Source organism: Mirounga angustirostris, unplaced genomic scaffold, assembly GCF_029215605.1.
Source record: "Mirounga angustirostris isolate CCGP_5_RB_7025 unplaced genomic scaffold, mMirAng1.0.hap1 SCAF_16, whole genome shotgun sequence".
NCBI lineage: Eukaryota > Metazoa > Chordata > Mammalia > Carnivora > Phocidae > Mirounga > Mirounga angustirostris.
Genome location: NW_026991724.1, coordinates 44,927,789 through 45,071,967, shown reverse-complemented (window position 1 = coordinate 45,071,967; position 144,179 = coordinate 44,927,789). Strand labels below are relative to the sequence as shown.

Genomic DNA, 144,179 nt, shown 5'->3' with positions numbered 1-144,179 from the left:
TATCACATCTTTATTCCTTTTTATGGCTGAGTAGCATTCCATTGTATGTACATACCACATTTTGTTTATCCATTCGTCTTTTGATGGACACTGGGTTGTTTCCACCTTTTGGCTATTTTGAATAATGCTATAATGAACACTGGAATACAAGTATCTGGGGTGCCTGGGTGGCTCAGTCATTAAGCATCTGCCTTCGGCTCAGGTCATGATCCCAGGGTCCTGGGATCGAGCCCCACATTGGGCTCCCTGCTCAGTGGGAAGCCTGCTCCTCCCTCTGCCCCTGCCCCTCCCCCTGCCTGTGTTCCCTCTCTCTCTGTGTCTCTCTCTGTCAAATAAATAAATAAAATCTTTAAAAAAAAAAAAAAAAGGAATACAAGTATCTGTTCAAGTCCCTGCTTTCAATTCCTTTGGGAGTGGAATAGCTGGGTCATATGGTAAATCTCTATGCTAAGCTTTTGAAGAATTGCCAAACTCTTTTCTATAACAAGTTGCAGCATTTTATATTCTCACCATCATCGTACAAAGGTTTCAAGTTCTACATGTCCTCATCAACATTTGTTATTTTGATAATACTGATCCTAGTAGGTATAAAGTGTTATCTCATAGTTTTATTTGCATTTGCTTAACTAATAATATTGAGCATCTTTGTATGTGTTTATTGGCCATTTTTATCTTCTTTAGAGAAATATATATTCAAGTGTTTGGTCATCTTTTAATTAGGTTGTCTTCTTGTTGAGCTTTAGGAGTTCTTTATATATTAAACCTTTGTCAAATACATGATTTACAAATATTTTTACCCATTCTGTAGGCTGTCTTTCCACTTTCTTGATAATGTCCTTTCTTGTTAATATTTTTAATTTTGATGAAGTCCAGTATATCTATTTTTTCTTTGGTTGCTTGTGCTTTTGTTGTCATATCTAAGAATCCATTGCCAAATCCAAGGTCATTCCAGCTTTCTCTACACAGCATTAGCATGGTGTATCTTTTTCCATCCTTGTACTTCTAACTATTGGTAGAGTTATATTAAATTTCTCATAGGCAGCATATGGTTGAGTCATGCTTTTTTATGCCATCTGAAACTCTGTGCCTCTTAATTGATGTTCAGATAAATTGTATTTAGTCTGATTATTGATATAAACCTTCCATCTGTTTTTTTTTCCCTTCTCTTTCTGACTTCTTTTGGATTAAGTGATTTATGATAATTTGATTCCATTCTATCTCCCTTGTTGGATTATCAGCTATAACTTTTTGTTAGGTTAGTGGTTGCTGTGGGGCTTAGAGTGTACATCTTTCATTTATTATAGTGTTTGTTCAAGTGATACTATATTACTTCACATAGAATGTAGGAACCTTAGAGGTACCTGTGGTTCAGTTGGTTAAGCATCCGACTCTTGATTTTGGCTCAGGTCATGATCTCAGGGTTCTGAGATGGAGCCCCACATTGGGCTCTGCATGCAGCATGGAGTCTGCTTGTCCCTCTCCCTCTGTTCCTCCCCCCTGCTCTCTCTCTCTTTCAGATGAGTAAATAAATAAAATCTTTTTTTTTAAAGATTTTATTTATTTGACAGAGACACAGTGAGAGAGGGAACACAAGTAAGGGGAGTGGGAGAGGGAGAAGCAGGCTTCCCGCCGAGCAGGGAGCCCGATGCGGGGCTCGATGCGGGGCTCGATCCCAGGACCCTGGGATCATGACCCGAGCTGAAGGCAGACGCTTAACGACTGAGCCACCCAGGTGCCCCTAAATAAATAAAATCTTAAAGAAAAAAAAGAATGTAGGAACCTTAGGATAGTTTATTTCCATTTACTTCTCCTGGCCTCTGTACTATTGTTATATGATTTGCATATACATCCAAAGCTACATGGTTTTTGTTTTTGTTTAAACAGTAATTTATCTTTTGGTGAGATTTAATTAACAAAAAAGTCTTACATATTTACCCTGTAGTATCATCTCTAATGTTCTTCGTTCTCTTGTGTAGATCCAGATTTCTATCTGTTATTCAATTATACAAATATTTAGCCTCTTGAGGTTGTCCTTCTGCTCAGTAGTATTCTATTAACTATTTTTTGAAGTTTATTTTGTCTGTGTCTATCCCAGCACTTTGAAGAGCATCTGGCACACAGTAGGTGCTTTCTAATCAGATACCACAGAGAAAAATTTCACACACAACCACATCCATTAGACTAATGCTCAGGACCTGTCACACACACTATCCTATTACATTCCTACTCCACTCTCCACCAGTCAGTCCCTTTCTATTATAACACATTCTCACAGATAACATCACAAATGTTACACAATAACACAATCTTACACAGGGTCACAGAAAACCAGCATGCCCACTCTGACACCCAGAGTTTTACACAGAAACACACACAATGACAGAATCAAAGAGTCACATACCCACTCACAAAATTAGTCATGTGACAGAACTTGTGGGGAGACAATAAATAAAAACTTAAAATATAAACACTATTGTTCTATGGTAGTATAGATCAGATCAAGGCGGCCAGAGAGGTGTGATCAGGGAAGGCCTTTTTGGGGATGTGACATTTGTATCTGAAAGGACAGAATAAGAGAACTTTGAAGATACCCAGCAGAAGAGCCATTTTAGGAAGGGGGGACACATTCACACCCATAATCACCAAATCACAAATACAAGAACCGTATGCAAAAGGTGACATTCTCCTCTCCGATCTTCAAGGTAACCCATTGCCGAACCAAAAACACCAGGGAAGGCGAGACTGGGTGGAAGTATAGTGCCCCTGCGCACTCTACTCTCTGCTGTCCCCGTCCTACACACTTTTTTCGGGTAGGAGCTCGCCCCTCACCCCATTTGTGTGGACGCGCACACACGAACCGCACCCCCTGCGGCTACTCGGCGCCTCTAAGTTCTCCGCCCCGTTGCAAAGGGAGGTGGACCAAGCACTTGTGCCTGCGCACTTCAATCCCAGTCCGTCTAGTTGACGCTCGACCCGGTTCCTTTGACGGACCCAGGCCCCGAAGTGAGATTTGGGTTCCCTCTGTAGGGCCAGAGAGAGGCCGGCGTGGGAGGACCCGGGGCAGAGGGGGCGGCGTTACCCAGCCCCAGCGGCGCCGCGCCGGGGCAGTCGGGTTCCGCCGCGCCGCTTTTTCTGGTCTGGACTACATTTCCCAGTGGCCCCTGCGAGCACTGGGCCGGCGGCCCCTTTGTGTCCTCCGGAGGCCCAGTCGCTTCTTTCCGGGCCCGCGGGGGTGGGTTCCCATCAGACTCTCAGGGCAGGAGGTGGGCCGGAATTGAGATAGCCAGAGCCTTCGGGGCGGGGACGGGATCTTCCCGCAGTTCACTTTTGCAGGTAGGGAATGGGCTGAGGCGTGGCCTGTGGGTCACCCGGACGTCGGTGCCCGGGCCCTCGGTGAGACTCTAGGTGCGAGATGGTGGCTGGTTGTCACACAGTGTTGAGACTGTCATCCGATGTGCCTGTGCACGTCGTATCTGTGACTGTGGGTGCGAGCGAGTCGATGGTTGATGCTACGGAGTGTGCGACTGTGAGTGGGGGTGGGAGGGTATTGTGTCCCCCGTTGTTCCAGTACCCACGGCCTCTTTGTGACTGGGGTTGTGTGAATGTAAACGTCGGTTGTGATACCTTAGTTTTTGAGACTTGGGGCTGTGGGAGAGCGTGACGGTGTGAGACAGCTCATACCCATGGCCGCTGATTGTTCTGTGTGTAAGACCGTGGCTGGCGCTGTAGTTTTAAGAATGAGTATGTGGGCGGACTGAGTGAGACTGTGTGCCACCAATATCCTTTGAAGCTAGCCAGGTGATGCCAATGTGCCACCAAGTTTCAGAACCACTGGTCTGTTGGAGAGGAGAAAGCCTGGAGTCGGGAAGACCTTTGTTTGATCTGGGTACTGTTACTCATTAGTTGTGTGCCTTTATGTAAATGATTACATTCCTTGTAGTCTTTATTTGTAAAAATCTAGGAAAATCTATCGCTAAAATAATAAATTAGGAAGTGATTTAGACATGAGTTAAATTGCATGCAAACAAATTTCTAGGTCTCCAGTATGCTTTCTCTCTATTGGAAGGAAGGGTGCAGCAGAAGGAAAGAGAAGCCGAAAAATTCTAGGCTGGCGATTCTGGATGCTGCAAGGAAACCCTAGTTTTTCGTGTTCTCTTCCCCATCTCAGTCATCTGAGGACACTGCCATTTCCCAAGAGAAGAGCCAAGAAGAGGAAAGAATGGCTGTTGGACTTCTTAAAGCCATGTACCAGGTGAGTTGGTGTTTCCTATTTCCTGAAATATTTTCCTGCTCTTTAAACCAAACAGACATTAACTTTGCTTTTGCTGAAACTTTTCTGGGTAACTAATCATGTCACTTGTTAAAACCCTCCAGCAGTTGATTCCCACCTCATTCAGGATAAATGCTGAAGTCCTTGCCTTAGCCTGCAAGGCCGTACATAATCTGGTCCCAGACTATCTTTCTGAGCTCAGCTAATCACTCCATTTGTAACTCAGTTCTAGCCATTCTAACTTCCTTGTAGTGAGCTGAGCACTTCTTTTTTTTTTTGAGCTGAGTACATTCTTTTTTTTTTTTGGATTTTATTTATTTGTCAGAGAGCGCACAAGCAGGTGGAGTGGCAGGCAGAGCAGGCAGAGGGAGAAGTAGGCTCCCCGCTGAGCAAGGAGCTTGATGCAGGACTTGATCCCAGGACCCTGAGATCATGACCTGAGTTGAAGGCAGCTGCCTAACTGAGCCACCCAGGCGTCCCTGAGCTGAGTACATTCTTAACTCATAGCCTTGCACTTGCTGTTCCCTCTGCCTGGAATGCTGTTCCCCAAGATACAGACTAACTTCTTCATTATAGTCTCTGCCCAAATATTCATTCCCTCAACAATTTTTATTGAGCACCTGTTAAGTAAGAAGGCTTAGTCCTTGGTCCTCTTCACCTATACTCACTCCTTTGGTAATCTTCTTCTGTCTCATGGCTTTAAATGCCATCTCTATGCCAACAACCACCAGATTATATATAGTCCAGACCTCTCTCCTGAAATCCATACTTGTATATCCAACTACCTACTTAGCATCTTCATTTGGTTGTATAATGATACCTCAAACTCAAATGTCTCAAACTTAGTGAAACAAGCCATTGGAAGTTTGGGGGCATAGAAGTGACATGATCTATTTCTCACTTAATAGAATCACTCTGGCTGCTATTGAGAATAAACTGATTGGGACAAGGATAGAAACAGGGAAACCAATTAGGGAACTTCTACGTACTTCCCTACCTCAGGTGCTCAAGCTAAAAGTTTTCCATCATGAAGTTCTGTTTGTTCTATGTTCAAAACATATCCAGAAGTTGACCACTTTTACTACCACACTGCTTCTGTTCTGGTCCAAACTGTCATCTCTCACCTAGGTTATTGCTATGCTCTTCTAACTTTTCTGTCTACTTCTACCCTTCCTCTCTTTTAGTCTATTCTTAACAGAGCAAAGTGATTCTGTTACACATGTCGTATTATATGATTCTTCATGGCAGGAATAGAAATAATAGAAAGTATAGACAACTCTTTCAGATAGTTTAGCTGTGGTAACTTAAGTGTGGTCACCAAGGTTTTTTCAAGATGGGTTTATAGCTGTATTCTGATGTTTGAGATTCAGTAGAAAGAGAAATTTGAAGATGAAGAGAAGTGAAGAGGGGACTGCTGGAACACTGCTTGAGGAGGAAGAGGACCTGTGGTCTCGTGGACAAGTGGAGGGGTTGGCCTTTGCTAAGAAAGTGGCTGTTCATATAGACTAGTAATAGGAGCAAGTTAAAGTATGTTGGGACAGTGCAGATAGATGTGTGGATATTGTGGGAGTTTGTGGAAATTCTCTTAGAATGGATTTTGTTTTTTGAGTGAAACAGAAAGCAAGATTATTAGTAAGGATGAGGAAAAAGGTATTGAAGATGTGAGGAGAGAGGGAAAGTATGGAATGGTCATTTAGGGGAGTGGGACATGAATGGACTGGACCAATGTATCATATAGGCATTTTGGCCTTTCTGAAGTTAGTGTCATGAATTTAAATTGAGACCAGTTAGCATGATTGGTGTGATTTTCTCCAGCAAAGTACAGCTGTTCAGGGTACAGAAATAGAGTATGCTGAAGATGGCAGTGGTTTAACCAGGTGGGTAAGGGCAGGGAAGTTGAGGGTATATGCATGGGGGTGATTAATAATAAATGGCTATGCTAGCAAGTGAGAGGATGTGGGATTGAGAACAGTGAAAACGTGGTAAGTCAGTGATTTGTAGGTTCTAGTGGGGTCAAAGAATTATCCTAATTGGGGTACCAGAGGGCAAAAGTTGGAATATAGGAGGTAGAAGTCAGAGTGGGAGAGTTGAGATTAGGGAGGGTTTGCTACTTATTGGTAATGACAAAGTCTGGGGCATGGCATTGGAAGTGAATGACTATTGAAGTGTGGAGGACAAGACTACTGGAGGAGAGAAGGGACACAGAACTGAGAGGCCTGGTTGTTGGATTATTTATACAGATATTGAAATGACCAAAGATTATGTGTGATAGGAGTAGCGTTGGAGAGAGTGACAGTGAGCCAGGCGCTGAAGTGTTCAAGGAATGACAGAGTATTGGTATCTACCAGGAATTGGTAGACAACTAAAACGGGGAGGGATGACAGAGTCTAATTTCATGACATTTAAAACTAGGTGTCTTTTAGGGAGGTGGGAGGGGTAATGGTCTAGAAACAAAGGTAAGGAGCAAAGAGATCACCTGCCTTACCTCCAGGTGCTGTGGTACAAGGAATGTGGGAAATAAGACAGTCACCACATGACAGGGATTCAAGGGAAGTAGTCAGTCCTCTCAGCTGGGAAACATGTTTCTATGAGGGCAGAAAGGTGAAGAGAACCGTTGACTTTCTTCATCCTGGTTTGATTACAATTATGAATGGATTTTGAAACCAAGTATTTGGTTAGAGATCAAAATTTATTTTTAATTTTTTTTAAATTCCAGTGTAGTTAACTTACAGTGCTATATTAGTTTTCAGGTGTATAATATAGTGATCTATATATTAGTTCTATAATAATATATAGTTCTATATATTATTTGGTGCTCATCAAGACAAGTGCATTCCTAATCCCCTTCACCTATTTCACCTATCTGCTCCCCCCAACCTCCCCTCTGGTAACCATCTGTTTGTTCTCCATAGTTAAGAGTCTGTTTTTGGTTTATCTCTTTTTTTTTCCCCTTTGTTCATTTGCTTTGTTTCTTAAATTCCACATATGAGTGAAATCGTATGGTATTTATCTTTCTCTGACTAGCTTATTTTGCTTAGCATTATCCTCTTTAGCTCCATCATATTGTTGCAAATGGCAAGATTTCATTTTTTTTATGGCTAAATAATATTCCATTGTATGTATAGAGAGAGGTCAAATATTTTAAGAGATCATTTGTCAGAGGTCAGATATTTTAAAGTAATAATTTAAGCTCATTATGTTGACATTGTCATTATTTTCATTAACTTTCATTAAAAGAATCATTGAAAAATGAATGTCATGCGCACCTAGGTGGCTCAGTCGCTAAGTAACTGCCTTCAGCTCAGGTCATGGTCCCAGGGTCCTGGGATTGAGTCCCACATCGGGCTCCCTACTCCATGGGAAGCCTGCTTCTCCCTCTCCCACTCCCCCCTGCTTGTGTTCCCTCTCTCACTGTGTCTCTCTCTGTCAAATAAATAAAATCTTAAAAAAGAAAAAAAAGAAAAATGCATGTCACATATTAAAAAATAGTTATACATTTATTATATATGTTTATGTAAGGTAAGGAAAACATTTTTGGAAGCATAAATGGCATATGAACCAAACTCTTAACAGGAACATTTCTGCAACAAATGTTCCTGTTATATTATTGGTAGGGCAGAGATGAAGAAACTCACAAACTACTTCATATAATTATAAATAAGAAAAAAGTTACTGAGTATTGTAAAACACTTTTTTAAAATAACTTTGAAAGAAATAAAGAATTTTTTTAAAGATTTTATTTATTTGAGAGAGAGACAGAGATAGCGACAGAGATAGTAAGAGAGAGCATGAGTGGGGAGGAGAGGAAGAAACAGGTTCCCTGCTGAGCAGACAGACACACACAGACGTTAATTTTCATCAGCAGGTGGTCACATTATAGAAACCTAGAATCCAGCTGAATCACAGCATAGCTCCAAGTTTTTAAGAACTTTGCCCAGCCTACAGGCAGAAGCAGTATTCTGAGCAGAACACCCATTTCTTTATACAAAATTTTAAGTACTCTGAATTAAAGTATTTGAATTTTAATAGAATTGATGATTTGCTCTCCTTGGTCTAGCACAATTTTCAGAGATACAGCAAGCACTTTCTGGTCTCATTTTTTTAAAGATTTATTTATTTATTTGAGAGAGAAAGAGAATGTGCGCAAGGGGAGGGGAAGAGGGAGAGAGAGACTACGCGCTGAGCACAGAGCCTGACACAGGGCTCGATCTCAGGACCCTGAGATCACGACCTGAGCAGAAACACCCACTAGTGGGATGCTTAATTGACTGTGCCACCCAGGCACCCCAGCACTTTTCTGGTCTTATTTTTTTTTTTTTTAAGATTTTATTTATTTGCGAGAGAGAGAATGAGAGACAGAGAACATGAGAGGGAGGAGGGTCAGAGGGAGAAGAAGACTCCCTGCTGAGCAGGGAGCCCGATGCGGGACTGAATCCCGGGACTCCAGGATCATGACCTGAGCCGAAGGCAGTCACTTAACCAACTGAGCCACCCAGGCGCCCTGGTCTCATTTTTGATCCATAGTTTCTTGAACTTTTCAAACCATTCATTCATTAATTCAGTTTATTCAGCAAATATTTGAATGCGTCATGTGTGCCAAATACTGTCCTATAACTAGGGATATAGCAGTGAGCAAAGCAAAAATGTACTCTGCCCTCATGGACTTCACATTTTAGTGGAGGCTGGGAGCAGACAGTAACAAAATAATTAGGTGCCATGCCGAACAATAAAGGAGGGTTAGGGAAATAGGGAACAGGAGTAAGAGCTTGCTATTTTTGTACAGAATGATTTGAGAAGTACAAAAAGCCTGAGGGGAAACATGCTTGACATCTTTAGTTTGAGGATGTAATGTCAGGGAGAGCCCCGTATGCCTAGGGCAGAACAAGTAAGGTGAATATGGTAAGAGATGAAGTTATTTCATTCATTTATTTGTTTTATTTCAGGAGTTGGTAACCTTCAGAGATGTGGCTGTAGATTTCTCCCAAGAGGAGTGGGACTGTCTAAATTCTTCCCAGAGGCATCTGTACAGTAATGTGATGTTGGAGAACTATAGGATCTTGGTGTCCCTGGGTAAGAATATCTTGTCCGTGTAAAACTGAGTTTCTACACATAAGGGCCTCTTTGCTACCACCACTGTGAATCTTTGGATGGCATCCTCAGTGCTTGGCTGGATGTCTTTTGCTGTGCCAAAGCAATGGTTTAATATTTATAAAGTTGCCAGTGGACGGGTCTGTTATTAATCTGTGTTGGAAGCTTCAGCTTTCCTATATTTTGAATACACATCCTTTACACATTTATCCCTGTCTTACTGTAAACTCCCCCTTCCCTGTTGATCAAAGGATTGGTTATGAGTTCTGGGATATCTACAGCATGACCAAATTGTTTCTTCTCATACATGCAGGACTTTGCTTTTCTAAGCCCAGTGTGATATTATTGTTGGAACAAGGGAAAGAGCCCTGGATGGTGAAGAGAGAGCTGGCAAAAGGCTTGTGCTCAGGTGAGTGAAGAGGAAATAGGCAGGCAAAAACCTCTGGAGGTGACGGCTCAGCTTGACTTAGAGGCATCTCTTCACTCTTCTTTGTTGGCATGTTCTCAGATGTTCTAGGTCTTACTAGAAACTTGAGGCCTTTTAGAGTGTTCTCCCAAATTTGTTATTCTTCACTGTCCCTCCTTTAATACTTTGCTCCCTCCTTTCTAAGAACTCATTTATCTATTCTGAGTCACATTCCTTCCCAGTTTCGTAAGTCTCTTCCAGTCTTTAAAAAACTTTTCTTGGGCGCCTGGGTGGCTCAGTTGGTTGAGCGACTGCCTTCGGCTCAGGTCATGATCCTGGAGTCCCGGGATCGAGTCCCGCATCGGGCTCCCTGCTCAGCAGGGAGTCTGCTTCTCCCTCTGACCTTCTCCCCTCTCATGCTGTTTCTCTCTCTCTCGCTCTCTAATACATAAATAAATAAAAAATCTTTAAAAAAAAATAAATAAAAAACTTTTCCTAATCTGATAAACTTTTGAGTTGTACAGACAGCTGTAACTAAAGTGCCAGGTTCAAGTCTTGACACTTACATGCAGTAAAATTTTGGGCAAGTTACTTAACCTCTCTGTACTTTTATTTTGTCATCTGTAAAATGGGATATACTTTTAAAGTGCTTTAACAGTTCCTTTCTCGGGGCGCCTGGGTGGCTCAGTCATTAAGCGTCTGCCTTCGGCTCAGGTCATGATCCCAGGTTCCTGGGATCGAGCCCCGCATCGGGCTCCCTGCTCAGCGGGAAGTCTGCTTCTCCCTCTCTCACTCCCCCTGCTTGTGTTCCCTCTCTCGCTGTGTCTCTGTCAAATAAATAAATAAAATCTTTAAAAAAAAACCCCAAAAAACAGTTCCTTTCTCATATTGTGAACTCAAAGGCTGTTAGTTGCTATTGTTGTTGTAGTAGTGTATCTCCAAATGCCTCATTTCTCTCTGAATGGTAAGTTCATTCTTTCATTCCTTTCATCAACATTTATTGAATTTTTAAACAGAGTACCCGCAAAATGCTAGAGTGCTACATATTTGTAGAAGTTATCAAACAACTGATGGCCTAGTAGCAGAGATACAGTATTAGCTATAAATGGCATATGTGAAAAGCTGACACAAGGAAGCCCAGAGAAAGGTGAGAGGCCAAGGAGTCTGGGTAATGGAGAAGATGGTCTCTAACAAAAACGCAGGTGAGAAGCTAGGAAACATTTGAGACAGAAGAAATGAAGAGTTTAGGTTTGTGGCATAGGAAGGATTTTTAGATAGATAAAGGAAGCATTAAGGTAAAATGGAAGACTAAAGTTCAAAAGAAAATGAGGGTCACTGTAAATATGTCTGTTTTTAAAAAAAATTTTTTTTTTTAAGATTTTATTTATTCATTCATGAGAGACAGAGAGAGAGAGAGGCAGAGGGAGAAGCAGGCTCCCAAGGAGCAGGGAGCCTGATGCGGGACTTGATCCCAGGACCCTGGGATCATGACCTGAGCCGAAGGCAGACGCTTAACCATCTGAGCCACCCACGTGCCCAATATGTCTGTTAATACCACTCCCCAACTCACCCCCTTCAGTATTTCTCCCCAGTCTTTTATGTCCTTGTTCAGCTTTTTAAGAACAATGTTTGATGTGGAACTGTAGTGTCAAAGAATATATGGTTAAATTTTATTTATTAATTATTATTACTAAATAAATCTCACATGCATGAATGTATATTAGGATATCTATATCTATATATCAATATATATATTGATAATATAATAATAGAACAAAACCCATGGGGGCGCCTGGGTGGCTCAGTCGTTAAGCGCCTGCCTTCGGCTCAGGTCATGGTCCCAGGGTCCTGGGATCGAGCCCCGCATCGGGCTCCCAGCTCTGCGGGAAGCCTGCTTCTCCCTCTCCCACTCCCCCTGCTTGTGTTCCCTCTCTCGCTGTGTCTCTCTCTGTCAAATAAATAAAATATTTAAAAAAAAAAAAAAGAACAAAACTCATGTACCTACTTCTTAGCTTAAAAAATAGAAAATTTTGGGGGTGCCTGGCTGGCTCAGTTGGTAGAGCATGCCTCATGTTGGGTATAGAGATGACTTAAAAAAAAAAAAAAAAAGAGAAAATTGTCAATGCCATTATAGGCCTTTGAGGGCCCCTGCCTGATGATAAACCATTCCCTATCCATGGCCCATCCCCACCCCTTACTGGGGAAACCATTATTCTACAATTTTGCTTATCTTTCCTTGACTTTTCTTTCTTCTTTTTTTTTTTTTAAGATTTTATTTATTTATTTGACAGAGAGATAGAAGAGCACAAGCAGAGGGAGTGGCAGAGGGAAAGGGAGAAGCAGGCTCTGCACTGAGCAGGGAACCCAATGCGGGACTCGATCCCAGGACCCTGAGATATGACCTGAGCCGAAGGCAGATGCTTAACCATCTGAGCCACCCAGGCGCCCTTTTCTTGACTTTTCTTAATAGTTGTGCCATTACCCTTAAACAAAACATTATATTTGTGTATTTTCAACTTTTTACATGTGAAAATATATGGTGCATGTAATTCTTTTTTTTTTTCAACTCAAAATTACATTCCTGGGGCGCCTGGGTGGCTTAGTCGTTAGGCGTCTGCTTTCGGCTCAGGTCATGATCCCAGGGTCCTGGGATCGAGCCCCGCATTGGGCTCCCTGCTCAGCGAAGAGCCTGCTTCTCCCTCTCCCACTCCCCCTGCTTATGTTCTCTCTTGCGCTGTGTCTCTCTCTGTCAAATAAATAAATAAAATCTTCAAAAAAAAAAAATTATGTTCCTGAGGGGTGCCTGGGTGGCTCAGTTGGTTAAGCATCTGACTCTTGATTTTGGCTCAGGTCATGACCTCAGGGTTGTGAGAGTGAGCCCTGAGTCAGGCTCCCTGCTCAGTGGGGAGTCTGCTTCTTTCTCTCTTTCTGCCCCTCCCCTCACTTTTAGTTTTGTTAATTGTTTGCTGTACAGGTTTTTATTTTGATGTAGTCCCAATAATTTATTTTTGCCTTTATTTCCCTTCCCTCAGGGAACCTGTCTAGAAAAAAGTTGTTACAGCCAGTGTCAGATAAATTACTGTCTGTGCTCTCCTGTAGGATTTTTACGGTTTCAGATCTCACATTTAGATTTTTAATCTATTTTTAGGTTTTTTGGTGTGTGTATGGTTTAAGACAGTGGTCCAGTTTCATTCTTTTACATGTTGCTCTCTAGTTTTCCCAGCACCATTTGTTGAAGACACTGTCTTTTTTCCATCAGATAGTTTTTCCTGCTTTGTCAGAGTTAATTGACCATATATATAATTGTGGTTTTATTTCTGGATTGTCTGTTCTGTTCCATTGATCTATGTGTATATTTTTGTGCTGATACTATACTGTTGGTTTTTTTAAGATTTTATTTATTTATTTATTTATTTATTTTTAAAGATTTTATTTATTTATTTGAGAGAGAGAATGAGAGAGAGCACATGAGAGTGGGGAGGGTCAGAGGGAGAAGCAGACTCCCTGCTGAGCAGGGAGCCCGATGCGGGACTCGATCCCGGGACTCCAGGATCATGACCTGAGCCGAAGGCAGTCGCTTAACCAACTGAGCCACCCAGGCGCCCTTAAGATTTTATTTTTAAGTAATCTCTACACCCAACATGGCGCTCAAACTTACAATCCCTAGATCAAGAGTTGCCTGCTCCACCAACTGAGCCAGCCAGGTGCCCCTGGTACCATACTGTTTTGATTATAACAGCTTTGTAATATAACTCGTCTGGAATTGTGATGCCTCCAGCTTTGCTTTGCTTTTTCAAGGTTGCTTTGTCTATTTGGAGTCTTTTGTGGTTCCATACACATTTTAGGATTATCTGCTCTACTTCTGTGAAAAATGCTGTTGGTATTTTGATAGGGATTGCATTAAATGTATAGATAGCTTTGGTCAATGTAGGCATTTTAACAGTATTTGTTCTTCCAGTCCATGAGCATGGGATGTTTTCTTTGTGTCATCTTCAATTTCTTTCATCAGTGTTTGATAGTTTTCAAAGCACAGGTCTTTCACCTCTTTGGTTAGGTTTATTCCTAGGTGTCTTACTACTTTTGGTGAAATTGTAGATGTGACTGTTTTCTTAATTTCTCTTTCTGCTGTTTCATTTTTGGTGTATGGAAATGCAAAAGATTTCTGTATATTTTGTATCCTGCAACACTTATAATCACCACTGAATTTGTTTATCAGTTTTAGCAATTTTTTGGTGGAGTCTTTTGAGTTTTCTACATATAGTATGTCATCTAATAGTGAAGGCATCCTTATCGATTTGGATGCTTTTTATTTCATTTTGTTGTGTGATGATAGCAGGCATTCTTGTTCACTTTTGGTCTTAAAAGTGCTTTTCATATTTTGAAAGAGTGCTTTCATATTTTGTTATAAATAACCCTGACTTTTAAAGGTTTTTGGTAGATATCTTTTTGTTTCTGTTTTTTAGAGTTTCATTATAGAAAGCTTTGGAGTTTTAACAAATGTTTTTCTCTGTAGATGATTAGATGGTTTTTAGTTTTTCATCTGTTAATGTGGTGAATTACATATTACGTTTTTTTTTTTAATTTTTTTAAGGTTTTATTTACTTATTTGTCAGAGAGAGAGAGCACAAGCAGAGGGAGAAGCAGGCTTCCCGCTGAGCAGGGAGCCCGATGCGGGACTCGATCCCGGGACTCCAGGATCATGACCTGAGCCGAAGGCAGTTGCTTAACCAACTGAGCCACCCAGGCGCCCCTACATATTACATTTTTATTTATTTATTTATTTTTTAAAGATTTTATTTATTTATCTGAGACAGAGAGAATGAGAGAGACAGAGAGCACATGAGAGGGGGGAGGGTCAGAGGGAGAAGCAGGCTCCCCGCCGAGCAGGGAGCCCGATGCGGGACTCGATCCCAGGACTCCAGGATCATGACCTGAGCCGAAGGCAGTCGCTTAACCAACTGAGCCACCCAGGCACCCCATATTACATTTTTAATGTTGAACTAACTTTGTAGTCCTGAGGCAAACCCATCTTTATATCTTTTTCATTTATGGCTACTTGTTGTTTGCAATATATTGTTTAGGTTTTTTGCATCTACGTTAATCAGTGAGTAAGGCTGATGTTCAGTTTTCCCTTCGTGTACTCTTCTTGTCAGATTTTGGAATCAAGATACTAGTCTCATAAAATTTATTGGTGGGTATTCCTCTTTTTTGTTCCTTAGAATAATTTGTGTAAAATAAAAATTCTTTGTTTTTTGAATGGTAGAACTTTGTTCACCTTGGCCTGTGATTTTTTTTCTTATGAAAAGAATTTAAACAACTAATTCAATTTGTTATAAGATCCTGTTTCTCCTGTAATCATGGAGTTATAGTATTTTTCTAAGAATTTTTATGACCTATGTAAATATTCAAATTTATTAGATTGAAGTTGTCCAATATCTTCTCTTATCTAAAGTTGGCAGTGTATATAAATAATTATGACCTCTTTTTTCTTCCAAAAAGGGACAAACAAATTTTTCCATGGATTTATCTTTTTTTTTTTTTTTTTGTATTTTCAGACGTTTTTCACTTCACTGATCCTCTCTAATTTATCTTTTTAAAAATTTCATGGGGGTGCTTGGGTGGCTCAGTCAGTTGAGCATCTCCCTTCTGCTCAGGATCCTAGGGTCCTGGGATCAATCCCCACATCAGGCTCTCTGCTCAGTGGGGAGCCTGCTTCTCCATCTCTTCTGCCTGCTTCTCCCCCTGCTTGTGTTCTCTCTCTGTCAAATAGATAAATAAAAATCTTTAAAATTTTTTCATTTATTTCTCTTCTTTATTATTTAATTCTTCCTATGTTTGTTTATGCTATCCCTACTTTTTTTTTCACTTTTAAAGTTAGATAATTCATTGTTTTTGAGGCTTTCTCTTTTTTTTTTTTTTTAAAGATTTTATTTATTTATTTGAGAGAATGAGAGAGAGAGCATGAGGGGGGGAGGGTCAGAGGGAGAAGCAGACTCCCCGCCGAGCAGGGAGCCTGATGTGGGACTCGATCGCGGGACTCCAGGATCATGACCTGAGCCGAAGGCAGTCGCTTAACCAACTGAGCCACCCAGGCGCCCCGAGGCTTTCTCTTTTCTATTATAAGCACTTAAGACTATTAGGAATAGGGGCACCTGACTGGCTCCCTCAGTGGAGCATGTGACTCTTTGGGATTGTGAGTTCAAGCCCTATACCTGGGTATAGTGATTACTTAGAAATAAAAAATTTTTTTTTTAAGACTATATTAGGACTGTATTTCACATATTTTGGTAGGTTGCATTTTTGTTATCATGTATATCTAAGCATTTTCTAATTTCCATTAAGTTTTTTTCAGACCCATGAATTACTTGGAATTTTTAGGTTCCAAATTCAAGTTTTTTGTTTAACTGCACTGTGGTTAGAGAATATGGTCTATTTAACTCAAATTCTTTAAAACTTATTTTATGTCTCAGTGGTTAATTTTGGTAAATAGTTGGTGTGTCCTAGGAAATAATATGTTTCTGGTTTTGCAATATACAGCATTTGATATATGTTCCTTGGATTAGCTCATTAATTTTGCTATCAAATCTTCTGTATCCTTATTGATTTAAAAAAAAAATCTCTGCGAAATCAATTATAGGAAGACATGTTAAAAAACTCTGATGATGAATACATAAATTTTTTTGGTAATTCTGACTACTGATTTTTTATATTTTGAAACTATTTTATTAGGTCACATGTTTTTGGAATTGTTTTATCTTTCTGGTAAATTCTTCCATATATTATTGTTACCCTCTTAAAATCTAGTGATGATTTTTCCCTTAACTATATTGCTTGATATTAGCTATACTAGCCTTCTTTTGTTAATACTTCCTTGGTGTAGTTTCTCTATCCCTATACTCCCTTACTTTCTGTGTTTGTCTCGTAAAGAGTATATATAGCTAAAGAGTTTTTTAGTCTACTTTGATAATCTGTATCTTTTAACTAAATGATGATAGTCAATTACATATTTTGGTATTACTAATAGAACTGGACTTATTTCCACATCTCATTTTCTTTTATAAATTCTTTTCCTATTTTTTCCTTGTTTCTTGACTTTTACTCCATCTGCTAATTTGAAAGTTAAACAGTCTATTTCTATTCTTCTATTAGTTAGCTTAGAAAATTTAACATTTATGGGGTGCCTTGGCTAGTTCAGGCAGTAGGATGTGACTCTTGATCTTAGGGTTGTAAATTTGAGCCCCAGGTTGGGTGTAGAGATTACTAAAAAACAAAATCTTTAAAAAAAAGTTAACGTTTATAGTCACCTTAACAAAGTCTAAAGTTAATCCTTACCTTTATTTTCCTCCCTTAAAAATATAAGAACCTTAGAATGTTTTAATTTCACTTACCCTCTTTTCAGTTATTTCTTTTAATCCCCTAAATGATTATTTTATGAAGTTACAAAATTAGACCATTATTTTGTTTAGTTAGTGTTGTTTAGATTTACCCATGTTTCATTTTCTTCATTCACCATTCCTTTTTATATCCCAGAACTTCTTCCTGTATTAATTCCTTTATCAATATATATACTATTTATACAAACTATTTTGTTATTATTAATTTGTTCATTTGTTTTGTATACTTATTTTGCTTTCATGCATGTAAGAATCTTAAATATATGCACGCATAAATTGACAGTTACTAGTTTTATCAGTACCTTAAAGATACCACTCCATACTTTTCTGGCTTCTATTGTTGCTATTGAGATGTCAGTATATTGTTCAGTAGCATTAAGTACATTCATATTGTTTTGCTACAATCACCAGAATCTTTCCACAGAATTCTTTTCATCTTGTAAGACTGAAACTCTATATGCACTAGACAGTAATTCTCCATTCTCCCCTTTCCTAGTCCCTGGCAACCACCATTCCACCTTCTTTCTATGAATTTCATTATTCTACATACCTCATATAAGTGGAGTCATACAGCATTTGTCTTTTTGTGACTGGCTTATTTTACATGGGATAATGTCTTCAAAGTTGAATCATGTTGTAGCATGTGTCACAATTTCCTCCTTTTTAAAAATGGAATAACATTCGATTGTATGTATATACCACATTTTGTTTATCCATCCATTTAATGACAGATACTTTGGTTGCTTCCATCTTTAGCTATTGTAAATAATGCTCCTATGAACATAGGAGCACAAATACTTTTTTGAGACCTTGCTTTCAATTTTTTTGGGTATATACTTAGAAGAGAAATTGCTGGATCTTATTTTTAATTTTTGAGGACCTGCCATACTGTTTTCCACGGAGGCTCTCCCATTTTACATTCTCACCAACAGTGCCAAGGGTTCCAATTTCCCCACATTTTCATCATCACCTGTTATTTTCTTTCTTTCTTTCTTTTTTAATAGTAGCCATCCTAATGAGTATGAAGTAGCATCTTGTGGTTTTGATTTACATTTCCCTAATGATTAATGATGTTGAACATCTTTTCATCCTTGTTGGCCATTTGTATATCTTCTTTGGAAAAATGTTCAAGTCCTTTGCCTATTTTTTAATTGTGTTCTTGTTCAGTTGTAGGAGTTCTTTATATATTCTGGATATATATGCATTTTCAGATGCATGATTTGCAGATGTTTTCTCCCATTCTGTGGGTTGCCTTCTTACTTTGTTGATTATAACCTTTAGTGCCTAAAAGATTTGAATTTTCATGAAATTCAGTTTTACTTTTCCTTTGGTGCCTATGCTTTATGATCTTATAACCAAGAAATCATTGCTAAATTCAATGTCATGAGGATTTTTCCCTATGTTTACAACTAAAAGTATTTTAGTTTTAGGTTTTACATTTAGGTCTTTGATCCATTTGGGGTTAACTTTTGTATATGATGTAAAGAAAGAGCCCAGCTTTATTGTTTTGCATGTGGATATCCAATTTTCTCAGCACCATTTGTTGAAAAGCCTGTCCTTTCCCCATTGAATGGTCTTGACACCCTTATCATGTTTGTCTTCTTTGGAAAAAAATGTCTATTCATGTCTTTTGCCCATTTCTGAATTGGATTATTTGGTTTTTGGGTTTTGAGTTTGGTAAGTTATTTATAGATTTTGAATATTAATGCTTTATCAGATAGGTCATTTGCAAATATCATCTCTGGTAGGTTGCCTTTTAGTTTTGTTGATTGTTTCCTTTGCTATGCACAAGTTTTTTATTTTGATCAAGTCCCAAGAGTTTTTTTTGTTTTTGTTTCCCTTGCCTCAGGGCATATCTAGTAAGAAGTTGCTATGGCTGATGTCAAAGAGCTTACTGCCCATGTTCTTCTCTAGGATTTTAATGGTTTCCTGTCTCATATTTAGGTTTTCCTCCATTTTGGATTTATTTTTGTGTATGATATAAGAAAATGGTCCAGTTTTCCCAACACCATTTGTTGAAGAGACTGTCTTTTTTCCATTGGATATTCTTTCCTGCTCTGTCGAAGATTAATTGACCATATAGTAGTGGGTTCATTTCTGGATTTTTTATTCTGTTCTGTTGATCTGTATGTCTGTTTTTGTGCCAGTACCATGCTGTCTTGATCACTACACTTTGTAATATAACTTGAAGTCCAGAATTGTGATGCCTCCAGCTTTGCTTTTCTTTTTCAAGATTGCTTTGTCTATTCAGGGTCTTTTGTGTTTCCATACAAATTTTAGGATTGTTCTAGCTCTGTGAAAAATGCTGTTGGTATTTTGATAGGGATTGCATTAAATCTATAGATTGCTTTGGGTAATATAGACATTTTAGCAATATTTATTCCTCTAATCCATGAGCATGGAATGTTTTTCCATTTCTTTGTGTCATCTTTAATTTCTTTCATCAGTGTTTTATAGTTTTTAGGTACAGGTCTTTCACCTCTTTGGATAGGTTTATTCCTAGGTATTTTATGGTTTTTGGTACAATTGTCAAAGGGTTTGATTCCTTGATTTCTCTTTCTGCTGCTTCATTATTGGTATATAGAAATGCAACAGATTTCTTTCTTTTTTTCCTTCCAAGATTTTATTTAAGTTCAAGTTAGTTAACATATACTCTAGTATTACTTTCAGGAGTAGAATTTAGTGGTTCATCACTTTCATATAACACCCAGTGCTCATCACAAGTGCCCTCCTTAATGCCCATCACCCATTTAGCCCATCTCCCCCACCCATCTGTCCTCCAGCAACCCTCAGTTTGTTCTCTATAGTTAAGAGACTCCTGGGGCTCCTGGATGGCTTAGTCGGTTGAGCATCTGACTCTTGATCTTGGCTCAGGTCTTGATCTCACAGTTGTGGGTTTGAGCTCCACACTGGGTTCTGTACTGGGCATGGAGCCTACTTAAAAAAAAAAGGGAGAGAGAGAGTCTCTTATGATTTGCCTCTCTCTCTGTTTTTATCTTATTTTATTTTCCCTTCCCCTATGTTCATCTCTTTGTTTCTTAAATTCCACATTTGGGTGAAATCATATGGTATTTGTCTTTCTCTGACTTATTTCACTTAGCATAATGCAGTCTAGTTCCATCCCTGTCATTGCACATAGCAAGATTTCATTCTTTTTGGTGACTGGGTAATATTCCATTATATATATATATACCACATCTTCCTTATCCATTCATCAGTCGATGGACATGTGGGCTCTTTCCATAATTTGGCTATTGTTGATAGTGCTGCTGTAAACATTGGGGTGCATGTATCCCTTCAAATTTGTAGTTTTGTATCCTTTGGATAAATACCTAATAGTGCAATTGCTAGGTCGTACGGTAGTTCTGTTTTTAACTTTTTGAGGAACCTCCATACTGTTTTCCAGAGTGGTTGTACCAGTTTGCATTCCCACCCACAGTGTAAGAGGGTTGCCCTTTCTCCACATTCTTGCCAACATCTGTTGTTTCCTGAGTTGTTAGTCTAGCAATTCTGACAGGTATGAGGTGGTATCTCATTGTGGTTTTGATTTGTGTTTCCCTGATGATAAGTGATGTTAAGCATTGTTTCATATGTCTCTTAGCCACTAATGCAACAAATTTCTATACATTTATTTTGCCCTGTGACTCTACTGAATTCATGTATCAATTCTAGCAATTTTTTGGTGGAGTCTTTTAGATTTTCTATATAGACTATCATATCATCTGCAAATACTGAAAGTTTGACTTCTTCCTAATGATTTGGATGCCTTTTATTTCTTTGTGTTGTCTGACTGCTATGGCTAGGACTTCCCGTACTATGTTAAATAACAGTGGTGAGAGGGGCATATGGATGGTACAGTCAGTTAAGTGTCCGACTCCTGGTTTCATCTTAGGTCATGGTCTCAGGGTTATGAGATAGAGCCCCATGTTGGGCTCTGCACTCAGTGTGGAGTCTACTTAAGTTTCTCTCTCCTTCTCCCTCTGCCCCTCCCACTTGTGCTCTCTAATAAATAAATAAATCTTTAAAAAAAAATAACAGTGGTGAGAGTGGACATCCCTGTCTTATTCCTAACAGTAGTGGAAGAGCGCTGTTTTTCCCTATTGAGGATGATAATAGCTGGGTTTTTCATATATGTTGGCACCCTTACCAAAGTCATTTGACTATACATGTGAGGGTTTATTTTGGGGCTTTCTATTTTCTATTAGTCTGTATGTCTATCTTTATGGCAGTATCAGACTGTTTTGATTACTGTAGTTTGTAGAAATTTCTGAAATCAGGAAGTGTGAGACTTTGTTCTTCCTTTTCCAGATTTGTTCTGGAACTTTGATCTTCCCTTTCAGGATTATTTTCACTATTTGGGGTCTATTGATTTTCCATATGAATTTTTGGATCAATTTTTCTTATTTATGGAAAAAAATAACATCATTGGGATTTGATAGGGATTGCACTGAATCTGTAGATAGCTTTAGGTAGTATGGACATCTTAGCAATATTAATGTTCTAATCCATGAATTCAGGATATCTCCATTTATTTACATATTATTTGATTTCTTTCAGCAATGTTTTGTAGTTTTCACTATACAAGTCTTTCACCGCCTTGATTAATTCCTGTTTTATTCTTTTTTATGCTATTGTAAATAGAGTTGTTTTCTTAATTTCCTTTTCAGATTGTTCATTGTTCATGTATAGAAATGCAACTGATTTGGGTGTGTTGTCTTTGTATCCTGCTACTTTGCCGAATTTGTTTATTAGTTCTAATGGGTGGTGGGGGCATGTGGAGTCATTAGTGTTTCTAATACAAGAGAATGTCATCTACAAACACATAATTTTACTTCTTCCTTTATAATTTGGATTTTTAAGATTTATTTTTCTTGACTAATTGTTCTGGCTAGAACATCCGTACTATATTGACTAGAAGTGGTGAAAGTATGCATTCTTGCCTTGCTTCTGGAAATCTTAGAGGAAAGCTTTCAGTCTTTCACCATTAAATATGATTTTAGCTATGGGCTTTTCATATATGGCTTGTATTATGTTGAAGTAGTTTCCTTCTATTGCCAGTTTGTTGAGTGTTTTTATCATGAAAGGGTGTTGGATTTTTTTTTTTTTTTAAGATTTTATTTATTTATTTGACAGAGAGAGACACACAGCGAGAGAGGGAATACAAGCAGGGGGAGTGGGAGAGGGAGGAGCAGGGAGCCCGATGCGGGGCTCGATCCCAGGACCTGGAATCATGACCTGAGCCGAAGGCAGACGCTTAATGACTGAGCCACCCAGGCGCCCCAAGGGTGTTGGATTTTTGTCAAATGCTTTTTCTGCACCAATTGAAATGATCATGTTTTTTTCCTTCATTCTGTTAATGTGTGTTACATTAATTTTTGCTGAACCATCCTTGCATTCCAGCAATAAATTCCACTTGGTCACAGTGTATAATCCATATAATATGGTGTTGAATTCAGTTTGCTAGTATTTGTTGATGTTTTTTACATCAATTCTCATAAGAGATATTGGTCTCTAGTTTTCTTATGGTCTCTTAGTCTGGCTTTGGTATCAGAGTAATGATGGCCTCATAGAAGGAGTTTGGAAGTCTTCACTCCTCTTCATTTCTTTGGAAAAGTTTGAGGAGGATTTGTGTGAATTCTTTAAATGTGTGATAGAATTCACCACAGACACTATGTGGTCCTAGGCCTTTTCTTGTTAGAAGATTTTGGATTACTGATTCAGTCAACTTACATTAACAGCTATACATTTCCCTTTTAGCCCGGCTTTTGATGCATCCCATAATTTTTGGTATGTTATATTTTTATTTCCATTGGTTTCAAGATAGCTTGTGATATCTTTTTTGACCCATTGGTTGTTTAAGTGTTTAATTTCCACATATTTGTGGATTTTTTCCAGTTTTCATTTTGCTATTTATTGCTAGTTTCATTTTATTATGATTGAGAAAGATAATTTGTATGATTTCAATCTTTTAAAATTTATTAATGCATCTTTTATGGACAACACATAGTCTATCCTAGATACATGTTTACTTTTTTGATATACTTTAGGATTTAAAAAAATTCTTACAGTCAGTAAGACTGTAAAATCTGAGAGAACAGTCTACACAAGAGTGTGCTTATTTCAGACACCAACTGCAAGTTTGGATCTTCAGGGCCACACTCATTTCTGACATGCTGGCTACTGCTAAGGGAGTACCTGCAGTAACCCTCACATTTGATAATTCACAACAGTGACTCACAGAGGTCAGGAAAGAACTATATTATGATTACAGTTTTATTTTAACAAAAGATACAAAGAACCAGCCAAAAGTAAAGACACCAAGAGCAAGGTCTGCGAGAGCTGCAAACACGAAGGGGGCCTCCAGACATTTCAGTGTTCAAAAGAATAGGCTCTCAAGAGAACATCATTGTACAGGGTTGTTTGTGTTTCGGTTTCATTATGTAGGCATGATTGAGTGAGTCATTGCCCAGTGCCCAACATGATTCCATCACCAGCCTCATTCCCTTCCCAAAAGTCAAACTGATATCATGGTGGCTCAAAGCACCAACCCTTTAAGTCACGTGGTTGGTCTTTCTGGCATGGCTAGCCTCCATCCTAAATCATCACATTAGCAAAAACTATATAGGGGCATGTCATGAGTCATAAACTATAGTTACAAACTAGCAGATGTGGTTCAAGGGGCTCACTATGAATAACAGTGACACTCCTTCCAGGAATATAGAGGATTTAGAAAAAAAAAAAAAGAACACCTAAAGTAATTTACAAAACGTGGAAATGAATAACAATGAAAACACTAACTGCCAAAATTGTAGGACACAACCTATGTAGTAGAGGGTAGTAGTGCAGCTTCAAGTACATTTATCAAGAAAAACAAAAAACTGGGGTGCCTGGGTGGCTCAGTTGTTAAGTGTCTGCCTTTGGCTCAGGTCATGATCCCAGGGTCCTGGGATCGAGTCCCACATCGGGCTCCCTGCTCTGCGGGAAGCCTCTCCCTCTCCCACTACCCCTGCTTGTGTTCCCTTTCTCGCTGTGTCTCTCTCTGTCAAATAAATAAATAAAACCTTAAAAAAAAAACAAACCTTAAATTTATTATATTCAAAACTGAATTCCAGATCTTCCATATCTCTCCACCTAAACCTGCTGTGCCCAATGGCCTTCCCTTTCACTGCTGATGGCTAATCCATCCTGCCATTGCTCAGACCGTAAAACTTGATGGCTTGCTTATCTCATTTTTTTGTTACATTTCATATCCAATCTGTCAGGATATCCTCTTGGCATTTCCTACAATATATACCTAGAATCTGACCATCTCGCTATATATACCTCCATTGATAGCTCCTTGGTCTGGTTACTTATCATCTTCACCTGGATTACTAAAATCATAGGTCCCCTTGCTTCTTCCCTATTTGCCACCTTTCAGTATATTTATTAAATTGTAAATAGATATCACTCCTCTACTCCACAAACACTTCAGTAGTTCTCTATCCCACTCAGGGTAAGAGCCAAATTCCTTAGAAAGCATATAAAGCTTAAATAATCTTTTTTCTCCTGACTTCATCTACTACACCTCTCCAGCAACACTGGCCTTCTTGCTATTCTTCAAACATAGCAAACATGCTTCTACTTTTAGTCTGTTTCCTTTGCCTAGAATGCTCTTTCTCCATATAACTAAGTGACAAACTTCTTCACTTCCTTCAAATCTTTGCTTAAATGTTAACTTACTAATTATTCCTACCTCTTGCTTCACCAACATTCCTAATCTCTTTTACCCTGCCTTTCATTTTCTGTAGCACTCAATTTACTCATTTAGCATTTATTTCCTATCTCTCCTAAGAATATAAGGTCCACAAAGGTAAGGATCTTTGTTTTGTTTACTATAATATCAAAAGCATTTAGGAGAATATATGGCACAAGTTTCAATGAATATTCTTGAAAGAAGCAACTATAAAAATGGAGGTTATTTCACTGCCTATGTTATTCATACATGCATAAAATTATAACCAAGTCCTTCCTCCTCTATAATTCCTTATTGACCTGAGATTTACCTTACTGACTTTCTTAAAATTCTATTCATTCCTCCTCAAGTTTCTGTGTGACCTATTTTCAGTTTCTTGCAAACATCAGAATTACAAAAGCAAATGTTTTTGTAGTTTTATTTAATTAATTAATTAATTAATTATTAAATTCACATACTTCACTTTATGAATGTACTTTCACAAATGTTCCTTCTGGTACATGATAGAAGAGACATTTTTTTAATTACTGTTTTTCAGGCTGGGAATCTATGTGTGAGACTGAAGAATTAACTTCAAAGCAGGACATTTATGAAGCACAATCATCACAGAAGATAACAGAAAAACTCACAAGCTATGGCCTTGAGTATTCCAGTTTGAGAGAAGAATGGAAATGCGAGGGCCATTTTGGGAGACAGCCAGTAAATCAGAAAGCATGTTTCAAGGAAGAGACAATCACTCATGAAGAAACCCTCGTTAATAAAAGAGCACAAGAATATAACAAATCTTGGGGAAGTTTCCATCCGAACACACTGCTTCATACACAACAGATAATCACCAAAGAGGAGAAAGTACATAAGCATGATACACATAAGAAAAGCTTTAAAAAAAATTTAATGACCATTAAGTCCAAGAGTATCTATACAGAGAAGAGACTCTTGAAATGTAATGACTGTGAAAAAGTCTTTAGCCAGAGCTCATCTCTTACACTTCATCAAAGAATTCATACTGGAGAGAAACCATATAAATGTGTAGAATGTGGAAAAGCCTTCAGCCAGAGATCAAATCTTGTTCAACATCAGAGGATTCATACTGGAGAGAAACCCTATGAATGTAAGGAATGTAGGAAAGCCTTCAGTCAGAATGCACATCTTGTTCAACATCTGAGAGTTCATACTGGAGAAAAACCTTATGAATGCAAGGTGTGTAGGAAAGCCTTTAGCCAGTTTGCTTACCTTGCTCAACATCAGAGAGTTCATACTGGAGAGAAACCTTATGAATGTATTGAATGTGGGAAAGCATTTAGCAATAGATCATCCATTGCTCAACACCAGAGAGTTCATACTGGTGAGAAACCATATGAATGTAATGTCTGTGGGAAAGCATTTAGCCTTCGTGCATACCTTACTGTACACCAGAGAATACATACTGGAGAGAGACCCTATGAATGTAAGGAATGTGGGAAGGCTTTCAGCCAGAATTCACATCTTGCTCAACATCAGAGAATTCATACTGGAGAAAAACCTTATAAATGTCAAGAATGTAGGAAAGCATTCAGCCAGATTGCCTACCTTGCCCAACATCAAAGAGTTCATACTGGAGAAAAACCCTATGAATGTATTAAATGTGGGAAGGCTTTTAGCAATGACTCATCCCTTACTCAACATCAGAGAGTTCATACTGGAGAGAAGCCTTATGAATGTAACGTTTGTGGAAAGGCTTTTAGTTACTGTGGATCCCTTGCCCAACATCAGAGAATTCATACTGGAGAGAGACCTTATGAATGTAAGGAATGCAAGAAAACTTTCAGGCAGCATGCACACCTTGCTCATCATCAGAGAATCCATCTTGGGGAGTCCCTCTCACCACCCAATCCAGTCAATCACCAAGTCCTCTAGACACTATCTCATAAATATTTCCAGAATTTATACTCTTTTCTCTTATCTCAAATGTTGTTGTCCTAGTCTAAGATTCATCTCACCTGCATCACCATGCTGTAGCTTTCTAACAGGTCTTCCTGTATCAACTTTTGGTCCCTTTAAATTCATTTCCTGTCATGCCCCAAGCTGATTTTTTTGAGTGTAAGAATACATCACTGCCTCCAATTAAAACTTTTTTGGGGCTTACTATTGTTCTTAAGCTAATATCCACAGTCTTAAAATTGTCTATGAGGCACTTCATTATCTGGTTCTCTACCTTTCAGCCTTATTTTATTCCAGTCTCCTCTGAGCACTAGGCACTTCCCAGGACTAAGAGCTTAGATTCTGGAAAATCATAGCTCTACCACTACTGTGGTATTATGTGACTTTGAGTAATTTGTTTGACTTATCTAAACCTCAGGGTTTTCTTTAATTCTTAAAATAGGGATAATAAAGGATACTGTATTGTAGAAATGTGATTATTAAATGAAATAGTGTCTGTTGTAGATTGATGCATATTAATAAATTTGCATGTAAAGTGCTTCACATAGCACATCAAACATAGCAGATATTCAATAAATCATAATAGCTAACATGCATTGAGTGCCTACTATGCACCAGGCACTGTTCTACATACTCAACATATATTAACTCACTTACTCCTCACAGCTAGAACAAGATTTCTCAGTGGACAAAGGAGAACATCCCTGGGAAGCAGCAGGTCAGAACTGAGAAAACCCCCAAATTTTAGAAACTTAAGTGGGAGTCTTCATACTCTAGATAAGTAATCAATATAGACACAAGTAGTAGACTTACACCTACAACCAGTTTTAGGAAGTTTCTAAAGAGAATTGGATAAACCAATCAATATAAAGAAAATGAGGATTCACAGAGAGGAATATAGAACTCAATTTAGATCAAGAAAAAGAACAGAGTATCACAATTAACTCCAAAAAAAAAAAAAAGGCACCAGGCCCAGGCAATTGTATTGGGTGAATCTAGGTAAATTTAAGAAGTATTTAAATTGTTCCATACCACAGAAAAAGTATAAAGTTTGTAAAATTTTTAACCAGTGGCTGTAAAATTGAAATGAAAAGGGGATTGAGGGAAAAAAGTTACAGACAAATATATATAGGCTTTTACATATTTGAAATATATGCTTCCACTCATTCAGTGAATATTGAGTAGCTACTGTTTGCTGGACACTGTTTTAGATATGAGGAGACAGTAGTGACCAATACTAAGACTATGTCCTCATGGAGTTATTTAAAGTTAATTAAAACCTGAAATTCAAATTGTTTATAGTTAAATATAAAACAATAGATTCTCTAGACTCAGCAAAATGAAGAATAATAAACTGAGGAGTAGCATATAATCTAGGCTGAAGAGACTCAGGATAATAATGTTATGTTATTCCTAATTTACAAATTCACTGCAATTAGAACCAAAATTCCTCAGGTCTTTTTGCCCTTTAATTTCACAACTTTGTTCTGAAATTCATCTATGAAGTGTGAATTCTTAAGACAGCAAGAAAAATTGTTGAATCTGACCTACTTGTAGAAATTCTGCATATGATAAAGATGGTTTATACCTGTAAATAAAGGATGGATTTGGGTTTATTAGAATAATTGTATCCATTACAGTAAGGGAAATGCAAATAAAACCACAGTGAAGTATTTCAAAATCATCATATTGGCAAAAGCGTTACAGAGCCAATTACTGGAAAGATGTGGAGCAGTAGGAATGTTCATACAGTGTTATTGGAAGTAGTTGTATTTAGGATAATTTAGCAATATCTAGTAAAGTTGAAAATGTGGTTACTCTCTAACCCAGCAGTTCCATACTTAAACCTCTTATAGTCTCTCCTCATGTGTTTAGGGTGATGTACATGAAAGTCTATTTCAGCATTATTTGAGAATGAAAAGTTTAAAGCAATCAAAATAACCATTAGGGTGAATGTAAGTTATAGCCCAAGTTAAAAGGAATGAAGTAGAGATACTTCATGGATAAATCCAAAAAACAAAAAACAAAAAACAAAAAACAAACATGAATAAATGTTAAAACAATATTAATGAAATTGAACTAGAGAGTATTTTGTATGAGATGGTACCACTTATATAAAGTTTGAAAATATGCAAATTGATGCTATGGGTATATGGCTAAATACCATATAGATTTAATGTTACAACATTCATGGAAATAATAATTAAATCCAAAACAGTGGTGACATCTGTCTGCAGGGGGAGAAAAATGAGATTGAGAAAAGGATGCAAAGGGAGATATCTTTTAATCATTTACTTCTTTAAAAAATAAGCAAATATGGCCAATTCTTATAAATTGATAGAGCTGGTTGTTGGTTTATAGATAGGTTCTTATTCTCTGTATCTTTCATAATAAAAAAAAATAAAGAACATTTAAATATTTGCTTTTGTCAAGTTATTTCCTTACTATACCTCAGGCATGACACTGGTGTTCCCATCCATATTCACTATTCTCTTCAGAGAGAAGCTGACACATAATTGATCATATAGTTTTTCTCTTCATTTTTTTAATGTAGCACATTACATTGATTTTTTTTTTTTAAGTAGGTTCGACACCCAGTGTGGGGCCCAATGCCAGGCTTGAACTCATGACCCTGAGATCAAGACCTGAGCTGAGATCAAGACTTGGAGGCTTAACCGATTGAGCCACCCAGGTGCCTAACATTACATTGATTTTTACAGGTTGTACCACCCTCACGGGACTGGGATAAATTCCATTTGGTCATAGCATATAGTTCTTTTACTAGGTTGCTGAATTCACTAGCATGTTATTATTGCTAGTATTGTGTTGAGGATCTTCGTATCTATTTTCATTTGTATTCACAAGGGATACTGGCTTGTAGTTTTTTTTTTTCCTTGTATTGTCTCCCCACCAACTTTTTGTTTTTTAAAGATTTTATTTATTTATTTGATAGAGACACAGTGAGAGAGGGAACACTGGCAGGGGGAGTGGGAGAGGGAGAAGCAGGCTTCCCGCTGAGCAGGGAGCCTGATGCGGGGCTCGATCCCAGGACCCTGGGATCATGACCTGAGCCGAAGGCAGACGCTTAACGACTGAGCCACCCAGGTGCCCCCTTTTTTTCCTCTTTTTTTTTTTTGGCTTTAATAACAAGGTAATATTGACCTCATAGAATGAGTTTGGAGGTGATTCCTCTAGTTCAAGTTTTGGGAGAGTTTGAGGAGGATTGGTGTTAATTCTTTAAATGTTTGGAAGAATTCACCAGTGAAGCTATCTGGACCTGGGCTTTTCTTTGTTAGGAGGCTTTTGCTTAATGATTTAATTTCCTTTTTTTTTTATAGGTCTGTTTGGATTTTCTATTTCTTCTTGCGTTGTTTTTGTAGTTGTGTATTTCTAGGGGTATATTTCTAGTTTCCCCATTTCATCAAGATTATCAGATTGCTTAGCCTACAATTGCTATAGTATTCTCCTATAATCCTTTTTATTTCTGTAAAATTGGTAAAGTCCCTAACTTTCACTTCTGATTTTAGTAATTTGAGTCTTCTCTCTCTTGTCTGTTTTAATAGTCAATTGCCAGAAGTTTTTCAATTTTGCTGTTATTTTCAAGGAACCAACTCCTGGGTTTGTTGATCTTTATTTATAATGTTTTGTTTATCTGTGCTCTCATCTTTATTATTTCCATTCTTCTGACAGCTTTGGGTTTAAATTGTTCTTTTTTTCTAATTCCATATTATATAAAGTTAAGTTATTGATATGAGATCTTTCTTTTTTAAAATGTAAATGTTTACAGCAATAAATTTCTCTTAGCACTGATTTGGATGCATTCTGTAAGTGTTGGTATGTTATGTTTTTCAGTTTGTCTCAAGATCTTTTGTGATTTCTCTTGTGATTTATTCTTTGATGCACTGGTTAAAAGTCTTTAATTTCCACACATCTGTGGATTTTCCACTTCTCCTGCTATTGTTTTCTGGTTTCATTCCACTGGGCCCACTACATCCTATAACTTTTGGTAAGTTGTGTTTAATTTTCATTTATCCTAAATTGTTTTTTTTTTTTTAAGATTTTATTTATTTATTTGAGAGAGAGAATGAGAGAGAGAGAGCACATGAGAGGGGGGAGGGTCAGAGGGAGAAGCAGACTCCCTGGGGCGCCTGGGTGGCTCAGTCGGTTAAGCAGCTGCCTTCGGCTCAGGTCATGATCCCAGGGTCCTGGGATCGAGCCCCGCATTGGGCTCCCTGCTCGGCGGAGAGCCTGCTTCTCCCTCTCTCCCTCTGCCTGCCGCTCTATTTGTGCTATTTCTCTCTGTCAAATAAATAAATAAAATCTTAAAAAAAAAAAGCAGCAGACTCCCTGCCGAGCAGGGAGCCCGATGTGGGACTCGATCCCGGGACTCCAGGATCATGACCTGAGCCGAAGGCAGTCACTCAACCAAATGAGCCACCCAGGCGCCCCTATCCTAAATTGTTTTATAATTTCATTTTTGGATTTCTTATTTAGTCTAGTTTTCTTAACAGTATGTTGTTTCAAAAAAAAACCCCAAACCAAACCAAACCAAAAAACCCAGACTCTTAAATACAGAGAATGAACTGGTATTTGCTTAGAGGGAAGGCTGGTATGGGTGTGGGGGTGGGTTAAATAGACAAAGGGAATTAAAAGGTACAAATTTGCAGTTATAAAGTCACAGAGATGAGAAATATAAAATAAGGAATACAGCCAATACTATTGTAATAATGTATGGTTACTACACTTAGTGTGGTGGGCACTGAGTAATGTATTGAATTGTTGAATCCATATGTTTGTACACCTGATACTAACAGAACTAATTGCATATTAATTATACTTCAAAAAGTGTGTTGCTTAATTTCCACATATATATGAATCTTCCCATTGTCCTGTTATTTCTAGTTTCATTCCAGTGTAATTAGTAAAGATATGTGGTATATTTTCAGTCTCTTAAAATGTATTAAGACTTGTTTTGTGGCTAATTATTTGTTCTCTCCTGAAGGATGTTCAAAATGCACTTAAGACAAAAATCAGTGTTTTGCTATTAATGGGTTGAGTATTCTGTTTTGTCTGCTGACTTATGGTATTGTTCAAGTCTTCTATTTCCTTACTGATCTTCCATTTCATTGTTTTATTCATTATTTTGTTTTGTTTTCAAGTTTTTATTTAAATTCCAGTTAGTTAACATACAGTGTAATATTAGTTTCAGGTGTAGAATTTAGTGACTCATTGTTTTATTCATTATTGAAAGTGGAGTAGTCAAGACTCCAGGTACTATTGTATAACTATTTGTATGTTCAATAATGTCATTTTTTTGCTTCATATATTCTGCAGCTCTGTTGTTAGATACATATTATAGAGTGAATATTTGAGTGTCTCCCAAATTCATATGTTGAAGCCCTAACCCCTATTGTAATGGAGATGGGGCATTTGGAAGATAATGAGGGTTAGATAAAGTCATGAGGGACAAACCTTCATGACAGGAATAGTGCTCGTATAAGAAAAGATACCAGAGAGCTTAATCCTCTTTCTCTGCATTTGGACAAAGTGGTCATGTGAGCACACAGCAAGATAGCAGCCATCTGCAATCCAATAAAAGAGCTCTCATTTAAAAAAAAAAAAAGAGCTCTCACCAGAAACTGACCAGCTGGAACCCTGATCTCCAAATTCCAGCCTCTAGCACTGTAAGAAAATTAATTTCTGTTGCTTAAGACACCCAGTTTATGGTATTGTTTAATAGAAGCCCAAGCTAAGACAATGCATATGATTATAACTGTTATATTTTCTTGAAGTTTTAATCAATATCTCTGCCTGACCTCAGAGATAATGTAACAGAAACTTCAGTGATGAGACACAACATGGAATACAAACTTGGCAAAAATAGTTTGGAGAAGTCACTAAATAATGAATGGCTGCTGTCCTCAACAAACAGAAATCAGCAATCCCCAAGGAGGGAAATAATCTGATTTCCAAACTTTAAAACATTATACTACTCAAAATGTCTACATCTCAGCAACAAATTAGAAAGCATTAAAAAACAGGAAAGTATGTACCATTCACATATAAAAAAGAATCTGACAGAAACTATCACTGAGGAAATGAAGACATTGAAATTACTAGTCAAATACATTAAACCAGCTATGCAAAATATGCTAAATGAGCTAAGTAAAACACTGGACAAAAAACTAAAGTAAATCAAGAAAACAATATATGAAAAAAATGAAAGTTGATTAAAAGATAGAAACTATAAAAAGGAACCAAAAAGAAATTCTGGAGCTGAAAAGTACAATAGCTGAAATGAAAAATTCACTAGAGTCCAATGGGCAGATCTGAGGAGGCAGAAAACTTAGTGAACTTAAAAATAGGGCAATTGAAATGATCTAGTCTGAAGACTAGAAACAAAAAGAATGAAAAAAGAGCTATATGACACCATCAACCACATCATTATATGCATAATAGGGAGTCCAGAAGAGAGGAAGAAGGAGGCAGAAAAATATTTGAAGAAATGACTGCCAAAATCTTCCCAAACTTGATGAAGACATGAAATACACATTTTCAAGACCCTCAATCAACTGCAAGCATGATAAACTCAAAGGGATCAACACTGAGAAATGTTACAATTAAATTATTGAAAAGCAAAGACAAAGATTCTTGAAAGCAGTAGGAGGCAATCAATTTGCTACATACAAAGGTGCTTCAATAAAATTAATAGCTGATTACTCATCAGAAACCATGGAAGTCAGGAGAAAATCAAATTATATATTCAACATTCCAAAAGAGAAAAAATCCCTGACAGATGATCTATATCTAGCAAAACTAACCTCAAAAATGAAAGAGAAGTTAAGATATTCCAGGTAAACAAAAGCTGAGGGAGTTGTTACTAGCATACCTCTGTTTTAACTTTGTTAAATTAATATTTATGAAGTAGAGTGCCACAATGTTGGCTGGTGAGCTGGGGTTCAACAAGGCCAAAAAGAAATTGAAATAGAGTTTATTACTCACAGGTCTGGGAGGAAGTACACAGCATGCCTCCAGGGACAACGCAGGTAGGTCCAGGCAGAATGCAGACAGAAAGTGCAGCAGGACCTAGGGCACATGCTTTCATTAGGGTCTGTAGGTAGTGTGTTTTAGGATTCTAATGCTAAGGCCAGATTGGTTAATTCAAATAAAAAACAGTGGGGTTTATATAAGCTTCATGGGGGTCTTATAGAAGGGCCACACAAGGGGAAGGCTCTGGGAAGCAGGGGAAACTGTTTATTACAAGGGCCATTTGGGGAAGTCCTATCAGGAAGTTATTTGTGAAGCTATGGGCTGTGATCTAAGGTATGTACCAATGGGAGGGACTAGTGTTAGTTTGAAGCCCTGGTTTCATTGATCTATTGTTTTAGTTTCTATTTATTTCTGGTCTAATCTTTATTATTTCCTTCCTTCTACTGTTTGAGTTTTGTTTGTTCTTTTTCTAGCTCCTTTAGGTGGAAGGTTAGGTTGTTTGAGATTTTTCTTCCTTCTTGAGGTAGGCGTGTATTGCTATAACCTTCCCTCTTAGAACAGCTTTTGCTGCATCTCAAAGATTTTGGGCTGTTTTCATTTTCACTTGTCTCCATGTATTTTTTATTTCCTCTTTAATTTCTTGGTTGACCCATTCATTGTTTAGTAGCATGTTATTTAACCTTCATGTATTTGTGCTCTTTCTAGATTTTTTCTTGTGGTTGACTTCTAGTTTCATAGTGGTGTGGCCAGAAAAGATGCATGGTATGATGTCAATGTTTTTTTAATTTGTTGAGACTTGTTTTGTGGCCTAATATGTGATCTCTTCTGGAGAATTTTCCTTGTGTACTTGAAAAGAATGTGTATTCTGCTGTTTTAGGATGGAATGTTCTGAATATATCTGTAGATCCACCTGGTCCAATGTGTCTTTCAAAGTCACTGTTTCCTCATTGATTTTCTGTTTGGACAATCTATCCATTGATCTAAGTGTGTTAAAGTCCCCTACTATTAATATTGCAACTCATTTGTGTCCCAAAGGTTTGTTTCCTGCTTGCTCAACAAGTATAGATTAGCTCTAGCCCTGGCACCCCATCAAAATTCTCCACCATTCAGTGGGGCTGAAACCATACCTTCTATGATGAAATCTGAACCCCAGGTTTAGAGATGGGGCCCATCTTCAAAATTTATCCTTCCCTGGATACTCAACTTCAGTCTTTAGGTACTTTTCAGAGTTCTTTTATATCTTATAGTTACTCTTTTACAATAGCTTCATATTTCTTTATACTCCATCTTGGTCCAGAACTGGAAGTAAAATATATCCTTCATAGTTGCATTATTTACACTAACTGTAATTAATAATGTATTGGGAGTTATTTCTGTACTCACATGGAAATTTTTTTAAAGATTTATTTATTTGAAAGAAGAGGGGAGGGGCAAAGGGAGAGGGAGAGAGAGAATCTTAGACAGATTCTGCTGAGCATGGAGCTCAACACAAGGCTCAATCTCACGACTCTGAGATCATTACCTGAGCCGAAATCAAGAGCTGGATGCTTAACTGACTCAGCCACCCAGGCAGCCTACTCTTATGGAAATTTTTGAGCAGATGAGAGGGAAATTATGTATCACTTCTGATAATGTTTCACTTAGCCATGGGGCCACAATTGGCAAGGAAGAATGGGAAATTTGGTACCTAGCAAGGCAGCCAAGCACCCAAGAAAAAACTGAAAATTCTGGCAGTCTGCCAAAATTATGGTGTATCACTAAAAGAATATATAGTTATAGCAATATGCCACCATAAAAATGAGGTAATTTCATGTAGGAGAGGATCTCTGAGACAGAATATATTTTCCAAAAAGGCCCACCAAAGTATATCCTACCCCATATGCTCTACTTACAACGTGACACTCTATCAAGATGTAGCTGTCTACACAGAGAATGGCAGAAGTGAGATTATGCAACTTCCCAGGCTAGGTATGGAAGATCTTTATGGCATATTGCATTTTCCAAACAGGCCACAGTATATCCTATCCTACAAGCTCTTCTTAAAATGTGACACTTCTTTCACAGAGCTGTAACTGCCTCAACCAATTATGACACAAGTGAGGTTATGTGATTTCTGAGGCTAGATCATAAAAATTACATGCGCTTTGACCTTGTTGTTTAGGGCATATTCTTGGAACCCAAGACACCATGCTAAGCAGCCACACAGAGATATCACATGTAGGTATTCTGGCTGACCACCCTATCTAAGGTCCAGTTGACAGCCAGAATCAACTGCCAGACATGTGAGCATGTGAATCTTCAGATGATCCCAGCCTTCAGCCATCAAGCTTTCAAGCCACCCCACCTGAGGCTATGTCAATTAGAGATGAGCAGTTGCTGCCAAGCCTTGTCCATATCCTTATAGATGTGTGAGCTAAATAAACTATTATTGTATCTTAAGCCAAGTTTGGAGTGGTTGTTATGCAGCAATAGCAACTGGAATCATTGCCAAAATATGTAAGTGAAAAAAGCAAGGCAGGTTTTTAAAATATACAATTTTTATATATTTTTAAAAAGCAAATGAAAAAAGAGAAACTACATCCTAGCTCGCTCGCTGTCTCTATATATACATATATCACTTTCAATCTCTGCTAGTAGCTTACATAGCTAGAAATATACAATTTCATATATATCCTTGGAAAAATTACACAAGTGGGTCATTTCCTAATGGATTTGTTCCAAAGCCTGGGAACTGTTTGGGGGATTTGAGTCATACACTGTTGCAGGCCAGGATTGGGTTTCATTAACAGTAGTACATTTCCCTCAAAAACTCAATAGGCTTTCAAAGTATTTGCTACTGTTTAATTACAATGTCAGAGATCTTGTGTGAATACAGTTTTAAGCCTGATTTCTTTTGCTTACTGGCCCCTTTGTACTTTCTTTTTTCTATCCCTTTAATGTTGCTAGGCAATCATATTTCACATTAAATATCTCACTTTGGTGATGTTTCATATCTTTTCTTTTGGACCGCAAACTTCTCATCCCCCATATTTTCAGCTAACCTTAACACTCATGGAATCACTGAAGGAATCAGAACACTTCACAAAACTTCTCCCACCTCATCTACTTACTTCCCAGCACCCCATATTCTGCCATACTATTGCCAGGAATAAACTCTTCATATTACCCAAAATGATCCCTCCATCTGCTAAATTCTATCCCCTCTCACTGACATAAGGTCATTGCTCCAGTAATTCTCACTTCTTTGTTATGAATTATTCCCCCCATCTGTATTATTCCAACCAGCATACAGAACTGCTATTACTTCTCCCATCCTGGAGACACTCCAATTCCTGTTGCCACACTAATTAACTATTTTTTGTTTGTTTTTTTGCTTCAGTTTGCAGCAAACACCAAGCAGTTGTGTCTATATTCATTGTCTCCAATTTCTATTTTTCAACAGTTTCTTAATTTAACCACTCCAAAACAAACAAAAATACCCCTTCTCTTCTCAAGATCAACAACATGGATAAGTTCAAGTCAATTCTCAAGTATTCTCTAGTATTATGTCATCTGCTAATGGTATCTACAACCATTGATCATCCTTTGAGTCACTTTCATTCAGCTTCTGTAATGCCACACTATTCTGTTTTTCCTTCCATCCCACTGGTCCTTCTTAGCATCCTTTGCTAGTCTGTCCTTTTATCCTTGAACTCTTAATGTTAGAAGGCACTGTGGATCAGTCTTTATCTATACCCAGGTCTTTAATGATCTTATTCTGCCTCTGGTTTTATGTAAGTATAGGCAATACCTACCAAATTCATATAATCTCCAGAACAGTACAAGCTAAAACATCCAAGTGCCTAATCAATATTATCATTTTGTCTAAAAGATACTTCAAATTCAACATGTTCAAAATTGAACTCCCAAACTTCCCCAACAAACCTGATGGAATTGCAGCTTTCCCCATCTCAGCTGATGGGAATACCATCTTTCCAATTGTTTGAGACCAAAACCTGTGAGTCAAAGTCACCCCAGAACCCCCTCTCACCTGATATCCAACCCTTAAACAAATCTTGCTTGCTCACATTTACCCTATATTTAGAATTGAACAACTTCTCCCCATTGTTACCACCATGGTGTGAGCCAACATCATCTTTCATCTGAATTAAGAGGCCATAGCCTCTTGCCCATTTACTTGTTTTTTCTTTTAACAACACAATAGCAGCCTATCAAATCACATCCCCTGCTCAAAACACTCCAGTGGCTGCCATTTCCATCAGAAAAAATTACAAAATGCTTAGTGACTTACAAGATGTGGCCCTATTATCTCTCCATCTTCCTCAATTTTAACGCCCTTGCACAGACCTCTACAATAGCTTCTTTGATGTTTCTCAAGTATACCAGCATCATCCCATTGTAGAGCCTTTGTTCTAGCTTTTCCTGTCTGCAGTGCTCTTCCCGTAGATAACCACTGACTTACTCCTTCACATCTTCAAATCTTGAATTGAATCTTTCCTTATCTACAGTCCATTTCATAAACTTTCATATTCCTTAGCTACTTTTGAATGACCTTTCCTCCATAACACTAATGTTCTAACATACTCTGTAATTTTTCTATTATTATTCTATCTCCTCCTGCTAGAGTTGCTCATTGATATATCCCAAACACCTAAAAAATGTACTGTCAAATGTACAGGACTGAATGCCTGTAGGGAGAGATAGCATCTCTTAACAAAGCAATATCGCTTTCAGTCTCTGCTAGTAGCCTCTGCAGCTAAGTCTATACCAAATTTATCTTTCACGGGACATTACCAAAAGCAACAAGAAACACCCAACACACATTCTGAATCACTCCTACCATTTCTACTAACATTACAGTCTTAACTGGTGAAGAATCTGCCTTGTAAGATAGACTGGAAGGGAGACAGACCAAATGTCCTATGAAAGCAAAAATCTTTAGTTTTCTAGCCTGAAGTGGGTTAATTCTCATTCATGATGGCACAAAGTCAATGCCAAACTTGAGATTTCTTTTACCCACAGCACTCCACTTCTGGGTACAAAATTTTATAACCTTAATACATTTTAGTGTCAATAACAGAATGAAAACAACATCAACAAATAAGTTTATTTTAATTTTATATAAAGAAATACAGGAGGCAAGCAGACCAGAATTGGTACAACTGTTCCATAAATCAGTACAGGTGTAAACTCATTCTGTATTTCTGCTCCATCATCCTTAGTACCCAGATAACCATTCTCAAATTAAATGTCCACATTGTAGGTAGGGAAACAAAGAAATACAAAGAGAGAAAAGGTATTCTTAAATGTCCTACATGTACAAATACCACTTCCATCTTGTTGAACTGCAAGAGGGGCTGAGATGATTTTTCAGTCAAGAATTCTAAAGGAAAAATGGATATTGGGTAGGGAAATAACAGTCCCGGACAGACTGTCACCATGTTTCACTGAAAAATAGTAATGTTGGTTAATTTTTAGTTTAATTCAAAAGCTGTACATTCAAGTTTTTAGAAATTTCCTAGTAGGAAATTTTATTTTGGCTATCCATTGTTATTCATTTCTAAATAATATTCTTTAATTGTGGTAAAAAAAAAATGATAGGACATATGAGTTCTGGACTTTGTTACAATTCACTTTACCTCTCTTCAACAAACCACTGATTAAATCTACAATGTTTTGTGGGTTTTTTCCCCCAACAGTATGAATTTTCTCTTCTAGTATATGGGATGAGATGTGAATGAAAGCTTTCTCATATTCATTACAGCATACAGTGCCCCTCACTCAAAGAGTCAGGGTCAAGTGTTAATGAAAGATTTCTTAATATTCATTATACTCCTAAGTGTCCTCTTCTCATGCAAATTCTCTAAAATCGTACTAGTAATAATGATAGCTAATACTTGTGATATGCTATGTTCAAGGCACTGCTCTAAGAGCTTTACATGAAATGTCTCACATAATACTTCCAAGAATCTTACAAGGAAGGTATTATTCTTAGGCATATCTTACAAATGATTAAACCAAAGCAGAGGTTAATTATGATAAATGTCATGAGGAAAATAGCTGGTAGAGACAGGGTAATGTTGAAAAAGACATATTCTACAGCTAAAGGCCTCAATATATTTACTATATTAACAGAATTATTCTCTATTATAATATGCTAAAGTTTAAGAGGTTTCCAGTAATGATAGGTTTTTCTACATAGATTACATTAATAGTTATCTTCCCCCATTAGAATTCACTGATGCTGAACTTTACGAGGCAAATATGCTCCCATATTCACATTTTAGGAATTCTTTGATAATAATGGATTAGTGACCAGAGAAGGCTATCTTAATCACAAAGAATCAGATAATTCATATATAAACTTGTGAGCTATGACTGAAGTCTATCCCACATTCCTTATATTCAAAAGATTTCTCACTGATATGAATTCTCTGATGTTGAGTTAGTTGTGAACCACGAGTAAAGGCCTTCCCGCATTCCTTACATTGATAGGGTTTCTCACCAGTATGAACTCTCTGATGTCGAGAAAGATGTGAGCTCTGAGTAAATGCTTTTCTGCATTCTTTGCATTCATAGGGCTTCTCACCAGTATGAATTCTCTGATGTAAAGTAAGTTGAGAGCCATGACTAAAGGCCTTCCCACATTCCTTGCATTCATAAGGCTTTTCTCCAGTGTGAATTCGCTGATGTTGAGTAAGTTGTGAACCACGAATAAAGGCCTTCCCACATTCCTTACACTGATACGGTTTCTCACCTGTATGAATTCTCTGATGCTGTATGAGGAGTAAGCCACGAGCAAAGGCCTTCCCACATTCATTACATACATATGGTTTTTCACCAGTATGAAGTCTCTGATGTTGAGAAAGATGTGAACTCTGAGTAAAGGCCATTCTACATTCTTTACATTCATACGGTTTCTCACCAGTATGAATTCTCTGATGTTGAGTAAGCTGTGAGCCACGAATAAAAGACTTCCCACATTCCTTACATTCATAGGGTTTCTCACCGGTGTGAATCCTCTCATGTTGAGTAAGTTCTGAGCCACGACTAAATGTCTTTCCACATTCTTTACATTCATAGGGTTTTTCACCAGTATGAATCCTTTGATGTCGAGTAAGGAGTGAGCCACGATTAAAAGCCTTTCCACATTCCTTACATTGATAGGGTTTCTCACCAGTATGAATTCTCTGATGTTGGGTAAGTTGTGAGCCATGACTAAAGGTCTTTCCACATTCCTTACATTCATAGGGCTTCTCATTGGTATGAATTCTCTGGTGTTGAGTAAGTTGTGAGCCACGGATAAAGGCTTTCCCACATTCTTCACATTTATAGGGCTTTTCACCAGTATGAATCCTCTGATGTTGCATAAGCAAAGAGCCACGAATAAAGGCCTTTCCACATTCCTTACATTCATATGGCTTTTCCCCATTGTGAATTTTCTGATGTTGAGAAAGCTGTGAGCCACAAATAAAAGCTTTCCCACATTCCTTACATTCATAAGGCTTTTCACCAGTGTGAATTCTCTTATGCAGAATAAGTTGTGAGAGCTGAGTAAAGACCTTTCTACATTCTTTACATTCATAGAGTTTCTCACCAGTATGAAGTCTCTGGTGTAGAGTAAGTTGTGAGTTCTGAGTAAAGGCCTTCCCACATTCTTTACATTCATAAGGTTTCTCACCAGTATGGACTTTTTGATGTCGGGTGAGTTGTGAGCTACGAATAAAGGCCTTCCCACATTCTTCACATTTATACGGTTTTTCACCAGTATGAATTCTATGATGTAAAATAAGTTGTGAGCTCTGAGTAAAGGCCTTCCCACATTCCTTGCATGCATAGGGTTTCTCACCAGTATGAAGTCTCTGATGAAGAATGAGCTGTGAATCACGACTAAAGGCCTTCCCACATTGCTTACATTCATAGGGTTTTTCACCAGTATGAATACTATGATGTTGAGTTAGGTGTGAAGCTCGTCTAAAAGCCTTCCCGCATTCCTTACATTTATAGGGTTTCTCAGTAGAATGACACCTAGGATGTTGAGATAAGTAAGCATGCTGATTGAAAATGGACATTTTTTCATATATGATCATCCCTTGCCTGAAATATTCCTCCTGATTTTCTTGTTGCTTTTCCAATGTGCCTCTGACTTCCAAATAATCTCTGGAACTGGACTCCTCAAGGTCACAGTTTTCAAGCCTGGCACTCATTTCCCATTGGGATAATTCTGTTTCATAAGTGTCCTTTTTTGGAGATAAATCCTTATTTACACTCCTTGAAGGCAAGTCTGAAAGATAAGAGAACATGAAAAATTCCTGTTATCATTTCAGGAGAACCCATAGTAGAAAAGACTATATATGAAAATATATATGGGAGCACCTGGTGGCTCAGATGGTTGAGCGTCTGCCTTCGGCTCAGGTCATGATCCCAGGGTACTGGGATCGAGTCCCGCATCGGGCTCCCTGCTCAGCGGGGAGCCTACTTCTCCCTCTGCCTCTCACTCTCTCTGTCTCTTATGAATAAATAAATAAAATCTTAAAAAAAAAAAAGAAAATAGATATGGATGGTAACCAATTTATGATGGTTCAACTTAAAATTTTTTGATTTTATGATAGTACAAAAGCAACATACAGGGACGCCTGGGTGGCTCAGTCAGTTAAGCATCTGCCTTCAGCTCAGGTCATGATCCCAGATTCCTGGGATCGAGTCCCACATCGGGCTCCTTGCTCAGCGGGCAGCCTGCTTCTCCCTCTCCCACTCCCCCTGCTTGTGCTCTCTCTCTCTTTCTGACAAATAAATAAAATCTTAAAAAAATAAAAAAGCAACATATAGAAACTGTACTTCAAATTTTGAATTTTGATAATTTCCTGAGCTAGCAATATGCAGTACAATACCCTCATGATCCTGGGCAGTGGCAGTAAGTTACAACTCCCAGGCAGCCACGTGATTATGAGGGTAAACAACTGATATACTTACAACCATTCTGTACCCATACAACCATTCTGCTTTTCAGTTTCAGTATAGTATTTAAAAAATTATATGAGGTATTCAACACTTTATCATAAAATAGGCTTTATGTTAGATAATTTTGCTGAACTATAGACTTGTAAGTGTTATGAGCATGTTTAAGGTAGGATAGGCTAAGCTCTGATGTTTGGTAGGTGTATTAAACTTACAAAATTTTCAACTCACAATGGGATTATTGGGACAGGAGTTTTAAGTTGAGGATCTGATATAGGTAACTAATACTCACAAGAAATAACTGGCTTACATCAGTGCTTTTCAGATATTTACTATGACCTATACTAATACCTACTTACCTTTCACATCACAACCTGGCCCATACAGTTTCATTAAACAATATCTACCCTGTTTTATTTTTTCTATGCTATTCAAGTCTCCTCTCACTCACACATGCACACACACACACTCACAGATAGTCAAAACCCAGTAAACTGATTTCATGCTGCATGCAGTAATATATTCCTGCCTAGGGTTTCAAAAAAATATTATCATAGAATGATCTTACATACTAACATGTAAAAAGAGCACCAGAGAAGCTACTGAGAAAGTAAGGGGAGAGAAAACATTTTTAAGCCAATGGTTCTCAAACTGGGGCGGGGGGGGGGGGGTCAAAATCACTGGGGACTTTGATAAAATTAAAGATGCCCAGATACCACACCAGACTAACTGATCTGAATCTAGTGCATCAGAAAAAGAGCATGGTGATCTCTAGTTTTAATACTTTCTACAAACTGATTCTGATTCAGATCATGATTTGCTATCTCTGCCTAAAACTTAATAGCTTCCAAATTAAACGTAGAATAAAATCCAAATGCCTGCCATGACTTTGACAAAGCACTCCATGGTGCAGTCCCAACTTATCTGATTTCTCTCCACGAGCCTTCTCAGTTTTGCTCATTATTTGCCAAACATACTAGATTCCTTTGAGCTCTGAAAAAACTAAAGAGCCAATTTCAACTTACAACTAACTAGAGCCTGTTTGATGTCTTTGGACTACTGTGCATGACATACTGACTTTTTCTCATCCTTCAGGTCTCAATTTAAATACCAGTTCATATATCGTAAATATCCATTTCTACTAACAGAAGACTAGGTAATTTAAAACAAATTTCCTGATGAGAGCAATTACACAAATTGGACAAGATATTATGGGCACATGACTGAAGGCACTAGAGAACTGCTATTGTAATAAAGAGTCGGTGGGCTGAAAGTTGAAAACCATGAAAATTCAAAGAAATAAGCTAATCATTTTAGGCCACTTTTCCACTCATGGAGGTCCTACAAGTTCAAGAAAAGACAACTGAGACGTGGAAAAACTAAGTGGTGTATTGGACTATTTCTTAAGGTTTGGGCAATAACTAGAGAACAGGGCCCTCTATAAAGTCATACTTAGAGTTGGGAACCCTGAGGGCTACAAAAATACGGAATAAGGGAGAAACAGTAGACCAGTCTGGGCAGGGTCCGAAGTCTGAACCATCTTTGAATCAACTCAACCAAGAAATCTGGACTAAAGTAATTTAAGATTATTTGCCACAAAGCGTATTAAAATCTTCACTGAAGATTCACCCAAGGCTTCAGATTACTTTCATAATTTTTCTTTACAATGTCTAGCACTCAATAAAAAATAACCAGGTGATGAGGGTACATAGACAACTTAACTGAAAAACAGAAGAATAAAGACAAAAGAAACAGATCTATGAGGGCTCAAGTCACGTATCCACTACAAAAGTAATGATACAACACTTCTTTCATTCCTAAATACTCTTGTGCTATCCCTTTGTAGTAAATTTCTCCTAACCTTAAGTGTAGATATCTGGAAACTACTGATCTATGGCTTTCCCAGCACCTCCTTACAAATGGAAACAAAAGTATTTCCATACAAAATCTAATATTAAAATGGAAAAAGTGATCATACTTTTCTAATTGCCTTGCCTCTTTCATACTGCTTCCTAGGTACTAGCCAGAGATATCTTCATTAGTTCTCCCTGTCCTTTTCAACCACAATACCAAGTTGCCTTTGTTTACTTATCTTTACTTCACAGTCTGCCTTCTTTATGCCCTGTCTCATGTGTTCTTATACTCACTCTTGTATCCAAGGCAAATACCAGAATAATAATTCTATAATTTCTTGGGCATTGATACAGGTCAAAGACATGATGAAAGGTTTCTGTAAACTTATGGAATACTATTTGGAGATTTTGGAGAGAAAAAAGCAATTACTGAATATAAGGAAAGCAATCTGGAGTGATAAATTTCCAGGAATTTTACTGAAGAACAGTATGCTGTATGGAAATAAGATCCAGAAAAAGAACACCAAAAAATCTCATATGCTGCTAATGGCAATGTACAACAGCATAACCATGATGAAAGAGTTTGGTTGTTTTGTATAAGGGTAAACATACACTTAGCATATGATCCAGCATTAATAATTGTATGTATTCACACTTATGCCCAGACAAACATCTGTACACCAAGGATTATAGCAGCTTTATTCACAATTACCCAAAAATCAGAAACCAAAGATGCATTCATACTGGTAAAGAAGTTAAACTGTATTTTCAGATGACATACTATACATAAAAAATCCTAAAGACTCCACTAAAAAACTACTAGAAGTAATAAATGAATCCAGTGAAGTTGCAGAATAAAAGAACTTATACCATGAAGTTAGTAGTATTTCTATACAGTAATAATAAAGTAGCAGAAAAAGAAATTAAGAAAACAATCCCATTTACAATTATATTAAAAGAATAAAATACCTGGGAATAAACTTAACCAAACAGGCAAAAGACCTGTAGTCTGAAAACAATAAAACACTGATGAAAGAAATTCAAGATGACATAAACAAATGGAAAAATATTCCATGTTCATAGATTGGAAGAACAAATGTTGTTCAAATGTCCATTCCACCCAGAGCAATCTATAGATTTAATGCAATCCCTATCAAAATACAAACAAAATTTTTCACAGAACTAGAACAGATAATCCTAATATTTTTATTATATCACAAAAGACCCTGAATAGCCAAAGCAAACTTGAGAAAGAAAAATACAGCTGGAAGTATTACAATTCCACATTTCTAGATAGACTATGAAGCTGTAGTAATCAAAATAGAAAGGTACTGGCACAGATACATGTATCAATAAAACAGAATAGAGAAACCAGAAATAAACCTACACTTATATAGTCAAGTAATCCATGACAAAGAACGTAAGAATATACAATGAGGAAAAGACAGTCTCTTCATCAAATGGTGCTGGGAAAATTGGACAGCTATATGCAAAAGAATGAAACTGGACAGTCTTTTAACACCATACAAAAAAACAAACTCAAAATGGATTAAAGGGCTAAATGTGAGATCTGAATCCATAAAAATCCTAGAAGAGAACACAGGCAGTAATTTCTCTGACATTGTCCATAGCAACATTTTTTTTTTTTTTAGATGTCCCCTAAGGCAAGGGAAACAAAAAGCAAAAATAAACTATTGGGACTACATCAAAATAGCTTTTGCACAGCAAAGGAAACCATTAACAAAACAAAAAGGCAACCTAATGAATGGGAGAAGATATTTGCAAATATACCCAATAAGAGGTTAGTATCCAATATATATAAAGAATTATACAACTCTGAACCAAAAAGTAATCCAATTAAAAAATGGCAGAGGACCTGAATAGACATTTTTCCAATGAAGACATATAGATGGCCAACAGACACATGAAAAGATGCCCAACATCACTCGTCATCAAGAAAATGCAAACCAAAACCACGATGAGCTATCATCATCTTGCACCTGCTGGATGCTAAAAACAAAAAGACAAGAAATAATAAGTGTTGGTAAGGATGTAGAGGAGGAAACCCTCATACACTGTTGATGGGTATGTAAATTCATGTAATCACTGTGGAAAACAGTATGTGGAGGCTCCTCAAAAAAACAAAAATATAGAGTGGGGGAAGATGGCAGCAGAGTAGGAGGACCCTTGGCTCACCTTGTTCTATGAATACAACTAGATAACTATCAAATCATCTTAAGTACCCCAGAAATCGATTTGAAGATGTGTACTCCACATCTAAAGGTAGAGAAGAGGACACATCAAAGAAGTTAGGAAGTCTGGAGATACAGCTTGGGAGAGAAATGGATTGTGTCTGCTGTAGTGGGAAGGGAGTTGCAGACATGGAGAAGGGTAAGAGACAGACTAGTACACAGGGAATCCCCATAGCAGCTGGCTTGGAAAGTGAAAGGGTCCAAATTTCAAGAGTTCATGCAACCAGTGGGGATTAATGCCTAGAGTTTAAAAGGTCGGCATGTGTGGCTCTGCGAGAGCTTGGAGGACACTGGGGCTGCTCTTGGAGAAGAGGCAGGGCAAAGAGCCCGCAGACATACAGTGTGGAAATAGTGATCTGAAGAGCACCGGGGCACACAGTGGGGAGGTTAGTTGAGAGGCAGCAATCACAGAGAGACCCCTCAAGGAACAAAGGAACTAGCAGGTGCCATTCCCCTCCCCCATCCCTCAGCATAAACACAGCCACCTGTGGGAACCAGCATAGTGACAACACTAGCTACTCAACTTGCTTTCAAGCCCCAGCTCCACCAAGCTACAGTGGAACCACCCTTCCCAGTAACACTTGCCTGTCTCCCTTGGTGGGTCCCCTTCCTCAGAATACTGGATCAAACCCCCACTAATACTGTGTCTCCTGACCCAGGAGTTTTGTGAGGCCTCAGTTCCAGTGGCAATGGTGACAGGTCTCATTTCACAAGCAGACCAGAACACATCTAGTTAAAATGCATCCCACTGAGGCCAGGGACCAAACGCTGCTCACAACAGGCAAAGAGGCTTTGCAGATGACTAGCGTGAAGGATAAAGCAGCCGGGACATGACAGCAGAACACACGCAGCACACATTGGAGAAACTCCCTAAAGCACCAGGCCCTGGGGAACAGGGACACTACACTGCAGGACGTAACAGAAACTCTTCTTCGTAAGGCCACTACCCTCAAGAAAAGGAGACATAGCTGACTTTCTTAACACAGAGAAACAGGCATAGAGTACTCAGACAAAATTAGAAGACAGAGGAATTTGTCCTAAATGAAGGAAAAGGACAAGGCCATGGCCAGAGATCTAAGCAAAACAGATATAAGTAACATGCCTGATGGAGAATTTAATGATACTCACTGGACTTGACAAAAGAGTGGAAGACATCAGTGAGACCATTAACAAAGATAAGGAATAACAGGAAGGGCTCAAGAAGTGAAATGAGAAACACATTTGGTGGAATAAACAGAAGGCTGCATGAAGCAGAGGAACAAATTAATGACTAGAAGACAGAGTAACGGAAAGTAATCAAGCTAAACAAAAGAGAAAAAAGAATTACACAAAATGAGAAGAGACTTAAGGAACTCAGTGACTCCATCAAATATAGTAACATTTGCATTATAGGAGTCTGAGAAGAAGAGAGAAAAGGGGGCAGAGAATTTATTGAAGAAATTATAGTTGAAAGCTTCTGTAATCTCAGGAAGGAAAGATATATCCAGATCCAAAAGGCACAGAGAACCCCCAACAAAATCAAGAAAAGGAGATCCACACCGAGACATACTGTAATTAAATGGCAAAATAGTGATAAAGAAAAAAATATTAAAAGCAGCAAGTCAAAAGAAAGTTACATACAAAGGAACCCCGTAAGGCTAGGTGCAGATTTTTCAGCAGAAATTTTCTAAGCCAGAAAGGAGTGCCATGATATATTCAAAGTGCTGAACTGGGAGAAACCTCCAGCCAAGAACACCTTATCCAGCAAGTTTTTGATTCAGAATAGAGGGAGAAATAGAGAGTTTCTCAGATAAAAACTAAAGGAGTTTGTAACCACTAACCCAGCCCTGCAAGAAATATTAAGGGGAACCCTCTGAGTGGAAAGTAAAGAACAAAAATGACAGTATTAAGGTAGAAAACACAAAAGCAGTAAAAATGAATATTTCTGTAAAAATTCAGTCAAGGAACTCCCAAAATAAAGGATGTAAAATATGACACTGGGTACCTAAAATGTGGGGAGGAGAGGAGTAAAGACTGAATTCAAACTTAAGACCGTTAACCTAATATAGACTGCCACATGCAGATGTTGTAGACAAAACTAATGGTACCCAGACAGCAAAAGTCACTAATAAGTATGAGAAGAATTAAAAGAAATAAAAATACATCACTAAAGAAAACCAGCAAACCACGAAAAAGTGAAAGACAAGAAAGGATCAGAGAAAGTCTTCAGAAACAACCACAAAACAAGTAATAAAATGGCAATAAATACATATCTATCAACAATCACTTTGAATGTAATGGACTAAAACATTCCAATCAAGACAAATGGTACCTCCACTTGTGAACATAGCATAATGTATAAAGCTGTCATATTATTGGGGCGCCTGGGTGGCTCAGTCGTTAAGCATCTGCCTTCGGCTCAGGTCATGATCCCAGGGTCCTGGGATCGAGCCCTGCATCAGGCTCCCTGCTCAGCAGGAAGCCTGCTTCTCCCTCTCCCACTCCCCCTGCTTGTTCACTCTCTCTCTCTGTCTCTCTGTCAAATAAATAAAATCTTAAAAAAAAAAAAGTTGTCATATTACTTTACTATGTTGTACACCTGAAACTAATGCAACATTTGTGTCAATTATATGCAAAATTAAAAAAATGGAAACCCAGATGTCCCTCAAAAGTGAATGAACCAACAAACTTTGGCATTTCCCTACAATGGAACACTACTCAGGAATAAAGAGAAAGTACGGATGCATGGAATAATACGGATAAATCTCAGATACATTTTACTAAGTGAAAAAAGCCAGACCAGAAAGGCTATATATTTTTATTCCATTTATATAATATTCTGGAAAAGGCAAAATTATAGGGATAGAAAACAGGTCACTGGTTGTAATAAGGGACAGCATGATGAAATTTTTTAAAAAGATTTTATTTATTTATTTATTTATTTATTTTAGAGAGCATGAGCAGAGGGAGGGGCAGAGGGAAAGGGACAGGCAGAGAATCTCCACTAGACTCCACACTGAGCACACAGCCCCACATAGGGCTTGATCTCATGACCCTGAGATCATGACCTGAGCTTTCGGCTCAGGTTTTTGGTTTCGCCAAGAGTTGTTTGATTAACCAACTGAGCCACCCAGGTGCCCCCAATATAAGGAAATTTGAGGTTGTAATGGGACTGTTGTATATTAGGACTACAACAGTAAATAATGCATCAGATTTCCTGAAGAACACCAATAAATACTGAATAAAACCTGAGAAACAACCTTCCAGAAGAATGCCAAGCTACATCTACAGAGTCTACAATGAAGAACCAGAAACTAGAAAGGTAAACATACTTTCAAGCCACAGCTACCCTTGGGACATTTGCTGTCTTCAATTGCCTACATACGAAACTTAATGGTCTAAAAAAAATCTCAGATAAGGCCCTGGACTGACAATGTGTCAGATTAGTAATAAACCTCTTCAGAAAATTATAACCATCCAAAGTCTGCAGTTCAGAGGGAGAGGAAAAAAATTCCCTGGTTTCAAAGGAAAATGACAAGGAAATCTTAGTCTTAGCCATTTAATAAATTTTGACTTTTATTTTAAGATGGGGAGCCACTGAAGGGTTGTGAGAAGCAACATGACAATATGACTTTTCTTTAAAAATGAATCATTCTGGTTGTTTAAAAAACAACAGATAGTCAGGGTGCCTGCGTGGCTCAGTCAGTTGGGCATCCAGCTCTTGGTTTTGGCGCAGGTCATGATCTCATGAGTTGTGGGACTAAGCCCCAATTCGGGCTCTGCGCTTGGTGGGTAGTATGCCCTATGGGGATGATCTCCCTCTACCCCTCCCCCACACACTCTCCTTCTCTCTTGCACTCTCTCTCTAAAATAAATAAATTGTAAAAATCTTTAAAAACAACAGATAGTCAATGGGAAAGTACAGAAGATGGGTGGATGGAAGCTAGGAGGCTATAGCAATAATCCACATGGCTTGGACCAGATGATTCTGGAGGAAGGGGTGGAGAAAGTGAGATGTCATTGGATTCTGGATATATTTTGAAGGTGTGATGAAGAGGCTTTGATGATCAATTGGGCATGTACTATAAGAGAAGTCAAAGAAAATTCTAAGTGTTTTGCCTGGGCATCCAGAACAGTAGAAATGCCATTTACTGAGAACTTCTCATTGTAGTAGGAACAGGTTTGAGAGAGAATATCAAGAGTTTGGTTTTGAACTATTAGATATTGTAAAGAAGATGTTGAGTAGGAAGGTATATGTACAAGTATGGGGTTCTGGGGAGATATTTAGATTAGATATATAAATTTGAGAATTATCAGTTAAGTAGATGACATTTAAAGCTATGGGATTTGATGAGATCACCCAGGGAGAGTCTTTGGGTACAGAAGATAATGGGAAGGGAAGGGAAGAAAAGAAAAAAGAAGTTTGAGGATTGAGACTGGGATACTTGAACATTTAGAGGTCAGGTAGATGAGAAGTAACCAGCAAAGGAGACTAAAAAGGAGTAGCCAGTGAGGAAAGAAAAAGATTAGGAGAGTGTGGAATCCCAGAAGCCAAGTGAAGAACGTGTTTTAAATAGGAATAATCAGTTTCGTCAAATGTTGAGAGAGGAGGTAAATGGGGACTTCTAATTTAACAAAGGCTTTAACAATAAGGAGGTTACTACTGATCTTCACAAGATAGTTTTGGTGGAATAATGGGGATAAGTTCTGACTGAAGCAGTTTTAAAAGATGACCTAGAGATATGGAGCATGGAAAACTCTTTTGAATTTTGTTGTAAAAAGTAACAGAGAAATGGGGCCATATCAAGAGGAAAATATGGGTGTGAAGAGATTTGTTTCTGTTTATCCATTTAAGATGGGGGAAATTACATGTTTGTGTGCAGATGAAAATGACTGGAATAGATACTGACAAGCTGATATTGCAGGAGACTAACAGAGAACATTGCTCCAACAATGTCCCTAAAGAGATGAGAAGTGAGTGGCATTTAGTATAAAAGTGGAGGTACTGGCCTTAGATAAAGGCACATAAAGTTCACTTATTATAGTAGGGAAAGAGGCCCAATGATTATAGAGTAGGGAGACAGATCGATGGGGCAGCAGAAGCTTGTAGAAGTTCTCCTCTGATTACTTCTGTTACCTTAGTGAAATTAGCTCAGGGCAATCATCTTAGAGTAAGGCAAGAGAAATTAGAAGTCATGATTATGCAAGTGACAACTTAGCTCTGAAGTAAACAAAAATTGACATAGAAAAAGGAATAAATCCAAAATCATAGTAGAGAACTGTGATATTGTAAAATAATAAGAAATAACATATTTGGTCTTTGTTCCTGATTTCTGGCACAAAGCTCCTAAAACTCTTGGAATTCCGTGAGTGATAAAGGTAAATGGAATGTCTTCTGTTATTTATAACAAGTCCCTTTCAAACCACAGCTGAGTTTATGCTAAGGAAGTGATTTTGGAAAGCCCCTAAGGATGTGGGCTGGTTGCCAGGGGAACCAACCATGTGATCAGTGGGTTGGAAATTTCAGCCCCATCTCCCCACCTCTGGAGGGCAGAAATGCTGGACAATGAATAAGTTACTAATGCCCATGATTTCATCAATCATGCCTACATAATGAAGCCTCCATGAAAAACCCTAACTGGGGTTCAGAGAGCTTCTGGGTTAATGAACACATCCAAGTGCTGAGAGGGTGGTGTGCCAGGAGACAGCATGGGAGCTCTACACCCCTTCTCCCTACCTTGCTAGAGTGTAAGTCCTGACATGTTTTTGTTTTTGTTTATAATGTGAGTGCCTGACTTAAGCTTTGATTGCTGAGGCATCCACTACAAAGAGGCATCCATTTCAAAGATGACTATCTCAAACATATTACAAGCCACAGCAGATAAAGAGCCATGCTGCCTCCCTCCACTGAGACTCCTTTGTTTTAGAGATCTTGGTTGATGTCAGTAACTAACCATTTGGACCACTTGTTGTTTTCTCTTTGCCACCCTTTAAGTTCCTGCTTTTATTTTCAATTCAACAATAAAGAGCCCAGAAACCCTAGGCCCTCACTCTCAACCTTAACAGAAGCAGAACCCTAGGCCTGTGCACTCTCTCTACCTATGACATCACTGTGTGGTCCAGGGTTTGCTGTGTAATTTCCAAGTCCTCTAAGTCACAAATCTTAACTTTTTCAAAGTTTCCTGATGGTTACTGCTAAATGGCATCTTGCAATCATAATAAGAGCCACAAGAGCTGATCCAGCCACAACATTAGTGGTTACTGATAAGCTGAGACGAGCACAAAAACACTTGCCCTGTGCATCTCTTCCATTTGGCTGTTCCAGAGTTGTATATTTTGTAATAAACTGATAAATGTTTCTCTTAAGTTCTCTTAGCCATTCTAGCATGTTATTAAACCTGAGGAGGGTATTGTGGGAACCTCTGATTTTTAGCCATAGATACAGGTGACAACCTGGGACTTACAACTGGCCTCTGCGGTAAGAGGCAGTCCTGTGGGACTGAGCCCTTAACCAGTGAGGTCTGTGCTAACTCTGGAAAGTTAGTGTCAGAATTAAGTTGAATTATAGGACCTCCTGCTGGTGTCTACCAAGAACTGGAGGTTGGTGTGGGAAAATCCACACATCTGGTGTCAGAAGTGTTGTGTGAGTAAAAGGAAATAGTTTTTTCTTTTCCTTTTTAGGACAGTAATATAAACAGACTGAGAAGAAATATGGATTAAGAAGGCTGGAACATAATAAGATAGGTAGACAGATAAAACTAATAGCATGTTATTACATTAAAATAAAATCAGAAATTGTAAAAACAAACAAAACATAATCCCAGAATTAAATAATTAAGATACTTCTATATAATGTTTGTCATAAAAGGAAATAAAAATTAAACTTAAAATTTAGAACTAAATGTCAAAAGAGCAACTTGGTGTGAAATCCTGATATTCAGCTTATGTATCCACAGAAAATTTACAGCTTTAAATGCATTTATTAGAAAACAAGAAATAATTAAAAACAAAAGAATTAAGATTTCAACTCAAGAAGAGGAAGAAACAAAACGAAACAAGAATTAGCTACCTAAAAATGAGAAAATGAGTAAACCAGAATTTAGAAAGAACAGAAATGGCTATAAGTCCATTCATTCCTTCCAAATTAAGTAAATGATACAAAAATATGACATGTTGGGGGAAAAAATCAGATTGGGCACAAATCTAAAACATTGAAAAGGAAAAAGAATAACATAAATCCCCAAAATCAAGAAAAGTGCTTATGAGAAAAACCTATACATAACTCAACAGTAAATCAGAAAAACTAAATAAAATGGATGAAATTAATAAAAAATGATCCACGAAGAAAGAAAATCTGAGAATACATCAATAACCACATAAGAATTTTTGGGGGCACCTGGGTGGCTCAGTTGGTTAAGCGGCTGCCTTTGGCTCAGGTCATGATCCCAGGATCCTGGGATCGAGCCCCACATCAGGCTCCATGCTCAGCGGGAAGCCTGCTTCTCCCTCTCCTACTCCCCCTATTTGTGTTCCCTCTCCCGCTGTCTCTCTCTCTGTCAAATAAATAAATAAAATCTTAAAAAAAAAAACACACATAAGAATTTTAAATTTGAATTCAACGTCTATGCTCCTAAAAGGCCATTGATACCAATGATTGATGGTATCACTGGCAAGATTATCCAAGCCATTAAAGAACACACAATTCCAATCATACATAATTGTTGAACATACAAAAATTTGGAAATACACCCAAGTCATTTTACATAGTTAACTAAAATAACAAACTTAGACAATGAGAGCGCAAGAACACTAAGTCAATCTCATGAACCAACATTGGTAAAATCCACGGGAGCTCAAAGGAAATTACAAGAAATATTTCAGTCTTGGCCTAGGCTCTCAATGAAAAGGAAGAAAAAAATGATTTACACAGGAGCCCACATGAATATAAGAAGCTGTAGAATTAGACCTGTTCTCTACAATTATTGAATGTTGAAACATATATGTATAATATAAATGATTGAAATATATGAAAATGTAAATTATAAAGTCAAAACCATGAGAAAGGAACTAAACAGAAGCAAAAAAAAAAAAAGTAAGATCTAGGGGAGGAAGAAAATATCAAAGTTCTAGAAATAAAACAATATAATCAATTATATTAAAATCTTAAGGAAAAATCTTAAAAGCAGCCAGAGAGAAAATACAGATTACTTACAAAAGGAACAATAATGAGACAGAAGGCAGACTTCTCAAGAGCACAATAGAAGCCAGAAGACAGTGGAATAATATCTTCAGAGTGCTGAGAAAAAAATAATTGTCAGTATAGAATTCTATACCCAGTTAAGTCATCAAGCAGGAATGAAAGTGAAACAAAGGTTACTTTGCAACAACAAAAATAAAAACAGAGCATTTACTAACAATAGGACTTGCCTAATGTATTTCATGACAAATAAAATGATCTCAGGGGGAAGGTATAATAGAGGAGGAATAGTGTGCAAATAAAAGGATAATCAAGTGAATAAATCTATAAGCAAACACTGTCATTATAAGACAAAAATAATGCCCATTTTGGGGGTTAAAAAGAAAACAGAATTGAAACACCAGACAACATAATAGATGGGAAAGACTAATCAAAGTTAAAGCATTTAAGACCGTTCATGTATCTTTTATATTGTTCTGGGACAAAGGAGATATTAACTTTAGCCTTTGTTAAGTAGGTATTTATTAAGTGACACAAACAATAATGATAATGATTAAAGGACCAAAACAGGCAGAAAATACTCCTGAAATATTTAAACTCACCAGGAATCACAGGTATGTAGTGTTTGTAAAAGTACAGAAAAAAAGTATACACTGATGGTATGCTCCTGATAAGAATTTTGTGACAATGATGATATTGTGACATAAGAGATGTCAGTATCTCATCTCTTTATAGAACCTTAATTCACTGTCACAACAGCTTCCAATTTATTTCAAGGTAGACACAATCCTTTCTATTTTTCAACTGGTTAGTCATGAAATCCCAAGTGTGAGACTGAGGCATATGATTTATTCAAGACTTCTGTTTTCCTGTGTTGTTAATTTTAGCCATTCTGACTGGTGTGAGGTAATATCTCATTGTAGTTTTCATCTGTATTTCCCTGATGATGAGTGATGTTGAGCATCTTTTCATGTGTCTGTTAGCCATCTGTATGTCTTCTTTGGAAAAATGTCTTCTTGCCCATTTTTTAACTGGATTATTTGTTTTGTGGGTGTTGATTTTGGTAAGTTCTTTATATATTTTGGATATTAACCCCTTATCAGATAGGTCATTTGCAAATATCTTCTGCCATTTGTAGGTTGCTTTTTAGTTTTGTTGTTTGTTTCCTTCACTGTGCAGAAGGTTTTTATTCTGATATAGTCCCAACAGCTTATTCTTGCTTTTGTTTCCCTTGCCTCAGGAGACATACCTACTAAGAAGCTGCTACAGCTGATGTCAAAGAGGTTATTGCCTATGTTTTCCTCTAGGATTTTAATGGTTTCCTGTCTCACATTTAGGTCTTTAATCGATTTTGAATCTATTTTTGTGTATGGTGTAAGGAAGTGGTCTAGTTTCATTCTTTTGCATGTTGCTGTCCAGTTTTCCCAACAGCAGGTGTTGGCAAGGATGTGGAGAAAGGGGAACCCTCATGCACTGTTGGTGGGAATGCAAATGGATGCAGCCACTGGGGAAAACCGATGGAAGTTCCTCAAAAAGTTAAAAATAGAACTACCCTACGATCCAGTAACTGCACTACTAGGTATTCACCCATAAGATACAAAAATATTGATCCAAAGGGATACATGCATCCGATATTTATAGCAGCTTATCAACAACAGCCAAATTATAGAAACAGCCCAAACGTCCATCAACTGATAAATGGATAAAGAAGATGTGGTGTGTGTGTGTGTGTGTGTGTGTGTGTATGGAATATTACTCAGCCATCAAATAGAATGAAATCTTGCCATTTGCAGTGATGTGGAAGGAACTGGAGTGTATTATGCTGAGCAAAATAAGTCAGTCAGAGAAAGAAAAATACCATATGATTTCACTCATGTGGAATTTTTTTTTTTAAAGATTTTATTTATTTATTTGAGAGAGAATGAGATAGAGAGAGAGCAAGAGAGGGGGGAGGGTCAGAGGGAGAAGCAGACTCCCTGCTGAGCAAGGAGCCGGATGTGGGACTCGATCCTGAGACTCCAGGATCATGACCTGAGCCGAAGGCAGTCGCTTAACCAACTGAGCCACCCAGGCGCCCTCATATGTGGAATTTAAGAAGCAAATGAACATAGTGGGGGGAAAAAAGAGGCAAACCAAGAAACAGACTCTTAATTATATAGAACAAGCTGATGGCTTCTGGCGGGGAGGTGGGCAGGGGGATGGGTTAAATAGGTGATGGATATTAAGGAGGGCATTTGTTGCGATGAACCCTGGGTGTTATATGGGGGTGATGAATCACTAAATTCTACAACTGAAACTAGTGTTGTACTGTATGTTAACTGAAATTTAAATAAAAACTTGGGAATAAAAGACTTCTGCAAAGCAGTATGCAAACAAATACTGTATGTGGACTGAATGAGTGCCTTCATTCATTAATTAATACATTTAATAATTAATAAAATAGTCAATTTTCATTAAATATGTATGTATTTCAAACATCACTGCAATTAATAAAAACTACAAAACTGCATTTATATTACAAGAAATACAGTAGGGCACCTGGGTGGCTCAGTTGGTTAGGCGACTGCCTTCGGCTCAGGTTATGATCCTGGAGTCCCGGGATTGAGTCCCACATCGGGCTCCCTGCTCAGCAGGGAGTCTGCTTCTCCCTCTGACCCTCCCCCCTCTCATGCTCTCTCTATCTCATCCTCTAATAAATAAATAAAATCTTAAAAAAAAAGAAAAGAAATACAGTATATGTGATAAAAAATTAAAGATAACCACTAAAGGCATATAAATAGTATAGGTCTTCCATATTAAACAAGGGGGGAAATGGAATTAACTAAAACAAAAAGCTATATCCATCCTGATTAAGAAATAAAAAAGGAAGTAGAGAAGATTAAAAGTAAACAAAAAAACATAAAATAGGGGAGAAATAGTATCATATGACCTCACTGATATGAGGAATTCTTAATCTCAGGAAACAAACTGAGGGTTGCTGGAGTGGGGGGTGGGGTGGGAGGGATGGGGTGACTGGGTGATAGACACTGGGGAGGGTGTGTGCTCTTATTGGTAAGCGCTGTTAATTGTACAAGACTGTTGAATCTCAGATCTGTACCTCTGAAACAAATAATGCAATATATGTTAAGAAAAAAAGAAGAAGAAGAAGAAGGTAGCAGGAGGGGAAGAATGAAGGGGGGGAAATCAGAGGGGTAGACAAACCATGAGAGACGATGGACTCTGAAAAACAAACTGAGGGTTCTAGAGGGGAGGGAGGTGGGAGGATGGGTTAGCCTGGTGATGGGTATTGAGGAGGGCACATTCTGCATGGAGCACTGGGTGTTATGCACAAACAATGAATCATGGAACACTACATCTAAAACTAATGATGTAATGTATGGGGATTAACATAAGAATAAAAAAATTAAAAAAAAAGCCACACATAAAAAAAAAATAGGGGAGAAATAAATCCAGGCATACTAGCAATAGCAGTTAAATGGAGTGAACCTTCAAATAAGAAAAAATAAATTCTCAGATAATATATTGTAGTGGTTACCAAACATGTCTGAACATTTGAACAACCTAAGGAGCTTCATAAAATAATATTTGTGTCCCATGCCCAGAGATTGTGATTTAATTGATCTGAAGTGTGGCCAGGGATCTGGAATTTTTAAAAGAACCCAGCTATGCATACAAATTTGGAAATCATTTCCATTTTTTTTTTCAAAGTGGTTATGTCAATTAATATTGCCATCAGAAAGGTATGGAGCACTTAAAAAAAAACAAAACAGGAGCACCTGGGTGGCTCAGTCATTAAGCGTCTGCCTTCGGCTCAGGTCATGATCCCAGGGTCCTGGGATCGAGTCCCGCATCGGGCTCCCTGCTCGGCGGGAAGCCTGCTTCTCCCTCTCCCTCTCCCCCTGCTTGTGTACCCTCTCTCACTGTGTCTCTCTCTGTCAAAATAAATAAAATCTTTAAAAAAAAAAAAACAGATCTGTTAAAATATAATTCACATACCTATAGTTCATTCATTTAAAGTATACAATTCAATGAGTTGTAGGATACTCACAAAATTCTGCAACAATCACCACAATCTAATTTTATATTTTTATCACCTCAAAAAAAACCCCTATACCTATTAGTAGTCATTTCCAATTTCCCTGCTCTCATTCTCCATTCACCTTCACCTCCCACCCCAAATGTACTTAGCAACCACTAATCTACTTTATCTATCTATAGATCATCTATTGTAGACATTTCATAAAAATGGAATCATGTAATAGTCTTTGTATCTGGCTTCTTTCAGTTAGCATGTTTTCAAGGTTAATCCATGTTGTAGCATGTATCAGTACTGCTTTTTTTTTTTTTTAAGATTTTATTTATTTATTTGCCAGAGAGAGAGATAGCGACAGCAGGAACACAAGCAGGGGGAGTGGGAGAGGGAGAAGCAGGCTTCCCACTGAGCGGGGAGCCCAATGCGGGGCTCGATCCCAGGACCCTGGGACCATGACCTGAGCCGAAGGCAGACGCTTAACGACTGAGCCACCCAGGCGCCCCGAGTACTGCTTTTTATTGCTGAATAATATTCTATCTTAAGGATAAACCAAATTTTATTTATCCTTTCATCAGTTGGTGGACATTTGGGTTATTTCCACATTTTGGCTACTGTATTGCTAAATAATTATCCATTGTAAAATTATACCAAATTTTATTCACTCATTCATCAGTCAACAGACATTTGGGTCATTTTCACTTTCTGGCTATTGTGAAAATGAAGTATATAGAACTTCTGCCACCAAAAGTTGTAAACACTTGGTACTACCACTTAGTTTTTGCCCCTCCAGGGGATGTGAAATAATTATCTCACTGTGATTTTAATTTGTATTTACTGATTGCTAATGAGGTTGAGCATTTTTTCATGTCTATTGGTTATCTGTATTTCCTTTTTTTTAACATAGTGATATTAATCCTTTATCAGATGTATCACTTGTAAATACCGTCTCCCATTCAGTAGGTTGTCTTCTCATGTTGTTCATGGGTTTCCTTTGGCGTACAAAAGGTTTTTATTTTGATGTAGTTCCAATAGTTTATTTTTGCTTTTGCATCTCTTGCCTGAGAAGACATATCCATAAATATGTTGGTAAGAGTGATGTCCAAGAGATTATTGCCTATTCTTTTAGTTTTATGATTTCAGGCCTCACCTTTAGGTCTTAACCCATTTTGAGTTTATTTTTGTGTATGGTGTAAGAAAGTGGTGTAGTTTTCATTCTTTTGCATGTAGCTGTCCAGTTTTTCCAGAACCATTTATTCAAAAGACTCTCTTTTCCCCAATTGGATATTCTTGCTGTCTTTGCTGTAGATTAATTAATGATATATGTATGGGTTTATTTCTGGGATCTCTGTTCCATTGATCTATGTGTCTATTTTGTGCCAGTACATACTGTTTTGTTTACTACAGTTTTGTAGTAGATCTTGAAATCTGAAATTGTTGTACCTCCAGCTTTGTTCTTTCTCAAGATTCTGTTGGCTATTCAGGGTCTTTTGTGATTCCATACAAATTTTAGGACTGTTTTAGTATTGTGAAAAATACTATTGGTATTTTGTTAGGTATTGCACTGAATCTGTGGTTTGCTTTGGGTAGTGTGGACATTTTAACAATTATTAATTTTTCCAAGCCATGAGCAGGGAATATCCTTCCATTTGTGTTGTCTTGAATTTCTTACATCAATGTTTTATAGTTCTCAGAGCATAAGTCGTTCACTTCCTTGATTTATTTATTTCCTTTTCCTGAATTGCCTATGTCTTTTACCCAAGTTTTCAAAAAAAGTATTTACCTTTTTCTCAATCTATAAAAGCTTTTATATCCTAGGTATTAATTTTACTATTATCAATATGAATTGCAAATATCTTCACCCAATGTCTTTTACTTTCTTCATGTCTTTTAATAAAGAAAACAATTTTCATGCAAATTTATCAATCTATTAATGATCATTTTTAAAAAAGATCTAACCAGAACCTTTAGAAATGTTCTATCTGGTTCTCTTTCATATCAGATCCTTTATGAAAATCTCTTACTTTTTGTCATTTTTGTAATTTCGCTTTTTTCTTTAAACATTTCACCAACATTTTACATTTATATCTAATACCAATATGTGAAATCATTCGCCATGTAATCTGTTGTTTCTTTAGATTATCTATCACTCACCTATGACCTGTTTCCTTGTAGGTTTGATGATCTTTGTGCCCTCCTCTTTTCTTGACCTTAATTTTTGAGAATTCTAAAGCCCTCTTACTTCCCTTTAGAAAGGATGTACATTTTCTTTGGCCAGAAGTCAGAGGGCACCACCTCAAAAAATAAAATAAAATGTGGACTCCTTTTCTTGAGTTGCTTAACTATATTTACTTTTTATTAGTCTATCATTCACTCTTCTTTAATTATGCTTTTCTGTTCCTCCTAAGTTAACACCACCCAAGCCCTTTCACTTACTACTCCATCTGCCTGGAATACTGTTCCCCCATAGACTGCCTGACTCATACCCTTACATCAGTCAAGACTTCGCTCAAATATTACCTCCTTAGAGAAGTTTTTGAAAATCTTCCTATCTAGGGGCCCGTGGGTGGCTCAGTTGGTTAAGCATCTGACTCTTGATTTCAGCTCAGGTCATGATCTCAGGGTTGTGAGACTGAGCCCCGCATCAGGCTCCACACTCAGAAAGGAGTCTGCTTGAGATTCTTTCTCTCCCTCTTCCTCTGTCCCTCCCCCCACCATTCATGCTCTCTCTCAAAAAAAATTTTAAAAAATAATCTACCTATCTAAAATAGCACACTCATACTCCCCAGTTAGTTCATTTGCCTATCCTTTACCTTTATTCATATTCATTACTACTTGCAACTGTTATATTTATTAAATAAATGTATATATGTACATATATATGCACACAAATACACATATGTTTTTATTTCCTTGTTTACTTTTATTTCTTCCATGAGAATGTAGCAGAATACCAACCTTATCTAGATCATTTCTCCAATGCCTACTTCAGTCCTTGGCAAAGAATAGGCTCTTGAATGAATGAGTACATTTTAAAGAAGGGAGAAAATGATATAAGTCTAAATTTTCAAAAATTCTAGAAAGGAATGGACTCTCAAGTTTATATAAAAGGGTTGTTGTCACTGGAGAAAAGGAAGAGCCCCTCCTTTGGCAGTGGGAAGGACTATCATAAAAGACCAAAAGGAAGAAGTAGGGATTAGGTGGGATTCCTTAGAGAGATTGTCCTGAAAAGCCCTTGCTTTTCTTTTCAAGTCAGAAGTTTTTTTTCCACATGACCTGGGCTCTGAAAGGCAGTATACCAATCAATAACTTCATAAAGCCTTCAGAGGAAAGAGTGAATGGGCAAGAGACAGTTTCATTCCAGGGACTTGAAGAGTCCAAAGAATAAAGTGATCATTACGTTGGAAAATCACTTGTTAAAGTTTTAACTGATATAGGCTGTCTCTTGTCTACAGGAAAAAAAAACAATAAACTTCTTAGACAATCACACGTTCTTCCTGAGCTCTTTTCCAATAAAAGGTGGTTATGGCACATTCATTCAATGTAAAATACAAAGTTCTTAAAATGTAATATTAAATTACAAAACACAAATAAAAGAATGTATTTGTTGTAATGGATTGTGTTGACCTGACTTGATCTACCCTATTACTATATAAATAATATAAGCTCTTCTCTTGTCAGAAAAACCATACATTTCTGCATCTATTTTTAAAAAATATTTTGAGCTCCTTTGGCAGATCTAAATTGTAACAATGCATAGCCTGTTTTTTTCTGACAATATTCCAAGTGTCTCAGAATTCAAATCTATCTCCTTGATTATCAAGGAAGACAGGAAGGAAGACAGACAGAAGATAGATAATTATACTTGCAGAATGGAGAAGCTATATATGCCCTCTGAAATACTACTATTTCCAGTAATTTAAAAACATTCTTTTCAGAATATTAACAGGCAATTCAGTTAATTACTTAAAAACAATCAGAAAAAGCAGCCATTCCATAGGTAAATCCTTAAATACTAGGGGTACATTTCCTTACCTACTAGTGACACCAAGTTACTATAGTTCTCCAACATCACATCTCTATACAAATCCCTTTGAGCAGAGTCCAGGTATTCCCACTCTTCCTGAGAGAAGTCAATGGCAACATCCCTGAACATCACTGATCTCTGAAACAACAAATATAATACTAGTTGTGGAAATAAAGAAAATATTTTTTCAATGGAAGGGAGATGATGGGGGAGCTCTCCACAAAGGAGGCAACAGAGCAAACAGCAAAAGGCCACTGACATAAATGAGACACTAAAGAAATCAATGCTTCTGACGTGTCAACATTCCTTTTATTCCTGTTGCTGTAGATATTTCCTGTATATAGAACATTTCATTATACAGATAAGTCTGGAACTTAAATAAAGAAGATGCAATGTCCCAATTAAAAGAAAAAGCACACACAGGCAACCTGTACAATACTGTATATTCACTCTTCAATTATGCTTGTAGCTTGTATATCATACATTCTCAATAAATGCAAGTTTCTCTTATTCTCTAAGAAATAAGAAAAATAACTGGGGAAGTTTTTCTACAAAATCTTATAAAATCTGTACCTTATAAGATTTGTATAAAATTAAAGAATTGATTGAAATCTCAGTTCATCATCGTATCAGAATATATCATACGCATTTTCCTCACCAATAATTTAGTATATATTTTTAATAGGCTGCAAAATAGCTCCATATAATGACTATGTCTGACTTACTAAGTGTGCATATTTGAGCATTTTAGCTTACATAAAAATCTCATAAGCATTTCTCACTTTTGGGAGTTTACAATTTTCAACAACTTTTGCATGTGAATGATGATCTTTCTTGTTACTATTTATCACTTATAAATGTAACTTTTCCTTGTTCTAAGCAACAAAAAGATAAGGATATATCTAAACTTATGCATACAAGATTAACTCATAATGTTGACTCTCAAAATTATCTATATTATTGCTTTATGTTAATTATGGATTCCCAGGGAAGATCCCTGATCTCTCTCAGTCTCTAATCATGTTCCTAATCAATCTTAAAAGCTCACAAAACATAAGCTTTTGCCAGGTATGGAGACTGAGTCCAGTCAAAACTAATAATATCGTCTAACCAGGAAACTGAGGTCTAAAGAAAAGTTCAAAGTTTTCTCATGTGTGGTGCAATTTAACAAACATCTCCATCTTATAAAATCAGGGAATCTGCTTTTGTCATATCAGTGCTCCTAGTCAGAGATGCTCAAAATATTTTTGAATAATTATGTTAGGTTAAATTAGACAAACTGGGGGAAGACTCTTATCACTTATAAGAATGAAATGCTGGGGAGCACATTCTTGAGTGGGATCAGTTAGGAAGGAAATTTCAGAAATAAGGAACGCAAACATACAAATACTCTGTAAAAAAGTGACTAAAGGGGTGCCTGGGTAGCTCAGTCATTAAGCGCCTGCCTTTCGCTCAGGTCATGATCCCAGGGTCCTGGGACTGAGCCCCGCATCGGGCTCCCTGCTCGGTGGGAAGCCTGCTTCTCCCTCTCCCACTCCCCCTGCTTGTGTTCCTGTTCTCGCTGTGTCTCTGTCAAATAGATAAATAAAATCTTAAAAAAAAAAAGTGACTAGAGCACAAAAAAACACCAATTTACCTGAGCCATGGTTTTTAGCGCTGCAAGAAATGATCAATCCTCCTCTGGGTTCCTAGCTTAGAGAAGCACAGAGCCTGAAAAAGGCAGAGCTGGAGAGAAGAAAACAGAACCATGAGACCATGCTTTTTGCAAAGTTCCAAATAAGTAAGTTAGAATTGTCTTTCTTGCTCTCCTCTTCTGTCTCTTGCTCTCATCACCAAAAGACACTGTGCGGGAGAAACACAGGTGGTGGTTATTATCCTGATCAAACTCAATGCTCTCTATATACAAAAAGATAATATTTACGACAATTTCTCTACCATTTCTGAAATAAAATATATAGATAATATGACACATTTATATACATTACGCCAAAAACAGAGATAATGACCAACTGTTACACAAATTAAAAGGCACAACTAATTAAACACTTATGCTTACAACTATTTACAAAAATTCAGATTTATAAGATGACAATATTCAGGTAAGCATTTTTTTAAGTTCTATTTTTAAATTTTTAATTCCAGTATAACTGTTTAACATACAGTGTTATATTAATTTCAAGTGTACAATATACTGATTAAACAATTCTATATATTACTCTGTGCTCATCATGGTAAGTGTACTCTTAATCGCCTTCACCTACTTCACACATAATCCCACCCACCTCACCTCTAATAACCAACAGTTTGTTCTCTATAGTTAAGAGCCTGTTTCTTGGTTTCTCTCTTTTCTTCTTTGTTTTGTTTCTTAAATTCCACATGAGTGAAATCATACGGTATTTGCCTTTCTCTGACTAATTTCATTTAGCATTATACTCTCTAAATCCATCCATGTTGTTGTAAATGGCAATATTTCATTCTTTCTTAATGGCTGAGTAATACTCCATTTTATATATATGTACATATACCACCTCTTCTTTATCCACTCATCTATCAATGGACACTTGGGCTGTTTTCATAATTTGGCTATTATTAATAATGCTGCACTAAACCTAGGGGTGCATGTATCTTGTCAAATTAGTGTTTTCATATTCTTTGGGTAAATACCAGTAGTGGAATTACTGGATAATATGGTAGTATCTTGGCTATTGTAAATAATGCTGCTATAAATATAGGAGTACATGTATCCCTTTAAATTAGTGTTTTGGTATTCTTTGGGTAAATACCCAGTTTTGCGATTGCTGGATCGTAGGGTAGTTTTTTTTTTTTTTTAATTAACATATAATGTATTATTTGTTTCAGGGGTATAGGTCTGTGATTCATCAGTCTTACACAACACCCAGCGCTCACCACAACACATACTCTCCCCAATGTCCTTTACTCAGCCACCCCATCCCCCACCCCCCTCCCCTCCAGCAACCCTCAGTTTGTTTCCTAAGATTAAGAGTCTGGATTGTAGGGTAGTTCTATTTGTAACTTTTTAAGGAACCTCCATACTGTTTTCCAGAGTGGCTGCACCAGTTTGCATTCCCACCAACAGTGCACGAGGGTTCCTTTTTCTCCACATCCTCGCTGTTTTTGATTTTAGCCATTCTGACAGGTGTGAGGTGATATCTCAGTGTGGTTTTGATTTGCATTTCCCTGATGATGAGCATCTCTTCATGTGTCTGTTCACCATCTGTAAGTCTTCTTTGGAGAAATGTCTGTTCATGTCTTATGACCATTTTTTAATCAGACTATTCAGTTTTTCTGCTGGATTAAGTTTAAGTTCTTCATATATTTTGGATACTAACCCTTTATCAGATATGTCATTTGCAAATATCTTCTCACATTCAGTAGACTGTCTTTTAGTTTTGGTAAGTGTTTCCTTGGCTATACAGAAGCTTTTTATTTTGAAGTAATCTCAATATTTTATTTTGGCTTTTGTTTCCCCTGTCTCAGGAAACATTTAAAAGTGTGTAGCTATGGCTGATGTCAGAGTAATTACTGTCTGTGCTCTCTTCTATGATTTTTATGGTTTCAGGTCTCACATTTAGGTTCTTAACTGATTTTTAAATTTTTGTGTATGATGTAAGACAGTGGTCCAGTTTCATTCTTTTGTATGCAGCTGTCCAATTTTCCAAGCACCATTTGTTGAAGAGACTTTTTTCATTGCATATTCTTGCCTCCTTTGTCAAGACTAATTGACCATATAATCGTGGGTTTATATCTGGGCCCTCTATTCAGTTCCACTGATATGTCTGTTTTTCTGCCGGTATCACACTATGTAGATTACTACAGCTTTGTAGTATATATTGAAATCCAGAATTGTGATACCTCCATCTTTGTTCTTCTTGCTCAAGATTGCTTTGGCTAATGGAGGTCTTTTGTGGTTCCTTATAAATCTGAGGATTTATAATCTAGTTTATAATTTATAAACTAGTTCTGTGAAAAATGCTGTTGGTATTTTGATAGGGATTACATTAAATCTGTAGATTGGGGATGTTGGGTGGCTGGGTGGCCCAGTCGGGTGGGTGGCTCAGTCGGTTGAGCGTATGACTCTTGACTTTGGCTCAGGTCATGATCTAAAGTCCTGGGTGGAGCCCCAAATCAGGCTCCATGCTCAGTGGGGAGTCTGTTTGAGGATTCTCCCTCTCCCTCTGCCCCCCTCCAGCTTGTGTACTCTCTCAAATAAATAAATAAATCTTTTTAAAAAATCTGTAGATTGCTCTGGACAGTATGGACACCTTAACAATATTTGTACTTCCAATTCATGAGCATGGAATATCTTTCCATCTGTGTTGTCTTCAATTTCTTTCATCAATTTTAAGTTTTCAGGGTACAGATCTGTCACCTCCTTGGTGAAGGTTTTTCCTAGATATTTTATTCATTTTGGTGCAATTGTAAATGGGACTGTTTTCTTCCCTTTCTGCTGCTTCATTATTAGTGTACAGAAATGCAACAGATTTCTGTATAGATTTTGTATCCTGTGACTTTACTAAACTCATTTATCAGTTCTAGTAATTTTTTGGTGGAGTCTTCCAGGTTTTCTATATATACCATGTCATCTGTAAATAGTGAAAGTTTTACTTCTTCCTTGCCAATTTGGATGTCTTTTATTTCTTTTTGTTGTCTGACTGCTGTGGCTAGGACTTCCAGTACTATGTTGAATGAAAGTGATGAGAGCGAACATCCTTATCTTATTCCTGATCTCACAGGAAAAGTTCCCAGTTTTTGCCATTGAGTATGATGTTAGGTGTGGGTTTTTCACGTTTGGCCTTTATTACGTTAAGTATTATTCCCTCTAACCCTACTTTGTTGAGGGTTTTTAACATGAACGGGTGTTGTATTTTGTCAGATGCTTTCTCTGCGTCTATTGAAATGATTATATGGTGTTCATCCTTGGTCTTATTGATGTGATGTGTAACACTGATTAATTTGTGAATATTGAACAACCCTTGAATCCCAGGAATAAATCCCAGTTGATCATGGTAAATGATTTTTCTAATGTATTGTTGGATCCAGTTTGCTAGTATTTTGTTGAATTTTACATCTATGTTCAATAGAAATATTAGCCTGTAGTTCTTTTTTTTTTTAATGGTGTCTTTATCTGGTTTTGGTATCAGGGTAATGCTGGCCTCATAGAATGAATTTGGAAGTTTTCCTTCCTCTTCTGTGTTTTGGGGTAGTTTAAGAAGAACAGGTATTAACTCTTCTTTAAATGTTTGGTAGAATTTACCTGTGAAGCCATCTGGTCCTGGACTTTTGTTTGTTGGGAGTTTTTTGACTACTGATTCAATTTCATTGTTAGTAATTGGGTCTATTCAAATTTTGTTTCTTCCTGATTCAGTTTTGGGAGGTTTTATGTTTCTAGGAATTTCTCAATTTCTTCTAGGTTGTCCAATTTGTTGGCATATAATTTTTCATAATGTTCTCTTACACTTTTTTTTTTTAAGATTTTATTTATTTATTTGAGAGAGAGAATGAGAGAGAGAGAGAGAGCACATGAAAGCGGAGAGGGTCAGAGGAAGAAGCAGACTCCCTGCTGAACAGGGAGCCTGATGCGGGACTTGATCCTGGTACTCCAGGATCATGACCTGAGCCGAAGGCAGTCGCTTAACCAACTGAGCCACCCAGGCGCCCCTCTTACACTTCTTTGTATTTCTATGGTGTCAATTATTTCTCCTCTTTCATTTCCGATTTTGTTGAGTCTTCTCATTTTTTTCTTTCTGATGAGTCTAAATGTTTATTAGTTTTGTTGATCTTTTCAAAGAACCAGCTTCTAGTTTCACTGATCTGTTCTATTGATTTTTTTAGTTTCTATTTCATTTATTTGTGTTCTCATCTTTATTATTTCCTTCCTTCTACTGGCTTTGTTTGTTCTTTTTCTAGCTGTGTTAGGTGTAACTTAGATTTTTTATTTAAGATTTTTCTTGCTTCTTGAGTTAGGCCTGTATTGCTATAAACTTCCCTCTTAGAACAGCTTTTGCTGCATCACAAAGATTTTGGATCATTGTATTTTCATTTTCATTTGTCCCCATGTGTTTTTTTATTTCCTCTTTGATTTCTTGCTTGACCCATCCATTGTTTAGTAGCATGTTATCTAATCTCCACATATTTGTGCTATTTCCAGATTTTTTTCCTATGGTTGATATCTAGTTTAATAGCATTGTGGTTAGAAAAATTGCATGGTATGACTTCAATCTTTTTAATTTGTTGAGACTTGTTTTGGGGCCTAGTATGTCATCTATTCTGGAGAATACTCCTTGTGCACTTGAAAAGAAGTATATTCTGCTGTTTTAGGATGGAATGTTCTGAATGTATTATTTGATCCATCTGGTCCAATGTGTCTTTCAAAGCCAATGTTTCCTTGTTGGTTTTCTTTTGGATGATCTATTGATTTAAGTGGGATGGTAAAGTCTCCTATTACTGTATTACTATCAATTACTTCCTTTTCCTTTATGTTTGTTATTAGCTGCTTTATGTATTTGGGTGTCCCCAAGTTTGGTGCATAAGTATTTACAACTGGTATATATTCTTGTTGGATTGTTCCTTTTATCATTAGTGTCCTTTGTCTCTTGTCACAGTCTTTGTTGTTTTAATGTCTATTTTGTCCTATTAAGTATTACTACCCCAGTGTTCTTTTCACTTCCATTTGTATGACAGTTTTTCTATCCCTTCACTTAAAAAAAAAAAAAAGACTGGGGCGCCTGGGTGGCTCAGTCGGTTAAGCGTCTGCCTTCGGCTCAGGTCATGATCCCAGGGTCCTGGGATCGAGCCCCGCATTGGGCTCCCTGCTCAGCGGGGAGCCTGCTTCTCCCTCTCCCACTCCCCCTGCTTGCGTTCCCTCTCTCGCTGTCTCTCTCTCTGCCAAGTAGATAAATAAAATCTTTAAAAAAAAAGATTTTATTTATTTTAGAGAGAGATTACGCACCTGCACAAGAGTGAGTGGAGGGAGGGGCAGAGGGGAAGGGGTGGTAGCCAAATCCTAAGGGGACACATCTCCCGGTAAGGGCTCCCATGCCTGGGGTGCTTGGTGTGGGGATCTATTTGTTTTCCCCTCTACATGCCTGTAGAGTCCCTCTCTTCTGTAGACAGTCCTGTGGGTCCATTTAGCTCCCAACTGAGTCCCTACCCTCCTACCCTCTTCAATGTGGCCTATTCCTTATATTTAGCTGTGGAGAGTCTGTTCTGCCAGTCTTCAGGTCATTTTCTAGGTTATTCACACTGATGTGGGTGTTACCTAGTTTGTATCCATGAGACGAGGTGAGCTTGGGGCCCTCCTACTCTGGCATCTTTCCCAGAAGTCTTCACCTAAGTATTGTTGACAACTTTTACTTATATTTGACATTTTGAAATAAAGTCTATATATGTGTATATGTATGTGTGTGTGTGTGATGTGTTTGGGTATGTATAGACTCAATGAAATTCATTATCTACAAATGTAGGCTTCTACAAGTATACTGGTAAGGAAAATATCACAAGCAGTGTTATTACCATCAGGGCTGTGACTTTAAAAGTCACAGTAAATTTCTGAATAAAAGTACAGTCTTTTCTCAATCATTCTCAAGCATTCCTGGAAGACTAAGAGTAAAACCATGCAGTAATAGTAACATAGATAAATTAAGCAGTTTGTAAAAATCATGCAAAAATAATGCTTTATGTGAGAAGTTCTAGACCCAGATTATTATAAACAAATTTTTTCCCCAGGTATGGTCTTCATTTTGCAGGTCATAGAACAATTATTTGCTGTGTACTGCAGAGCATCTAGATTAGAAGTTAGCAAGCTACTGCCCACCAACTGTTTTTGTAAATAAAGCTTTATTGGAACGCATCTACATTCAATTGTTTATAAATTATCTTTGCCTACTTTCACGCAACAGTGGCAGAGTCAAATAACCAATGGAGACCATCTGGCCCAGAAATCTTAGTATTTACTGTCTATCCCTTTATAGAAAAATCATCTACCCTATAATCAAGATCCATCATGTCAGTCCTTCAATAGCTAGACGACCTCACCCTCAACTCAGTTATTTTAACATTCAGAAGCACACAGATGTATTTCTAAAACATCCTCTAGGGAGAACCATTGCCCTACAAAGAATCAATGATACAGCTATTCAATAAACATCTAATTAAAAATTCTACTTCTTCCAGATGTGGAAAGTTCAATATATAATTGTGCCCATTTTAACAACCAAAAATACTTCAGATAAGATAAAAAAAATCATAGTTTCCTTTAAATTCATCACAGAGCTAAAGACACAAGGAAATTTAAATGAACTAACTGTAAAATGTGTCAAGCACTCCTTAACAGATATTTGGGGAGCTCCTGTCCACAGCAGGGATTAAACTAAATGCTAATTCCTTTAAAGGTAAATAGTCCAACCATTCCAATTAAAAGACAATGTCAAGACAACAACAAAAAAGTAAGTTTCAACTATACGTTCTTTACAAGAAATGTACTTTAAATATAAAGACACAGATAGGTAAAGTTGTGGAGGAAGATATACCATACAAATACTAAGCATAAGAAAACCTCTGTGCCTGTATTAATATAAGACAACAGACACATGAAAAGATGCTCAATATCACTGATCATCAGGGAAATACAAATCAAAACTACAATGACATATCACCTCATACCTGTCAGAATGGCTAACATCAACAATGCTAGAAACAACAGGTGGTGGCTAGGATGTGGTTAAAGGGGAACACCTGTGCACTGTTGGTGGGAATGCAGACTAGTGTAGCCACTCTGGAAAACAGTCTGGAGGTTCCTCAGAAAGTTAAAAATAGAACTACCTATGACTTTTGCAATTGCACTACTAGGTATTTACCCAAAGAACACAAAAATACTAATTCAAAGGGATACATGCACCGTGATGTTTTATAATAGCCAAATTATGGAAATAGCCCAAGTATCCATCAACTGATGAATGGATAAAGATGTGGTATATAGACACAATGGAATATTACTCAGCCACAAAAAGAATGATATCTTGCCATCTGCAACAACACGGATGGAGCTAGAGAATATTATCCTAAGCGAAATAAGTCAGTCAGAGAAAGAAAAATACCATATGATTTCACTCATACGTGGAATTTAAGATACAAAACAAACAAACAAAGGGGAACAAAAAGAGGAAGGCAAACCAAGAAAGAGACTCTTAAGTGTAAAGAACAAACTGATGGTTACCAGAAGTGAGGTGGGTGGGGAGACTGATAAAATAGGTGATGGAGAATTAAGGAGGGCACTTGTCAAAATGAGCATCAAGTGTTGTATGGAAGTGTTGAATCACTATATTGTACACCTGAAACTAATATTACACTGTATGTTAACTAACTGGAATTTAAATAAAAACTTAAAAAACAAAGAAGAATGTAAAATGGTGGAGGAAGATATACCCATACAAATACTAAGCAAAAGAAAGCCTATGTACTTGTATTAATACAAAACAGAGATCAAGACAAAGACTAGTACAAGAAACAAAGAGGATATATTCATCAAGAAGACACAGAAATCCTAAATGTGTAGAGATTTAACAACAAAGCACCAAAATATATGAAGCAAAAACTAAAAGAACTAAAGGAAGAAATGGACAAATCCACAGTCAGATTTGGAAATTTTAACATCTTTCTCTCAGCAACTAACAAAACAAGTAGATAAAATGGCAGTAATGATAGAGAGGATTTATATACATCACTATCAAGTACCTTGACAAAACTGATACCACACCCAACTGTCAAGAATACCACACCAAACTGTCAAAAGATGAGCTGAAAAGAGCTGAACTATCAGTTGTCAGAAAAACTAAGACAAGCCAAAATGAAAGTAACAGTCAAGCTTTTAATCACTTACTAATCACTTAGTACAAAAAGAGGCTAACCCAAAGAAAGCAATGGCTCCCCCACAGTTCTATGTTCCCTCATGGAATAGTACCTAGAGAGGGTCAGATGGATCAGCACAGATGTAGGGAATCACTTCACTGCCAACAGAGTACCAGACAAAATGATGAAACAAAGATGAACAATCTGTTCAACAAAGATGAACAATCTGAGTATTAATAAGAACAGTAACTGCTATGGACTGAAACTTATCAAATATATTTAAATCTTCAAGTTCATGATAATAATTTAAAAGGGTAACTTAGGATAAACTTTGGAAGATGCTGAAAAATGAGTAAAAGCAAGCTTTTATTCTACCTTTTTTACAGGTGCTGTACTTCAGAGTAACCAAGACACTGATGAAAGGATGGTTCCCTTTACAGAAGTATTCCAACTAATAATTACATAAGAAATAAGAGAACTAGAATATCATTTTGTAACTCTGATAAAATAATAAATTCCAAGTAAAGATACAATGGCTGCTAATATCACATAAAGGAAAACAACCAAATGTTATGCAGCACACACCATTATGTATGAAAGATTAGTGCAAACAAGCAAAACCACAAAAAAACCTGAACCTGATCAAGCCTCTAGAATTAAATACCAGTTTAGAAGAAATACAGGAACATGTAAAATGACACCACACATATACAATCAACAAAATCCAGAATACAGGTAACTCTGAAGAAAACTGTTTCTGGAACAAATAAACTGCAAGAAAAGAGAAAGAAAGATTAAGAAATATATCACACTATTACACTAAATCGACACTGTTTGGATCTTAATTCTAACAAATATTTATGGACAATGGGAGAAATGTGAACACTGACTTGCTATTTCATAACATTAAGAAAGTATTAAAGGTGGGTTTTTTTATAATGATGATATTGTGGTTATTTTTTTTTTTAAGATTTGATTTATTTATTTGAGAGAGAGGGAGTACACGCGAGCAGTGGGGAGAGAGAGAGAGAATCTGAAGCAGACTCCACACTGAGCTCAGAGCCAGACACCGGGCTCAATCCCACGACCGCAAAATCATGACCTAAACTGAAACCAAGAGTCAGACATTTAGCCGACTAAACCACCCAGGGACCCCATGGTTAAGTTTTTTAAGTAAAAAGTTCTTATCTTTAGATACACATAAAATATTTGTGGATGAAATACATATCTGGAATTTACTTCAAAATAATCCATTTTTTTGGTGGTGAGAGGGAGTAGTGGATCTATAGATGAAACATGTTTAGTTATAAATTGATATTTGTTGAAGCTTAGGGATGGGTAGGGTATATGGGGAAGCATTATACTTTTTAGTTTCATACATGTTTGAATTTTTCTATAAGAAGTTAAAGAAAAAAAGACTTGAAAGATAGATTCCAAATATGAACCATGATTCAGTGTAAGGAGGTTTTTTGAGTAACTGTTATTTTCTTCATCATTTTTTTTTGTATTTTCTAAGTCATACCAACAAACATGCACTACTTTGATATCAGAAAACAAGGAAATAATAGCTTTGTGAAATTTAAAAAAAGGACATGCAACGGTTAAAAAAAGTCTCAATAAAATCTGAGAAAAAAGAATAACAATAAAAAGATAAACTCTAAGACCTTTTCTTTTTTTTTTTTTTAACTTGGGTAATGGAGAAAAAGATGGGGAAGGGGAAAAATAAAGAAATGCACCCATTTATTATTCAAGAGTTGTGATTCAGGTAGAATTTATACCAGAAACATTAAAATAAACTAAAAGTAGGCCACTTCTAGAAATTTGCCCCAAAGATAAACATCTACAAATAGAAACCATATACACTGTTATTGATTGCTATATTATATAATGGCAAAATACTGGGGGAAAAAACTCAAATGCCCGCTCATGGAAGACTAGGTGAATAAACTCTTACACCCACACAACAGAATAGATAATTATAAAACAGAGTAAGAATAATGTCTGTAGGCTGCTAAGAATGATCTCCAGGATACATTAAACATGTGAGGGAAGAAAAAGGTGTAGTGTAGTGTACATAGAATACTCCTTTTTTAGTTAGAAATGGAGATGTAAAAAATACATGTATACATGTAAGTGTACATACATATACATACAAACACATACACATAAACATATTCATTTAAAAGAAAAATAGAAGAATACACCAAAGAAAAGTACAGGTAGTTATTATCTACACAGAGAAAAAGGAAACAGGCTGAAGGGGACAGGAATGAACACTGGCCTTCTCTGAATTCACCTTGTTCTCTAGTTTTGATTTTGGAGATAAGTAAATATTTTATATAATTTCAAAATAAAATTAAATCAAAGTGGGGGAAAAACAATCACTAAAAGTAGAAAGCAAGATGAAACAAATGAGCCTAACTGTAGGATAGGTCATATCCTATTGAAGTCTTGTTTTTCTGTATTCAGATAGTAAAAATATTGGTATTGTTAGTTTGAAACTCTCTCTCCCAATTCAAAAGAAGGCAGAAAAGAAGGAAAAGAGAATAGGGAACAGATGGGACAAGACAATGGATTTGACCCAAACCACATCAATGATCACACTAAATATAAATTGTATACTTAATTGTAAGACAGAAGTTGTCAAACGGGATAAAAACACAAGATCCAACTAAAGGCAGCCAACAAGAAATGCACTCCAACAACAGAACATAAATAGGTTAAAAATAAAAGGATAGAAAAAGATATTTCATGATAACACTAATGAAAAGAAAGTTGGAATGGCAACATTAAATATAAGACAAAGTAGATGCTCAGAGCGTCAGTACTACCAGGGATAAAGAAGACCATTTAATAATGATAAAGGGATCAATTCACCAACAGGATGTATTACCTGAAACTTTTATGTATCTAATAACAGAGCTTCAAAATACATGAAGGAGAAACTTACAGAAATTATGAGAAAGAAATAAATGCAACAGACAGAAAATCAGTAAAGGTACAGAGGATTTCAACAAGACTACACACCTACATTACCTAGCTGACATTTATGGAACTCTCTACCCAACAATAGCAGAATACAGTCTTTTCAAGTGCACACCAAACATTTACTAAGACCACACATTTTGGGTCACAAAACTACTCTTAATAAATTCTAAAGGATTCAAGTCATAAAAAGTATATTCTCTGAACACAATGGAATGAAATTAGAAATGAGTAACAAAAAGATCTCTGGAAGATCCTCATAATACCTGAAAACTAAATAACATATTTCTAAATAAACCATAAGTCAAAAGAGGAAATCAAAAGGAAAATTAGGAAGGAATTCAAACTGAAGGCAGAATAAATAAGTTTGGCAAGTGATAACTTTTGAGTTGGGCCTATGATGGTTCATTATACTTTTGTGCACGTTTGAAAATTACCAAACAGGGGCACCTGGAGCGGCTTAGTTGGTTAAATGTCAGGCTCTTGATCTCAGCTCAGGTCATGATCTCAGGATCCTGAGTTTGAGCCCCACCTCAAGCTCTGAGCTGGGCATGGAGCCTGCTTAAGATTCTCTCTCTCTCCCTCTCCCCCTCCCTCCCCACCCCACCGTCCCTCTCTGTCTTAAAAAAAAAAATTACCGAACAGAAAAAGTTAAAAAAGAATGCTGCTGTGTCAGAAATAACACAATATCGGGGCGCCTGGGTGGCTCAGTTGGTTAAGCGACTGCCTTCGGCTCGGGTCATGATCCTGGAGTCCCTGGATCGAGTCCCGCATCGGGCTCCCTGCTCGGCAGGGAGTCTGCTTCTCCCTCTGACCCTCCTCCCTCTCATGCTCTCTGTCTCTCATTCTCTCTGTCTCAAATAAATAAACAAAATCTTTAAAAAAAAAAAAAAAAGAAATAACACAATATCATCTCCTTTTTAATTTTATGAGTCTCAAATCCATTCTTCCTCAATTTAACTACTGTTGGGAAGTATCTACCACAATTAACTGCACATATTCCCTGCTCCCAATCTACAGAAAATTGCCTTGCCACCTCCATCATTTGAGAAAGCTTAAGTAGGAAATTTCAAAGAGAAAACAAAGATTCCTACATCCTGAAAAACTAAAGGCATTTAGGGAAACAGAGGAAACATCTACTCACCTTGGACTTTGCTTTTGAATGTATAACAGCCATTTTTTCCTCCTCTGGGCTCTACTCTCAGGAAAAGAAAATGGAATCATGAGATAGTAAACCTTTCTTAGGATATACTCTATATTAGAACACATGCTCTTACCCACCCAGCCCCCCAATCTACCCCTCATTTACCCAAGAGGAAAGTCAGAAGGAGAGTAGAACAGTTCTGCACTTTGTTTCAGAAAGAAGGTCCAAGACCACAGCTGTCTTGGGCAAGAATTAACTGCTGGATTCAAAACTGTCCACTGGAGATAGAGCCCTGCAGTGAAATACTACAGGTACTCAGTCTTCATTCAGGGGCTCAAACTTCTGACTTCTTTCCTTCCTGTCACCTTTCTGCATTCAACATTCTAAAGGCTGTAAGGTGAGAGGACACCTGGAAGCCAAAAGGAAACCTACATCTACAATCCCAGTGTGAACTAAGAATGGATACAGAAATGAAGCAATACAGGCCATGTGTGAAGGGGGACCACTGAGGTCAGAAGAGAAAGAAGTCAAGTTCTGTGAGGACAAAGCCACATGGGACTCATGACACATAGGCAGACTCAGTCCCAGAATGAACCCCCAAAATACAAAAACCCAATTTTATCTCTGTACCTCACTAAACTCCCATAAGATCACAGACTATAAAATATACAAATGACTAGACAAAGTCACACACGTTTCCATGGTCACACAGCCAAAGTCACCATCGCCAAATTAGTATTACACCTCAGACCACCTTTTATCTTAAACAAAATTCAATCATAAACAGAGCATACACACAATCACTCAAGCACATCCAAGCACCCTGTCAGGGATACACATGGCCAAAAACACCCTTTCACAGCAGCACTTTTACTCTCTTCACACAGTCATGAAAGCGGCACACTCACAGTCCCAACAGTCACACATACGGCATACACACAGCCATCCAATCAGAAAAATACAACCAAGTACCAGGTCAAAAAACCAAGTGGTCACAAACACCGTGCCACAGCAACACTCTCATAACACCTCAAAGTCACAAACTTCAGTAATACAATACACAGTCGCATACACAACCTCAAAGTGACCCAAGTACATCCAAACACCCTGTCACACAGCTCAGTCACAAGCAAACCCCCAGTCACATACGAGGTACACACACAATCACACTGTCACATAGGCACATTCCCAGTCAGTTAAGCACGCGGTCACAAACACATGGTCACAGCAGTTTTACTACACTCTCAGAGTCACAGCTCACCCTCACACAAACGCTTACACACAAAACCACAGTCGCACACATCCATTCGCCCACACCAATAACAGGCAGGCTGTCTCACAACACAAAACGGCAGGAGACCGTCACACACGCAATTCCAGCGACGCTTCCGCCCCGGCATACCGGACATCCTCACCTAGACAAAAGGTGCGGTTCAGGATCCAGGATCTGGCGCCCGGGGTCCAAGCCCCGATTTCGGGTTCGCCCGCCCAGCCGGAGCCCGGCCAAGCTTCTCCACAGACGCTGTCCTCCCCACGCGAGGTCCCCAAATCGCGCGAACAAACGGAAATGAAGCCGCATTGGGGAAGCGGTGACTCTGGGAAATGTAGTCCAACGCCGGGAAGGCTGTAGGCTGGCCGGCCAGGACGCTAGGATGTGCGCTTTACTAACCCTCCGCGAGGTTCCTGGACTCCGCGGCTAAAACCCGCTCGCGCAACGGCCGCGCCGCGGGTGTTTCTGGGAGTGCCCGCCTGCGCTCAGTGCGCAGGCGTCGGGCGCGCGCTCCTGGGTTGTGGCCGGAGACTGCCAGTTTTGAGTTGTCCCAGGGTCTTACCAGATCCGGAGAAGGTGGGACGGACCATCAGGCGGGCAGGTGCGGGGGAGGAGCTGGAGCTGAGCCAGGGATCAGACAGAGCCTCAGACTCAAAGAGACCGCCTGTGTGCCTTGCCAGGCCCTTTGGAGTGTGTGGGACAACGGGAGACGTTGTGGGGCGGACTGGGAGTCCCTCGGCGGCTGGATGTGTGGTTGTATTTCTGCCTGGTGTGATTCTCCATGCCCTTGGTGTGAGGTGGTTCGTACTCGAAGCGGCCTGGTAGTGACATAACTGTGGGATTGTCTGATGGAGGAAGGGACCTCTGCTGTTTTGGTTTGTTTTGTGTTCATAATTGAGAGTGGTTGCGTGAGTGGTGATGATCTGTTACGCAAATGTGCTTTTCTCATGCCTTTATTTCAGAGTGTAGGAGTTTGACTTCCAGAAGAGCGGGAGGTCTTCCCGATGGATGGTCAAGTTACTTCTTTCTTGGACACTAATTTGATCGGGAAAAAAAGGATATCAATTTATCTAGCAAATAATTTAGACATGATTTTTCTGTTGGATCAAATATACGTGTTATGGGGAAGAACGCAAAATCAACAGTTTTTTTCGTTGTCAAGAAACATGATTTCAAAGCCAGTCCTAGCTTAACTGCTTATTTCCTCTGGCACATCCCCGCAAAGTGGGCATCCATTCTCTTCTATTATGGGGACGTTATTGGGTAAGGTTGAGAGGCCATCGACTAATAAAATAATTAAATAACTTTATATATAAGAAGATTTGACCTTGGCTCATGGAGAGAAAATGAAGGTCTTGGTTTCAGCTCGGGCCATGATCTCATGGGTTGTGGGAAGGAGACCTGCATCAGGCTCCAGGGGAGCTGGCTTGAGCATTCTGTCCCTCTGCCCCTCCCCCACACAGGCGCAGGCGAATGTGTGTGTGCTCTCTAAATTTTTTTTTTTAATTCTCCTCTATACTAAGGTCATAATTTTTCGTTTTCTATATTCTTAAAGCTTTATAGTTTTGCCTTACACATTTTTTTTGTTATAAAATCTCTTGGAATCGATCTCTTTCTGTAGGACAAAAGTGGGGTGCAATTTGTGTGTTTGTGTGTATACCAATTGTCTCACATTATAAAAAGGCTATCCTTTCCCATCTTACCAACAGTCATAAATTAGGTTATCATATATATATATATATGGGACTGTTAGGGGGCTCTTTATTCAATTCTGTTGGTCAATTTATTATTCCCTGCAGTATATACTTATATATACATATTCTTAAGTAACATAGTATTATAATTTTAGTATAACACAAAGACCTATTTGGGACCTTTTTAATCCTCTTCACTATATAACTCTTTTACTATTCCCTTTATTTTTTATACTTTATTATTTCTTTGCTTTCTTTCAGTTTATTCTGCCATTTTTTCTCACATTTTAAGTTGGGTACTTAGTTTTTATACTTATAAATTCTTAAGGTTATAACTTTTCCTTTATGTACTACTTTGGCTGCATCCTACAGATTTTGGTATATGTAGTAGACTCATCATTCAGTTTTAAATACTTCTTTTTAAATTTGTGCTGATTTTTTCACCCATAAATAATTTGGAAGAATCTTTCTTAAGCATACAGATTTTTTTCTAATTATCCTTTGATGACTCATATCTAACAATTTTGTGGGCAGTGGAGTTGGTCTATATAAAATTGGTCCATTGAAATTTTTTCAGATTTGCTTTATGGCCTAATATATGTCTAAGTTTTCTGAATATTCAGTATGTCCTAAAAAATGATTTGTCTTCTGCAGTTATTAGTATAGTATATTTTTTAAATGTATCCATTAGATAAAGTTTGTAAATTTTTTGTCCAAATCCTTTATAATCATACTGATTTTTGTCTCTTAAATATCAGTTACTAAAAGAAATATGCAAAATCTCCCATTGTGGCTGTGATGTTATTTTTCCTGTCATTTCACTAATTTTGGCTTAAATGTATTTTTAGTAACACATACATTTAGAATTTATATAAATTCTTGGAGATTTAAACATCATTATGTGATCTTTTTATAATAATGCTTTTATTTAGGGGCGCCTGGGTGGCTCAGTCGTTAAGCGTCTGCCTTCGGCTCAGGTCATAATCCCAGGGTCCTGGGATCGAGTCCCGCATTGGGCTCCCTGCTCTACAGGGAGTCTGCTTCTCCCTCTGCCTGCCGCTCCCTCTGCTTGTGTTCCCTCTCTCGCTGTGTCTCTCTCTGTCGAATAAATAAATAAAATCTTTAAAAAAAAATAATGCTTTTATTTAAAGTCTATTTTATTCAATATTAATATAGCTACTTCAGCTTTCTTTTGATTAGTATTTTGACTGATGTTTTTTCTGTTCCCTTATTTTCAGCCTTTCTGTATAATTATTTTAATGTATATCTTGACAATAGCATATAATTATATTTATCCAGTCAGACATTTACTGACATATTTGTATTTATTTCTACCATTTTATCACATCACTATATATGTTATATGTAACTTTTTAAAAAAGATTTTATTTATTTGAGAGAGAGAGAAAAACAGCATTAGAGGGGAGAGGGTCAGAGGGAGAAGCAGGCTCCCCGCTGACCAGGGAGCCCAACGTGGGACTCAATCCCAGGACCCTGGGATCATGATCTGAGCCGAAGGCAGTTGCTTAACCAACTGAGCCACCCAGGCACCCTCTATGTAACTTTTTAATGTTTTCATTTCCCCCCCTTTATTCCTTCTTTAGATTGTTATCCTCTCCTTTCTTTTATGTCCTCCTCTTTTGGAAGGTATATATTCTATTTGCATTAATCTTTAACTTAGCAGGACATACTTAAGTTTTCAAAGTCTAAACTTACCATTTTTCCTGCCCAGCAGTATAATGATGTTAGAATACTTTACACCAATCATTGCTTCTACTAATTTAAATGCTATCATTGTAGTATATTTTAGTTATATGTGTGTGTATGCATGCACACATGTGCATATATGCATGTATGTGTACTTTTATTTCCATTTATTTTATACTAAATTTATTCCCAGGTCATAAGTTTTTGTTTCTTCAGTTTCTTCTGAGATATCTTTTTCTTCTGTGCAACTTCATCTTCTGGTTTAGGAACAATCTCCTCTCAGTAAGGATCATATTAATGTGGCAGGGAGAACTCACGTATGGATTAATCGGAGCTCTGTAAGTTCTGCACTGCATCTTGGGGACTTCGTTCACCAGATGTGCTTGATGACCAAAGAAGCTACATTTAAATCCTTCAGTCCAACATTATTCTCGGCATTTTTAAGCATGTACAATAATAGTTCAGCACTCTGTGTCCAACCCCACTGTTTGGCCTAGGTATACCTACCAACTCCACCATTGTAGTGACAGAATGGCACATGTTGCTTCTGTAAAGTGACATCCTTTAGAGACTTGGTGGCTTTTCAGATATGCGCACCCTTGATGACTTGGGCAGTTTCACCAGTGTTTTTAATATCAACATGAAGATTTGAACTCTTGATTTGCATGATTTTCTGGGTCGAGTGAATAGGTAACCATTTTCAGATCTCACCTCGGGCCGCTTACAGGAAGAGAACTAAAATCCCCTCATTTTTAAGAAGATATTTTCACTGAATACAGAATTATGGGTTGATAGGTTTTTTTTTATATTTTCACCAACATTTTCTTATGAAAATTTCCATAGAAAACTAAAAGAATTATACAATGAATACCCATGTATTCACCACCTAGATACTACAATTAATACTTTGCTACAGGGTGCCTGGGTGGCTCAGATGGTTAAGCGTCTGCCTTCGGCTCAGGTCATGATCCCAGGGTCCTGGGATCGAGTCCCACATCGGGCTCCCTGCTCCTTGGGAGCCTGCTTCTCCCTCTGCCTCTCTCTCTCTCTGTCTCTCATGAATAAATAAATAAAATCTTTAAAAAAAAAATACTTTGGTACATTTGCTTTATCAAATAGTTAACTATCCAGCCATGTATTTATCCATGAATTGGTCCATTTTTTTATTTATTTCAAAGTAAGTTGCAGACATCAGTATATTTTACTCCTAAACACTTTAGCATGCATATTACTAATTAAAGTTCAACATTTTGTTTTTGTTTTTTTTAAGATTTTATTTATTTGACAGAGAGACAGCAAGAGAGGGAACACAAGCAGGGGGAGTGAGAGAGGGAGAAGCAGGCTTCCCGCCGAGCAGGGAGCCCAATGCGGGGCTCGATCCCAGGACTCTGGGATCATGACCTGAGCTGAAGGGAGACACTTAATGACTGAGCCACCCAGGCGCCCCAACATTTTGTTAGTTTTTAAGGTAAGATTTATAAACAGTGAACCACACTTACCTTAAATTTATCATTTGAAGAATGTTGTCAAATTCATACACTGTACAAACCAAAATCCTATCAAAGAAAATATCATCACACTAGAAAATTCCCTCGGGGTGCCTGGGTGGCTCAGTTGGTTAAGTGACTGCCTTCGGCTCAGGTCATGATCCCAGGGTCCTGGGATCGAGTCCCACATTGGGCTCCCCGCTCAGTGGGGGGGTCTGCTTCTCCCTCTGACCCTCTTCCCTGCTCATGCTCTCTATCATTCTCTCTCTCTCAATAAATAAATAAAAATCTTTAAAAAAAAAATTCCCTCAGGCTCCTTCCCAGTCAGTTTCCAGGATAGTGTTGTTAAAATTCATCCATGTTATGATATGTGTGTGTGCTTATGGTGTATCTAAATAGTTCTTTTTTTTTTTTTTTAAAGATTTTATTTATTTATATGACAGAGAGAGACAGTGAGAACAGGAACACAAGCAGGGGGAGTGGGAGAGGGAGAAGCAGGCTTCCCGCTGAGCAGGGAGCCCGATGTGGGACTCGATCCCAGGACCCTGGGATCATGACCTGAGCCGAAGGCAGACGCTTAACGACTGAGCCACCCAGGCGCCCCTAAATAGTTCTTATTACAGAGTTGGATTCCATTGTATGGCTAATCACAGTTTCTTTATCCATTCTCCTCTTGATGGGCTTCTGGGATATTTCCACGTATTTTGCTGTTATAATGCAGTTATAAACATTCTTGGATATGTCTTTTTATGAATGTATTTTTTCATATCTTTTAGATAAACACCTAGGAGCAGAATTGTTTGGATGCAGTATATAGGTGTAAGTTCAGTTTTATAAGTTTCTGCCAGAACTTTATCCAAAATAGTTATACTGTTTTACACTCCCAACAACATATGAGAGTTCCAGTTTCCCTACATTTTCACCAACATTTAGTGCTATCATTCTGGATATGTATCTCATATTGTGTTCTGTAGTGTCTCATAGTGGTTTTAACTGACATTTCGCTAATGACTGTTGATGTTGACCATTTTTTATGCACTTATTAGCCATTTGAACATTTCCTCTGCTCAAATTTTCTGTCCATTTTTAATTGATCATATTTTCACTGTTGAGTTATATAAATTCTAATATAGCCTAGATATCAGTCCTCTATCGGACAGATGTTTTGTGAATATTTCTCCTAGCCATTGGATTTCCTGGTCATTTTTTAATAGTGTCTTTTGATGAGCAAAAGGCTTTTTTATAATGTTTAATTTATCAATTTTTTTTATAGTTACTGCTTTGTGTGACTTATGAAACTTGTCTGCTGCCAAGTTTGAAAAATATTTAAATAGTTACCTATGTTTTTTTCTGAAAGCTTTATAATTGCAGTTTTTTATATTAGGTCTAGGACTTATTTTGAAATAATTTTTGTTCATGGTGTTAGATAGGGGTTGAGATTCTTTTCTTTCCTATATAGATATCAATTTTTTTTCAATATCATTTTGTTACAAATTGTATTTTCAACAGAAGTCTTGGTCCTTTGTTGAAAATTAAATGACTGTTGTATTAGTCTTCCCCTGCTGCAGTGACCCAATTCCCACAAATTTCATGATTTGAAAAAAACACAAATTTATTATCTTACAGTTCTGTAGGTCAGAAGTCCAGTATGGGTCTCATCACACTAAAATCAAATATCCGCAGGGCTGTGTTATTTTCTGGAGGCTTTAGGGGAGAATCTGTTACCTGCTTATTTGGGCTATTGGCAAAATTTACTTATGTCTATAGATCTGAGATCTTCATTTTCTTATTAGCTGTAAGCTGAGAACTGTTACCAGCCTAGAGGCTGCCACCTGCCTTAGCTCATGGCCCTCTCCCTCCATCTTTAAAGCCAGCAACAGTGGGTTTAGTACTTTTTACAACACATCTCTCTGACCTAGGTGGGAAAGAGTCTTTACTTTTCTTTCTCTTCCTAACAATTTAATCCTAAAGCCATTAGGTGGAACTAAGCAAGGTAGGCATACACATCAGTAGAGCCATGATGGCCCTACAGAACTGTGAGGAGTATCTGTCCAGGGAGAGTATGGCAGTGACAATGGGGTATTGATTACTTCCAGGAAGATTAATCAAATATGTTTTGTATACACATAACTATATATTTAAGGATAATAAAATGAACATTTCTTTGTCAGGGAAAGGAGTTACACTTATGAAAAGGGATACAACTAGAATGAACTCAGTGGTTTTAGATTAGAATTGTATTCGTGCAAACTTATTTTCATTACAGATACATAGATATAAAAATAAGTGTAGATATAAATGTGTGTATTCAATCTATGTGTATTTATATTCATTAGATCTGTTCACTTCTAAGTGGGCCTGGGAACAGTGACACTGCAGTAGCAGTAAGCATGCTAGTACCCAGATCATGGCCTCCAAATACCATTTTCCTCACTAATAGGAACCAGGGTTCTTTTAAGATGACTGATTCCAGTCTTGAGGCAGAGCAAATACAAGATGAACCTAGAACATCTTGTATGTGAAAGTAAGGGAACGATAGGGACTGGTTATTGAAAGGCCACAGAGGGTGACTGGATAGCTTAGTCAGTTAACTGTCTGATTCTTGATTTCAGCTCAGGTCATGATCTCGGGGTCCTGGGATCAAGCCCCGCATTGGGCTCTACACTGGGTGTGGGGTCTGCTAGAGATTCTCCCTCTCTTTCTGTCCCTCCCCCTGCTGATGCTCTCTCTCACTCTCTCAAATGAATAAAATCTTAAAAAAAAAAAAAAAGGACACAGAAGTCAGATTGAAAGGGTTTCCACTTAACAAATCTGGAACAAACCTAATACTAATATAAATAATAACAGTAATAGATTATAAGCTTTGAATGAAATAGGAAATCACAAGGCTATGCTGATATAAATTAATAAATTGAAATTTTGCTGAAGGATGGGACATTTATATCGTCTCAGATTACCCCTCCCATAAAATCCTTACTAGTTACAAAGGGGAAAAGAATAATTTTATAGTGGAGAAGGCTGGCAGACATACCTTATTAGTTGATTAAAAGAATATCACCAGTAATGGGGCAAGTCATCATGTGTCCCCTGATATGCCCTGGGAAGAATGCAGCATCATTTCTGTTGGCATTCCTTTCAAAATGCATAACCTGATCATGAGGAAACATCAAGGAAAACCAAATTAGAGAGACATTCTCCAAAGACTGACTTATAGTCATCAAAAGTGTCAAGATTATAAAAGTCAGGGCAAGACAAAAACTGTTTCAGACTAAAGGAGATTAAAGGGACAGGACATTTGAACACAGTGTGTGACTCTGAACTGGATCCTTCAGTACAAATGACATTGGCACACTTGGTAAAACTTGGATGGGATCTAATGTAGATGGTAGTAATGTATTAATCTTAATTTCTTTTTTTAAGATTTGCACAAGCAGGGGGAAGGTCAGGGGGAGAGGGGCAGGGGAGAAGCAGATTCCCCGCTGAGCAGGGAGCCCAACATGGGACTTGATACCAGAACCCCAGGATCATGACCTGAGCCGAAGGCAGATGCTTAACTAACTGAACCATCCACGTGCCCCTTAATGTTAATTTCTTGATTCTGATCATTGTATTGCAGTTACATAGGGACATGTCTTTGTTTGTAGGAAATGCCTAGCATCTTCAGGGGTGATGTGGCATTAGGTCAGCAATTTACTCTCGAATCGTTCAGGGAAAAAAAGTTCTTTGTACTAAATTTTCAACTTTTCTCTAAGTTTGTGATTGGATAGATGTATTAAAAAAAAAAGTATGGGATGATATTTAAAAATACCTTGTGAATTATATTTCTAATCTTTTTTTTTTTTAAGATTTTATTTATCGATTTGACAGAGAGAGTGAGAGGGAACACAAGCAGGGGGAGTGGAGAGGGAGAAGCAGGCTTCCTGCCGAGCAGGGAGCCCGATGCGGGGCTTGATCCCAGAACCCTGCGATCATGACCTGAGCTGAAGGCAGACGCTTAACGACTGAGCCACCCAGTTATCCCTATATTTCTAACCTTAAAATAGTTTTTAAAATTCACATTGAAGCTCCATAGGCTTTTGTCATGCTTGTATATATTGATGCCTCCAAACTGTGGTTATTCTTGGCTTTTGATGAATCTTAAGATGGTTCCCCCACAAGATGCTTGACCTTGTTTAACTGGAGATTTCTAGTATGACTTGTCTGGAGCTACTAAGTAAGCCTGATTTTTCATGGTTTCTTTTCACCCATCACCCACCTTGGCCATTTCAGGATTCTACTCTCTTCCAGGAAGAAATGATCAAGTCCCAAGTGAGTTTTAAATGATGTGGGTTTGTTTTACTATTTTATTCTGCACTGCAGAGAAAGTAGGTCAGTAATCTCAACAATAAGATGAAAAACCCTAAGTGGATAGAAATCAGTCAGGAAAAAATAAAAATTAGTAAGACCAGGAGAAAACTGCAATTAAAATATACAGAAGAAATAAGTTAATTTAGAATTAAGCTTTAAATTTAAATCTGACTTTCAAAGGAAAAACAAATTAGGATATAAAATTAGCAAAATTCATTACATAGTTTTATCTTGTCTTTCATTTATAAGCTAATTAATTTCTCAGAGGAAAATAAACAGTTTTCATGGGCACAAAGTAACTTGCTTTGGCATAATTTTGAAATTGTGATCCATAGTTTTCCCTATACCCTCTTTACTTTGGTCTCAAAAAATGAGGAGTTTCTCCTATCAAAGATACTGATTATCTTTTCTATTCTTGATCCCATTTTTCCTATGCCCTCTAGAACATTTCTTCATCAGTTAATACTTAAATATATCAAACAGTTCTTTATTGCCTCATTCCTGTTTCTTCTGTCATTTTCCATATCCTGGGAGAAAAACAATTCTATGTGTCCCCATTAATTAATTCTAATAGTACAGAGGTTAAGCAGACTTTGTGGAGGTAAAAGGGTTTCAATCCTGGCTCCATCACTTTATGTGTGACCATGAGCTAGTTATAGTTACTTAAACTGTCACTACTTAGTTTTATCGCCTAAAAATGAGACAAAATCCTTGCTTAGATGGTGGTTTTTGAGAATTAATGAGTTGTTACATGTGATTGGTGCCATTATGTGTTCAACTGATGTTTGCCTCATTTCTTTGTCAGAAGCAGTACTAACTTAGGTCTTGGTGATATCTATCTTATCCAATTTGTATTATTTTTGTTAGAAAGTCTTCAAAGTATGGGATATGTGGATGCCTCCTTATTTCCATTACAAATGAAGATTTTTCTTATTCCACATTCTTTTGGAAGTTAGGTTTTTGGGTTTTTTGTTGTTGTTGGTGGTGGTGGTTTGTTAGTTTTATGAGAGGGGAAGTTAAAATCTGGTCTTCATAACTTTTTTTAAGAAATCTGAACTATCTTCCGCAGCATCATCATATCATTTTCTCATGATGGCAATTAAAATTCTCTGACAACTTAAAAACGATGTTCCAACAATGAATCATTTCCCTTTGTTTCTTAAGTGGTGATTGTTTCTAGAATTTTGTTGACCACCCCACCCCCAGTTTCTTTTTTTTTAAATTTAATTTAATTATGTTATGTTAGTCACCATGCAGTACATCATTAGTTTTTTGATGTAGTGATCCACGATTCATTGTTTTGTATAACACCCAGTGCTCCATGCAGTACGTGCCCTCCTTAATATCCATCACTTAATACCCATCCCCCCACCCCCCTCCCCTCTAACACCCTCAGTTTGTTTCTCAGAGTCCATAGTCTCTCATGGTTCTTCTCTCCCTCCAATTCCCCCCCCTTCATTTTTCCCTTCCTTCTCCTAATGTCCTCCATGCTATTCCTTATGTTCCACAAGTAAGTGAAACCATATGATAATTGACTTCCTCTGCTTGACTTATTTCACTTAGCATAATCTCCTCCAGTCCCATCCATGTTGATGTAAAAGTTGGGTATTCATCCTTTCTGATGGCTGAGTGATATTCCATTGTATATATGGACACCAAAAAGTATAAGATACCTCAGAATAAACTAACCAAAGAGGTAAAGATCTATAGGAACTACAGAACACTCATGGAAGAAATTGAAGAAGACACAAAAAGATGGAAAAACATTCTATGCTCATGGATCGGAAGAATAAACATTGTTAAAATGTCTGTGCTACCCAGAGCAATCTATACCTTCAGTGCCATCCCGATCAAAATTCCAATGACATTTTTCAAAGTGCTGGAACAAACAATCCTAAAATTTGTATGGAATCAGAAAAGACCCCGAATCGCCAAGGAAATGTTGAAAAAGAAAAACAAAGCTGGGGGCATCATGTTGCCTGATTTCAAGCTATATTACAAAGCTGTGATCACCAAGACAGCATGGTACTGGCACAAAAACAGACATATAGACCAATGGAACAGAATAGAGAACCCAGATATGGACCCTCAACTCTATGGTCAAATAATCTTTGACAAAGCAGGAAAAAATATGCAATGGAAAAAGACAGTCTCTTCAATAAATCAAGACAGCTACATGCAGAAGAATGAAACTCGACCATTTTCTAACACCATTCACAAAGATAAACTCAAAATGGATGAAAGACCTCAATGTGAGACAGGAATCCATCAAAATCCTAGAGGAGAACATAGGCAGTAACCTCTTTCACATGGGCCACAGCAACTTCTTTCAAGATATATCTCCAAAGGCTAGTGAAACAAAAGCAAAAATGAACTTTTGGGACTTCATCAAGATAAAAAGCTTCTCCACCCCTAGTTTCTTATCCATTCTGTATAGCCTTAATGAATTATCACATCCCACTACAGTAGCTTCAGCTACCAATTATAGATGGATGATTATCAAATTACTCTCTTCTATTCTAGTCCCTGCTTGCCTCTGATTAGAATATTTAACAGTCAAATAAGTCCCTTTACCTACCAACAAAACTTGAATTTTATATGTCCAAAATTGTATTCTTACATGACCATCTCTTCTACAATTCCATCTCTGTCATTTCCCAGTATATGAGCTCCTCTGTCACATAGAGTAGATGATGAACCTTTAAGTTGGCTGAAGCAATGAATAACTTATATATATATGAGAAGTCATAGAGGTGAGAAACCATTGGAATATAATGAATGTGGAATGGCCTCAAAAAGCATTCTCAGAAAGCATCTCTTCCTGTATGTGTGAAAGGTCATTCTGGTGAGAAAAACATTAAGTGTAATGAACGTGGGAAGACCTTTTCTGAAATTTCAGCCCTCCTCCATATGTGAGAACACATACAGGTGAGAAGCCCTATCAATGTAATAAATGTGGGAAAACTTTCATCCAGAAGTTACACTTCACTAGACAGCAACAAATTCATAGTCAGTATAAACCCTTGGAATGCCTTGAGTGTCAGAAACTCTTCAGTAGAAATTCACATCTCATAGTTCATCTAAAAATTCACTCTGCAACAAAACACTATGAAAATGAAAAAAGGTTTCAGCAAAAACTCAAAATTTGTGAAACACAAATAGATTCATACTGAAGGAAAAGGCCATTGGTGTGAAATCTATACCTACAAAGAACTACAGCAAACATTGTACTTGAAAATGAAACTGAGAAGCATGACCATTAATATAGGGAATAAGATGTGAGTGCTTCCTTTTTTTATTGGTATTATTTTTAAGTAATCTCTATATCCAATGTGGGGCTCAAACTTAAAACCTCGAGATCAGGCATTGCATACTCTACTGACTGAGCCAGCCAAGCTCCCCATGAGTGCTTTCTATCACTACCATTTGTATGTATGTATTTATATTTTTGAGAGAGAGTGCTAGTGAGGGTGGAGGGGGAGAGGGAGAGAGAGAATCTTAAACAGGCTGCACATTCAGCACATAGCCTGAGGGGGGCTCGATCTCATGATCCTGAGATCGTGACCTGAGCCAAAATGAAGAGTCGGAAGCTTAACTGAGCCATCCAGCATCCCAACTCGAATGAGATTATTGGGCATTAATTCCAATCCTGTTTTTTTGTTTTTATAGTTGAAAGTACCCAGAAAACATGTTCATATACATACGGAAGAACAGAAGGGATTGTTAGCATAACATCACTTTTATCCCCCCCAACTCTTTCTTGGATATATATAAAATAATCATTTAATGTTCTATGATCAAAAATAGTTTTAATAATCAGTGGGTTACTCTAGTAAGTTGTCCTTTGATTTTGTTGTGAGCAAAGAATTGGAAGCCACTGACTTGCAAAAAGATGTGCTATCCAGTCATCTGTTTTCTTTCTGTAAAATATACCAAAAAGCTTTAATCAGTATTTCTCAAATGACTATTAGTTATACCTTATAACTCTTTTTCTTAGAAGGAACCTAGTTTAGAAAGGCTTGGGAACACTGAAATATTGTTATTATGTCTTTGTCAATATAATATTTTTGGATTAAAATGCTTTCGTCATATATTGTTAAAATATTGTCATCAAAACCTTGAAGTTGCAGACTTGCCATATCCACTTTACAGAAAGCATCCCCTGTGTATCTTGGAGCCAAGTAAATTCGCATTTTCAAGCCAATCAGCCAAATCAAACTTATTTTCTAGTACAGGAAGTAACTCCATTTTTCATTCCAATAATGTGTTAATGTGTATTAAAGAATTTTACAAAAACTAAAAAATAGATTCTAAAATACTTTGTAAGATAGAAAGCCTTCAAGATTGGGTGCCTGGGTGGCTCAGTTGGTTGGGCGACTGCCTTCGGCTCGGGTCATGATCCTGGAGTCCCTGGATGGAGTCCCGCATCGGGCTCCCTGCTCGGCGGGGAGTCTGCCTCTCCCTCTGACCCTCCCCCCTCTCATGTGCTCTCTCTCATTCTCTCTCTCTCAAATAAATGGATAGAATCTTTAAAAAAAAAAAAAAAGTTAAAAAAAAAAAAGAAAGCCTTCAAGATTAAAATTATGCTGCCTGATATAGTTTATTCATTCTCTAAGTTATAAAATGAGATAAATATGATTTTTTTAATGACAAAAGTCCACCTTAATATGTCCAAGGATAAGCACTGGATATAACAATTGGCATTTGGGTACTATCTTCTACCCAGCCTCCTTTTCAAGGGGAATAGGCTAAAAAGTTTTTCTTTTTGTGAGGAAAGAGGGAAAAAAATAATAGATTCATGATCATTTGGGACTTTGTCAGAACAGAGTATTATTAGCTCTATGTTGTGCTCTTTGAGATAATACATGGCAACTAAAAATGCTAGATTTCATTGACCTCACAATAGCTAAAACCTGCATTTTAGGTAACTGAATTTCTGGACTCCACTTATGGCAGGGTTTTACCGACTTAATTTGTAATAATGCAATTTAGCACATGGCTAAAAATTCAAGGGTTTTTTGGTAAAAGACTGAGTATGATAGTTCCTTTATAAATATGTATGTGTGCACATGTATCAAAATATGATTGACTTTTTTGAATAATTAAAGAGTAAGATTAGATATAACTCCTTTTTGTTAGAAATTATGGTCAAACTTCTCCTACATATTTAATGAGATATATACTGTGTAAAACTAATTGGTTATGCAGCTAGTGTATAATTTTATTATGTCTTTATGGTTATGTGTTTTTCTCTAAGTACAGTAAGCAATAAAAATCAAGGACCACAAGGACCAAAAATAATGGACCACAATTTAAATAGAGAAGTGAGAATGTGAGAGGGTGGAGGACAGTGAAGAAGTTGTAAAATTCAATGGATCATAAAGAATTTATACAACTCAACACCCAAAAACAAACCAATTTAAAAATGGGCAGAAGACATGGACATTTCTCCAAAGATACACAGATGGCCAAAAGACATGGAAAGATGCTATCATCACTTATCATCAGGGAAATGCAAATCAAAACTATAATGAGAGATCACCTCACACCTTTCAGAATGGGTAAAATCAACAACACACAAAACAACAGGTGTTGGCGAAGATGTGGAGGAAGAGGAAACCTTGTGCACCATTGGTGGGGATGCAAACTGGTGCAGCCACTCTGGAAGACAGTATGGACATTGCTCAAAAAGTTAAAAAAGAGAATTACCTTATGATCCAGCAATCCCACTACTGGGTATTTCCCCAAAGAATACAAAAACACTAATTCAAAGAGATCCGTGCTCCCCTATGTTTACAGCAGCATTATTTACAATAGCTAATAATGGAAGCAGCCCAAGTGTCCATCAACTGATAAATGGATAAAGAAGATTTGGTATATCTATATAGAGTTACATTGGAATATCATTCAGCCATAAAAAAGAATGAAATCTTGCCCTTTGCAACAACATGGATGGAGGTAGACAGTATAATGCTAAGCGAAATAAAACAGAAAAGACAAATACCATATGATTTTACTCGTGTTTATTTAAACAACAAAAGAGCAAAAGGGGGAAAAAAGACAAACCAAGAAACAGACTCTTACCTATAGAAAACAAACTGATGGTTACCAGAGGGGAAGGAGGTGGGTGATGACTAAATAGGTGATGGGGATTAAGGAATGCACTTGTAATGAACACTAGCCCATTATGGAATTGTTGAATCACTATACTGTAAACCTGAAACTAATGTAACACTGTATGTTAACTAATTGGAATTTAAATAAAAAAAAAACTTTTAAAAAATTCAATGGAATGTAGATCTAGGTGGGATTCAAGAATTTTTGGAATTAGGGAGTTTTAGAGCAAGTGAGCTAAAAAGATGGAGATGATGTCCAAAGAGTTATATAGTTGAAATGGAGTTGATGGAGGCATTAGAGTTACTGATATTGTTCAGATATAGCTATTAATCTGGGAGTGAGTCACTAAGGTAAGACAGATGACAAAAACACTGGAAGATAGGAGGTCACATAACTGAGTGTAAAGGCTATTGGAAAGATCATGTATATTAAAATGACAGAAGTAGTACTGAAAAGACTAACAGTGAACCAGAAGCTAAAATCCTTAAGGAATATGTGAGATGACTCATAGAGCATTAATAGATGCTGGTATCTGATGTCTTGAGAATCAAAGCTAGGCAATTTTAAAAAGTAGAAATATTTTAGAATATCATTTGTAAGCAAAAATGAGTAGCAAGAGCTAGTCCCCCTGTGCCCCAAGGCCCACTGGCATGATGGATATAAAAAGAAAACAGCCACCATCCGGGAAGGATACAGTGGAAGCAGAGTCTTTTTTTTTTTTTTTTTTTTTTAAGATTTTATTTATTTATTTGATAGAGAGACACAGCGAGAGAGGGAACACAAGCAAGGGGAGTGTGAGAGGGAAAAGCAGGCTTCCCGCTGAGCAGGGAGCCCGATGTGGGGCTCGATCCCAGGACCCTGGGATCACAACCCTAGCTGAAGGCAGCCGCTTAACGACTGAGCCACCCAGGAGCCCCAGGAAGCAGAGTCTTTAGGGAATAATATGAGCCAGGTTTCAGTTAAAACAAGAGAGAAACAGAGAAATTGTTGAGGGCATGGGGAATTACGTTGATAACAGTGTGAGTACCAGAGAGCACAGGGTTTCTAGAGTTAGGCAAGGGAGGAAAACGGAGTAAAGGGGGTCATACAGAGCCACGTGAGTTAAAGTCTGAGGGATTAAGGGTGACCTAGGAGTCCTTGGCTATTTGTGGAGACTGCCAAAAATAGGAATAGGAAATATAAGTCTTACCAGTGTTGGGATGTAAAGGGGTGGAGGTTGCTCATTAGGGTGTTACTTCCAATAACTGACAGATGGTAAGCTTGCATGGGCTGCTAGCTCCTTCTAGAAAAATCGATTCTCAAGACATCACTGAACTGTAAAACAAGATCTGAGGTATAACAGCAAAAACAAAAAGCTGAGATTGACTGGTGTGTTTATGTGGGAGAAAAGGAAGTGGAAAGATTGGCAACATGGGGTAGAGACCTTTGTTTAGTGAAGTATGGGAACAGATTGGGAAAGCTTTAAAATTCTCAACCTCATTGAAAATTTGGGAAAGGCAAGTTGAAACACTACAAGTTTTTGAAATGATGAGAATTGAAGTAATATTTTGTTGTTTAGTGGGTGCTTTTTGGTACAATCATGCAGAAAAAAATGTATAGAATTGTAGAGAATACAGTTGGAAACATATATACAAAATTATCCTACTTCTCCACTATGCAAGAGAACATTTCTCCACATATGAGCCAGAAGACATCAACAGGGATATTGACTACAGCATTGTGGTAGAGAAGAAGTAGAAACATTTCTGACCTGAGTGTGGTAGATACCAAATACCTATGGGTAGTAAGATATTTAATAAGATACTAAAGGGGCGCCTGGGTGGCTCATATGGTTAAGCGTCTGCCTTTGACTCAGGTTATGATCCCTGGCAGGGTCCTGGGATCAAGCCCCACATCATTCTCCCTGTTCAGCAGGGAGTCTGCTTCTCCCTTTCCTTCTGCCTCTTCCCCTGCTTGTGTATGCTCTCTCTCAAATGAATAAATAAAATCTTAAAAAAAAAAAAAGATACTAAAGAAAAATAAGATACTAAATAAGATACTAAGGGAAAAAAATGTTAGCTGAGACTCTAAGTCTTCAGAATTTAAGAGAAAAAGATACCAGATCTTAAAAGTTGTAAAATAAGGAGTACCTGATAGGATTCAAAAAGGAAGTTGCCAAAAACGAGCTACGAAACTCCCATATACCATGTTCAGTACATTCAAAGCATCAGATTGTGGAGACCAAAGAATTTGGGGAAAGCTCTTTGTGTGCTGAGTCTTACATCTTCCAAGATAGAAGAGAATGTCTGCCCATCTCTTATGCTTATTGGGAGGGGACACTAAGGTTACTACGAGCTGGGAACAAAGTGGGGTGCTGTCTGACTTCCTGGAGAAATCTAAATATCATGAGAAGGGTTGAACTAGTGCTGCTTTACTATCAGCCAACAATCTCAAAGTGTATCCAGAAAAGAATGCATGAGTGTTTCCCAAGGACTAGATGTGGCTCTAGGTCTAGTAAAAGAAAGCCACTTAGAGGGGCTCCTGGGTGGCTCAGTTAATGGTCTGCCTTCAGCTCATGTCATGATCTCAGGGTCCTGAGATCGAGCCCTGTGTTGGGCTCCCTGCTCAATGGGGAGTCTCCTTCTCCCTCTTCCCTCTGCCCCTCCCCCTGCTTGTGTGTGCGCACTCTCGCTCTCAAATAAATAAATCTTAAATAAGTGAAGTTTATCTGTATATTTCAGCCTAAATAGGTCTCAAAATGAATAAGGAAATTTATGGAAAGGTAATATTATTTGAGGAAATTATAAACTATGCAAAATAACATGTTGATAGGTAACATAGCTTATCTCTCATTTTTTGAACATGCATTACCCAAATATTCACCATGTTTACCAAATTTTTACCCCAAATTCATTCTGAGAGGATGTAGAGTCTATTGTGGTCACATCTCAGCTAACCTCCCCATTTGTTTAAGACTTTTGCTTCTACTGTTTAAACATGTTGTACATTATCACTATCATTTCTCCAAGCATGTACCCTTCATGGATTCTAGTTCACTTCTGCTATGTGCCCAGGAGCACTACCAATCTTTAATTTAGAGTGTATTTTTAACATTATTTCTTTGTTTGTTTTTTTAAGATTTTATTTATTTTACAGAGAAAGAGAAAGTGAGAGAGGGAACACAAGCAGGGAGAGTGGAAGACGGAGAAGCAGGCTTCCTGACGCGGGGCTCGATCCCAGGGACGCTTAACGACTGAGCCACCCAGGCGCCCCTCTTTGTTGGGTTTTACTAGAGAACATGCCCCTTGCATTATAAAAGAAAAACATTATTTTCTTTTGTTAAAGAATTATATAATGTTTATTAAATGCTTTATGTTAATGAGTTCTTAGTGGATTATTTTCTAGGTGATAGAGTATCTTAGTTGCATTAAGAAAAGTGGAGTTTGGGGGCATCTGGTGGCTCAGTTGGTTAAGTGACTGCCTTCAGCTCAGGTCATGATCCCGGAGTCCTGGTTTGGGGGCGCCTGGGTGGCTCAGTTGGTTAAGCAACTGCCTTCGGCTCAGGTCATGATCCTGGAGTCCTGGGATCGAGTCCCACACCAGGCTCCTGGCTCAGCAGGGAGCCTGCTTCTCCCTTTGACCCTCTCCCCTCTCATGCTGTTTCTCTCTCTCTCAAATAAATAAATCTTAAAAAAGAAAAGAAAAGAAAAGAAAAGGGGAGTTTGGGAATGAGATACACAGTACTAAGAAATGAAATACAGGCTCCTGCCACTTAAAAATTAGCCATCCAACACATTTAGAGAATAAATTAGATCTGAAAAAATGACAGATACCTGTATATGGCCTGGAATTATACACACTAAATCTACAATAGGGAAAGGATTGAGAAACAATGGATCTTTGACATTTATCATTAATTTTCATATATTTACTATAAAAATATGAAGTCATGTTAATATGTATTTATTCTACATAATACCTGAGTGCCTTGTCAAATTTTTTGAACTATTCAAAAGAGTTTATCCATCCCACTCACTGCATACTAATTAGAAAGTTAAAAATTATGTTTATAATGGAAAGGTCTAGTAGTCACTACCTCAATCAGTGAACAAATTTAGCAATAACAATAGTAATATCCAGCAATACTGGGACAACTTATTTTACTTATATAATGACACACTTAATGCTTTATGTTATGCATAGTATATCTTTTGCTAAAATAAGTACATATCATTTTATTTTTACCAAAACTGCTTCTGTATTTATTCATGAGGAAACAGACAAATCCTAAAAGTTTGACATTCTACCAAGCCTAGATTCTAAAAATGGTAGGATCAAAAAAATTACTAAAAAAGTGGTGGTGGTGACTGTTCACAGTTAAGAGATTATAAGATGAGAGCCTTGATCAGATCCTTACTTAGAAAAACATTTTATAAGCCAGTTTTTTTTCAGGTTTTAAAACTTTTTATTGCATATTTAAAAAATTGTGCATTCCAATAATTAAAATCATTTGAACAAACTAATGGCACTCCGATTAAACTGCATTTTACAGCCTGCAGGACACCTTGGACCAGCATGATTTTTACTCTAGATTTCACAGTCGTCCCTCCCAGCTTCTTCCTTCACCAACATGCAAGTTCTTTTCCTTCCCTGCCAGCCAGACAGGCTGATGGGAGAGGCAGGCGCCTTCGTTGTCAGTAGTTCTTTGATGTGAAAAGGGGCAGCACAGTCATTTAAACTTGATCCAACCTCTGTGCGTCTTACAAAGTTAAACAGCTAAAAGAAGTAAAGAAGGCAATGCTTGTGGAATGTACAGTGCATATTGGCGGCACATGCCTCATTATGATTTGCCTGCTTGCTTCCATTCAATCGTTTCTTTTGAAGGTAGTGGATTTTTCTCTTGCGTTTCTGTCTTCAGTTTCGACTTATCGAATTTCTCAATCTCAGCCATGTAGGGTTTGTCAGACATGGTTGCAGAGGAAGCAGAGCAAGGTGCATGAGCAAGCGAAGTCCGGTCAGCACAGTGGCTGCTGCCGAATCTTTTTTTTTCCAAAGACTTTTTTATTTGACAGAGAGAGAGAGCACACACAAGCAGGGGGAGCGGGAGAGGGAGAAGCAGGCTCCCCGCTGAGCAGGGAGCCCAATGCCGGACTCCATTCCAGGACCCTAGGATCATGACCTGAGCCAAAGGCAAACGCTTAACTGACTGAGCCACCCAGGTGTCCCTAAACCAGTTGTGAGACACTTTGGGAAATTAATGGAGTTATTAATTTTCTAATGCCATGCTCTTAAAATTAAGACAATCTCCTTATTTTTAGGTTATGCACGAAGTATTTAGGAGTGAAATGTAACATTAATAAAGATAAAATGTGGCAGGATGTTAACTAAGTCAGTCGAGGATGTGATGGACGTTTCACTATTATTTTAGTTTTCCTGTGGTTTTTAGAAATCTTCAGTACAAAAAGTTCCTGGGGAAATTTAGCTAAAAAAGACTTTAAAATACAAAAAATATTAAAAGATACTTAGGAAAATGTGAATAATCTTGGGGTGTAGGAAACATTCTATGTAGATTACATTTGATGCTATAAAAGTAAAAAACAAACTTTATATTAAAGTATAAGATAGACTAAGAAATTATTTTTGTAACCCATATGATAAATAGCTATAAACACAAAAAACTTCTACAAATTAATGAAAAATACTAGAAATTGTGCACTATTGACAGGTAATTTACAGAAAATTCAGATGACCAGTAAGCAAATGAAAGCATGCTCAGTCTACCCTATATTTAAATAAATTCAGATTAAAGCAATGACATATTTTTCATTAGAAAGACTGACAAAGGGCGCCTGGGTGGCTCAGTCGGTTAAGCGTCTGCCTTCGGCTCAGGTCGTGATCCCAGGGTCCTGGAATCGAGTCCCGCATTGGGCTCCCTGCTCTGTGGGGAGCCTGCTTCTCCCTCTCCTCCCCACTTGTGCTCTCTATCTCACCGTCTCTGTCTCTCTCAAATAAATAAAATCTAAAAAAAAAAAAAAAATTAAAAAAAAAAAAAAGACTGACAAAGAGCACCAAGTGCTATTAAATTAGTAGGAAAATGTGCAACTCAAACATTGTTGATGGGACTGAATGTGTTTTATCTGGAAAGTAATGTTACTATTACAATAAAATAAATAAAGGGGTATCTGGGTGGCTCAGTCGGTTAAGTGTCTGACTCTTGATTTTGGCTCAGGTCATGATCTCAGGGTCTTGGGATTGAGCCCCACGTCAGGTTCCCCGCTCAGTGGGGAGTCTGCTTGAGGATTCTCTCTCCCTCTGCCCCTCCCCCGCCCTCTCTCTCTAATGAATCTTTTTGAAAAATACACATATTCTTTGTTCCACAAACCTGATGTAAGAATCTTGCAGAAATAAAAACATATACAAATATTTGTTTAAAGATATTCATTGACAGTTGTTTGAAATAGCAAGGAAGTGAAAACAACATGAATGTTCATCACCAGAGAAACAATCTGAACATTAATACCTCTCCATATGTAGTCTTCTGCAGCTACTAACACTAAAATGAGTAAGTTAGATTTACATGTACCTGGAAAGATGTCCATGATGTATGTTACAGGAAAGTTGCAGATTGATGTCCATACAGTGATCCTGTTTAAATATATAAATATTCACAAACAACCAAGAAAAAAAAAAAGAACCATGTATAAACATGTACATTTAAACATAAAGCTACAAAAAAGTACTCATGACGCTTTTAACATGTTAGTTTAAGAAGTCAGATTTTATTTTTTTAAAGATTTCATTTATTTGACAGAGAGAGAGAGAACACAAGCAGGGAGAGCTGCAGAGGGAAAGGGAGAAGCAGACTCCCCAATGAGCAGGACCTGAGGGACACGGGGCTTGATCCCAGGACGCTGGGATCATGACCTGAGCCAAAAGCAGACACTTAACCAACTGAGCCACCCAGGCGCCCCAGGAAGCCAGATTTTCTTTTATGTATATTTGTTATAATTTCTTGTTTTGCAGGTAAATGCATTATATAATTTCAGAAGGGCAATTCAAATATGGAAAGAAAAACTACATGAAAAATACATTTAATTTCTAATTTTTTTTGAGAATAAGTAAAAAACTGTTAGAGAACAAAGTAATAGCATAATGGCCCATTTGACCATCTTTATTCCTCTATTTGTCATGAAATTCATCTTAGAAAAGAATCTCCAATTCTAGAACTTGATTTATGGATTAAATATATCAAAGTTAAAGCCATTTATTTCATTACCATGTCTTTAAAATTCCACAAACCTGTTTTCTTGGGGTTTTTTGTTAATATCTCATTAAGTTGAACTAAGAATTGGGGTAGAGGGAAGAGTAAGAAGGGACTGTGAAGGGAGATTGTTACATGGAGGAATTTCCCTTTTTTAAGAGGACAAGGGTCCTATATGTAGAAAAAGAATGGGATTGGTTTACAGAGAAAGAAACTTGCCCTCTCATAAACTTAATTGGCCTCCAGCTATAATGTTTTAGAGTTTCTACCTCTGAGGTTATTTCTCATAGCTAGAGCAGCATTTACAAAAATAGTTCATATGCAAAAGATATTAACAGGCATTATAAGAAGGGATTCATGGTCAAGTACGTTTGGCACATGATGGGTTAAAGTTTTAAAAAATTGCTTTACTGAAATATTATAGCCCTGATGAAATAAAATGAACTTACTGCTCCAAAAAGTGATGTGAAATATGCCATGATTTAGTCTTTTTCAACCACAGAATCTTTTTTTCTAATATCATCTGAATCATAGTATTACTTGAAATGTACTACAGGAAATTTTTGGCTAACATATTATCTATGCAATTCAATTAACACGGAGATATGGTCCTGAGTAAAAGAATTCAAAACAAATAATTTTAAGGTAGCACACGGTACATTACTGTTACATCATTATAAAAATATTTTTCAGATGTGACAATCATGCAATCTACTGGTGAAAGGTTTATTTATGATATAATAAATTACAAAACCTGAGCAAAACAGGCTGGTGGTACAGGTAACAACGAAGGGCTGTTGTGACTCCATAGCAATATTGCTAAATACACATGAATTATGATCCTCTAATATTTATTTAGTATGTAATGACTAACCTTTGAACTCTTAATTTGGCAAGTTGCACATAAACAGTACATTTAAGTTGTAGGTATCAATAGTTTAAAATTTGTTAAACAATAAGACATAACAATAAAAATATTAGGAGAATGTGTCTTTGCTAGACAACTTTAAGAAGAACTTCATGCCTTTTCAGAGTCAATGAATTTATAATTCAAGTAACAAAAAGGCAAATTAATAAATTAGATCATAACTGAAATCTTTGTAGAACTATTGGGACACTAGCATTGATAATTTGAACATCTAAAAAAAGCAAAAATCTTAATGTTATTTTAATTTCACCTTGGCTATTATCTCAACAGTAAGTCCTATTTGGGAATTCTCATATTGTAAGAAATAATTAAAAGCAAAATATCAAATAAAGGACCTCAAAATTTCATGATGAAAAAAAATCCCTGCAATCATTTAACAAAGTCTATCATAAACATTTTTTAAATTGAGATTTTCTGAATGCCAGAAGTTGATTCTATGCTAGTGCATTGGTCTTAAAGCAAATATTAATTTTAAAACTTGGCTATTCAGCCAAAATGTCTATACAGTGTGTTTGCACATGAACTTTTGCAGGTAGTGTATTTTCAATGAACTTTTGCAGGTAATAATACTGTATGAATTTTTAACTTAAATTTTGTACATAAGGTCCTGTAAATTAGGCCACTCTCAAAGAACCTTGAAAAACACATATTTCAAAACCATTCACTGAGAGAATTAAAATGACTTGAGGCTGCAAATAATTTTTCCATCATAATAATCTCTTCGAAATATAATTTCTAAACTCTTAAAATGTAATTAATTAATCTAGAACAGATTAAATCTTGGACATTCTTGGGGAGCGGTATTCCTTTGTATTCTTTTGTCTGGTAGAGATTACTTATGTTTTATTTAGAATATTTATATCTATCATTATAAGGGAATCTGGTCTTGTTTAATTTTGACACTATGGCTATGCTACCAGCCTCAGAGAATGAGCTTCAAAAATTTTATTGGGGGAGGAAGCTGGAAAATTTTAAGTGTAAGACTACTTAGCCTAAATTTCTCAAAAACCACAAGCTACCAAATCTCAACTATGATGAAACAGATATCCCAAGTAGCCAAATGACTGAATAACCATTAAAGAAACTGACTTTATAATTGTAAAGCTCCCTAAAAATCTTCAGGCCCAAATGGTTTCACTTGCAAATTTTCATAAACATCTGAAAAATGAACACAAATTTTATACAACTTTTTTCAGAAAACAGAAAAACACTTCCCAATTCATTTTATGAGGCCAACATTATACAATACAAAGTGAGACAAAGACTAGAAGAAATAAGGAAAGGAGGGAGGAAAAGAAAGAAAATGACAATGATAGAACATCATAATTTTAGAAAAATCTTCAACAAAATGTTAGCATATCAATTCCAAAAAGAAATTAGAAAACATGACTACATGGAATTTATTACAGGTATACAAGGACTGGTTTTATATTCAAAAATCAATCCATGTAATCCACCATATATACAGGTTGAAGAAAAAAAATCATATAATCATATCATGTGTCCAGATAAAATCCAATATGCATTCATGATTTTAAAAAGCCTCTCAAGAGCAGAAGGGAACTTCTTCAATTTAAAAAAGAACATCTAAGGCGCCTGGGTGGCTCAGTTGGTTAAGCGACTGCCTTCAGCTCGGGTCATGATCCCACGGTCCTGGGATCGAGTCCCGCATCGGGCTCCCTGCTCTGCGGGGAGCCTGCTTCTCCCTCTCCCACTCCCCCTGCTTGTGTTCCCTCTCTTGCTGTGTCTCTCTCTGTCAAATAAATAAATAAAATCTTAAAAAAATAAAATAAAAAAGAGCATCTACATAAAGCCTACAGCTTACTTTGTACTTCATGGTGAAAGACAATGTTTCCCCCTAAGATCTGGAAAAATGCAAGGATGTCTGCTCTCGCCTGTGTGATTCAACATACCACTAAAAGTTACAGCCAGCATAAGGCAAACAAAAGAAATAAAAGACACAGACTTTCCTGTCGCTGTTCATAGATGACATGATTGTCTATATAGAAAACCCCAAGGGAGGGCGCCTGGGTGGCTCAGTTGGTTAAGCGACTGCCTTCGGCTCAGGTCATGATCCTGGAGTCCCAGGATCGGGTCCCGCATCGGGCTCCCTGCTCGGCGGGGAGTCTGCTTCTCCCTCTGACCCTCCTCCCTCTCATGCTCTCTGTCTCTCATTCTCTCTCTCTCAAATAAATAAAATCTTAAAAAAAGAAAAGAAAAGAAAAGAAAACCCCAAGGAATTTACTAAAAAATGAAACAAAACCTTCCAGAATGAGTTGGTGAGTTTTGCAGCAAGGTCACAGATTACCAGATCAACATACAGATATACATTTATATAATTTGTATATACTAATGTTGAATAGTTAAAAGTTGAAATTAAAAACACCAATTAGAATTTTTCCAAAGAAAGTGAGACACTTAAGTATATACACTTACAAATCATGTATAAGATCTGTATGCCAAAAATTACAAATCCTAGTAAAAAATTTTTTAAAAGATGACATTAGTTTCCTCGGGCTGCCAAAACAAACTACCACAAGCTTAGTGTTTTCAAACAGCAAAAATCTATTACAGTTTTGGGGAACAGAAGTTCAAAATTAAGGTATTGGCAGGGTCATGCTCTCTCTGAAGGCAGGGGGAGGATCCCTTCTTTCCCTTCTAGTTTCTAGTAGTTACTAGTAATTCTTGGTGTTCCTTGGCTTGTAGATGCATCATTCAATCTGTCTCTGGTTTCACATGGCCTTCCCTGTGTGTTTGTGTCCATATTTCCCTCTTCTTATCAGGACACGAGCCATCAGAGTTATTAGTAATCTAATCCAATATGATCTCCATCTTAACTTGAATACATCAGCAAAGACCCTATTTCCAAATTAGGTCACACTCATAAGTACTGGGAGTTACTACCTGAATATTTTGGAGAACACAAACTAACAACAATAACCTAAAAATGGAGAGACATACCAGATTCATGGATTAAAAGATTTACTAAAGGGGCGCCTGGGTGGCTCAGTCGGTTGGGCGGCTGCCTTCAGCTCAGGTCATGATCTCAGAGTCCTGGGATCAAGCCCTGCATCTGGCTCTCTGCTCAGCGGAGAGCCTGCTTCTCCCTCTCCCTCTGCCTGCCGCTCTGCCTATTTGTGCTGTCTCTCTGTCAAATAAATAAAATCTTAAAAGATTTACTAAAGATACAAATTATTTCTAAACAGAATTCCTATTAAAACCTCAGCAAGATTTTGTAGATATAGGTAAGCTTATCCTAATATTTATATGAAATGGCAAAAACTAAGAATAGGTAAATCAGCTTGAAAAAGAATAAAGTAGGAGAAATCCCATTAAGACATCCTATAAAATGACAGTAATCAAGGCAGTGTGATATTGGCACAGGGACAGACACATAGATCAATGGAAGGAAATAGAACACCTTGAAGTAAGATATACATACATATATTCAATAGATTTTTGACAGAGGTACAAAAGCAATTTAATGGAGGAAAGACAGTGTTTTCAACAAATGATGCTTGAGCAAATGGACATCCATTAGCCAAAACAAACTAAGAAAGAACATTAAACTAAAGCATACAACATACATGAAAAATTAACTCAAAATAGATTATAGACTTAGGTGTAAAATGTGTAAAATTATAAAAAATTTATGCAAAAACATAGGAAAAATCTTTGGAATCTGGGCTAGGCAAGGAGTCCTTAGATTTGACACCAAAGCAAAGCCATAAAAGGAAAAATTGATAAAGTAGACATTATCAAAACTGAAAACTTCTGCTCTTCAAAAGACCCTATTAAAAGGTTAAAAAAAATAAGCTATGCTTCAGGAAAAATATTCACAACCACATAGCAAAGGACTAGTATCATCTAGAATATAGAAAGTACTCTTTCAAAACCCAACAATAAAAAATAAAATTCAAAAATGAGTAAAAGACACAGGCATTTCACCAAAATGGACATACAGATGACAAACACAGGAAAAAGTATTCAACATCATTAGTCATTAGGGGAATGCAAATTAAGACCACGAAGAGACATCACTACACACCTATCACAATGGCTAAAATAAAAAGTGATGACACCACCAAATACTGAGAAAGTCACTCATACGCTCCTGGTGTGAATGTAAAATGGTAAAGCCATTTTGAAAAATAATATGTCCATTTCTTATAAAAGAAAACATGCATTTACTCTAAGACCCAGAAATTGCACTCTTAGGCATTTATATCAGGAAAATGTAAATTATATTCACACAAAAACCTATATACAAATGTTCATATGTAGCTTTATTTGTAACAGCCATTTTCCTTAGGGTTTCCTTCTAATAAGAATTTTAATGTTCAGAACAAGGTATAACCTCACATTAATTGTATTAGGATGTTCTGTTCCAAAATCATTTATCTGATGATTAGTAAGACTGATTAGGGCGCCTGGGTGGCTCAGTTGGTTAAGCGACTGCCTTCAGCTCAGGTCATGATCCCAGGGTCCTGGGATCGAGTCCCGCATCGGGCTCTCTGCTCCTTGGGAGCCTGCTTCTCCCTCTGCCTCTCTCTCTCTGTCTCTCAAGAATAAATAAATAAAATCTTAAAAAAAAAAAAAAAGACTGATTAAAGTGTTACCTTGTGTACTGTATTTGTAAAGTCTTCCTCTCATTTGAATTCTGTAATAATATACAATTAAAATACTGAAAAAAGGAAACCCTCAATGCACTGTTGGTGGGAATGTAAACTGATGCAATCACTGGAAAACAGTATGAAGCTTCCTCAAAAAAATTAAAAATAGAAATACCATACTATCCAGTAATTCAACTACTGGGTATTTACCCAAAGAAAATGAAAATACAAATTTGAAAAGATATATGCACCCCAATGTTTACTGAAGCATTATTTACAATAGCTAAGACATGGACGCAACCTAAGTGTCCATCAATAGACAAATAAATAAAGAAGATGTAGTATATATATATATACACAGGGAAATATTAGCTAAAGGCAGGGGGAGGATCCCTTCTTTCCTCCCCCTTAAAAAAGAATGAGGTCTTGCCATTTGCAACAACATGGATGGACTTAGAGGACATTAGGCTAAGTGGAATAAGTCAACAGAGAAAGACAAATACCATCTGATTTCACTTATATCTGGAATCTGAAACACAAAACAGAAACAGAATCATAAATACATAGAACTGGTGGTTGCCAGAGGGGCAGGGGCTTGAGGGTGGGTGAAATAGGTGAAGAGGATTAAGAGGTACAAACTTCCAGTTATAAAATAAGTAAATCGGACGCCTGGGTGGCTGTCAGTTAGCGACTGCCTTCGGCTCAGGTCATGATCCCACGGTCCTGGGATCGAGCCCCGCATCAGACTCCCTGCTCAGCAGAGAGCCTGCTTCTCCCTCTCCCTGCCACTCTGCCTACTTGTGCTCTCTCTCTAGCTCTGTTAAATGAATAAATAAAAAATCTTTTAAAAAAATAAAACAGAGTAAGTAAATCACAGGGATGAAAAGCACAGCACAGTTAATAGATCATAGTCAATAATAATATTGTAACAATGTTGTATAAAGACAGACGGTAACCACACATATTGTGGTCAGTATTGAGTAAGGTACAGAATTGTCAAATCACTATGGTGTATACCTGAAACTAATATAACATTGTACGTCAACTACACTTCAATTGAGAAAAAAGAAAGATGACTCGAGCCCAGAAGGAAAACAAAATTTTTTAAAATACTGAATAATAAAATTTCAATAACTAATGTTTATTAAGTATAATCTAGTTATTAGACACTGCTTCAAGGCTTTATATGTATTTATGTCTTTAAATCATTATAATGAGAATATTTAATGTTTAATAAATGAAAAAACTAAAGCAACAGGGGTTAACTAACTTTCCCAAAGGAACACACATGTAGTAAACAGTGGGACTCAGATCATGCTAAACAAGAGAACGATGCCAAACAAGAAAACCCTATATTTTATGGTTGTACTCTCGTATGAATTCACTAATGCCTAACAAAGATTGAAATATGATGGAAACTGATTCTCCATTATATTAATCTAGCCTTTCCTTGTTTGAATTTTCTGAGTCATTACCTATGAGTGAAAGTAAAGGATTCCCACTTTCATGATTTGAATTATCTGATATTCCAAAGCTGAGTGCCAATGGGCAGATAAAAGATTTAAAAAATTTGTGTTTTCATAAAGTTTTTCTCAATTATGAAGTTTATGATGTTGAGTAAGGTGTGAGTGACGTCTAAAGTCCTTACCACATTCATTACACTTATAAGGCTTTTCACCAGAATGAATTCTCTGATGTTGAGTAAGTTGTGAGCCACGATTAAAGGCCTTCCCACATTCATGACATTTGTATGGTTTCTCACCGGTATGAATTCTCTGGTGCTGAGTAAGATGTGAACCACGAATAAAGGCTTTCCCACATTCATTACACTCATAGGGCTTCTCACCAGTATGAACTCTCTGATGGTAAGTTAGCTGTGAGCCACGAATAAAAGCCTTACCACATTCCTTACATTCATATGGTTTCCTACCAGAATGAGAAATCTGATGTAGAGTAAGTTGTGAGGCACAAATAAAGATCTTCCCACACTGCTTACATTCACAGGGATTCTCACCTGTATGAATTCTCTGATGTTGAGTCAGTTGTGAGCTATAAATAAAGGTCTTCCCACACTCTTTACATTCATAGGGTTTCTCACCAGTATGAATCCTCTGATGCTGAGTAAGATGTGAGCCACGAATAAAGGCTTTCCCACATTCCTTACATTCAAAAGGTTTTTCTCCAGTGTGAATTTTTTGATGTTCAGTAAGTTGGGAGCCACGAATAAATGATTTCCCACATTCTTGGCATTCATAGGGTTTCTCACCAGTATGAATCCTCTGATGTCGAATAAGCTGTGAGCCATAGTTAAAGGCCTTTCCACATTGCTTACATTCATGTGGTTTCCTACCTGTATGAATCCTCTGATGTTCAGTAAGTTGTGAGCCACGAATAAAGGACATCTCACAATCTTTACATTTATAGGGTTTTTCACCAGTATGAAGTCTGTGATGTAGAGTAAGCTGTGAGCCATAACTAAAGGCTTTCCCACATTTCTTACATTCATAAGGTTTCTCACCTGTATGAATTCTCTGATGTTCAGTAAGTTGGGAGCCACGAATAAAGGCCTTTCCACATTCTTTACATTGATAGGGTTTCTCTGCAGTATGAACTCTCTGATGGTAAGTAAGTTGAGAGCCACGAAAAAAGGCCTTACCACATTCATTACATTCATAGGGTCTTTCACCAGTATGAATTCTTTGATGTTGGGTAAGATGAGAGCCACGAATAAAGGCCTTCCCACACTCTTTACATTTATAAGGTTTCTCCCCAGTATGAATTCTTCGATGATAAGTAAGCTGTGAGGCACAAATAAAGGCTTTTCCACATTCCTTACATTCATAGGGTTTCTTAACATGAACTCTCTGATGGTAAGTAAGTTCTGAGCCCCGAATAAAGGCCTTTCCACATTCTTTACATTCACAGAATTTTTCATTGGAATGACCCTTCTGATGTTCTGTAAGTTGAAAGCCACGGATAAAGTATTTTCTGCATGCTTTACATTCATAGGATTTCTCCAGAAAATGAATTCTTCGTTTTAATGTAAGGGATGTGGTCTGGCTAAAATTGGGAATTTCTTTACAAGTGATTAAAAGTTGCCTGAAAAGTCCCTCTTTATTTCCAAATTGACTTTCAATCTGGTCTTTGCATTCCCTATCATCTTGAAAACTTTTACACTCACACTTATGTCTTGTGAGCTGTTCTATTATCTCCCATTGAGATGATTCTATTTCATAAATTCCTCTCTTTGAGGACAGCTTTTTGGTCTCACACCTGGATTCCCAGTCTGTAAGGTAACAAGAAAGTAAATGTTACTTTCATATTCCTTGAAAAATAAAACCTCTAAGGTAGTAAGAGTAGACTCAAACTGAACATCATACTCATGTCAATGGAACCAATGGAGCAGAAAAGAAAAATCCAGAAACAGTGCAAATTTAGTATACAATAAAGCTGGCAGCTCAAATCAGTAGGAAAAACATGAACTCTTTTTAATAAATGAAATTATAAACATATGGGTAGACATATAGAAAAAAGATAAAATTTTATTAATTCCTCATATCGTACAGTTGGACAAATTCCAAGTGGATCAGATGTCCATACTTACAGAAATGAAAACATATAAATAATTAGAATAAAACTTGAGTGAGACTTCTTCCATAAACTAGGAATGGGGAAAAATTTCCTAATTATAATTTGATAAAAATGACCACAATATAGTTAAAAAAAAAGTTGGCATGTCAAAAACAGGATAGGGTAAGTAAAATGACAAATATTTGCAAAGTTGCATTATGCCTATTATATATCTAATATATAAACAGTTTCTAAAATTAGACTAAAAAGAAAAAGACTACTATATAAAACTGGGCACCAGCACTATAAAAAAATGGATTAGGAAAATGGACAGTTGATAGAAAAGTAATGTAAATAGCTTTCAACCATATGAAAATATACTCAAATTTGCTCATAAGATAAATGCAAATTAAAGCTACACAGAAGTGAGGATATGGAGAAAATGGAAGTCTCATAGCTTGCTGATGGGAATGCAAAATGGTACAGCTGCTTTGTAAAACAGTTTTGCACTTCCTCGAGAAGTTAACATAGAGTTGCCATATTACCCTGCAATTTCACTCCAAGTTATATGCCCAACAGAAGTGTCCAACATAGAATTACCACATAACCCAGAAATCCCACTCATAGGTATAGAGCCAAGAGAACTGAAAACACATGTCTATATAAAAAACTTGAATACAATGTTCATAACATTATTCATCATAAGCATAAGGTGGAAATAACTCAAACATCCACTGATGAATGGATAAATAAAATATGGTATATCCTTACAATAGAATGCTTGGCAATAAAAATACTGACACATGTTACAACATGAATGAACTTTGAAAATATTATGCTTAGTGAAATAAGCCAGTCACAAAAGACCACATATTGTATGATTCCTTTTATACGAATTGTCCAGAATAGGCAAATCCATACAGACAGAGCAATAGCTGCACAGGGCTGAGGGGTAGACAGAGAAACATGGGGAATGGCTACTATTGGATACTGGTTTCTTTTTGGGGTGATAAAAATATCCAAAATTGTGGTGATGGCTGTATGAGACCGTGAATACATAAAAATCATCACTGTTTGCTATAAACGGGTAAACTGTATGTCATGTGAAATATATCTCAGTAGTTCTAAAAAACTACACTGGCATGCTATGAAACCTTTTAGAATAGGAAATTTCCAAATGTGACATCATATACTGTTAGCAAGGCTGTAAGGAAATTGGTACTTATATACATTGCTAGTAAGAATATGAATGATAGAGGGCGCCTGGGTGGCTCAGTTGGTTAAGCGACTGCCTTCGGCTCAGGTCATGATCCTGGAGTCCCGGGATCGAGTCCCGCATCAGGCTCCCTGCTCGGCAGGGAGTCTGCTTCTCCCTCTGGCCCTCCCCCCTCTCATGTGCTCTCTCTCATTCTCTCTCTCTCAAATAAATAAATAAAATCTTTAAAAAAAAAAAAAAAGAATATGAATGATAGAAACTCTATGAAAGGAAATATGGCAGTATTTAGCACAATTACATGTATGATTTGATCTAACAACTCCACTTCTGTGAAATCAATCCCAAAATTGCATTAGCAAAATGTCAAAAGTCTGCTGCAAAAGGGTTTCACTGAAGCATAATGTGTTACAGCAAAAGATTAAAAATTACCCAATTGTCCACTGGTAAGTGGCTGATGGAAGTAATTCATGGTTTAGCCACATTACAGAATACCATGCAGCAGTTAAGAAAGGGAATATAGGGGCACCTGGTGGCTCAGTTGGTTAGGCTTTTGCCTTGGCTCAGGTCACGATCTAGGGTAATGGGATCGAGCCCCACATCAGGCTCCCTGCTCAGCGGGGAGGCTGCTTCTTCCTCTCCCTCTGCCTCTCCCCTCCGCTTGTTCTCTCTCCCAAATACATAAATAAAATCTTAAAAAAATACATTGTTAATTGTGAGGAAATGTGGACAAAAGTATGTAGAGTTATGCCTTTTATCTTAGGAAGGAGAGACAGGAAGAGGAAGTATGCATGTATAACATACATTTGTTTTTATTTTTTAAAAGGGGGGATGGATTGTAGGGTGGGGAAGGAACAGGTGGAGGGGCAGGGATAGAAGTCAGACTTCTTTCAATACAACTTGTTTTGTAAATTTGACTTTGGAGGTATATAAATATTTTCTGTAATTATAAAACAAATTATAACAAGAACAGCTTAAAAGTAGAAAATACTGAATTAAAAAAAAAAACAACAGTATTTACAATTATTGGAATAACCACACAAGGAAACTATTTCAAATAACTTTCAAACATAGTAATTTGACTGTGAAATACATCCTACAAGGGGGCGGAAAAAAAAGAATTGCCAAAACAATTGTCTCAAACTGTTCTGAGTAATCATACTGTTGGTAGTAATGTTGATCTTATTTTAGAGAGTTGTTTGTATAATGTAGAATAAAATAAGTAAATATGATATTCCAATCCTATCATTTTTAGTGTTCATGATAACCAGGACTCTTGGCATGGGAGAAAATGGACACAGAGATAAGATCTTTAAAAGGGTTAAATAAAAAGCTTACAATTAGCTGACCATATAGTTGTGGGCCCATTTCTGGGTTCTCTATTCTGTTCCACTGATCTGTGTGTCTGTTTTTGTGTCAGTACCACATGTCTAGATGACTAAAGCTTTGTAATATAGCTTGAAATCCAGAACTGTGATGCCTCCAGTTTTTTCTTTTTCAGAATTGCTTTGGTACAGCGAAGGAAACAATCGACAGAACTATAAGGCAGCCTATGGAATGGGAGAAGATATTTGCATATGACATATCTGATAAAGGGTTCGTATCTAAAATCTATAAAGCACTTATCAAACTCAACCAAAAAACAAATAATCCAGTTAAGAAATGGGCAGAAGATATGAATGGACACTTTTCCAAAGAAGACATCCAGATGGCTAACAGAAACATGAAAAGATGCTTAACATCATTCATCATCAGGGAAATACATATCAAAACACGATGAAATACCACCTCACACCTTTCAGAATGGCTAAAATTAACAACACAAGAAGCAACAGGTGTTGGTGAGTATGCAGAGAAAGGGGAACCCTTTTGCACTGTTGGTGGGAACGCAAACTGGTGCAACCACTCTGGAGAACAGTTTGGAGGTTCCTCAAAAAGTTAAAAATAGAACTACCCTATGATTCAGCAATTGCATTCATTACTAGGTATTTACCCAAAGGATACAAAAATACAGATTTGAAGGGGTACATGTTCTCCAATGTTTATAGCAACATTATCAATAGTAACCAAACTATGGAGAGAACCCGAATGTCCATCAACTGTTGAATGGATAAAGAAGATGTGAAGATATATATACATATATATATATGTATATACACACACACACACACACACACAATTATATATATAATTATATATATAAAAATCCCCTGTACTCTACCTAGCCCTTCCTCCTCCCCAAATCCAGGCAACTACTGATTGTTACTAACTCCACTATTTGCCTCTTCCAGAATGTGATATAGTTGGAATCATAAAGTGTGTAAATTCTTCAAACTGGCTCCTTTCACTTAACAAGTTGCTAAGCATTTAAGGTTCCTTCATGTCTTTTCATGACTCAATAGCTAATTTATTTTTCACTGCTGAATAATAGTCCTTTGTATGGATGAACCATTCACCTATTGAAGGACATCTTGGTTGCTTTCAAGTTTTGGAAAACTTTTATAAACACTTATGTGCAGGTTTTTGTAATACAAAAGTTTTCAATTTATTTGGGTAAATATCTAGGAGCACAATTACCGGATCATACAGTAGGACTATGTTTAGTTACATAAGAAAGTGCCAAACTGTCTTCCAAAATGGCTGTACAAGGGGCACCTGGGTGGCTCTGTCAGTTAAGTGTCACTTTTTTTTTTTTTTTAAGATTTTATTTACTTATTTGACAGAGAGATACACAGTGAGAGAGGGAACACAAGCAGTGGGAGAGGGAGAGGGAGAAGCAGGCTTCCTGCTGGGCAGGGAGCCCGATGTAGGGCTCGATCCCAGGACCCTGGGATCATGACCTGAGCCGAAGGCAGACGCTTAACGACTGAGCCACCCAGGCGCCCAAGTGTCTGACTCTTGATTTCAGCTCAGGTCATGATCTCAGGGTCATGATATTGAGCACCACATTGGGCTTGGCACTCATCGTGGAGTCTACTTCAGATTGTCTTCCTCTGCCCCTCTCCCCCCTCCCCTGCTCATACTCTCTCTAAAACAAAACAACACATACAACCACACAAAACAAAGTGGCCGTACCATTTTGCATTCCTGCCAACAGTGAAAGTGAATTCCTGTTACCCCACATTATTGACAACATTTGGAGCTATCAGTGTTTCGGATTTTAGTCATTCTAAAAAATGTATAGTTATGTCTCATGGTTGTTTAAATTTTTAATACCCTAATGACATATGACACTGAGCAACTTTTCATATACTTATTTACCATGAGTTTATCTTCTCTAGTGAGGCATCTGTTCAGATCTCTTGGCCTCATTTAAATTGGGTTGTTTGTTATTGTTGAGTTTTAAGAATTCTTTGTATATTTTATACGTAAGTTCTTTACCAGATATTTGTTTAACAAAGATTTTTCTCCCAGTTCATGGCTTGTCTTCTCATTCTCATAACTTTCACACAGCAGAAGTTTATAATTTTAATGAACACCAATTTTTAACTTTTTTTGTTCATGATTATATTTTTGGTGTTTATATAAAAACTCATTCTGTGCCCAAAATCACCTAGATTTTTCCCTCTGTTATCTTCTACAAGTTTGTATGTTTGTCTTTCATAAAATTTTCAGCTATTGTTTCTTCAAATATTGTCTCTTTTTCTCTCCTCTTTCTGGGACTCCCACAATGCATGTTTGGCTGCTTCACGGTGTCCCACAGGTCCCTTCAGCTCTGTTCATTTTCCTTCAACCTTTTTTCTTTCTAATCCTCAGACTGAATAATTTCTGTTGTCCTATCTTCAAGTTTGCTGATTCTTTCTGCCTGCTCAAACCTGTCTTTGAATCCCTCTAGTGAATTTTTCATTTGGGTTTTTGTACTTTTTAACTCCAGAATTTCTTTTTGGCATCTTCTTAGGTTTTCTATTTCTTTATTGATGTTTCCATTCTGTTCATATATAGTTTTAGCAACTTTCTCCACATCTTCCTTCCTTTAGTTGTCTATCTTTAAGCCAGTTGTTAATTTTAACCTCTGTGTCTAGTATATATGCCATCAGGTCTTTTTCAGGAACAGTTTCTGTTGGTTTATTTTCCTTTGAATGGGCCATATTTTCCTTGTTTCTTTGTAGGTCTTATGATTTTTTGTTAGAACACTGGACATTTTACATAATTCTAATAATAATGTGGTAACTCTAGAAATCAGATTCTCTCCCTTCCCCAGGGTTTGCTAATTTTTGTTACTGTTTTTGTTGTTTTGATCGTTATAGGCTTCGGTGCTGAGGACTGCCCTCTGGTATAAACTTAAGGTCTTGAGGTCTTTTCTGAGCCTTTGTCTGGGTACCATGGTCCCTTTCTAACTTTCCCATATATGCAGTTGTTTTTGAATGTCCTAGTCTTTAATATCTGGCTCCCAAGTGGGAAAGAGAAAAATGAACACAATGAATAAAGGGGTGCCAGCCTGTTAAATCCCCTGGAAGTCACTTCAGCAAGAGGGGGAGGGACTTGCAGCAACTGGGGAGGTGCAACAATGGCCACTTCTCCTTTGTCTACAACTGTGATCAGGACATTATTAGGAAACATAATGAGAAAACTCAATATTGTAAATATGTCAATTTTCTCCCAAAATGACCTGTAGATTCAATGCAATCTTAATCAAAATCCCAACACATTTAAAGGGAGAAGGCTGTCAAGCTAATTAGAAAGACATGAGACCATGAAGAGTGATGACATTCTTAAAGAGAAGATGAAAATATTTTCCCCACTAGGTAGCAAGATGCATTAAAAGCAAGTATAATTAAAATAATGTGGTATTATCACAGGCTTAAATATAAAGTCCAAAAATATGCCCACATAAAAAAGGAAATTATATTTATAATTATATTTATATTATATGTTTTTACATGTATAATATATATTATGTATATTTTATTATATTATTTATGTTATATTTATATTATAATTATAAAAGCAGCACTTTAGTGGGGAGAAAATAAAATTTACAATTAATCTTGCCAAGACAACTACAAAAAACCAGACCCCTATTTGACAGACCATGAGAAAAATCAACTATAGGTAGGATAAAAATCTCAATGTGGAAGTCAACACTAAAAAGCTATTTAAAAATACTTATATAGGGGCGCCTGGGTGGCTCAGTTGTTAAGCGTCTGCCTTCGGCTCAGGTCATGATCCCAGGGTCCTGGGATCAAGTGCCGGGTAGTCTGCTTCTCCCTCTCCCATTCCCCCTGCTTGTGTTCCCTCTCTCACTGTGTCTCTCTCTGTCAAATAAATAAATAAAAATCTTTAAAAAATTTAAAAATTAAAAAAAAAATTTTAAAAATTAAAATACTTATATAGAAGAATATATTCATGAATGAAAGGTACAGAAGGACTTTTTTTTTTTTTTTTTTTTTTTTGAGAGAAAGAGGGCTAGCAGGTTGGGGGGAAGAGAGAGAATCTTAAGTAGGCTCCATGCTCAGCATGGAGCCCAGACCAGGGCTCCATCTCATGACCCTGAAATTGTGACCAGAGCTGAAATCAAGAATCAGATGCTCAATCAACTGAGCCACCCAGGTGCTACCTGAAGGATATTTTGTAATACCTCACAAAAAATATCCATCATAAAGGAAAAAATTAATAATTCTACTACTTTAAAATTAGGAACTTTTATTCATCAAAAGATTCTAGAAAAAGAGTGAAAAGCCAAGCCACATAGCAAAAGATATCTGAAACACAAATATAGTAACTACAATATATTTTTAAAAAACCCATCTAATCAGTAAGAGAAAAATTAACAAATCAAGAGAAAAATAAGCCAAAGACATGAACAGGAATCTACAAAAGAAAAGTTCTAAACAGCCAATAAGTATATAAAAAAACAGCCCAAACTCATTAGTAATCAAGGAGATGGAAATAAAATTCCAATGACAGATACAAACCCACGAGATTCGCAAAACTTTTAAAATCTGCACTCAAGGATATGGTGCCACCAAATTCTCATATACTATTGGTAGGGGTGTACATGGGTATAATTACTTTGGAACACAGCTTGACATTATCTAGTAAAATCAAGGATACACGTATCTTCTGACCTGGCACTTTTTTTTTTTTTAAAGATTTTATTTATTTATTTGAGAGAGAGAGAGAATGAGAGACAGAGAGCATGAGAGGGAGGAAGGTCAGAGGGAGAAGCAGACTCCCTGCCGAGCAGGGAGCCCGATGCGGGACTCGATCCTGGGACTCCAGGATCATGACCTGAGCCGAAGGCAGTCGCTTAACCAACTGAGCCACCCGGGCGCCCTGACCCGGCACTTTTATTCTTAGATATCCCAGGGAACCTCATGCTCAGGTATAGGAGTAAACATGTCAAGTGACATTTATCGCATCATTATTTATAAGAGCCAAATTAGAAATGACCCAAATTTTAACCAAGAATATACTGAAAGTTAATAACTAAGAGTTAATTTTGGTATATTCAAACAATGGAATTCTTACAAAAATGAATGAACTAGAGCCACCAATATGGACGACTCTCACAAATATAATAATAAATGAAAGGAGCATGACACAAAAGAATACGTACAATATGATGTCACTCACCTAAATTCTAAAATGGGCAAAATTAAATAATACTTTCTGAAATGTATACATAGGTCATAAGTATATATATTCAGAGGGTGTTTCTGGAGTCCTGGCAACATTCTGTTTCTTGTCATGGGTGGTTATTCATCACACTATACGTATGTTTAATGCACTTTCCTGTATATTTCACTATAAATTTTTAAAAATCATGGGGCTGATTTTTTAAATGTTAGCAATACTCCCTAAATGAAAATTCTGTAAATAATTAGGATTCCCCTAATGCTCCCTGTAAGGACCCAGAGCAAATTTGGAACCTGATTTTTGTATTCTTCTCCTTTCAACTGAAGAAGTTTAAGTTGGCCCAGTGTGGTAGAACAAGAAGTGAGGAGATGGCAATCCATATAAAAAATTAGACTAAGAGATACCAAAATTATTAAATGAGTCTGGCATCAATTAGAGATCAAAGGGATTATTCTATGTCTAAAGTATTAAATCTGTTAATCTAATTTTTAAGTTAAGTAATTTCTTGGGCATGCCTTAAAATTATCCAGCAAGGAAGAGAAAAGTTACCCAGCAATGGCTATACCTGTAGCTGAAAGAGGCAAGGGAGAATGGGAGATGAGGAAGTATAGATAATTCACGGCTATCAAGGAGGGCAAAGTAACAGAATGGAAAATGTAACATCAAGAACAAGGTTTTTTTAATATGGAAGACATTACACTATGTGGTTGAGGTGGTAGTACAAGAATAAGTTAGTTGAAAAGTTAAAAAAATAGCTGTCAGGGCACCTGGATGTGTCAATTGGTTGGGAGTCCAATACTTGGTTTTGGCTCAGGTCATGATCTGGTGGTGGCGGGATCGAGCCCAGCCCCATTTGGGCTCCAGACTCAGCAGGGAGTCTGCTTGAGATTCTCCCTCTCCCTCTGCCCCTCTCCCTGCTCGCATGCTCTCTCTCTCTCTCTAAAATAAATAAATAACCCATTAAAAAAAAGTAGCTGTCAAAGAGAGTGAATGTTTGAAACAGATTTGGGGCTGGTTAATTACAAGGTTTATGTATCACTTAGGGGAGTGAATAAGTGAAGGAATTTGGTGGAGAAAGATCATTTGAAATGAGGTTAAGGAATTGAGAATTAAGATGTATTATTTCTTTTAAGATTTTATTTATTTGTCAGAGAGAGAGAGAGAGTGCGCGCGCATAAGCAGGGGGAGTGGCAGGCAGAGCAGGCAGAGGGAGAAGCAGGCTCCCCATTGAGCAAGGAGCCCAATACAGGACTCGATCCCAGGATCCTGGGATCATGACCTGAGCTGAAGGCAGACACTTAACTGACTGAGCCACCCAGGCGTCCCAAGATGTATTATTGTAAGGATACAGAAGTCACCAACGATGGTGAGAGGTATAGTGGAGAAGAGAAAGTCAGTGGGCCAAGAGTTCTGATCTTCAGTCTATTCAAGGAGAGGATATTGGTAAATGATATGACAAGAACACATACTGGGTGGTTCAGTCTCTGAAGTGCTTTAAAGGAGCTGGGGACTTTGATAATGGAAAATAATGGACTGTGGGATAAGACAAAGCAAGAACCATTATCAAGTACTCTAAGGGAAATTTGTATATTCATGGCACAGCTAAAGTGTTCACTTAAAGCCAAAAGGTGAAAGGAGTAGTCAAAGAGTCTAAAGATCATATGGGATATTTCTTTTTTTTTTTTTTAAAGATTTTATTTATTTATTTGAGAGAGAGACACAGCGAGAGAGGGAACACAAACAGGGGGAATGGGAGAGGGAGAAGCAGGCTCCCTGCAGAGCAGGGAGCCCGATGTGGGACTCGATCCCAGGACCCTGGGATCATGACCTGAGCCGAAGGCAGTCGCTTAACCGACTGAGCCACCCAGGTGCCCAATATGGGATATTTCTTAAAAAGTTTCAAACAGTATGATGGAAGAGATTTGGGTGTTGAGAAAGAGTGGGGAATTAAGTCTAACTGGAAATATATGGTGAAAGAGTTCAGCTGCTGATTGGTGCCCTGGAAAGCTTGGACTTCCGGACCTGAGTGAGGTAACTGAAGGTGTAAGACAAACAGGAATTGGTCCTAAAAAACCTCTTAGGGGAATGTGGGTAATTTTGTTAATGGGAATTGGTCTCTAAGAAAATAGTTCTAATGGTAAGAAAAATACTGCCATGTTAGTACAGGAAGTGATCTTGTTTCCCTTAAATTCTGCTGGAGGCCTGTCAGGGGCTGGTCTTACCAAGAGCACACAAGATTTTGAAGGCTCACTTAAATCAGAGGCACACTGAGTTCTGCAGATCTCCTTTACAGATGTGTTGCAGCCAAAGAGTGATGGTCTTACTATTATAAAATTATAGCTTGGAAATGACTGTAAGAAAACCTAAAAGATCATTACTGAGAATTTGATCAGGAAAGAATTCTCAGGATATAATGATATATAGGCTGAGACCTAAAGAAGCACAGCAGGTAGTCAGGTGAGTAGGGCATTCCAGGCAGAGTGAGTGACATAAGGGGGTGGAGCACAGGTACTAGACATGTAGATACTAGATGTATCTGAGATAATGAATGAAGGCTCCTGTGGCTGGAGTCCAATGAGAAAGGGGAGAGATATCTAAGGTAGGGTTATAAAAACCTTCAGAAGCCAGGTTAGGTAAGGCTTTCTAGTTTTGATTTTATCCATTGTGTGATCTGATTTGTATTTTTTAAAAATATTACTCTGGCTACTGTGTCAAAACCAGTTAGAAGGGTACTGCAATAGCCCAGATCAGAGGGAGTATAGGCTTAAAGGGTTGCTAGTGGATATGAGAGCACACAGAATCAAGAGAGATTTAGTTAAAAGAAATCATCAGGAAAAACTTGATTGTATGGTAGTCACAGCATAGAGTGGCCCCTAGAATGTCTGCCAGCTTTCTGACTAGAGCTATTCACAAGGTTCTAGTTTGAAATCTGTCTACACTTCAAAATGCAGCACTATAGTTATCCCATTTGTACTAATTTTTCTTCCATAAATTTATCTCTCATTGAGAACTTAGAATAATATAATTGCATTCAATATTCCAAATCTTCTCAACCATCTTATCAGTTAGGTGTTCTTTTCCTTTTAAACTATGAGGAAATGGGACGAGGGAGTCAAGCCTGGTAAAGTAATTTGCTTAAGACAAAAGCTGCCACTAAAACTCTGGTCTAAGTAATTACAGTTCTTCCAATCATCCCCTATACTATAATACTATATTACCTCCCATTCCCCTCTCTTCTCTTCTATCTGAACCAATGTACAGCTTTCTTTTCCCTCATTACCAAATCCAATGATCAATTCTCAGTCCTCAACTTACTCATGTTCCCTTATAAGAAAGAGGGCTGCCCCCCCCCTTTTTTTTTGAGAACATCATTTCTTTTTTTTTTTTTTTTAATGTTATGTTAGTCACCATACATTACATCAGATGCTGCCCTTCTTAAATACCTTTTTTCCACTTGGCTTCTGAGATACAACATTTTCTTTATTTTCCTATTAGCTCACTAACTATTCCTTCTCAGTCTCCTTTGCTGGACCTTCCCCTTCTTTCTAACTAAAATACAGACTGGATTAGGGTCCTTCTCTTTTTAAACTATTATATAACTTCATAAATTATTTCTTCCAAGTCTAAGGTTTAAATTCTACTTATACATATATTATTTCTTTCCAGGTTCTTTCTTGATTTCTTCCTAGTTCTAATAGATAATCCTAAAGTATCATGAACAAAACAGAATTCGTGAACACCTGTCTTTCCCAACTAAGAAAAAGATGTCCAATTGCTCAGGCATAAATCTAGTAAGTTATCCTGGATTTCTCTTTCATCACACATCACTTCCAACTAATCAGCAAGAGGCACCGCCTTTAAAATCTGATCAGAATCTGACCCCTTCATGTCACCTTCACTTATTACTGCCCTCATCTAAGACACCATAATTTCTAATCTGGACTAAAAAATGGCTTTCCAACTGGTCTTTCTGTTTCACTCTTGCTCCCATTTTATTTTCTATACAGTATCCACAGTAGTCTTTGAAAATAACAAGTTTAATCATGTCACGCTCCTGCTTTATATCAGCCAATCATTATTGCAGTTTCAATGTAATCCCAATTCTTTGTCATGGCATACAGGTCCCTACGTGACCTAGCCCCACCACCTCTCTGACCTCATTTTCAACTTTTATTCTCCCTCACTAACTGGATGAAAAATATAGGTAAAATTGTTATCACTGGAGGAGGGCTATTCAAACAAAGTTTGAAAATACAGGGGAATGTGAAAGAAAAACAAGGAAGTAGTAATTGGGGTGAAGAAGGGGTTTCCTTTGGTAACTGATGCTAAAACCGTTTTGCCTTCCAGTATTCAAGCTTCTACTCCACAGGCCTTGGTTTGGTCTTCTCAGCTAACATCTCAAAGTTGTAGCCAACAAATTAAGCGATTTGACTGTTCTCAACAATGGCCTCCCCTTGTCTGGCCATCTCTGACTCACCTGAACTCTGACTTCTTGTCACATCCTGCACAACCTTCCAGGGCTCTTTCCCTTGCTTCAATAAGGAAAGCACATCTGCTTTAGAAATGGAAAATCCTGCTTAAAAGAATGGGAAAAGATATGATTATACTCTGCTTGCCCAGAATTAAAATTGAGTCCACTGTTCATCAAGTAAGAAGGTCAATTACAGAAAGACTGGGGGGGGGGAGGGGCACCTGGGTGGCTCAAGGTTAAGCATCAGCCTTCGGCTGCAGTCATGATCTCAGGGTCCTGGGATTGAGCCCTGCATTGGGCTCCTTACTCAGTGGGGAGTCTGCTACTCCCTCTCCCTCTGCCCCTCCCCCACCTCGTGCACTCACGTGCTCTCTCTCTGTTGCTCTCTCATGCTCAGATAAATAAATAATATTTTAAAAAAGATTTAGAGGAAGGATATCTGAAGAACAGAGAAGATAAAGGTACTCAATGGAACTGTCCATTTTAAAGTTTATAAGCCACAAATAACTTAGTTGGGACTAGGGTTCTGAAATTCAGCTAGGTACTTGAAATATTTCCCAAATTTCACAAAGACTATAGTCGAATTATTGGGACCAGACAAACTTACCCAGTGAGACCAAGTTGCTATAGTTTTCCAACATCACATCTCTGTACAAATCTTTCTGTTCCAAGTCCAGGCACTCCCACTCCTCCTGAGAGAAGTCTACGGCCACATCCTTGAACAACACCAACCTCTGAAATGACAAGCCCAAGTGTTAAAGGCAAAATAAAGGAATATTTTTTAGAAGTAATGAGAGGAGCGCGCACACACACACACACACACACAGTAATAAGAGGAGGAGAAAAGTATTACATAAAGGGGCCAAAACAGTGAACAAATATGTTGAAGCTAACATGGGTAGGTAACATGGGTAGGTAATAGAAGGGAAGTGAGTGGGAAATACAGAGCACCTAAACAATTCCTGAACATTCCTATTACTCTATCACATAGCCTCTTGGGAACAGCAATGGGAATGAACAAAAGCCAGGTAAGTGTATTTTTGTGATTAAATGAAATAATGTGTACTAGCATATAACACATGCAAATCCTCAAATAAATTGAAAGTTCCTTCTTCCCCTGTCCCTTTAAAGAACTGAAAAGAGAAAGAAAAGGAGGGAAGGAGAAAAAGGAGGGCTGGAAGGCGAGAGGGAGGAAGAGAAAAGAAAAAATAAACATGATGGGCACATTCCAAAATGTCATTTAAAATGTTTATCTTAGAAAATAAGATTTACACATGATTTCAGAATTTCTTTCCAAGTTAAGTCTCAGAATAATTTAGTAATAATATTCTTTCTTCCTAGTCCTGGCAAATCCTTTCACAGATATCATTTTTTGAAGCTACATAATATTCCATATTATGATTATAATCATTTTCTTATTTTGCAATAGTTTGCACTCCTCCTCTAACATCCTTCACAGCTCTGTTCTTAAAATCTTCAACTTTTAATCATTTAATCATCTGGCTGATCATATTACCACTTATCATTGCTCACTGTGCTTCTGCTTATTATGAGCAACAGAAAGCTAATGAAAGATGAGCTACCCTCACACTATTCAAATTCAAAATGGACCTTGTCACTGTATTAATTCCTGACACAATTCTCTCTCTGTTCTCAATCCTGCATTTGATCACATTTCCAATCTTAAAAGCTTCACAGAGCAGATCTCACCACATTCTGAAACTAACACCAATTTCCATCTTAATCCATGAGAAAATCCAGGTTAATGAGAAAGGCCAAGTTTTTCACGTGTAATACCATCTCATCAAACAACATTCTGACAGGAGAGGTCACTCAAACACATTTCGTGATTTGCAAATGGATCCCTAAAACACTGTTAGAGAAGAGAAGGGCAGTTGAGAAAGACCTGGGACTCATTCCCATCATTCACTAGAATGAGAGTGAGCAGGAGAACAAACACTTGGTGAAGCAAAAAGTCTAGAGATAAGAATACTGAATATTCATATCCTAGAAAACAATGACTGTGGGCGCCGGGGTGGCTCAGCTGGTTAAGTGACTGCCTTCAGCTCAGGTCATGATCCTGGAGTCCTGGGATGGAGTCCCGCATCAGACTCCCTGCTCGGCAGGGAGTCTGCTTCTCCCTCTGACCCTCCCCCCTCTCATGCTCTGTCTCATTCTTTCTCTCTCAATAAATAAATAAAATCTTAAAAAAAAAAAGAAAACAATGACTGTTTCATATAAAGGGGAAGAAGAAACATGAACTCACACAAGGCATGGCTTAGAATTGCAACTTATGAGTCCTCCTCTGGCTTCTCCTCATGGAGAAGTGCAGTCCTGAGAAGACAGGGAAGAAAAAGGAAACCATGAAAAGAGGCCTACTTCTAAATGACTAAGTATTTCCTCCCCTTTTCATGGTGCCTGGACCCTTCCACACCCAAAAATATATACTGAGAAGATCTGCAGAAGCCTAAACAATCTCACCCCTTCCCCAATTCCAGAAAACAGAGATGTAGAAGAATTACTTTATGCTAAAAATCCCCATGATGTTGTTAGGGTTCCCTGACCTGGCCTTAGCAGTTCATCTTTTATAACCTAGGGGACCCTGATCCAGATTTATCCAAGTGGTTCCCACCTCAAGGACACTGATGGGGCCCTCAGGCTTTGAAATCATCTGTTATCTATGTAGGCCAATTCCTAGGAAAAACACTTTCCATGACTAAGATCTGCCTCTTTCCCCCAGTCTCAACACACTATTTACCTCAAGTGCTTCCCTGGCTCATTCTCACATTCCAGTGCAAGAAAGCATGCTGAATGCAAAGCACAGGCTTCATCTAGGCCACATGAAGTCTCACTACACTCACCCAGTAACCAAGGAACAAATCCAAACACTCTCTAACAGAAAACAACTGCCTATTGCATTGAATCATGGCCTTAGCTGAATTCAGGAACTCTGGAGGCAGTACCTCCCTATAATACTGCTTAACATCATTCTGTCTCTAAGTGTCAGGCTAAAGATGGTTTAAGATAGTGGCTGTACAAGAAATAATTTCCACCGAGCACATACCATGTGCTCGATGCCTTATACACATTAACATTTAGTTGATGAACAAACAGGTCTGTGAATTTAACCACCACCACCACCACCATTCTCCACTCCACCAGCTCTAGCATCTTCCTTATATTTCTTTTTCTAACAGCTTTGCTGACATATAATTCACATTTCATAAATTCATACTCTTTAAAATACAAGTAAATGGCTTTTAACAAATTCACAGAGATGTGCAACCATCACAACTATCTAATTTTAGAATATTTTCATTATCCAAAAATAAAACCCATAGGCATTAGCAATTCCATTCTCATTTCCCCAGATCCTGGCAACCACTAATCTACTCCTTGTATCTATAGATTTGCCTATTCTAGATAGACATTTTGTATAAATGAAACTACAATTTGTGTCTTTTGTGACTGGCTTCTTTCACATACTATAATGTTTCAAGGTTCATCTATGTTTCAGCATGGACCAGAACTTCATGCCTATATATCGCCAAATAACATTCCGATGTATGGATAGAGCATCTTTTTTCCCCATTCATTAGCTGATGGACAGTTGCATTGTTTACATCTTTTGTTACTATAAATAATGCTATTAAGAACATTTAGCTACATATTTTCGTGTGGACATATATTTCTTTTCTCTTAGATATACCTAGAAATGAATTTGTGGGGTCATATGGTAACTCTGTTTAACATTTTCAGGAACTGCCAAATTCTGTTCCAAAGCAGCTGCATCATCTTACAATTCCAGCAAAAATCTGTCAAAGTTCCAGTTATTCCACATCCTCACCACCTTTTGGGGTTATAGTCATTTTTGTGAATTTGAAGTGGTATGTCACTGCGATTTTGACTTACATTTCCCTGATGATATTGACCATTTCTATCCCTTCTTTGGAAAAATATGTTTTCCAAATTATTTGCTCGTTTTAAAAACCTGGTTGTCTTTTTATTGTTGCCTTGTAATAATTTCTCATATATTCCAAAATAGAATTCCTTTACTGAACATACAATTTGCACATTTTGGTCCCATTTTGTGGGCTATATTCTCCCTTATTTCATGGTGTCTTTTGAAGCTCAAAAGTTTTTAAATTTGCTAAAATCCTACTTATATAATTTTTGTTCCTTTGGTTGCTTGTGCTTTTGGTGTCATATAAAAAAACGATTATCTAACCTAGGTAATGGAGATCTCCTTTGTTTCCTTCTAAGAGTTTTAAGGTTTTAGCTTTTTTCTTCCTCAAGTTTTTATTTAAATTCCAGTTAGTTAACATATAGTGTAATATTAGTTCCAGGTATAGAATTTAGTAATTCATAACTTACATACAATACCCAGTGCTCATCACAAGTGCCCTCCTTAATACCCACCACCCATTTAACCCATCCCCCCACCTACCTTCCCTCCAGTAACCATCAGTTCGTTCTCTATAGCGAACAATCTGTTTTCTGGTTAGCCGCTCTTTTTCATTTTTTCCCCCATGTTCATCTGTTTTGTTTCTTAAATTCCACATAAGAGTGAAATCATATGGTATTTGTCTTTCTCTGACTTATCTCAATTAGCCTAATACTATCTAGCTCCATCCTTGTTGTTGCAAATGGCAAGATTTCATTCATTTTCATGAATGAGAAATATTCCATTGGATATATAAACCACATCTTCTTTATCCATTCATCAATCAATGGACATTTGGGCTCTTTCCCTATTTGGTTATTGTTGATAATGCTGCTATAAAGAGCGGGATGCATGCATCCCTTTTTTTGAATCAGTGTTTTTGTATCCTTTGGGTAAATACCTAATAATGCAATTGCTGGGTCATAGAGTAGCTCTATTTTTAACTTTTGAGGAATCTCCATACTATTTTCCAGAGTGGCTAAACCAGTTTGCATTCCCACCAACAGTGTAAGAGGGTTCCCCTTTTTTCACATCCTTGCCCAACACCAATTGTTTCTTGTGTTGTTGATTTTAGACATTCCAACTGGTGTGAGGTGGTATCTCATTGTAGTTTTGGTTTGTATTTCCCTGATGATGAGTGATGTTGAGCATCTTTTCATGTGTCTATTAGCCATCTGCATGTCTTCTTTGGAAAAATGTCTATTCATGTCTTCTGCCCATTTCTTAACTGGATTATTTGTTTTTTGGGTGTTGAGTTTGATAAGTTCTTCATAGATTTTGGATACTAACCCTTTATCAGATATGTCCATTTGCAAATATCTTCTCCTGTTCCATAAGCTGACTTTTACTTTTGCTGATTGTTTCCTTTGCTGTGTAGAAGGTTTATTTTGATGAAGTCCCAATAGTTCATTTATGCTTTTGTTTCCTTTGCCTCAGGAGACATATCTAATAAAACTGCTACAGCCAATGTCCAAAAGGTTACTGTCTGTGTTCTCCTCTAGGATTTTGATGGATTCCTGTCTCACATTTACGTCTTTCATCCATTTTGAATTTATCTTTGTGTATAGTGCAAGGAAGTGGTCCGGTTTCATTCTTCTGCATGTGGCTGTCCAATTTTCCCAACACCATTTGTTGAAGGGACTGTCTTTTTTCCATTGCATATTCTTTCCTGCTTTGGCGACAATTAGTTGACCATAGAGTTGAGGGTCCATTTCTGGGTTCTCTGTTCTGTTCCATTGGTCTATGTGTCTGTTTTTGTGCCAGCACCATGCTGTCTTGATGATTACAGCTTTGTAATACAGCTTGAAGTCCGGAATTGTGATGCCTCCAGATTTGATTTTCTTTTTCAGCATTACTTTGGCTATTTGGGGTCTTTTCTGGTTCCATACAAATTTTAGGATTGCTTCTTCTAGCTTTGTGAAAAATGCTGATGATATTTTGATAGGGATTGTATTAAATGTGTAGATTGCTTTGGGTAAAATAGATATTTCAACAATATTTGTTCTTCCAATCCATGAGCATGGAATATTTTTCCATCTCTTTGCGTCTTCCTCAATTTCTTTCATAAGTGTCCTATAGTTTTCAGATTACAGATCTTTTACCTCTGGTTAGGCTTATTTCTAGGTGTCTTATGGTTTTTGGTGCAGTTGTAAACGGGACTGATTCCTTGATTTCTCTTTCTGCTGCTTCATTGTTAGTGTATAGAAATGCAACAGACTTCTGTGTGTTGATTTTATATCCTGCAATTTTGCTGAATTCCTTTATCAGTTCTAGCAATTTTTTGGTGGAGTCTTTTGGGTTTTCTACATAGAGTATCATGTCATCTGCAAAGGGTGAAAATTTGACTTTTTTTTTGCCGATGTGGATGCTTTATATTTCTTTTTGTTTACTGACTGCTTTGCATATATATTTTTTTCCTACTATTTTCTGTTAATTTTTTTAAGTCTTAGATTTTTTTCTGTACCAGCATAAACAGGTATCATTAGAGAAGGATGTGAGATTTGGGATAACTTAATAGAAATCCCAGTTCAAGGGCATTTTCTTCTTTGATACTGTGATGTGCAATGTTCCTAGTAATAGATTCTTTTTGGGAGTAGGATTTTGTAAGAGTTTTGACTAATTACAAAGTTAGAGAGCATAATCCCTCCGAGACTACCCTCAACTCTGACACGAACTATAAGCTCCCCAAACCAGCTAAGGCCAACTGAGAGTTTAAAACTACTCTCAAGTTCAAAATTCACTAGGATTCATACCTATTCACTGAAAGCTATTATGCTCACAGTTACATAGGAAGTTATTATATGAAAAAAGATACAAATTAAACTCAACTTAGAGAAGAAACACATAGGGCAAATTTCAGGAGAAATACCAAACATGGAGCTTCCATGTCTTTTTCCATGGTGTCAGGATGTGTTACTCTCCTGACATCAATGTGTGATGAAATGCATGGAGTATTGCCATTCACAGAAAGTCACCTGAGCCTCAATTTTTGAGTTTTTATGAGAGCTCCAGATGTGGGGATGGCTCATTGACTATGTCATTGATCTGTCTCCAGGTCAATTGATATCCTGTGACCCAAAGCCCCCACTCTTGGTCACACTGTTGTCCTTTCTCACATGGCCAACCATTACCCTAACGTTATACAGGTGTGGCCAGTCCCTACCCTACATCATATTGTTAGATTATACTGTGTGACCTAAGGCTTCCAAGCAAACAAAGATTCAGGCATCACATTCCAAGGGCCCAGAGATTACCTCCCAAAAGTAGTAAAATGACCAGACCTCTCTTTGGCAAGGCCAAACTCTTAGCTACATAAATTCTGTCACTTCTGAATCTGTGACATTCTTTTGGTTCTGAAAAGCATTTAGTTTCCAACACTTGATTCCTTTTTTCCTTTCACTATCATCCTTGAAAGCATGCCTTTTCTTTTTATATTGCTTTCCCCCTCCTCAAGGAGTGGGCATTTCCTAAGAGTGCCATCTTTCATCTCACCATTTTCAAGAATCTTCCTTTCAATCAAAAGGCAATACTCTAACAGGGTCAGTCATGTTGTCAGTATGTTCCCACTCAAGATGGACCTCTATATTCATGGGATTAAGTTATCCATTTTCCAACACTACAATGTATCTCTCACTTTTCTCTCCCTAACTCTTCAGTCTAGTATGGACACCAGAGTTGATCTGCCTGTTTGGGGTATGTATTTCTCCACTTACATAGAAACTGAAGTTTATAGTAACCTCTAGCTTTGAATAAGGCTATAGGCATAGGCTGTTATATGCAGTTTTAATTGTTTTCCTTGTTGATTCATATGGTTTTTAAGGGATATTTGGGAAGATATAAGCCCTCTTAATTTCTTTCAATTCTTTCAAAATTATAAAGAGAAAATCCAGTGAAAATTGTGAGATATAAAAACTGACCCAAATATTTGGAAATGTCATATTTGATAAAGGTGGCATCTTGTATCAGTGGGGAATATATGGACCTTTAAAAAGGTGATGATGGAATAAGTAGTCATTTGAAAAATGAAAAAACTGGACTACTCCTCACAATATATCAGATTAAGCTCCAGATCAAGCTGCTTGTGAAATGTAAAAACTGAGGGGTGCTTGGGTAGCTCAGTCAGTTAACCATCTGCCTTTAGCTCAGGTTGGGATTGAGCCCTGAGTCCAGGCTCCCTGAGCAGGGAGCCTGCTTCTCCCTCTCCTCCCCGCTTGTGCTCTCTGTCACTATCTCTGTCTCTCTCTCAAATAAATAAAACCTAAAAAAAAAAAAAAAGAAAGAAATATAAAAATTGAAATCATATAAGAAGCAGCAATGCCTGGATTTTTCTAAAATTCAGGAGTTAGAGAAACTTACCTGCCGTAAGCCAAATCTATAGGTAATAAGGGAAAGATAGATATTTAACTACAAAAAAAATTATTTTAATTGGGGAAACACCATTAGCAAAAGATAAATGGCAACCTGGAAAAGGCATTTGGAACTTATATTACATAGAAAAGGTTAACAAATATTACATAAAATAGCCTTAAAAGCAGAAAAGGAATAATACTCCTACAGAAAAATGGACAAAAGAAATGGACAGTTCATAGTAAAATAAATGCAAATACACTAAAGTATATAAGGAGATGTTCAACTTTGCTCACTATTACAGAAATGTTAATTAAAATTACACTGAGAGGGGCGCCTGGGTGGCTCAGTTGTTGAGCGTCTGTCTTCAGCTCAGGTCATGGTCCCAGGGTCCTGGGATCGAGCCCCACATCAGGCTCCCTGCTCTGCAGGAGGCCTGCTTCTCCCTCTCCCACTCCCCCTGCTTGTGTTCCCTCTCTCGCTGTGTCTCTCTCTGTCAAATAAATAAATCTTAAAATGAAAAAAAAAATATATATATATATAAAATAAAATAAAATAAAATTACACTGAGAGAACAATGTCACTGGAAAATATCCAAAAGTTTGCTGGTATATTGCTGGACGACCTATGGGAAATCCAGTAACAAAATGCTGATTGAGTAAATGTACAACCTCAAAGGAGGGGAATTTAGCAATAATCAGGAAATTATAGAAGCATTTAACCAGTGATCCAGTTGTCCTACTCCTAGTAATTCCTTTCAAAGATAAGCTAGCAGGGCACCTGGGTGACTCAGTCAGTTAAGCGTCTGACTTTTTATTTCAGCGCAGGTCATGATCTCAGGGTCATGAGATCAAGCCCCACATCAGGATCCGTACTCTGTGTCTGCTTGAGATTATCTCTCCCTCTCTCTGCCCCTCCCCCCAATCACATGCACACGCTCTCTCTCTAAATAAAATCTTTCGCAAAAAAGGAAAAAATAAAGCTAGGAACATCCCAAAAGATAAGTGCTGTTGAACTTTTTTATTTATATATTTTGTTGATTTTTTTTTTCTTAATAATTTCTAATTTTAGAATACTTCCACATTTTGTTGTTTCCCTGTAGACAATTATCTGCTAATCAATTTTTTGTTGCTTTTCAATGGTTAGACTTTTTACTTTTTTCCTCTAGTCTTAGTGCAGTGCCTACAATCTGAAATAAATGTTGGATAAAAATAGGGACATCATTCTTTATTCCTGATTTTTCCTTAAGGGCATACATTTTTAAACAACTTTGTTGAGATTTAATTCACATGCCATACAATTCACATTTTTAAGTGTACGAGTCCATGGTTTTTAGTATATTCACAGAATCCATTACCACAGTTTTAGAACATTTTCATTATTCCAAAAGAAACCCTGCAACCATTGGTCACCATTCCTCCAGACATTTTCCAAAGCAACCACACCATTTTATATTCTCTCTTTATATTGATATTCTTTGTATATTTTATACTCTCACCAGTTGTGTGTGAGGGTTCTAATTTATTCACTTTTTTTTTTTAAGAGAGAGCACATGCATGTGAACGGGAGTGGGGGTAGGGGGTAGAGGGGCAAGGAGAAAGAGAATCTCAAGCAGGTTTGATGCTCAGGGCAGAGCCTACGCAGGGCTCCATCTCTTGACCCTTAGATCATGACCTGAACAGAACTCAAGAATTGACTAAGCCACCCAGGGGCCCCTCTTCACATCCTTCTTAACACTTGTTACAGTCTATCTTTTCTATTGTAGCCATTCCAGTCAGGGTGAGTGATATTGCTCTGTGGTTTTGATTTTTATTTTCCTGATGGCTAATGATGTTGAGTACCTTGTCATTTGCTTAATAGCAATTTGTATATCTCCTTTAAAGAAATGCTATTCAGGATACTTTGTCCATTTTTAATTGGGTTGTTTAACTTTTTATTATTAGGTGGTAATGTATCTTTATATATGCTGGACACAAGTCCCTCATCAGAAAAATAATTTGCAATAATTTTGCCCCATAATGTGTTTGGGTTGTCTTTGACTCTCTCTTGACAGTGTTCTTTGAGGCACAAAAGTTTTTAATTTTAATGAAGTCCATTTATCTACTTTTTGTTTTGTTGCTTGTGGCATATATAAATATAAATACATCTAAAGCACACTAATGTGCTTTCTTACAGTACATTTTAAAAGATGGAATAAACCATAAGAGAAAAAAGTGACTACTTTTTGAAGGAAGAGATGAAATTAAACCTTGTTTTGCATATTTGACTTTGGGGCCACATAAATACTTTATATAATTATAGGAAAAAATTAAATTTTAAAAGAGCAATCTCTAAAAATTAAAACAAATCTTTGATTCCAATTTGTGGCACATCTCAAGAAGAACTATTCCAAATGACTCTAGCATACAGTAATTGATTCCATATCCCCAGTGGAATATACCTTAAAGAACAAGAAGATTATAATAAACAAACAAACAAAAACAGAAAACTGTTTTCAGTAATCAAATCACTGAGTATTATTTTTGAGTGTTCTTTATAAAGTGTGGAAGAATCATAGTATTTATTCCATATTTTATAAAGTGTGGAATAAAGAACTGTCCTTTTTCTGTTCCATGATCTCATCCAGAACACACTACATTAACTCTCATATCTCTAGGCTCCTTGGGGTTGTGACATTTATTTTTTAATCTTCTAAAAGATACATATATACTAGCTTTATAAAGCCACAGAAACAATGATCAACCCTGTAGCAATGAATATCCTAGCACCTAGAATATAGTCTTGAAATGCCATTTCCCATTAATATGAAGGAGGCTTGAATCAGGAAATGGACAAGAACCTCTAACAGGGTAATAATGCTTGATTTTTGGTTTTGTTTACAATTTATGTTTACAATTTCAATTAAATTTAATTCAATACAATTCAGGTACTCCGGATCCCTGCCATAGGACAAGTCCTATTTGGGGCATTATTCAGCCAATGAGCTCAGAAACAGAGGGTAGAAATGCATAATGATAAAATAACACTATGAGTCTTCTGTTTTTCCTTTTCTAAAGTCAAATTTAACTCCAATAAATTCCATCTACCCATTTCTTTTTCCTGAACAAGCTATCAAATTTATAAGAGGCCTTTTCACATAAAAGGTGAGGGTCTGATTTGAAATAGTACTAGAAATCTGACAACTGTTTAGAAACAAAGTAACAGCATTTCTCCTTCATGGGTGTTACAGGAAATTTGATTTCCATTAAGTGTGTGTTTAGAAGGCAGGTATGTGGGCAGTGCTTGCTTAAAAATTACAGCTGGCACCTACTCTCTGTAAAAATGAAATCATCTCTATTAGCGTGCACTAAATCAGATATTGAATTTCACCTTTTAAACTCTGCTCCTATTTGGTACACCCCTTGTCTCATTTTGGAAATAAAGTTTCACTGGAACTTAGCCACATCCTTTTGCTTATGTATTCTCTATGGCTGCTTTCACTCTACAACAAAGTTGAGTAGTTGCAACTGAGAATGTATGACCCATAAACCTAAAACATTAGCTAGATAGTCCTTTGCAGACAGTCTGTCGATTCCTGACTAAGAAGATCTACTGAAAACCAAGAAAGCTAGCAATGACTACTAAGATCAAGTCAAAAGGACCCCTGAGTCAACCTGAAAAGGCTCCAAATGGTCAAATATGGCACAATACTAATTTAAGTATACATAAATAACTGCAACAGATTGAAACACGTAAGTATCAAAATCCACAGTTATAATGATAGTAAAAAATAACAATCACTGTCCCCCAGGAGAGAATGCTAGCAAACCATTATTTCATTATGATTCATTATTTCCTCATTTTGAAAACTGTTAAGTTAGGAGAAAAAAAATCCGTCTTGCCTACCTTAAGGAATCTGTACCTCAAGATAACCAATCAGTTCATACAGGGAATTTTCACTTTATATAATTAATAGAGATATAATTAATTAGACTATAACTATTTAGCAATCTCTAATGAAATAATAATAGAAAATATCACAAAAAGAGGCAAGCAGACATCATGTGCCTCTTCATGGAAGTATACACTAGGATCAATATAGTCATTTTGCCAAAAAAAGGGGGGAGTGGAAATGGAGGGAACACACTAAACCCGATGAAGCCTCTAGGTCTAACCTTGAACTAGAGAAATATAGAAGAACATGTTAATGATGACAGATCGTGGGAAACTTTACTGGACAAATCACCCAGCTTCTTCAAGAAATACGTTGAAAGGAAAGAGAGAGGGCGCCTGGGTGGCTCAGATGGTTAAGCATCTGCCTTTGGCTCAGGTCATGATCCCAGGGTCCTGGGATTGAGTCCCGCATCGGGCTCCCTGCTCCTTGGGAGCCTGCTTCTCTCTCTCTCTCTCTCTGTCTCTCATGAATAAATAAATAAAATCTTTAAAAAAAAAAAGAAAGGAAAGAGAGAAAGAAAGAAAAAGAAAGAGGGGCGCCTGGGTGGTTCAATCAGTTGGGCGTCTGACGCTTGGTTTCAGCTCAGGTCATGATCTGGTGGTCGTGAGATAGAGCCTGGAGTTGGTGTCGGGCTCCATGCTCAGCACGGAGTCGGCTTCAGATTTGGTCTCCCTCTTCCTGTGCCTCTTCCCCCACTCACATGCTCACTCTCTCTCTCTTAATTAAACAAGAATAAGAAATTATAGATTTTTAAAAAGACTTTAAAAAGACTTATGAACCAGGGCGCCTGGGTGGCTCAGTTGGTTAAGCGACTGCCTTCGGCTCAGGTCATGATCCTGGAGTCCCGGGATCGAGTCCCGCATCGGGCTCCCTGCTCGGCAGGGAGTCTGCTTCTCCCTCTGACCCTCCTCCCTCTCATTCTCTCTGTCTCAAATAAATAAATAAAATCTTTAAAAAAAAAAAAAAAAAAAAAAAAAAGACTTATGAACCAATCACAATGCATGGATCTTATTTGGGCCCAGATTCAAAGAAATCTTAAAATTAAAAACAAAGTTATTTGCTCTGTGCGGAAATCTAAACTCTAACTTGGAAATCTGATATTAAGGAAATATTATTTATTTTTTTATGGAGATTAATGGTATTTGATTAAGTTCTTAAAAGACCATCATTGATATACACATTTATGGAAGGAACGATACAGCTTCTGGTACGTGCCTCAAAATAATCCTTGGTAAGTAGAGGTACAGATTAAACAAGATCAGCCATGAGTCAGTCATTACTGAAACTGAGCAAAGTGGTGCACAGATGTTCACTGCTGCTTTGTCTATTTTTGTACATGATTGAATTTTTTACAATGAAGAGTTAAGGAAAATGCTGATCAGGGCTTAGTAAACTGATTTTACCACACACAAAAATCAGGTAACAACACCACAGCTTGAAAAACCCTGTAATAGCATATTAATAATTTCCTTAAACTTTCCAACAACCAGCAAAATACCTTGAATAAAACATAAAATCAGAAAATATTGTTAAAAAAGTGATAATACAAGGGACAATATAGCAAAAACTATGAAAATTTAAAGTCCACATAAACACTGTTGAAAAACTAGCATTCATTCTACCAACAAACTCATTGATAGGCTAAATGACATATATTCAAGGATATTTATCCCACCATTGTTTATAACAGCAAAAGACTAATAGCCATCTGAAAGTTCATTAATAAGGGTTAGTTCTTAAAATTATGGAATTATGTAATATCGTGCAGCCATAAAGTGAAGAAGTCAATCATGTACTAAAGGATATATAGAATTCCCCTGGAAGTACTCAAGAACCTAGGCACACTGGTTGCTTTCTAAGGAGGAAAAGCTCATATTTAGGGGCAGGGCTGGGAAGGAGAATTCACTGTATACTCTTCTGAACCTTTTAAATACTTAGAAGATGATCTCTTAAACAATGAAATTGAAAAGAAAATACTCAAAGTCAAGGCTTTCAAATTCCACTCTGAGAGATGTATTCCATTCCTTCAAAAATCTTAGAAAAAGACTAAGTATAAAAATGGAATTGAAATGTTTGCCCAGTGAATATGTGTACCTCAGGTCATAAGGAACAAAATGGAGTGGAATAACCTCATTGGGTCCATTCCTTCTTGGCCCCATTATTCTTTGGAATAGCCAGGCCCAAAGAGCAGAACAGTAAAAGGATCCTTGTTATGGAGTTTCAAAAGAAAGAAAGCCATGTTCCCGTATGGTGAAAAACCAGAAAACACTTCAGAGACAGAAGAAAGAATAACAGCTTACCTTGGATAAAACTCTCAGTTGTCCAACAGCGGCTCTTCCCTTAGTCTCTGGTCACCTGTGTAAGACAAGTCCATTAATTGGTAAGACATAAAGAATCGTGAGACACCAAGCCTTTATCTGAGCTCAGACTAACTTGTTAGAAACAAGCAACTACTTCCACCCCACTCCCACCCCTCTTGAACTAAATAAACATTCAGAGGAAGGTCAGTGAGAGACTTGAGCAATGCTGCCCTCTCTGAGAACCAAAGTGAAAGTGGAGAATCCCCACAAGTCTCCCCAGGTGATTTCCTGAGGGAAGAGGCTAGAATCTTACAACCCCAGCTTTTTTCCTCCTTTTTTCTCAGGCTCTCCCCTGAACTTGGGGCTGTTTCTGGCTCTTAAAGATTTTTTTTTTATTTTTTATTTATTTTATTTTTTTATTTGACAGAGAGAAAGAGACAGCTAGAGAGGGAACACAAGCAGGGGGAGTGGGAGAGGGAGAAGCAGGCTCCCGGCCAAGCAGAGAGCCTGATGCGGGGCTCGATCCCAGGACCCTGGGATCATGACCTGAGCCGAAGGCAGACGCTTAACGACTGAGCCACCCAGGTGCCCCCTGTTTCTGGCTCTTAAATCTCAATATGAAATCAGGTTTGTGACTTGGAGATAAATTTCTTTATCTGGAATCTTTAATCTGGGATTCACCTTTCTATCTTCCCACATCAGACAGGGACATTTCCAGGGAACCTGGGCCCCCATGACTACAAGGAGAGGGGGCAGCTGTAACAGCACTCCAGCCAGTCTTAAGGCTTACTTGCTTCAAGTTAACACACTCCTTGCTTGCTGACTTAAGTCCCTTGATCTGTGACAGAACTAGTTTGCTTTCTTTGAGACAGGCAGACCACTGGCCTTCAGGAATAAAGGACGGGAACCTTCCCAGGCCACAGAGGCCAGCAAGTCTGTTTGAAGTCCCTTCAGTTCTCTGATTAGCCCAGCAATCTTTTAGCAAAATGTTTTTCTTTTTTAAGGTCACACAAATGATTTTACTGACCTCCCTCTGCGCATCTGTAGATTTTGCCCTCCTTTTCAGAAAAAACAGAGTATTCTTGAACAACCCCTGGGTACGAAGGAACAAGACCTTCTCGCACAATCCAGCAAAAAGCAGAGCACCAAGGAACTAGAATTTCTTGTACAACCTCCAAGGACCAAGATTAACTCTATAGCTGGCATCAAGTCTGCGTGTCATCAAGAATGTCACAGACCACCGCGCTCCCTTAACCGATTAAACCCCTTTAAAAATCTCGGGGCCAAAAATAAACAACAAAACGAAACAAAACAAAACAAAAAAAGAAAATAAAAATAAAAATCTCTGGGCCAGGAAGAAACCTGAGTTGGCCTTTGGACAAGAGTCTGCCTCCTTCCCCAGTGGCCGGCCTTCCTTAAAAGGAATTTGATTCCTTTCCAGTCAAAACTCTTGAGTATTGGCCTTTCCAGCCACCGACAGGCCAATCTGGGTTTCCGCAACGCAGCCAGCCACAGAGACCCCACAACCACAAGCTTCCAGAAACCCTCAAACCCACAATTGGCCTCAGGGTGACCATTTCTCTATCATTGCTCCCTCCCCCACCCCCCACCCCCAATTCGGCTCCCAGCCAGACACAGTTGGGAGGGGCCGAACTCATAAAAAGTCAATGACACAAGTAAAGGAGGAGTCGATCTCACAGCTTTACACAAGCACTCACACAGCTGGAGACACAATTACCACTCCTTCATGTGGTCACACATAATCATGCAGTCCCACAGGCACATTACGTCACACACACACACTCTGACGTGTTAATGGCTGAGGCTCCGCACACAGCCGGTCTCGGTCCCCGGGCTCAGACACGCCTCACCTTCAGCTTCCCCGGCGTTCCCCTCACGTTCCGCCAGACCTGAACGAACCCACGGGCCGCGCGCTTCCCGCGCCGGGGCGCTGTGCAGCTCGCTCCGGCACAACGGCGCTGACCACCTTAGAAGGAAGTGACGTCACTCCCGGAGGCCTCTGGAAAGTGTAGTCCAGAACACGAAAGACCCCCAAAGAGGTTCGACCCGAGTATTCCTCCCCCGGCGCCAGCCCTCGACCCCTGCTCCTCCACTCTCTACGGCGAAGCACTGCGACTGCGCAGTCCCGGCTGCGCACCCGGCAGCCCAACTCGCATTCAGCCGGAAGTTTATTTTCCGCCCCGGGGACTTCTGGGACTTGTAGTGTGACCTAGGAGCCCTGGAGGGCGGAGCGGGGCGGTCAGGAACCCTCAGCCGCAGCTTGGAGCAGGCTGCGGGAGGTGCCGCCGCAGAGTCCAGAAGACCTGCGGGGGTCGGGGGCGATCGGAGTCTGACAAGAAGAGGAATGCCTGGGCCCTAACTGCAGCCAGGCTTGTGGGGAAGGAGAGGGGGAAAGTGACGCTTCAGTGCTGGTCTGAGTGCGTCTGCTTCGGTTTATCACCTCGGGTGTGGTTGTGTTGCTATGCCTGAGACTGTTTCACGATTTCTTTTTAAATAATAAAAAATAAGTTGGGTGTTTAAAGTACAGTTTTTGAATGTAACACGCAAAAAAGTGTCCAAATCATTAGAGTAAAGCTGGATACATTTCCATAGATTGCTCAGACTTGTGTACTCGTGTAGCATCCCAGAAGTCCCCTACCTGCCTCCTGTAAAGTCTCCATCTGATTTACAACAACATAGATTAGTTTTGCCTGATTTTGAACCTTACATAAATGTTATCATATTGTGTATACACTTTTCCCCCCTTTAGTCTGACTTCTTTTGACAAATATTTCGTTTGTGAGATTAATCTATAAAGTTTGTTTATTCTCATTGTTGACGGTACTTGGCTTGTTTTCAGCTTGGGGCTACTAGGAATAGTGCTCCATGAACATTCTTGTTTGTAGTCTTTTGCTTTGTATACGTGTCGTCTTGGTTACATATATATCTAGGAGGGGCGTTGCTGGGTCATAGGATACACATATATTTAGCTTTAGTAGATACTGCCAAACTGTGTTCTGAAGTGGTTTCCCAATTGCAGTTCCACCAGCTCTGTATGATAGTTCCAATTGTTCTGCATCCTAACACACGTAATATTGTATGCCTTTTTTTTTTTTTTTTAACTTTCTGGTGGGTGTATGGTTGTTTTAATTTGAATTCCCCTGATGTATACATTTGTATATCTTCTGTAACAGGCAAAGATACCCAACCAGCTTTAGCATTTATTGTGGACAAAGAAAAGGACCAAGAGGATCCCCTTGCAGAGGTCTGTGTTGTACATATTGATGTTGATACAACGCCTTCAATATTGCCTCTCCAAACCTTACCGTACCCTTTAAGAACAAATAGGAGGGGTGCCTGGGTGGCTCATTTGGTTAAGCCTCCAACTCTTGATTTCAGCTCAGGTCATGATCTCAGGGTTAAGAGATGGAGTTCTGCTTTGGCTCTGTGCTGAGTGTGGAGCCTGCTTAAGATTCTTTCTCTTGGGCGCCTGGGTGGCTCAGATGGTTAAGCGTCTGCCTTCGGCTCAGGTCATGATCCTGGAGTCCCTGGATCGAGTCCCGCATCGAGCTCCCTGCTCGGCAGGGAGTCTGCTTCTCCCTCTGACCCTCCTCCCTCTCCTGCTGTCTCTCATTCTCTCTCTCTCAAATAAATAAATAAAATCTTAAAAAAAAAAAAGATTCTCTCCCTCTCCCTTTGCCCCTCCACTGCTTGTGCATGCTTGTGCACATGCACGCACACACACTCTCTCTCTCTAAAAAGAAAAAGAAAAAAGAACAAAAAGGAAAGGAGTAACAAAAAGGAGTAACAAAAAGGCAAAGGTCGGGCGCCTGGGTGGCTCAGATGGTTAAACGTCTGCCTTCGGCTCAGGTCATGATCTCAGGGTCCTGGGATCGAGTCCCGCATCGGGCTCCCTGCTCCTTGGGAGCCTGCTTCTCCCTCTGCCTTTCTCTCTCGCTCTCTCATGAATAAAAAAAAAAAAAAAAAAAAAAGGCAAAGGTCTGTCCTTCCTGAGGAGGGACCCAAACCACATGCACTAGTCAAAGTATGTTGGGGACTTGACAGTGACCAAGTTTGCCAAACATTTTAAGCACTTATGGACTTGGAACCTAAGTTACTATGATGCCAGGAAATGCCCTTGGTCATGGTCAGAAAAATTACTTGAACTGGATTTAGAAATAATTTTCCAGTTGACAGTATAAACTTATAGGTGGGTTCTTTTGGGCCAGTATCAACTCAGGTGGTTGTGACTGATATTGCTGAATGTATTGTGGAAATAGATGTGTTAATTATAGGTAATAATTCTCTTGATCATAAGGGATGTTCCCAATGGGGAAATGCCACAATTAGAATAATGGTTGTGGCACAAGGACACAACCCAGAGCCTATGAGACCTCTCCAGTGTAGTCACATAGTTACTGTGAAGCCGTACAGGAGACCAGGGAAGGGGATCAGGGGAGGAGAAGGGGTCAGAGGTCACTATAATGATCAAATAGCTAATGGAGGCAGAGGTGTTTAAAGACACTATATCACATAACAGCCCTCAGTGACCGGGGGAAAAGCCGATATTATTTGGCACGTCACCATGGACTCCCACAAGCTCAATTTGGCAGTAATATACTGGTACATGCAGTTCCAGATTTAACAATCATAGAATCCATAATGCAGACCGAAGGTCTTGTTTTGCAGTTGTAGACATTGCTAATGCTTTCTCAGCATCCCATTGCCTCCTGAAGATTAGCGCCAATTTGCCTTCACAGGTTTTAATTACCTTTATTTTATCATGTTGCCATAGGTTATCCTAAACTCTCTATAATTTATCACTAGTGGATAGGCTTAGCCCTAAAAAAAAAGCTGAAATATCACCAGATATGTCTTGGTACCCTTACATCGATGGCATTATTCTGACTGAAAGGGCTAAAGACAGCGTGTAGACTGCCTTTCTTTCTTCTTCTTTTTTTTTCTTTTTAAAGATTTTATTTATTTAACAGAGAGAGACACAGCGAGAGAGGGAACACAGGCAGAGGGAGTGGGAGAGGGAGAAGCAGGCTTCCCGCCGAGCAGGGAGCCCGATGCGGGCCTCGATCCCAGGACCCTGGGATCATGACCCGAGCTGAAGGCAGACGCTTAACGACTGAGCCACTCAGGCGCCCCTAGACTGCCTTTCATGAGATGAGTCAATATATGAACCAGAGCTGGAAGATTAACATCCCAACAAGATACCTGGGCTAACCACGCAAGTAAGCCACTTGGGAACCGTGTGGGCTGATGCTCAGAGAAAAAGCCCTGACCTTGTTAAAGAAAAACTGTTGATCTTAATACCTCTAGCAAACAAAAATGAGGCACAACATCTGCTGGCTTGTTCCGGTGTTGGAGGCTCTCCATACCTCACACGAGGATGAGAATCTTGCTGAACTCATCGTATCGGATCGCTCAAAAGAGGCCCTGTCACACTGTAGATGCAGCCGTGTCAGATGCGGTGTCTGGCCCAGCACTTTGGACTTCTTGGGAGCTTTGGAACACTAACATTCCTGAGTATTCCTGGGCCTGGTTCATGTACTTACCAGCTAAGGATGTAGTAGACCACTGCCACTGGGCAGCCTCAAAGAAAACTGCTTAAAACTGTGTGTGGCTAAGAGAATTCTGCATAATGGGAGGAGCTGTAGGCTGTTGTGCTCCCCTGGAAAATATTCCCCCAAATGCACCTTGTGACATTTTCACTGATTCATGGGCAGTAGCCAATGGACTGGCAATGTGGTGTGGTGCCTGGCAGTGGGACAACTGAATGATCAAATTTTAGCCTCTTTGGGGATGAAGCATTATGATAGCAGACTGCACGAGACCCACATCCTGTTTGTGACCATGTGGATGCCCATGGTAAAGGACCTTACAAAGATGAACATCAACAGAATCCACAAGATGATCAGATAAGGACCCAGGTAAGGACCATAGCCACCTGGACACACCATCACACAGGGCATGAGAATTTATCATTCGTGACTAAGCCTAAAAATAAGACACAGTGATTCCAGCACATGAGGTCAAGAAAGCCCAGCAAATATGCCCAGGCTGTCAGCTATGCAGTTGAGTAGCAGAGAGAACTCTGGGACCAATAACCAAGGATACCAAACCTGGCCAGTGCTGGAAAATAGACCATATGGGCTCTCTACCCTCCACCTGCGGGTACTGCTGAGTGTTGATGACAATAGACACCTTTTCAGAGTCCAATACTTCCATCCCTGTCCACAGAGCAGATGGGCAGCCATACTATTCAGGGGTTTTAGATGGACAGTGTTATGTTGTTATCTATTTGTATTCCCTAAACATATCTAGTCAGACAACAGTGCCACCTTACAACAACAATGACAAATATGCAGCAGTAGGCAGCAATGGGGGATATTCATTGGAACTTTCATGGCCATGGCATACCTAGGCAGCAAGTGCTGTTGAAAGATGAAATGGACTCTTAAAAGAGAAATTGGAAAAGATAATCGGACAACCAAGCCCCACTCCCCGTGGAGCACACACTTTAGACAGGCAATTTGGGCTCTAAATGTGGCAATTCCCCCAAAATGGTAATTTTCATTTAAATAGAATGTGTATGACTGATATGAGGAATTCTTAATCGCAGGAAACAAACTGAGTGTTGTTGGAGTGGGGGGTGGGGTGGGAGGGATGGGGTGACGGGGTGATAGACACTGGGGAGGGTATGTGCTCTGGTAAGCGCTGTGAATTGTGCAAGACTGTTGAATCTCAGATCTGTACCTCTGAAACAAATAATGCAATATATGTTAAGAAAAAAAAAGAAGAAGAAGAAGGTAGCGGGAGGGGAAGAATGAAGCGGGGGAAATCGGAGGGGTAGACGAACCATGAGAGACGATGGACTCTGAAAAACAAACAGGGTTCTAGAGGGGAGAGGGGTGGGAGGATGGGTTAGCATGGTGGTGGGTATTGAGGAGGGCACATTCTGCATGGAGCACTGGGTGTTATGCACAAACAATGAATCATGGAACACTTCATCTAAAACTAATGATGTAATGTATGGGGATTAACATAAGAATAAAAAAATAAATTAATTAAATTAAAAAAATAATAAATAAATAGAATGTGTATGAACTCTACACCTGAAACTAATGAGGTACTATATGTTGGCTAATTGAATTTTAAATAAATAAATAATAAAATGTTTGATTATAAGGAAGAGGAGGGAAGAGGTCGAGTTGGCTCTAAGAACTCAATCCACATAAACAACTTCTCGCTCTACATTTTTTCCTCGCACACTTACCCCTGGAGAACAGGGGGTTGGGAAACTCTAACCTAGTAC

At 37.8% G+C, this 144,179-nt stretch overlaps 3 protein-coding genes across 12 annotated transcripts; 1 reads left to right on the top strand and 2 right to left on the bottom strand.

The window, feature by feature from the left end:
- Positions 1-3,153: 3,153 nt before the first annotated feature.
- Positions 3,154-27,017, top strand: ZNF570 (zinc finger protein 570). 5 transcript variants are annotated; one of them, XM_064581380.1, is made up of 6 exons: positions 3,154-3,333; positions 4,169-4,252; positions 9,214-9,340; positions 9,672-9,767; positions 22,916-22,945; positions 25,432-27,017. In XM_064581380.1, exons 2-6 carry the CDS (start codon positions 4,220-4,222, stop codon positions 26,787-26,789), a joined length of 1,644 nt encoding a protein of 547 aa, XP_064437450.1. In that variant the 5' UTR covers positions 3,154-3,333; positions 4,169-4,219; the 3' UTR covers positions 26,790-27,017. The 5 variants fall into 5 exon arrangements, with proteins under 5 accessions (XP_064437450.1, XP_064437447.1, XP_045747340.1 ...); XM_064581377.1 differs by having other exon boundaries at positions 3,204-3,333; positions 4,067-4,252; XM_064581378.1 differs by having other exon boundaries at positions 3,226-3,333; positions 4,037-4,252.
- An 11,786-nt stretch (positions 27,018-38,803) lies between these two features.
- On the bottom strand, positions 38,804-77,145 carry LOC135361423 (zinc finger protein 420). Of its 2 annotated transcripts, XM_054511577.2 has the most exons (4): positions 77,096-77,145; positions 64,736-64,824; positions 63,108-63,237; positions 38,804-42,087 (listed from the first exon to the last, which is right to left on the bottom strand). In XM_054511577.2, exons 2-4 carry the CDS (start codon positions 64,742-64,744, stop codon positions 40,157-40,159), a joined length of 2,070 nt encoding a protein of 689 aa, XP_054367552.1. In that variant the 5' UTR covers positions 64,745-64,824; positions 77,096-77,145; the 3' UTR covers positions 38,804-40,156. The 2 variants fall into 2 exon arrangements, with proteins under 2 accessions (XP_054367552.1, XP_054367553.1); XM_054511578.2 differs by lacking the exons at positions 63,108-63,237; positions 64,736-64,824; positions 77,096-77,145 and adding an exon at positions 55,058-55,138.
- Positions 77,146-86,284: 9,139 nt separating this feature from the next.
- On the bottom strand, positions 86,285-139,252 carry LOC123855589 (zinc finger protein 345). 5 transcript variants are annotated; one of them, XM_064581349.1, is made up of 8 exons: positions 138,727-139,247; positions 136,856-136,910; positions 124,598-124,665; positions 122,939-123,065; positions 122,338-122,436; positions 108,513-109,784; positions 100,280-100,341; positions 86,285-86,402 (listed from the first exon to the last, which is right to left on the bottom strand). In XM_064581349.1, exons 3-7 carry the CDS (start codon positions 124,604-124,606, stop codon positions 100,304-100,306), a joined length of 1,545 nt encoding a protein of 514 aa, XP_064437419.1. In that variant the 5' UTR covers positions 124,607-124,665; positions 136,856-136,910; positions 138,727-139,247; the 3' UTR covers positions 86,285-86,402; positions 100,280-100,303. The 5 variants fall into 5 exon arrangements, with proteins under 5 accessions (XP_064437419.1, XP_045747302.1, XP_064437420.1 ...); XM_045891346.3 differs by lacking the exon at positions 86,285-86,402 and adding an exon at positions 87,519-87,652; XM_064581350.1 differs by lacking the exon at positions 86,285-86,402 and adding an exon at positions 98,138-99,715.
- Positions 139,253-144,179: the final 4,927 nt, after the last annotated feature.

Bases quoted from the DNA above. Each gene is read 5' to 3' on its own strand.
- ZNF570 (XM_064581380.1), top strand. From the start codon at position 4,220: ATGGCTGTTGGACTTCTTAAAGCCATGTACCAG. The intron at 4,253-9,213 runs GTGAGTTGGTGT...GTTTTATTTCAG, and splicing joins TTCTTAAAGCCATGTACCAG to GAGTTGGTAACCTTCAGAGA. The intron at 9,768-22,915 runs GTGAGTGAAGAG...TTTCCCTTTTAG, and splicing joins GGCAAAAGGCTTGTGCTCAG to CCCGGCTTTTGATGCATCCC.
- LOC135361423 (XM_054511577.2), bottom strand. The intron at 42,088-63,107 runs GTAAGGAAATGT...CTTATCTTTCAG, and splicing joins TAACTTGGTGTCACTAGTAG to ACTTGCCTTCAAGGAGTGTA.
- LOC123855589 (XM_045891347.3), bottom strand. The intron at 122,437-122,938 runs GTAAGTTTGTCT...CATTCTTTTAAG, and splicing joins TAGCAACTTGGTCTCACTGG to CAGGATTTTCCATTTCTAAA. The intron at 109,785-122,337 runs GTGAGTCAGAGA...GTTACCTTACAG, and splicing joins GACAAGAAGTCAGAGTTCAG to ACTGGGAATCCAGGTGTGAG.